The 144,179-nt window shown below is 40.8% G+C and overlaps 1 protein-coding gene across 1 annotated transcript; it reads right to left on the bottom strand.

Annotated features, from left to right (window-relative positions):
- Positions 1-56,497: 56,497 nt before the first annotated feature.
- LOC126278415 (TATA-box-binding protein) lies at positions 56,498-112,048 on the bottom strand. The gene is made up of 6 exons (XM_049978523.1): positions 111,600-112,048; positions 76,524-76,657; positions 76,202-76,445; positions 75,939-76,042; positions 75,762-75,856; positions 56,498-57,164 (listed from the first exon to the last, which is right to left on the bottom strand). Exons 1-6 carry the CDS (start codon positions 111,870-111,872, stop codon positions 57,088-57,090), a joined length of 927 nt encoding a protein of 308 aa, XP_049834480.1. The 5' UTR covers positions 111,873-112,048; the 3' UTR covers positions 56,498-57,087.
- Between the last annotated feature and the right edge of the window lie 32,131 nt (positions 112,049-144,179).

The following is a 144,179-nucleotide window of genomic DNA, read 5'->3' as shown; positions in this document are numbered from 1 at the left end:
TAGTGGAACCCAGTTGGCTAGGTCACACACAATGTTATCAGAGTTATCTACTGTATCACACCTGATCAATGGGGTTACATTTAATGATACTCCACAGTAGCCTGATTTAGTGCCATACACACATTTTTCAGAAACGTCTACATTCTGCAGTGTGTGTTATCTAAACTGCCACAGTTTCCACCAGAACCACCACAAACTTGGCTCGTCATTGTATAATTTGTATTTGTAATTCACAGCATTATCAGTTATACAGCAAAACATTACTAAGTAACTTTGGCAAGCTGGCTTCTATTATCAGCAACATAATCTTTCCATCACCTGCCTCCCGTGGGTTTGAGATGACTAAGGTGGCTTATTGCAAAGGTTATGCAAATCACCTGGACAACACATCTGCCAAGCAATTTTCTCAGATCAGTTGAGCAGGTGGAGTCTTTTACAATTGTGGTGTTATCTACAAACATTAGTCAATCTGAAGTTAATACCAGACAACTCACTGTGGGCTATTTGGTAAATGAAATTGCTTTGTGTTACTCAAGTGTCCTTGATAAAGAATGAAGGCTTCAACAAGGGGTCAAACTACAGATTGCTGGCTGTGTTTTCGCATTACGAGATGGGCACTCCTGCTACTCAGCAGCCACTGACGAACCATACCAATGGTAGCCATTTTGCACAATTATGCAGTATTCAGTAACCAAGTATGGCCAAATGCATCTGATGAATTGTGATGCACCCTACAAAGGTAAATGCCTCCCACATCCTGAAATTCAGTGTGATCAGATGACAATAATGAACCAGCCAAAACCTCATGCTGCTCTATATCCAACAGCAGCCTACAGAGGATGAGTTGGTGCTGGTTCCATGCACATTTTGGCGTCACCATGCTCAAGTACACCTCTCCGTGCAAGTACCCAAAGGTCACTTACAATCTTCAGTAGGCACCAGAGGTCACAGAATTAAGAAAGTATGGCAAGCTGTTATACATATAACTCAAACTAGTTTGCTTCACGTATCCAATAGCAATGGCTCTCTCTATGTTCTCAACATGAATACCATCAAACATTTTCTGGTAAACTTGGGTTCCAAGACAAGCATGTTTCTGAGCAAAGCTGTCAGTCCTCACACTTCAGGATCCTTGCTATAGCTCCAGATTGTGAATGGTGTCTCTATCACACTATGTAGTTCCACTAACTGCAGCATCGGTTTAGGTTGTGGCAAAGCATTTACATGGACTTTTACATTAGCTGACATTAATAAACCTCTGTTACAGTCTGACTTCCTGTGTTATAATCTCTGGAGCCCTGATTTAAGAGGGAGCCTAGTTTTCAACAGAGTGACATTCAAGGTACATGGCACAGAGTCAGTACATGAATTTCAATAATTCAAATCCTCATGAGCTAAATAGCAGACCGTGACAAATCAGCTGTACATAGACACCAAAAGAAATCATCTGGCATTACAGGACAAAAATTTGTTGTTGCTTGGGACTGTGGGAATGGCATAGTGAACTGACTGAGACAAAGTTGAGCTATCATTGTTGAATATCTCAGTTTAATTTGATCCATCCCCTGATCCCATTCTCACAGGCACATTGCAAATCATGGAGAGCTAATGGAATATGATACACAACTTCAAAGACGGTCCCAAGTACGATGAGGAATCCAAATGCTTGGAAGAACTGCTTACCCAAACTCTACATCTACATCTGCATCTATACTTTGCAGACCACCATGAGGAGCATGGCAGAGGGTACGTCACATTGTACAAGTTATTAGGGTTTCTTCCTGTTCCACTCACATACGAAGTGCAGGAAGAATTACTGTTTGAACGCCTTTGTGTGTGCAGTAACGATTCTATCTTATTCTCACAATTCCAATGTGAACGATACACAGGGGATTGTGTATCACTAGAGTAATTCGTTCTTTAAACTATGTGAATAGACTATCTTCGGATAGTTTATCTCTGTCTTCAAGAGCCTGGATACAGTGGATACTAGAGGCAATGAGGACACGTATTTTTACACGAGAAGCATTACACACCATGCCCACCCATTGCACTGTTGTTGGTGTTGTTGTTGTTGTGGTCTTCAGTCCTGAGCCTGGTTTGATGCAGCTCTCCATGCTACTCTATCCTGTGCAAGCTTCTTCATCTCCCAGTACCTGCTGCAACCTACATCCTTCTGAATCTGCTTAGTGTATTCATCTCTTGGTCTACCTCACCGATTTTTACCCTTCACACTGATCTCCAATACTAAATTGGTGGTGCCTTAATGCCTCAGCACGTCCTACCAAACGATCCCTTCTACTAGTCAAGTTGTGCCACAAACTTCTCTTCTCCCCAATCCTATTCAATACCTCCTCATTAGTTATGTGATCTACCCATCTAATCTTCAGCAATCTTCTGTAGCACCACATTTCAACAGCTTCTATTCTCTTCTTGTCCAAACTATTTATCGCCCATGTTTCACTTCCATACATGGCTACACTCCATACAAATACTTTCAGAAACGACTTCCTGACACTTAAATCCATACTCGATGTTAACAAGTTTCTCTTCTTCAGAAACGCTTTCCTTGCCATTGCCAGTCAACATTTTATATCCTCTCTACTTCAACCACCATCAGTTATTTTGCTCCCCAAATAGCAAAACTCCTTTACTACTTTAAGTGTCTCATTTCCTAATCTAATTCCCTCAGCATCACCCGACTTAATTCGACTACATTCCATTATCCTCGTTTTGCTTATGTTGATGTTCAACTTATACCCTCCTTTCAAGACACTATCCATTCCATTCAACTGCTCTTCCAAGTCCTTTGCTGTCTCTAACAGTATTACAATGTCGTCGTCGAACCTCAAAGTTTTTATTTCTACTCCATGGATTTTAATACCTACTCTGAATTTTTCTTTTGTTTCCTTCACTGCTTGCTCAGTATACAGATTGAATAACATTGGGGAAAGGCTACAACCCTGTCTCACTCCCTTCCCAACCACTGCTTCCCTTTCATGCCCCTCGACTCTTATAACTGCCATCTGGTTTCTGTACAAATTGTAAATAGCCTTTCGCTCCCTGTACTTTACCCCTGCCATCTTCAGAATTTGAAAGGGTGTATTCCAGTAAACATTGTCAAAAGCTTCCTCTAAGTCTACAAATGCTAGAAACGTAGGTTTGCCTTTCCTTAATCTTTCTTCCAAGATAAGTCGTAGGGTCAGTACTGCCTCACGTGTCCCAACATTTCTACGGAATCCAAACTGATCTTCCCCGAGGTCAGCTTCTACTAGTTTTTCCATTCGTCTGTATAGAATCAACGTTAGTATTTTGCAGCTGTGACTTATTAAACTTATAGTTTGGTAATTTTCACATCTGTCAACACCTGCTTTCTTTGGGATTGGAATTATTATATTCTTCTTGAAGTCTGAGGGTATTTCACCTGTCTCATACATCTTGCTCATCAGATGGTAGAGTTTTATCAGGACTGGCTCTCCCAAGGCCATCAGTAGTTTTAATGTAATGTTGTCTGCTCCCGGGGCCTTGTTTCGACTCAGGTCTTTCAGTGCTCAGTACTCTTCACGCAGTGTCATATCTCCCATTTTATCTTCATCTACATCCTCTTCCATTTCCGTAACATTTTCCTCAAATACATTACCCTTATATAGACCCTCTATATACTCCTTCCACCTTTCTGCTTTCCCTTCTTTGCTTAGAACTGAGTTTCCATCTGAGCTCTTGATGTTCATACAAGTGGTTCTCTTATCTCCAAAGGTCTCTTTAATTTTCCTGTAGGCAATATCTATCTTACCCCTAGTGAGATAAGCCTCTACATCCTTACATTTGTCCTCTAGCCATGCCTGCTTAGCCATTTTGCACTTCCTGTCGATCTCATTTTTGAGACGTTTGTATTCTTTTTGCCTGCTTCATTTACTGCAGTTTTATATTTTCTCCTTTCATCAGTTAAATTCAGTATTTCGTCTGTTACCCAAGGATTTCTACTAGCCCTTGTCTTTTTATCTACTTGATCCTCTGCTGCCTTCACTACTTCATCCCTAAAAGCAACTCATTCTTCTTCTACTGTATTTCTTTCCCCCATTCCTGTCAAATACTCCCTTATGCTCTCCCTGAAACTCTGTAGAACCTCTGGTTTAGTCAGTTTATCAAGGTCCCGTCTCCTTAAATTCCCACCTTTTTGCAGTTTCTTCAGTTTTAATCTACAGTTCATAACCAATAGATTGTCGTCAGAGTCCACATCTGCCCCAGGAAATGTCTTAAAATTTAAAACCTGGTTCCTAAATCTCTGTCTTAACATTATATAATCTATCTGAAACCTTCCCATATCTCCAGGCTTCTTCCATGTATACAACCTTCTTTTATGATTCTTGAACCAAGTGTTAGCTATGATTAAGTTGTGCTCTGTGCAAAATTCTACCAGGCGGCTTCCTCTTTCATTTCTTACCCCCAATCCATATTCATCTACTACGTTTCCTTCTCTCCCTTTTCCTACTGCCGAATTCCAGTCACCCATGACTATCAAAATTTTGTCTCCCTTCACAATCTGAATAATTTCTTTTATTTCATCATACATATCTTCAATTTCTTCGTCATCTGCAGAGCTAGTTGGCATATAAACTTGTACTACTGTAGTAGGCATGGCTTTCGTATCTATCTTGGCTACAATAATGCATTCACTATGCTGTTAGTAGTAGCTTACCCGCATTCCTATTTTCCTATTCATTATTAAACCTACTCCTTCAATACCCCTATTTGATTTTGTGTTTTCAACTCTGTAGTCACCTGACCAGAAGTCTTGTTCCTCCTTCCACCGAACTTCACTAATTCCCACTATATCTAACTTTAATCTATCCATTTTCCTTTTTAAATTTTCAAAAGTTTCTAACCCATTGCACTAAACAACTAGAATCATAGCTGGTGATGCCAGCTCATCTTCACAGTAACATTCTTCCATCGGTAACAGATCACTTATAGTCTTGTGCCAGTGCACTCAGTGATGTGATTCCCCCCACACGAATGTGATTACATCTACATCCAGATCTACATCCATACTCCGCAAGCCACCTGACTGTGTGTGGCGGAGGGTACCCTGAGTACCTCTATCGGTTCTCCCTTCTATTCCAGTCTTGTATTGTACGTGGAAAGAAGGATTGTCGGTATGCTTCTGTGTGTGCTCTAATCTCTCTGATTTTATCCTCATGGTCTCTTCGCGAGATATACGTAGGAGGGAGCAATATACTGCTTGACTCTTCGGTGAAGGTATGTTCTCGAAACTTCAACAAAAGCCCGTACCGAGCTACTGAGCGTCTCTCCTGCAGAGTCTTTCACCCGAGTTTATCTATCATTTCCGTAACGCTTTCGCGATTACTAAATGATCTTGTAACGAAACGCGCTGCTCTCCATTGGATCTTCTCTATCTCTTCTATCAACCCTATCTGGTACGGATCCCACACTGCTGAGCAGTATTCAAGCAGTGGGCGAACAAACGTACTGTAACCTACTTCCTTTGTTGTCGGATTGCATTTCCTTAGGATTCTTCCAATAAATATCAGTCTGGCATCTGCTTTACCGACAATCAACTTTATATGATCATTCCATTTTAAATCACTCCTAATGCGTACTCCCAGATAATTTATGGAATTAACTGCTTCCAGTTGCTGACCTGCTATTTTGTAGCTAAATGGTAAGGGATCTATCTTTCTATGTATTCGCAGCACACTACACTTGTCTACATTGAGATTCAATTGCCATTCTGTGCACCATGCGTCAATTCGCTGCAGATCCTCCTGCATTTCAGTACAGTTTTTCATTGTTGCAGCCTCTCGATACACCACAGCATCATCTGCAAAAAGCCTCAGTGAACTTCCGATGTCATCCACCAGGTCATTTATGAATATTGTGAATAGCAACGGTCCTATGACACTCCCCTGCGGCACACCTGAAATCACTCTTACTTCAGAAGACTTCTCTCCATTGAGAATGACATGCTGCATTCTGTTATCTAGGAACTCCTTAATCCAAGCACACAACTGATCTGATAGTCCGTATGCTCTTACTTTGTTAATTAAACGACTGTGGGGAACTGTGTCAAACGCCTTGCGGAAGTCAAGAAACACGGCATCTACCTGTGAACCCATGTCTAAGGCCCTCTGAGTCTCGTGGACGAATAGCGCGAGCTGGGTTTCACACGACCGTCTTTTTCGAAACCCATGCTGATTCCTACAGAGTAGATTTCTAGTCTCCAGAAAAGACATTATACTCGAACATAATACGTGTTCCAAAATTCTACAACTGATCGACATTAGAGATATAGGTCTATAGTTCTGTACATCTGTTCGACGCCCCTTCTTGAAAACGGGGATGACCTGTGCCCTTTTCCAATCCTTTGGAACGCTTCGCTCTTCTAGAGACCTACGGTACACCGCCTCAAGAAGGGGGCAAGTTCCTTCGCGTACTCTGTGTAAAATCGAACTGGTATCCCATCAGGACCAGCGGCCTTTCCTCTTTTGAGCGATTTTAATTGTTTCTCTATCCCTCTGTCGTCTATTTCGATATCTACCATTTTGTCAACTGTGCGACAATCTAGAGAAGGAAGCACAGTGCAGTCTTCCTCTGTGAAACAGCTTTGGAAGAAGACATTTAGTATTTCATCCTTTAGTCTGTCATTCTCTGTTTCAGTACCATTTTGGTCACAGAGTGTCTGGACATTTTGTTTTGATCCACCTACCGCTTTGACATAGGACCAAAATCTCTTAGGATTTTCTGCCAAGTCAGTACATAGAAGTTTACTTTCGAATTCATTGAAAGCCTCTCGCATAGCCCTCCTTACACTACATTTCGCTTCGCGTAATTTGTGTTTGTCTGCAAGGCTTTGGCTATGTTTATGTTTGCTGTGAAGTTCCCTTTGCTTCCACAGCAGTTTTCTAACTCGGTTGTTGTACCACGGTGGCTCTTTTCCATCTCTTACGATCTTGCTTGGCACATACTCATCTAACGCATATTGTACGATGGTTTTGAACTTTATCCACTGATCCTCAACACTATCTGTACTTGAGACAAAACTTTTGTGTTGAGCCGTCAGGTACTCTGTAATCTGCTTTTTGTCACTTTTGCTAAACAGAAAAATCTTCCTACCTTTTTTAATATTTCTATTTACGGGTGAAATCATCAATGCAGTAACCGCTTTATGGTCACTGATTCCCTGTTCTGCATTAACTGATTCAAATAGTTCGGGTCTGTTTGTCACCAGAAGGTCTAATATATTATCGCCACGAGTCGGTTCTCTGTTTAACTGCTCAAGGTAGTTTTCAGATAAAGCACTTAAAAATATTTCACTGGATTCTTTGTCCCTGCCACCCGTTATGAACGTTTGAGTCTCCCAGTCTATATCCGGCAAATTAAAATCTCCACCCAGAACTATAACATGGTGGGGAAATCTACTCGAAATATTTTCCAAATTATTCTTCAGGTGCTGAGCCACAACAGCTGCTGAGCCCGGGGGCCTATAGAGACATCCAATTACCATGTCTGAGCCTGCTTTAACCGTGACCTTCACCCAAATCATTTCACAATTTCTATATCATGACCAAACGAATCATTAATATCTAAACTAAAATTAAGTCGACACCCACAGAACACAGAAGGCCTGTCCAGCAAGGCTTGAGCAGCGACAGACTTGACTGGTATATGATTCTTCTTGTCTCCAGATGTTGTAGCAAACTCAATGTTATCGATGGTGTTGTACACTGTCTGTTTAGAACAGCGACGGTATCTTCTGTACGGCATCTTGGCAACATTCAATGCAGTTGCCTGTGCAGCAGCAGCAGCGCGACTGAGCCGCTATGCAGTGCTCGCTCGCTTATATAGAAGTCCGATAACGCGTGACCTTGAGTCGGACTTAGAATATTTCACACTGCCAGCGGTGCGTTATCTCGGACGGGAGCACTAGCTGTACTAGGTGCTCCCGTCCGCTGAGCGCTAAGTCCACCGCTGGCGCGCTGCCAAGATTGTGTAAGATGTTCGGCGGGTTGCGTTGGCCGCCTTTGTAGGCGAAACATGCTGTTGCATGTTTAGCGCTTCTCAATTCGATACCCACTATGGCATTAAGGAAGATATTGTAAACAGGATGGACATTACCAAAGGGCCAACCATCTTTCACAAAACAAAACAAAAACAGCAGCCAAGGCCTGCTAAACTAAAGGATATGAAAAGTACAGTAGTGTGTGTGTGTTTGCATCTTTCAGGCGCCCAATGTTGAGGTCATCAGTGCCCTTACACTTATAAAAACAAATGAATTTGAAGATAAACTAAAATTTAGTTAAAAGTGCAATAGATGAATTATTTAAAAAGGGTGCAGTACATCCTTCAGATCCTGCATGGGCTTCTCCAATACATTTAGTCACCAAGAGACACATTATGCATAGGATGTATTGGGATTACAGGGCTCTGAAAGCATTTACTATACCCAACCAATATGTCATCTCGAATGTACAGGGCTTCTCTCATTCGTTAGAGGATGCCCTGGACTGTTGTGTGATAGTCTGCAAAAAATATTATTTACAGATGCCAATGGCTAAAAAGCAGATTTCAAAGATGGCTATAATTGGTTTGTTCAAGTTTTTGTACTTGCTTTTTCATTTGAAAAACAATATTCAGTCATGGCAGCGCTTTATTGACTATGCTGATGGTAAGCTTTCCTTCTGTTTCAATAACATATTACATTTCTCCCCTTCATCTCTACTAAATCAGGAGCAGTTTCAGCAAGTCTTTAGTATAGTGGACAAATGGGGTAGGTGTTGCGGATAACAAGGACAAATGTCAGTTACATCTGCAATCGTTGTCATTTGTGGGACATTCAGTGCCACAGGCAAGATCAGACTGATGGAAGAGAGATCCGAACTAATAAAACTAATGCCTTAGCCTACCGGAACTCAGAAGGTTTCTGGAGATGATTAGGCAACATAACCTGCAAGCTGCTAGGATCCACATGCCCTTAACCAACACTCTGGCTGACAGAAAGAAAAAAAAAAGACACACAAATGAAAATAGATTTTACAGTGAACAATGGAAATGCTAAACACTTTTGAGGTTATTAAACAGTGCTTGCGAAGTGCCATTACCCTGACCCAACTCTCACTGATGGCACATTGATCCATTACTTCGGACACAAGTGAGACACCTATAGGTGCGTTTTTGCAAAAGGCTATTGACGGAAATCAACAACACTTGTAGCCTTTTTTTTGCTTAAGTTGACTGAGATGCAGCATCTACATTTACATTTATACTTCGCAAGCCACCCAGCAGTGTGTGGCGGAGGGCACTTTATGTGCCACTGTCATTACCTCCCTTTCCTGTTCCAGTCGTGTATGGCTCGCGAGAAGAACGACTGCCGGAAAGCCTCCGAGCACACTCGAATCTCTCTAATTTTACATTCGTGACCTCCTCGGGAGGTGTAAGTAGGAGGAAGCAATATATTCAATACCTCATCCAAACGCATCCTCTCGAAACCTGGACAGCAAGCTACACCGTGATGCAGAGTGCCTTTCTTGTAGAGTCTGCCACTTGAGTTTGCTAAACATCTCCGTAACACTATCATGCTTACCAAATAACCCTGTGACGAAATGCGCCGCTCTTCTTTGGATCTTCTCCACCTCCTCTGTCAACCCGATCTGGTATGGATCCCACACTGATGAGCAATACTCAAGTATAGGTCGAACACGTGTTTTGTAAGCCACCTCCTTTGTTGATGGACTACATTTTCTAAGGACTCTCCCAATGAATCTCAACCTGGTACCCACCTTACCAACAATTAATTTTATATGATCATTCCACTTCAAATCGTTCCGCACGCATACTCCCAGATATTTTACAGAAGTAACTGCTACCAGTGTTTGTTCTGCTATCATATAATCATCAGTTATGGTCAGCTTATGATCACAAATTGTTGGCTCTTTAAGAAGCAGAAAACACCATTGTCTGTTAGTTTGTGCAATACTTTTTCCAAGTCAGAACAGTTCTTCCCGTCGTTTCAGACACTTGGACTACATTGCACAATTTACTACATCTATCATGTGAATTTGGCAGTCAACCTGGTTGCAGATTACCTGTCACGCATTTGCACACTTAGCGTACTGATTGATTTCAGGGGATTGGCTAAAGAATTTGTGCTGAAATATCTGTTTAATAAACTTTTGGAAACATTGCTGTGTTTTTTAGAGTTCTCTGTGCATTGAAGTCATTTAGTAAATTTGGTTCATTAGTTTTCGGCTGAGGTTTCTTATTGTTTCTAGTGAAATATTTCAGTAAAATTTTCATTCAGTGTTTTAACTTCATTGAGTGTTCTAGTGGCAGTTTGAATATTTGGTTTTAGCTAGTAATTTTGTGAAGTTTTGTTGGTATTGGTATTAGCTGTGGTGTAGTAGTATTAACACAAGTAGTTACTTTCTTAGTAGACAGAGAATTTCAAGACCACTATTGTTAGTTCTATAAGTAGTTCTACTGGTGTAACTGACCTTTGATAACATAGGCTTATAGTTTTTTTCAGTACCTGTAAAATTTTACGATGAGTGAGCAGTGTGGGCTCTGTCATAGGTTTGTGAGTAGCGGGTTATGGTTTGGGATTTGTTCAAAGCATTTTCATTGGGGGAATGCAGTGGGGAAGCCAGTGGGCATTCTAGCAAGATACTATCCTGGGAATGCAGAATCTGTAATAGAAATAAGTTGATAGAGGAGCAGGAGCATAAGATCTGCGCCCTTCAGGTGCAGCTACAATGTGCAAAGGAGGAAATAGATAGGCTGAGGAAGGTGAAGGGTGGTGGGGAATGGGAACTGGCAGTTGGCAAGAAGGTAGCTAGGAAGAGGAGGTATTCAGGCTGTCACACTTTGTGTATATGCAATAGGTTTGACCAACTGTCAGAGTGGAGTGAAGAGGACCCTCTTGTAGCAGAAGATGTAGGGAACATGCAGCAGTCCTCAGCAGTTAGGAGGTCTAGGTCAGCTGCAAAGTCTAACAGAAAGAAGAAGGTTCTGTGCTAGGTAGTTTGCATGGTAGAGGTGTGGTCCAGCAGTTGCAGGAAGTGTTGGGGAGTGAGTACCAGGTCGCTAGCATTGTGAAGCCTACTGCAGGGTTGTATCAAGTGACTGACAGCATAGGGGAGTTATGTAGGAATTTTATGAAGGACAGTCTTGATAGGGGCGGGGAATATGATGTAGTTGGTGACCTGGTAAAGATAGCTACTCAAACTGATGGCACTAATGTGCATTTCGTGCAAGTGTTTCAGCATCATGATCAACCTCATCTTAATGCGGCTGTTAGGCGTGTTAACATGGGGCTGGGGAGGGCGCTGATGGCAGAGGGCGTGAGTTACATCTCAGTGGTGCCAGTTGGGTCTATCAGTAGATCAGGAGTCACTAGGCATGGCCTGCACCTCAATAGCTATGCGAAGGGGAGGCTGGCAAAGCTTGTAGGTGACAGTGTGCTCGTGGTGCTGGTGGTGGTGGTGATGCGATCACTCATGGAAAAATTCCTGTACTAGTTTAGTGTTAGAGCTGCACCTTTTTTAGATTAAAGTCTGCTGGTAGGTATAACTGCTTAAAGGAAGTTCCTCTAACTAGGAGCACGCCTGTAGAGTATGTATTGTTTCCAAGTAGAGAAGGAATTAGCATATTTCATCACAGTATAAGTGGTATTAGAGATAAAGTTAGTGGTCTGCTTATAGATGTTGACTAATTATTGGTGTATCAGACCACCACTTATATAATTTGACAATTCAGAGGCTTCCTTTGCCAGGATACAGAATAGCTGGCTGTTTTTCAAGGAGTTCATTGTGGGGTGGGGGAATGGATATGTATGTAAAAAACAGTATTCCATTTGAGTCTGTAGATGTATCACAGCACTGCAGTGAACAGATATTTGAATGTTGTGCAGGGGGAGTTGAATTTAGTGAAATTTCTAGTTATTGTTGTTTATAGGTCCCCTAACTCTGACTTCCGAGTATTTCTGCTCAAGCTGGAGAGGGTTCTTGATTCACTTTCTAGGAAGTACCAGAAATCAGTTATATGTGGTGACTTCAATATAAATTTTGTATTTGTTGGTGCAAGAAAAAGGATGTTGGTAGATCTCATAAATTCATATGATCTGATGCAGACTGTGTTTTTTCCAACTAGGGGGCAGGGGAACAGTAGCACACCCATATACAATATTTTTATTCATTCTTCATTACTAGATGGGCATTTTGTTAGTAAAAGAGTGAATGGCCTTTCAGACCATGATACACAAATTTTAACACTAAAAGGCTTTAGTACTCAAACAAATGTCACATTTGAAACTTCCTGGCAGATTAATACTATGTGCCAGACCAAGACTCGAACTCGGGACCTATGCCTTTCGTGGGCAAGTGCTCTACCAACTGAGCTACCCTAGCATGATTCACGCCCCATCCTCACAGCTTTACTTCTGCGAAAGGTTCCGAGTTCGAGTCTCAGTCCGGCACATAGTTTTAATCCGCCAGGAAGTTTCATATCAGTGCACACTCCGCTGCACAGTGAAAATCTCATTCTGGAAATGTCACATTCAATTGCAAACTATGTAGGAAAGTTAATCCAACAGCAACAGAGAGTTTTTTTAAACCCTGTCAAGGAACAAGAGAGGTAGGATGTTTACTGTGCGAAAACATAGAAGATAAATATAATGCTATCCTTAGCACATTTCTCATGTTCTTTGAGAGTTGCTCTCCATTAGAACGTTCTAAACGGGGCACTAGCAGTAATGGCCAGCCCAGGTGGCTGACTAGTGGGATAAGGATATCATGTGGAACAAAACAGGTTTTATATCAAAATGTTAGAAGTAGCTACAATCAAGCTACAGTAGCTCATTACAAACAGTATTGTAAGGTGCTTAAAAATGTTATTAGTAAGGCAATGAATATGTGGTATGCAAACAGAACAGCTATCCACAGGATAAAATTAAAACCATATGGTGAGTTGTGAAGGAAATGTCTGGTCAGCAGCATAAGGTTGACAATACCGTCTCTTCGCAGTAAAAGTATTTCTGTTACTGATAAATCAGTAAAACAGTATTTAACAATCATTTTCTGAGCATTGCTGGTGAATTAACTAAAAATTTAGTGTCTACAGGGAATTATATAACTTTCTTGGCAAATGCCTTTCCGAGATTGATGTCTGAAATACTTCTCTGTGATACAGACAAGAGGAAGATTGAGTAAATAACTAAATCACTGAAGATTAAGGACTCTCATGATTATGATGGAGTGCTTAGCAGAATATTAAAGTACTATACTGCACATGTTAGCCCTGTGTTTAGCCATATTTGTAATTTTTGCTTTATGAATGGTCAGTTTCCTGAATGATTAAAGTACTCAGTGGTGAAGCCACTTTATAAAAAGGGAGAAAGTGTTTGCTAAAGTTATTGAAAAGGCTGTGTATGTAAGGATAATTGATGATTATATATCACACAATTTGCTATAAAATGTACAGTTCGGCTTTAGAAGTCATTTAACAAATGAAAATGCTATTTTTCTTTTCTCTGTGAGGTACTGGATGGGTTAAACAAAAGGTTTTGAATGCTAGGCATATTTTTTGATTTAACTAAGGCATTTGATTGTGTTGATCACGAAATATTGCTCCAGAAGTTGGACCATTACAGAATACAGGGAGTAGCTCACAATCGGTTCATCTCTTACTTTAGCAACAGACAGAAAAGGTCATTATTCACTATGTTTAGAATGACTGTGATGTGGGGTCTGAGTGGGGTACAGTCAAGTGGGGAGGTGAGGGGGGGGGGGGTTGCCCCAGGGATCAGTGTTGGAGCCACTCCTGTTCCTTATTTATGCTAAATCACAGTAAGACTCAGTTTTTACAGTTTATAACACACAATTCAACAAAACCTGTCATTTTAATTTCACAGAATGGGCATATGATTAATGAAACTGAACAGTTCAAATTTCTAGGTGTTCAGATAGATAGTAAGCTGTTGGAAAGCCCATGTTCAGGATCTTGCTCGAAGACTTAATGTTATCATTTTTACTATTCAAATGGTATGTGAAGTGAGTGATCATTCAACACAAAAATTAGTCTACTTTGCTTATTTTCATTTGCTTATGTCATGTGGTATTATATTTTGGGGTAACTCTTCCTATTCTAAAAGGATATTTTTGGCTTCGAAATGGGCGGTACGGGCAATAAGTGGTATAAGTTCATGAAATTCTTGTCGACCCCTGTTCACGAGTCTGGGTATTTTGACATTGGCCTCTCAATATACATATATTCCTTACTGTCATTTCTTGTTAACACTATTAGCTTATTCCCAAGAATAAGCAGCTTTCACTCAGTTAATACTTGGCAGAAATCAAACCTGCATTTGGATTGGACTTCCGTAACTCGTATGCAGAAAGGTATGCAGTTTACTGCTGCCTACATTTTCATTAAGCTACCACAAGAATTCAAAAATCTTAGCAGTAATCCATGCGCTTTCAAATTGAAACTGAAGAGTTTCCTCATGGGTCACTCCTTCTATTCTGTCGAGTAGTACCCTGAAAAATCAAGCTGATTCTTGTTGTATTGTTGATTGCATTTACTTAAACTTATGGACTGACTTTTCTGGGTTCATAAACATTTATTTTTATCTGTTATTACTTTTATGTTGTAATTTCAAGTACTGACATGTTCCAAGAACTTGGAGATTTGCTCCTCAATTTGGTACTACGGACCTCGATGTGTAAATAATTAAATAAATAAAATAGGAACAAGACCAACAGTTAATGGCATTCTTGGTGAACACCAGCATCAGATTAAAGCTGGAACACATTCAGATTCCCAACACTTACATGTGCCCATCGTGTGATACCTTGCAGGACAGACCATGCCCTGTGATTCCTGTTGAATTTTACAAGTCCATCTTTGATAGTCTGCATAACATATCACATCCTGCTAGTCACCCTACCACAAAGCTCATAACTGAGTGCTTTGTTTGGCCAGGGGTAAAGATTGATTGCAGAAGTGGACATGCTAGTCTTGTCTGCCAACACAGAAATACAAGGCGCCACACTTTTCTATCATAAAGGTATATCTGGCATGCCAAAAGCCCATTTACAACAAGTTCATTTGGACTTGGTTGGCCCATTACCATAGTCAAACAAGTTTCGATATATTTTGTCACAAATGGCTCTGAGCACTAAGGGACTTAACATCTGAGGTCATCAGTCCCCTGGAACTTAGAACTACTTAAACCTAACTAACCTAAGGACGTCACACACATCCATGCTCGAGGTAGGATTCGAAGCTGTGACCACAGCGGTCGCGCAGTTCCAGAATGAAGTGCCTAGAACCGGTCGGCCACACCGGCCAACTATTTTGTCACAATTGACAGGATGATGTGGTGGATGGATACTGTACCCTTAAAGAAAATGCAAGCCATGTCTATTGCATTGACTTTTGTTAATATGTCGAATGCTCATTTTAGGTGCCTGTTGTCAATCACTATTAACCAAGAGCATCAGTTTGAGTCACATCTCTTCGCAGCTCTGTGTACATTTTGCAGTGTGCAATGTTTCCACACTACAGCCTACCACCCACAAAGCAATGACCTAGTTGAATCATGGCACTGTACACTCCAGGTGACTGATCTGTCATGATTCACTGTGAATGGAAGCATTAGTGTGAGTTCTCTTGGAATTCTCACAACATACAAGGAGGTTCTGAACTCATCCATAGTCAAAATACTGTATGGCAAATGCTTGATGTTCCCCTGCTTTTCCTCTTGCCATCACTGCCACTGATGACCTTGGAGTTAATTTTGCTAGCATCCAAGACAATATATAGCTCATGTCTGTATGCTACACCCACAAGCTCGTGCCTTACAGTGGGTTTTCGTGCATAAGGCCTTAAAGAACTGCACCCAAGTGGTGCTCTGCAGTAATACCACACAAATGGCCCTTCATTATCCTTGTCTAGGCCCCCACAGGGTACTCCAGCATAGAGACAAACTGTTTTCTGTCTTACTTCATAGCAAAACAACAATAATCTCCATTCAGCACCTCACCTCAGTTTGGATGCTGTGGGATCAGGAAGAGGAATGCAATCTACCACTTCAAATGGAAGAATTCACATCTACATCTGCTTCAAGTTACTTAAGTCCTCATTTAAACCACTCCTACTTCACCAAGGAATCCAATGTCCTACAACCACTACCAAGTAATGAAAATGGCAAACCTTCCTGTACTTGTTACTGCCTACCACTCACCCCCTCCCCCCTCACCTTGTTCTTTGCAAGAGTATGTCCAGGGTTAGTGACACCTCCACTACCCTATCTCCTGTGCTATGAACAGGAGGTGCAGCCTCTGTGGTGACAATGACCACCAAGGTCGACATGAACAAGTTACATGAATATTAAGAATGCAATATGTGTGCAATGTCTTTGTCATCTAGCTTGTCTTTATTCTTTTGTGTGTGTTTTTTCTTACTGTGTTAATGCATGTGTTTTGAGTTGTGTAAGTATTTATGTAAATAAAGTGGTTACATTTCTCAGCAACTGTACAAATATCTTATTCTGCCTGCTCACCATCACATATCAGATCAAAGGCAACAAATAAACCTGACACCTTTGAGGATGTCCACATCAAAATTGGTATCAGTGACCCTAAGGTCATTATAGCAACAAAGAATACCAAAGTGCAAATGGTACCTAAAAAAAGTGAAACGATTTATATCTTCAGCAAACTAGACAAAGAAACAGTAGTGCCATGTCCTAATGAGGAACTTGAAACTTTTATCTCAGGACAGGAATATATAGAAGCTTAAAAGAATAATTGACAGTGCACCTGATAGAAGTCACAAGAACAGTTCATGATGGGAGGGATGCTCCATGGCATACAGTCACTGTAAAGAAGCCATGAATAGTAGGTATACAACAAAGCATAGGTTTCTAGTTAGGGAAATGCTAAACAAAATGTATTTATCCATAAAGAGAGCAATGCATGAAGCCTTAAATGACTACCATAGCAGAATACTGTTGAAGAGCTTTCCCAAAACCCAAAGAAATTCTGATCATACATAAAGGCTGTTAGTGGCACTGATGTTAGTGTCTAGTTACTCATGGATGACATTCTCTCTCTCTCTCCTCAGCGATCACAGGCACTGTAGACCACACACTGCATCAACGATCTGTGCTTCCACTGCCTTCTATCTCAGAAACTAAAATAGATATTAGCAGAGTAAAAGCAGAAATGCATAATTCTGTTTTCAAACATTCCTTTTCAAAGCAAACCACAGGAGTATTGACGCAATTTAATTCTCATACCACTGAAAAGATGAGTGATATACATATTAGTGTCAGTGGCATTGAGAAACAACTGAAACTGTTGAAACTGAATGAAGCCCAGGGCACGGTGGAATCTTTATCAGATTCTATACCCAATTTGCAGCTTAGTAAGCTCCTCTTCTAACTACAGTGCTCAAAAGAATTACGGGAACATGACTCTGGGCGTCTGCTATTCTCCACTGAGAAATAATTGAGAACTGGGCATGTTATCAAATTAACCTTTATCTTCCACAAATTAAGTAACAACAAAACATTATTAGATCCTCAATCATTTACATAAAAAGATCTAAAATGTCTGACAGATGTCAAAAAAAGTGAAAACATCATTCATTCCGTCATACTGGGTGCTTTTGATTGGACTTTGAGCTCCCTGTGCATGTTTACCACAACCTACAGCCTTTATAAGTCTACGGAGGTCAAATTGTGTTATCCATTCCCATTATTCAATGAGAGCAGCCCACAAGAATTCTTGGACAGTCTGTGGTAGAACAGGACGACCACGAACACATCTGTCAAGCACGTCCCACATTAGGGGAAGGGGTTTAGGCTGTGACTCCCTGCTGGCCATTCCATTACTTCAAAGTCCAGGCTTCACAAGTCATCTGTGCTGACATGTTGGCACTGGCATTAGGAGGCATTCAGGGCCACTACCTTATGCAGCAGCCACCACATGGTCCTACAGGATCTGTTTGATGCACTGCTGGCAGTAAGTAAGGTGACCATGGACAATGACAAGATCTGTATGTCAGTCAATACTGAAGCCTTCCCACAACATCAGAGAACCTTGAAAATCTGCAAATTTCCTGGGCAACATTTGGCAGGTACCATTCACCATGGGTCTCTGCATATAAACACAGCCATCACCTTGCTTCAGGGTATATCTGGACTCATTTGTGAACAACACATTTCTCCAATGACAAAGTTGCCAGTTGGCATAAGAATGGTGGAACTGAAGCCAAGTTGCAAGATGCTGTCATGTCAGGTGAGGTACTCAAGCAAGACATCTGTGTCATAAGTTCCTTTCTCATAACCTGTTCATTACTGTCTGATTGGACACAGTGGCTCTTCTGAGATTGTCTTATAGTGTTCTGGCAGTACCTGATCAAATTTGCAATGCAGAGATGGCCAGATATTGGTCTTCACATAGGGTTGTAAATGTGTAACGTGTCAATGCTTTTATCCCACTAGATACTAATACTGTTCCTGTTTTAGCCATAAAGATAATTTGCATTGGCACAAGCTTAACAGTCACCACTCAGCTTGACTACACACACAAGATTCATTTCCAGCACAGTTCTCTCTTAATCTTCACATGCTATTTCACACCCAATAACAACCCTGTAGCCACCAAAATTCTAGTGCAAAATTGCTAGGCAAAATTACGGCGCTGTTTCTTGTGACACTTGCTTCTTGTTGTCTTGAACCACTGTAACTGTGTAACATTTCATCCTCTGCACTGCTGAAAACTGCTCCACAGCTTTCTTGTGATGCTGCAGATATTCAACAAGTAAATTTATTTCCTTCTTCTTTTCTCAGTTCATTGAACATCTCGATTCAGCTGTCTAGGTCGCTACACTAGTTTCTACTAGTTGTTCAACACCAGTTACTATTCCGCTACCGTCAGCCTATTTGTTGGTACATAACACCAGTGTCTTCACAATCAGTTTTAATTCCAGTATTATGATTTCAGTTCTCCCCTGCATTCTTCTTTGCCAAAGATTGCCCTGGTCATTCGTCACCACTTGCAAGGTATTGGTGCAGGGGAGAGCAAATGAACCACCACATGCTACGTCATGAATAACCAGAAAACCTTTAGAAGAAAACACTCTTATTTCACTGGAATACTTACTTATGCTGCAAATGATTAAGATACACATCTGCTTGTCTCCTTCTCCTCTTGCTCTGGCTACTTTCTGCACTTCGTAAAGTCACATGTTACCCCACTCTCCAGGTGTGCCCGCAGGATGCAGGTTTTCATGTCAGTAGGGGCAAAACATTTTTCTCATACATATGATTCAGAAATTTGAGGGCATTATTATCTCCTCATCATTTTCTGCTGTTAGTTTACACAGCACACTCCTAGTACCTGGTCAATGTTACAAGCATAAACAAGCTAACAGCACAATAATTAAATCAATAGCACGATATCGCTCCATTTCCGAATACCGGTATGCCTGTCTCTAAATCAGCCTGCACTCCTTCTGTCAGCACGGCTGCTTCTGACAAGATACAGGAGCTGCAAGTGGGGAAGAGTATAGCATTACAACATTCCCCCCCTCCCCCTTAAGAGTACTTCATTATTGTTGCTGAGTTGTGCCGCACACACATGTAGTAGTTAGGTTACTCAGCCAAGGTGCAGTTTCACTTCATTTTTTTATAGCTTATTAGAAATTTGTGGAGTCTGTCAACATGTAATCTTCTCATTCTCATCAGCAAGGCATTATTCATAACTACCAAAATTCCCAATTTTGTGTTTATGGAAATATAAATTTAATTTTGTATTTTTCACTTTATAGTTACTGTGTGGCATCGATAGGTCATATTGACCATGAACAACATGATCTTTGACTGAGATCGGAGTATTGGAGCCGCCCTGTTATTTTAACAATCTGCTTTTATGTCCCTTGCTGTGTACGTGTGTATGACTACTGTGGAAATATGTATTTATGTGCAGATATGTGTGGCACAGTTCGTTCAGTATACCTCTACACACATCCTGTTCCCATACTGGTGACCCCGAAGTTTGCACGTCTTCCGCGACTACCGCGCCAGGTATTGTAGCACCAACAGGTTATGTGCACGCCACCATGACCACCTCACCCAATGCTTTGCTCAAAGATTTGGAAGCTCAACAACGATCACCAGACATCTTCATTCCTTTGCCAAGGTCCAGTTCTGCATTAATTCACAGTGATATGCAATCTCCAGCCACTTTAACCTCAAACTTTGTCTCTCTACAACGGTCGAGTGCTACACCACTAACACAAACAATGGACTCAGGTTTTGTGCTAGCCAACATGTAAAGTTTGAAGTGAGCAATATTCAGAACTGTGTACCTACCATTCGATCATATAATGCTCAAAGCGATCTACATTTGCACACGTACTTTGACTCTCAATGAGCAGCAACGGCAGTTACTTTGGTGCCATGCGCAGTGCCGCCATTATTGCGAAATGCACCCGGTCACTATCAGCCGGTTTTGCCTCATTTGCAAACTAATCAAGGACATTTTAGTGTGCACAAGTCTCCATATTAACCCCCCCCCCCCCAGACTGGTCGCTTAAGTTTTTGACCACATCGGTTCGAGTGCATCATTCGGTGTTTCTCCTTCCGATGGCGTCTTACCACACCGAAGTGACTTTCCACAAGTTCCACTGGCCATTTATAGTCTGGCCTTACAGGGCATGTCTTCAAAGTGTGCAGAGAACTCAAACTTTTGTCATACAAGTTCTATGTAATTTTTGTCCCATTAAAAATTTTCTCCGAACGTAGTTTAGGGGTCAGTGGTACCCACTAACACTCAGATACTGTGCTCCCGCACTTACGTTTCCCGGTCTGCTACTCTCGTGACATGTGAGTGAGTACATGAGTGCTCCACCCTCACGAGTGACATTGTGACCTGTGTAACTAAACTACTGTTAGAATATGACTCGGCGGCACAACTCCGCAGGAACAACGACGAGCTGAAACAACAAATGGCACACACCTACGACGAGCTCATCGTGGCTTGTAACTCGCTGCTAAAACTGCAGTCCACAGTTCCACCAAGTGATCCAGTGCCTCCGGCCAACACCAGCTCAGACAGTCATCAGATTAGTCCAAACACATTAATCGTGTGTGACGATTCGCGTCCGGTAGACTCTGCACCGACAACGCTCGCCACGTTCAGTGCCTCGCATTTCAAACAGCACTTCTAATGTCAGTTGCGCACATGACGTGACCATGTACGCCGCGCAAGCAGCTGACCCTCGCGTTGAGAAACATTCCCCCTCTCTTGCCCGCCAGCCATGTGACTCGGCAGCCATTGCTGTTCCACGAGTGACTCCAATGCCGCTCTCACCCGCGCCGGTTATCAAGTGCAAGGTTGACAGCAGACGCTCACCACTTGTTCCGACCCGCTCAGCGCTGCATCCGCAGCCACCCCCTCCACACCAGTGCACACGCTGTGCTCGCGTACTCGGCATGTGACTTTTGGGCTGCCCTTTCCCACTCACGCCAATGGCTACGCCTCCTTGCGCCCTACTCATCCAAAAACTTCACGACAGGACAATGATCAGTCTCGTGTGCAGTTCTCAGTTTCTTCCATCACTGCCGAAATGATACACAAGATAGTTACCATTGCCAGCCCTCCTATTAGGCACAAGGTTAGACGCCTCAACCCTATTAAGTTGCATGCGGCCTGGCAGCAAATTAACGAACCTTTAGAGACAGGTATCCTGTATCTGTCAGACAGCAACTGGTCTCCACAGATTCAACTCGCCCTCAAACACGACAGTTCTTTCCGAATGTGCAGTGATAACAGATGCCTAAACTCTCGTACCCCCATGGACACTTACCCCGTGCCTAACATACACGATTTCACTCATATGTTATCGAGCGCTACAATCTTCAGTGTTATTGACCGTAATTGTGCCATCAGATTCCAGTAGCGCCGGAAGACATCCCTAAAACAGCTATTATCACGCCACTTGGTTTGTTCCAATACAACTTCATGCCATTCAGTGTGAAAAACATGGCGAAAATGTTGCAGCGATTCACTGATCCCATCTTACGACAGTTCGAGTTTTGCTTTGCTTATCTGGATGACATACTCATTTTCAGCTAGTCAGCTGAGGAACATAAAAATCATTTATCCATGGTCCTTAAGAGCTTGAACTCCAATGGCGTCGAGGTCAACAAAGACAAATTCCAATTGCGCCAGTCTTCCGTCACTTTCTTGGGTTACACCGTCTCCACCAATGGAATACAGCCTCCCAAATCTCACGTGCAGGCCATCACGTCAATGCCACCCCCTGCTACTTACAAAGAACTCTGACGTTTCCTGGGCACAATAAATTACTACCGCCACCACCTGCCCTCTTCCACTGCCGTGCAGGCTCCTCTGACAGACTCGCTGTCGGGTAAACAGACTTCAGGAAAACAGACTTGAGGACTCAAACATGTTCGCTGGACTGCCCCTATGGTGCAGGCCTTCAATGCACTAAAGGCTTCTTTAGCTCACGCCGTGACACTCGCCCATCCCGACCCCTTGGCCGAGTTGTTCATCACTCCGGACGCCAGTAACATTGCAGTGGGAGCGGTACTACAGCAACGCAAGGCAGACACAGTTTCCCCTATTCATTTCTTCTCTAAAAACCTATCAACAGCTCAGAAGAAATACTCCGCTTTTGATAGGGAACTCTTTGCGGTCTACGAGGCCGTCAAACACTTTACCGCCCCGATGTGGAGGGTCGCTCGTTCTTCATACTCACGGATCACAAACCACTCGCAGACGCTTTCTGCAAACCTGCCCGAGAAACATCCTCTCGGTGTTTCCGCCACTTTGATCTAGTCTCTCAATTAACAACCAAAATTTTCTACATCAAAGGCACAGACAACATCACAGAATTTTTCTCGCAGATGAATATTATTTCGCGCATCACATAGTTATCCAACCTGGCTACCCCACAAGCCTCTGACGAGGAATGTCAAGCTCTCCTCGCGGACCCTCAAACATCCCTTGTGTTTACCAAAGCTAAACTCCCTGGCATTGTGGACGAGGTGTGGCGCCACTCTTCTACTGGTACCATACACCAATTGTCCTCCGCCCCCCCCCCTCCCCCCCGCCTCCTGTACCGGCAGGCCTTTGCCGCGCTGGATAACCTCACTCACCCTGGCAGCCGTGCCACTACAAGGCTCATCTCCAAGTGTTTCAGACCTGAGCATAATGCTGTGTCTCCTGTCAACCAACAAAGTCGGCCGCCAAACCACCCCACCACAGGGCATGTTCTACATCCCCCAGGATGAATTCGCCATGTACATATTGATCTTAGTGGTCCTCTTTCACTGTTAGAGGGCCACAGATACTTACTATCCACAATTGACTGCATGTCCCGCTGGGTAGAGGCAGTTCTTTTACCTAACATCACGGCCGAGACCATGCCCAAGGGTTTCATCTACTCACGGATTGCTAGGTTGAGTTGTCCGACCACCATCACCACTGACCAGGGTCGGCAGTTTGAGTAGACCCTGTTCACCATTTTATGTAACATCTGTGGCATAAAGAAAATTCATACCACAGCCTACCACCCACAAAGCAACGAGTTGGTAGAACGGTGGCTCTGCACTCTGAAAGCGGCCCTCAGGTGCCACGACTGCCTCTGGTCTGAAGCCCTTCCACAGGTGGTCCTCAGCCTCTGCTCAAGTCTCAAGCCCGACTTACAGGGAACTATCTCAGAATTCGCTCTTGGGGAGAGACCCATCCTACCAGGGAAACTCATTCAGCCTCAGGTACCCGAAGATTTCCCCCCATACCTGGATTTCATAAGTCGCATGCGCACTCACTTCAAACAAGTGCGCCTGCACTCACCTATCAGCCACTCCCTGCCAGACACTTACGTGCCAACCGCTCTCAACACTTCCTCCAATGTGATGCTGAGAGACAATTCATTTTGTATCGTTACGACGACTCAAACCGGCATTCGTGCATCCCGACACCCCCCTGCTGGCTCAGACACATTCTTCTAATGACTCTCCCGTCAGTCTCTCTCCCACCACAGATTCTGACAACATTCCTCCTCGGGCAACCACAGTGATTTTTTCACCCGGCACCTCACAGTCACCATTCGTGGGTTTCTCGTTTACGTCAACCTCCACCCCGTGTGCGGGTTTCAGTGCTACCTCACCAACTATGGAGATACCCTCTCTCATAGTCAACCTGCTCTGCAACATACCCTCACACCGCATGGACGACATTTGAGTCGTAACACTTGATGATCGAGTTCTCATTATACTCACAGACACCTTGACCTCACCACTCAATGACCAGCTGAACTTCATTATTGCACATAGGCTCACCCTCCTCCTGAGTGTGACCCAATGACAATCTGCACCTTCATCTCAACGGACAGCTTGGTTAGCATCCGGGCTCGCCACACCTACACCCCGCCATCGGGTGTTCCACCCACCTGCTCACAGGCCGGGCGCCGCATCGTCCGCCCTCACTGGCTCGGCAACTTCGAGGTGTTCCTGCCTCCCGTCGCTCTGCCTGCACACCCTGCCCCAGTCGAGGTGGAGGTCCTGGTCGTGCGTCTACCATCTGGTACGACCATCAACAGCATCAATGCCCACACTGTCTCCGGCCGAGACTCAACTGTGGTACTCCGTACTGCAGGGGAGGCAGACCAGGGGTTGTCTGTGTAGTGTCGGTAGGACATATCGGCCATGAACAACGTGATCGGAGTACTGGAGCCGCCATGTTATTCTAAGAGTCTGCTTTTATGTCTCTTTCTGTGTACATGTGTACGACTACTGTGGAAATAAATGTTTATGTATGTGCAGATATTTGTGTGGCAGTTTGTTCAGTGTACCTCTACATGCATCCCATTCCCATAAATGTAATGTATTTAAAGTTTCAAGGATGGTGTTGTTTTTAAGAGTTTGCCTGATTTTTTACATGTTTATGTTTGATGAACATGTATGACACAACAATTCATTCTTAAAATTTGGCAAGAATGAACAATTGCACATGTCTCTAGGAAAAAATGCAACAATGTTCTACATCTACATCTATACTCCGCGAGCCACCTGACGGTGTGTGGCGGAGGGTACCCTGAGTACCTCTATCAGTTCTCCCTTCTATTCCAGTCTCGTATTGTACGTGGAAAGAAGGATTGTCGGTATGCTTCTGTGTGGGCTCTAATCTCTCTGATTTTATCCTCATGGTCTCTTCGCGAGATATACGTAGGAGGGAGCAATATACTGCTTGACTCTTCAGTGAAGGTTGCTCAAGAATGTGTTTGTACATGTTGAAAATGAAGTGATAAGTCATCTGTTTATTGAAATTTTCACATTGCATACTGTAATAACTTGTACTAGATATGTGTACTGAATCAAATTTATCAGTATTGTACCAAATGTAGTGTCCATTTGTGAAATATTGATATTCATGTATCAGTTTTTTAAATTTGTTTTTGAAACTGAAGGGTCAAAACCTTGTGGTTATTTCTGATACACCTGCTATGGCAGAGATATATCACTCGTAGAGTTGATAGTCGCCACAAACATTTTTGAAATAAATAGAACAGTCAAATGTTTTGGGAAATGATTTGTCTAAAAGTAGAAAATAAAGTAGATTATAGAAACATTTTATGGGCCTTTGAATGAGACTTGAAATCGTGTACAGCAAATTAAAATTTCAAGTTCAGTTTTTAACTCAAATTTTTATAATTTTAAAAAGTACTAGATGATATTTCTCTATTGAATTATGTAGACCATGCAGTCTGGTGCTCTTTAGCCTTGAGGTATTGCTATGTGAGATCATGATGAAATACACTGCCAGAAAAAAAAAGTAGTGCACCTAGAAAGACACCATCAATTTTGACCCGATAACGGCATATACCACCTGGGGGGTAGTAGATGAACTGATAATGGTTTCAACATTGTCCGCCAACAGACAGCACAGTGTTGCAGCTATCAGAGGGCCATCTCCTTTAATACAGAACGCTCACAACCAGAATGCTCAGTGTAATGCAGATGTGTGAAACAAGCAGGCAGTCATGCCACAGAGATGCAGTCGTGCTTCCTACAGCCAGCTGAGCGAGTTTCAAAGGGATGAAATTGTGGCCTCCCGAGTGGTGCGATGGTCCTTCCAGAGAATTGGCATACAAGTCGAACGTTCTGCATCTTTTGGGCAACAATGCCAGTAACAGTAGTCACATGAACATTCTCACACGTGTAGACGAGGTTCTGGATGTCGAAGCAGCACAGATGCCCACCACGATCCTTGTATTGTAAGGGCAGCAGTGGTAGACCGTACAGCCACCGCAGCACAGATAGGAGGGATTGTGAGCCCAGACGCGTCAACACGAACTGCTGCTAGCACTGGTACCAGAGGAATGCACCCCTCTACCCTGTCTTCCACTCACACCACAGCATCCACACGCACGGCATGACTGGCGCCCTCGGAGGATGCTGTGGCGTGCAGTGGTGTTCGACGATGAAAGCACATTCTGCACACAAGTGATTGTTGTTTGTGGGTACGGCATAGACCTGGTGAGCTCTTTGTTGTAGACTGCATTCGTCAAAGACACACGGGCCCCACCCCTGACTTTACAGTCTTGGGTGCAATAAGCTACAACTCTGATTCACCATTGGTGTTTCCAGAGGGGACGCTAACCAGCTCTCGGTAGGTGCCGAGTGTTGTACAGCCTGTTATTCTGCCGTTCTTGTGACAGGAAGATGATGTGTTGTTCCAACACGATAATTCTTGTCCCGTGCTTCCTGTGAAACTCGGTGTGTTCTGTAAGACGTGCATGAACCTCCGTGGCCAGCACAGCTTCTGGCCTTGTCTCCAAGGGAGCACATGTGGAATATCGTGGGACAAGAAGTGACCCGTGTAACTTGTCAACCGCCAAGTCTTACAGAACTACAGGAACAGGCCAAGCAGATGCGGAACAACATAACCCAGGACAGCCTTTGCCATCTGTATGATTGACTGGATGCTAGAGTCTACATTTGCATCGCTGCCTGTGGAGGCTACACTGCGTACTAATATGAGTGTTTCAGCACGGATTGATATCAGGTACCTCAGAACCATCTGCGCTATCGATCGGTAAAAGTAAACTTTTCGTGTACTCCATCTCCACGGTTGCAGCCACAAATCTCGAGTGAATTGGAAATCTCTAAAAGGTTGTAGGTGCTAACTTTTTTCTGGTAGTGTATTTTACTGGGTGAGATAACTGTTGGTATGATAAGTGAAGAAGTTAAATATTTTACCAAATGAGTTACTATTGCTACAGTATGGTAGCAACTGAGGTGTTCATACATTAGTGACATAATGAGACCACTGAATGAAACATGTCATAGACACAAAGCAGTATTGAGTATACTCCAGCCAAATATTTTCTAGAAATCTGCAAAATTTCATTTCAAACACTGAAGCAAAAATGTGACTGACATGCTGAGCAGAATCAAGTATATCAGTATTTAAAATCAGAAACAAAGAATCATGGGAGCTAGAAAACTCATATGTTAGTGACATAGGAAGAGCACTAAGCAGAATCCATAGTTCGATTGGAATTGGTCTCTAATTTATGGTATCTTGGAAGTGAGTAAGCAAGAACAATAATGTTGACAGTCTAGTAAAGGAGACATTACTTCTTGCACCATACATGGTCACTTTTCAGATATTTAATAGACACACTACTGAAATTTTTTCCGATTGCAAAACTGTTGGAACTTTTTTTACAGTTTAGGTCATAGGTTACAGAAATATGTCAAGGCCACACTACAGCACACTGCATGGCCTATGTAGCCCACCAGACAAATATTCTCTAGTAATCTATAAAATTTTAAGACTGCAAGTGAAAGACTGACCTTTAAATTCTCAATTTGCACCTCATTTGCTGTACAGGATTTAAAGCATCATTCAAAGGCAAGCCAAATTTCTCTCTAGTCTATTTTATTTCATACAATGAACCTTGCTGTTGGTGAGGAGGCTTGCATCCCTCAGTGATACAGACAGCCGTACCACAGGCAGAACAACAACGGAGGGGTATCTATTGCGAGGTCAGACAAACGTGTGATTCCTGAAGAGGGGCAGCGGCCTTTTCAGTAATTGCAGGGGGCAACAGTCTGGATGACTGACTGATATGGCCTTGTAACATTATCCAAAACAGTCTTGCTGTGCTGGTACTGTGAATGGCTGAAAGTGAGGGGAAACTATAGCCGTAATATTTCCTGAGGGCTTGTAGCTTTACTGTATGGTTAAATGATGATGGCGTCCTCTTGGGTAAAATATTCCAGAGGTAAAATAGTCCCCCATTCGGATCTCTGGGTGAGGCTACTCAGGAGGATGTCATTATTAGGAGAAATAAATCGCATTCTACAGATCAGAGCATGGAATGTCAGAGGCCTTCATTGGGTAGGTAGGTTAAAAAATTTAAAAAGCACAATGTACAAGTTAAAGTTAGATACGGTAGGAATTAGTGAATTTCAGTGGCATGAGGAACAAGATTTCTGGTCAAGGGAATTCAGAGTTATAAATACAAAATCAAATAGGGGTACTGGAGGAGTAGGTTTAATAATGAAAAAAAATAGAAGCACGGGTAAGCTACTACGAACAGCATAGTGAATGCATTATCGTAGCCAAGATAGACACGAAGCCCACGCCTACCACAGCAGTACAAGTTTATATACCAAGAAATGTATGATGAGATAAAAGAAATTATGCAGATAGTGAAGGGAGATGGAAATTTAATAGTCATGTGGTGCTGGAATTCGATTGTTGGAAAAGGAGGAGAAGGAAAAGTAGTAGGTGAATATGAAATAGGGATAAGGAATGAAAGAGGACGCCGCCTGGTAGAATTTTGACCAGAGAATAAGTTAATCATAGCTAAGTCTTGGTTTAAGAATCATGAAAGGAGGTTGTATACGTGGAAGAGGCCTGGAGACACTGGAAGGTTTCAGATAATTATATGACTGTAAGACAGAGCTTTAGGAACCAGGTTTTAAATTTTAAGACATTTCCAAGGACAGATGTGGACTCTGACCACAATCTGTTGGTTATGAACTGTAGATTCAAAAGGAAGAAACTGCAAAAAGGTGAGAATTTAATGAGATGAGACATGGGTAAACTGAAAGAACCAGAGGCTGTAGAGAGTCATCAAGGACTGAATGACAGAAACAGGGGAAAGAAATACAGTAAAAGAAGAATGGATAGCTTTGAGAGACGATATAGTGAAGGCAGCAGAAGATCAAGTAGGTAAAAAGATGAGGGGTAATAGAAATCCTTGGGTAACAGAAGAGATATCGAATTTAATTGATGAAAAGGGAAAATGTGCAGTAAAAGAAGCAGGCAAAAAGAGATTGACAGGAGGTGCAAAATGGCTAAGGAGGGATGGCTAGTGGACAAATGTAAGGATGTAGATGTGTAAATCACTAAGGGTAAGATAGATATTGCCTACAGGAAAATTAAAGAGACCTTTGGAGAAAAGAGACACTTGTATGCATACCAAGAGCTTATATGAGAAATCAGTTCTAACACCGAGCGAGGTGGCGCAATTGTTAGCACACTGGACTCGCATTTGGGATGATGATGGTTCAATCCTGCATCCGGCCCTACTGATTTAAGTTTTCCATGATTTCCCTAAATCGCTCCAGTCAAATTCTGGGATGGTTCCTTTGAAAGATCATGGCCGACTTCCTTCCCCAGTCTGATGAGACTGATGACATCGCTGTCTGGTCTCCTCCCTCAAAAAAACCCAACCCAGTTCTAAGCAAAGAAGGAAAAGCAGAAAAGTGGAAGGAGTATACAGAGGGTTTATACAATGGTGACGTACTTGATGGCTACATTATGGAAATGGAAGAGGTCATAGATGAAGATTGACAGAGCACTGAAAGATCTAAGTCAAAACAAGCCCGCAGTAGTAGACAAAATTCTATTAGAACTACTGATAGCCTTGGGTGAGCCAGCCCTCACAAAACTTGACCATCTGTTGAGCAAGATATATGAGACAGGTGAAATACCCTCAGACTTCAAGAAGAATATAATAATTCCAATCCCAAAGAAAGCAGGTGTTGACAGATGTGAAAATTACTGAACTATCAGGTTAATAAGTCACAGCTGCAAAATACTAACACAAATTCTTTACAGACAAAAGGTAAAACTGGTAGAAGCCGACCATGGGAAGATCAGTTTGGATTCCATAGAAATATTGGAACATGTGAGGCAGTACTGACCCTATGAATTATCTTAGAAGAAAGATTAAGAAAAGGCAAACCTACATTTCTAGCATTTGTAGACTTAGAGAAAGCTTCAGGGAGTGCAAGGTCATTTACAGTTTGTACAGAAACAAGGTGGCAGTTATAAGAGTCGAGGGGCATGAAAGAGAAGCATGGATTGGGAGGTAGTAAGACAGCGTTGAAGCCTCTCCCCAATGTTATTCGATCAGTATATTGAACGAGCAGTAAAGAAAACAAAAGAAAAATTTGTAGTAGGAATTAAAATCCCTGGAGAAGAAACAAAAACTTTGAGGTTTGCCGATGACATTGTATTTCTGTTGCAGACAGCAAAGTACCTGGAAGAGCAGTTGAATGGATTGGACCGCATTTTGAAAGGAGGATATAAGATGAACATCAACAAAAGTAAAATGAGGGTACTGGAATGTAGTCAAATTAAATCAGGTGATGCTGAGGAAATTCGATTAGGAAATGAAATACTTACAGCAGTAGATGATTTTTGCTATTTGACAAGCAAAATAACTGATAATGGTTGAAGTAGAGAGGATATAAAATGTAGACTGGCAATGGCGAGGAAAGCATTTTTGAAGAAGAGAAATTTGTTAACATTGAGTATAGATTTAAGTGTGCGGAAGTCTTTTATGAAAGTATTTGTATGGAGTGTAGCCATGTATGGAAGTGAAACATGGACGATAAACAGTTTAGACAAGAAGAGAACAGAAGCTCTTGAAATATAGTGCTACAGAAGAATGCTAAAGATTAGATGAGTAGGTCACGTGACTAATGAGGAGGTACTGAACAGAATTTGGGAGAAGAGGAATTTGTGGCACAACCTGACTAGAAGAAGAGATCGGTTGGTAGGACATGTTCTGAGGCATCAAGGGATCACCTACATAGTACTGGAGGGCAGTGTGGAGGGTAAAAATCTTATAGGAAGACCAAGAGATGAATACACTAAGCACATTCAGAAGGACGTAAGTTGTAGTAGTTATTTGGAGATGAAGAAGCTTGCACAGGATAGAGTAGCATGGAGAGATGCATCAAACCAGTCTCTGGATTGAAGAGCACAAGAAGAAGAAGAAGAAGAAGAAGAAGAAGAACAACAACAACAACAACAACAACAACACTTTTAGACACATCATTCACGAAACGTTTGACCATTATTTTAATTTTTTTTTTATTTCTAGTTTTTGTTTAGAAGACATGAAGCATGATATATTTAAACGTCAATGAGTATTCATCTTTTTCTGCAAATCTAGACCTCATGCTGGTCAACTTGATACCCCACCATTTGTCAATTTCCCAGTCTTTATTTGGCTATGAAAATAAGGACAAAAATAGACTGGGTAATTTCTAGTGAGTCTTTTTTTCATTCTTCTCAAAAGTTGTGACACTGCAGTTATTTCAGCAAATGTGACAGATTTTCTAACTGTGTTTTCTGACAACAGGCATTCCCTGACTTTCAATAACCTCTGACTGCTATACACTCCAATAGTTGTACACTGGTTATGCAACAATTTTCATACATCTTCAAATAATGAGATTTCTTAAAGAAAAACAGTGAATTTTAAATCATTATTCTTTTTTTAAAATTTCAGTTCCAACTCCTGTGAAGATTTTCTTTACTCTAGTTCATTTTATAACTCAGTTTACACGTACAGGGGAAGGGGAGGGAGGGGAGGGAGGGGGGGGGGGGGACAAAAATGTAGAAACACCAAAACCACAATATGTTACCATGCCTAATATGGTGTAACAAACCTGCTGGCATTCAAAATAGCTTCCACTCATCTCAGAAAGGATAAATTCAAGTTGTGACTAGTTTTCAAAGGTATCGTATACCATTACTCCTGCAAAATAGTGGCAAGTTCAGGTAATGACAATTGAGGTGTATGATGTCCATTCGACCTTCTCTCCAAAGTAGACCACATAGACTCATTAATGTGACAGTTCATCCTTGTGCTCACAAAATCAGTCCTTGACAATATGAGCTGTGCAAACAGGTGCCCTAGCATCTTCAAACACAGCATTACAATTGGTGAACAAATGTTGTACCAAGGGAGGGATCTGATCACTCAGAATGGTTGTATAATCTTAACAGTAATGTGACTTTTCAGAGTAACCACAGGGTCCATGGAATACCCCATATGGCGGCCCAAATAATTGCTGAACACGCGCCATGTTTCACTCTTGGAATGTAAACTCAACCAGAGATTGTAAACAGTGTCATCTGGCCAACGACTTTCTTCCACTGACCTATAATCCAGCTTTTATGCCTTCAGCACCATGTTCCCTGTTATATGGTATCTACATCACTGATGAGCAGTTTTGGACTTTCAGCTTGCCTGCATATCCCTGTTTCCTTTTTGTTGTTTTGGTGTTGAGATGGTTTGCAAGTGCAACATTCACTTCCCTAGAGACGTTCGCAGATGTTGTTTCATTACATTCCTCTTCAGCGGCCATTCACCATGATCACTCAACACACACCATCATCTGCATTGTGACTTAGCAGGTGATGTTTTCCCACTTTGGCTGTATGTCTCTTCAAACACCAAACACTTCAGCTACCTTGACTACAGAAGCACCCACCATACGAGCTCCAACAATTTGCCCATATTCAGAGTCACTTTTCTCTGACATAATACACTCACAATTGCACAGAACTCTGGGCTGGCCATGACTGCCACTTGCAACATATTGAGGATAATGCGCAGGTGCTGTTCACGGTCAAATAAAAAAGTGCAGCCTGCAGGCTTGGCTAGCATCTGCGTTTACGTTCAAGCATGTTCAAGTGGTACTTCCATACTTTAGTCCAATTCCTAAATTTTGTATCACATTTGAGACATTTTAGTGATAATTTTCCAGATATTTTAAGTCTTAAAAGTCTGAGATCTGTTGGTGCACATCCTTTGTGATATTCATTAACTAAGTGAATTCTCACTAGGAGCATCAGCCCTCACTTCCCCCTCCTCCCCCTTGTTGGCGCCCCTGCCATTCACCACGCTAGCTCCAACCTAACTTACCATAATCCACAATTTTCCTAAGACACAGTAATTTTACAACGAGAACGAGCACCTCAGAAATGGGGAAGCTGGATGGTTGTTCTTGTGTTAGTGTTGTGAGCATCTGTGGAAAACGGTTGAAAGATGGTGAAACGATGAGTAGACAAAAAACTGTTGGATGTTCATGCCTCAGCACAGAACATGGAGGTTGATGGCTCCACACTTGATGTCTTCTCCATTCAAGATGACAGCTTAAAGCAAGATGACTGTCTAACAAGAAAAGGGGCAATTTACTCTGATTAATCAAAAGTGAGGTCATCCAAGTGCTGACTTAAAGAAACCCATTAAGTTTCGGTTACATGATAAATCGCACAAATATAAAGGATGTCAATTCATCTAAATACATAGGAATTACAATAACAAACAAATGTGTAAACATGGAGATTAGAAAAGTTAATTCCAGATTTTTTAGTAATTGTGAAAAGTACGATAATGTCAGTGTACTAGATATTAGCAATTAGGACAGAGACCTCTTCACAACTCACAGTTTGCATATGAACAGAATGGGTAAACAGAAATTTACGAATGAGCTTATTAACTTGCTAAGTTCTAAATCAGAAGCAAACTCTGTAGGCACAATAGCACTCAGCTGGCCAGATCAGGGAAACTTGTGAAGGGCCCAAAAGGGGCCATCCAAATTGTACATGGGCATCCACCTAATTTAGAAAATGCAGCTTGTACTTTGAGTTGTGAAGCAAAATATCCCAAACTTTACCAACGTAATTGTGAGATGGGACATCTTGAGCACTTACTAAATAATGCACAATTTGATTTAGGTTTACCAGAGATGAATACTTAACACCTTTGTTTCTTTCAAATAAATATACAATCAATATGAAACAAATTACCTGAATTAGAACTAATTTTAGTAGAGTTATGTTGTGATGTTCTGTTGCTTGGTGAGCACTGGTTCACAGGGAACGAAAGCCAGTTGTACATTATCGATGGCTATAAAATAGCATCTGTTTATTTTAATTCCATTATGAGGAAGGAAGGTGTAGGTATACTTGTACGAGATTGTGTAAAACTTAAATACAGGGTAATAGATATTGAGCATTTAACTCAAGAAGGAGAATTTGAAGCTGCTGCTGTTAAGTTCCCAGAATGCTTGGCTATTGTGGTTTCAATATACTGCACTCCCGGCACTGACTCAAAAGTTACAGTGGACCGTATAGGAAAATTGTTATTGTTTCTACTCAGATATAAGACATATAAAATTCTTATCTTTGGAGACATTAATATAGATGTGAATGTGCATAACTCTCAAACTAGCCTCCTGTTAGATACATTGAGATCATATAATTTCTTCTGTCTCAACAATAAACCCACAAGACAAAATGCATGTCTAGATAATGTTATCTCAAATGTCTGCAGAAATAATGTTGTCTTGGATGTTGTGAAACCCATGCTGTCTGACCATGATGGCATATTTCTAAAATTAACTGGGCTTGGCAAAGGCCAAGAGCAAACAAAAGAACCTAGGGCAGTGAGACAGCTAAATCACACAAACATAATAAATATGACACACAGAATTATGAGTGTAGACTGGAATTTCACTGTGATTCAAACTGACTCATTTACTGCAGCATTTGATTACTTCCTATGTACAGTTGTAAATATCTTTAATGAGTGCTGCCCACTCAAAACAAAATCAAATTGGTTACATACCAAGAAGTGGAACACAAGTTCCAGCAACAGGTATCCACCTTATCTCCGTAAATTAAGGATCTTACTAAGAGCGTATTATGAAAAATCACACAGAGACAACCACTCTAAACACGCTCACGATAAACTGAAAAAGATATACAGGAAGTAGATTGATGATTAAAAAAAATAGTAATAAAAAAAAGGGCCAATGGTGACTACATTCTTAAATCCAGCAACAAATGCAAAGCAGTGTGGAATGTAATTAAAACAGAAACTGGGACTACCACAGAAAAATTACATTTTCCCTTAAGTACAGAAGAGCTTAATAATTACTTCATAAATGCTTGAAAATTTCTTATGACAGATGAAGTCAAGGCAAGTAATAATCACAGAAGGGCAGATAGACTGCCTGTTTTTATGGAAAGATGGATCTAATGTTGGTTTAAAAACTTTTCGGTGGAAAACTGATGACCCTAAGGAAACAATAGATATTGTCTTCAAGATGAGCAACTCTAGAACAGAGGATGTCTATGGTGTGTCCAATCTTATCCTTAAAAAAATTGTAAATAAAATCTGTCATCCTATGAGTTTCCTTATAAATCTTATGTTCGCAAAAGGAGTATTTCCAGACAGCTTGATGTTAACCACCAAATTGCCTGTGCATAAAAATGTAGACACAAACACACCTAAAAACAATAGGCCAATTGCAATAGTCCCAATAATATCATGTAAAAAAATCAACTGAATGGTTTTATTTATTTATTTTTGTAAGTAATAACCTCTTAAACAAGGCTCAGTATGGGATTCAAAATGGGCTGTCTGCAATTAAGGCCATTCAAAATGTTTTGTTATCTGCTCTACATGGCTTTGAAGATAGACAACATATCAATGCCACTCTGTTGGATCTTAGCAAGGCCTTTGACACTGTTTCACATAATATTTTAATAAACAAAATAGAACATCATGGCATAAAAGGCAATGAACTGGCATTTTTGAGACCATATTTATCCAACAGAAAACAAATAGTGGTCATAAATCCAAACAAAAAAATCTTATTTTCAGAATGTTATGTATGGGGTCCCACAAGGTTCTGTGCTGGGACATTTCCTGTTTTATATGTAAATGACTTGTTAAGTATGGTGGCATGTATAGTAGTGATGTATGCAGATGACACCACTTTCATCACATCTCACACAGATGAAAAGGTTGTGATACTAATGAATGAACTAATGATGGTAGAGGCTAGTGAGTGGTTCAGGTACAACAGATTAAAGATAAATGATGATAAAACAGAACAAAAATCAAACAATGGAAAATACAAGATGGAATGTAACAATACCACACATCTCAGTTCTCTCAGACTGCTGATGTGTGTGCAAGTCGTGAGTGTGTGAGTGAGAGTGTGTGTGTGTGTGTGTGTGTGTGTGTGTGTGTGTGTGTGTGTGTGTGTACTGCTATCAAAGCCCTTAATGGCCGAAATCTTTAATTGTGTGAATCTCTCTATTGTGCCTATCACGACTCAGCATCTCTGCTATATGGTAAGTAGCAACCTTCCTTCTCTGGTATTGATAAAACAGAACACATACTTTTCTCCTTTAGGAACCTTGATACTGACCTCCACAAACTCAAGGAAAAGTCAGTGAAATTGTTAGGCATCCATCTTGACAATAACTTATGTTGGAATACCCCGACAGAAAAAGTTTGTAATAAATTATCAAGAGTAGTGTACCTGATAAGAATTAAAAACCTGTGTCAATCAAGACAACCTCCTTATGGCCTATTACGCATTTTTTCACACACATTTGAACTATGGAATAATACTCTGGGGGAACTCTGCTGGGGATAAGAATGTCTTCCTGTGGCAGAAGAAAGTAGTAAGGTGCATTTTTGGACCACAAAACACAACTTTGTGCAAAGAATACTTCACCAAATACAAAATACTTACTGTTCCCAGCTTGTACATACTGTGAGTTCTTGTCTATGCCAAAGAGAATGCTCTTATATATGAAACTAGGGCTAATGTCCATACTTATGAAACCAGGAACAGAAACTTGATAAATGTCCCCTGGACTAGACTATGCAAGACCAAAAACAATTTTACACACATTGGCAAGGCGTTTCTGGACAAAATACCACAAAGTATTAACAAACTGCCACACAATAAATTTAAAATTGATGGAACCATGGCTAAAAAGAAAGGCTTTCTATAATGTCCAGGGATTTTTATGGAATACTATAAATGATTTAACTGTAAAGTGAACTAAATTATGTATATTATAAACTGGGTTATATTAAAGTGTAAACTGAAATTTATGTAAGTTTAATATGTAACATTGTATTCTGTTGCCCACAAAGAAATAACTTATTCAAGTAAAAATTAAAATTTATGTAAGTTATTCTGTTGTCTCCAAAGAAATAACTTGTACTTGATGATGTCTTATGCAACAGCAATGTTGTCTTCAGACAAATAAAAGGAAGTGATTGATTGATTGATGAAATTAGACTGGAACAATCACATAGATAATGTTGTGGGGAAGGCAAACTATAGGCTGCATTTATTGGCAGAACACTTAGAAGATGCAGCAGGTCACCTAAAGTGACTGCCTACACAATGCTTGTCTGTCCTCTGCCACAGTAATGCTGTTTGGTTTGGGATCCTTACCAGATAGGATTGTCAGAGAATGATGAAGCCCAAAGAAGGGCTACTTGATTTGTATTATTGTGAAATAGGGGAGAGAGTGTCATAGATACAATAAGCAAAGTGGGATGGCAATCATTAAAACAAAGGCATTTATATTTGTGGAGACATATATTCATGAAATTTCAATGACCAACTTTCTCCTCTGAATATTTTATTGATGCCAATCTACATAGGGAGAAATGATCAATGTCATAATAAGATTAGAGAAAGCAGAGCTTCACAGATTTAAATGTTTATTTTTCCCATGTGCTGTTTGAAAGTGGAATAGAAGAGAAACAGTCAAAACATGGTTCGATGAACTATTCGTCAGGCACTTAACTGTGAATTGTAGTCATACAGATGTAGATGAACTATCCATCATTTTGATTTGCAGCCCCTTGTATTGGCTGTGTTTACAGTTGAACTGTCTGCGTCACAAAGCTATAATCATGCTACAGTTGTTTTAGGAGCATGATAGTGAACTCACGTTGGTGTTGACTGCCAAAGTTGCCTGATATGAACGCGGTGGAAGAGATCTTGGATGCTTTTGAGCACCAGATCAGTACCCATAAACAATTTTGCAGAGGCAGATATTGAGACCTCCATCACTACAAGGATCCATCAAAAAGCCCTTGGCACTCTGCACTACATTTGGTACACAAGATGGACAGGACCCAGTGCTCTTGCTGTGATTATTGACAACACAGTATAAGAACTGTTCCTCATTTCTATCCCATGCCACTCTTCTGCATCTATAGTGATGACATTTCTGGCTCCACTATCTTCAGCAAGAGCAGCTGTGCCAAAGCCTTCACACAGAAACCGACTGCACTGGAGGACATCGACAAAATGGCTATAACAATACCTTCCGGCCTTTTTGAGATTTCCTTTACGACTGTCAGCCTCCGTTATATAGTGCAAACCTGGAAATGTTTCCTAGACAACATCCAACATTGCTCAGTGAGCTGTTTTGCATACTTAGATAACACCCTCACTTAGTTCCAGGATATAATGGAACATCATAAGGCTCTCAGGAAATTTTTGCCAATTTCAAAAAAGCAGGAATAATTTTTAATCTGGATATGCATTTTTGGGTAGCCAAAAAAGAATTCCTATGACACATCATTTCTGCTTTGAGCCCTCCACTGTTCAAAAAAGTCTGAGCAATCTCCACTTTTCCGCACCCCATGATGTATAAGGAACTTAAGAGATTTCTTGGCATAGTCAGCTTTTTTAGGCTGTTTCCCAAAAATGTGGCTTCTGTTCACAAGTCCCCACCTTCACACGGCATCCCGTCAGTTGTTTCTACTGACAGACTCAAATCAGGGGATGCGCTCTCCCTTCACATCTATGTGCCACAGGTAGTCGAGGTATTCTTGCCAACACCACTGACGTCGTCAGTGACTATGCGATGGCATCACTTGTGGCGCCGCCATAGCTGCCATCTCCCCGATCCAGTGCTGCTGAACCACCAACCAGCACCTGACACCCTATGCAGATGCATCCCTCCTGTTTGTTTTACCTCCTGCTCCTGGTACTCAGCATTACTGATCAGAGAAAATGACTTGCAGTCTTATGCCTGATGGTTGTCTGTTCTTGTATGTACTGAGTTTCTATAAAATAAAGTGCAGTGTGAACTCTGTACCACTGTGTCACCTACCATTTGCTATGACTACATACAAGAATTCTACATTGGTGACCCAGAGTTTCAAGTGAACGCTAAAATAGTGCAAATTCACACAGCAACAATGTGGCCGTCACCCCCCCCCCCCTCCCCTGGCCGCCAAATTGTGGTACATTGACCACAAATTTCATCTACCACTTGCACCCCCACTATCGAAAGACGTGAACAGTGCTCTGTCAGTTTCCCAAATGATTAAAAGTAACTGAGATTTCTCACACGGCAGTCTACTCACAAGGGCATAACGATGCAATGAAATTGACAGTCCACTGATTGACTTTGTTATGGACTCTACTAGTGTAATGTCTACCACCAAAACCCATCGACAATTTCACAATCTGGACTACTGATCAGAGCCATTATTGTACACACCAGACACGTGCCTGCCTGATATGCACACTGTCTCATCCATGCTGTACAACAGGTCATCCGTCCTCAGGTCCATGCAGCCGCAAGCATTACTGGCCACTGCCCAACGGCAGTAATAACCGTGCTGTGTGGCCGTATTCCAACCACATTACTGACCTAAACAGTCAAGTGCTTTACAGATCAAACCACTGCCTTTCCGCATCAACAATCCATGTCTGTGGTTCACAATCGTCAAAAGCATGTTCACCTCTAATGCCATCATCACAGATGACACAAAGTACATCACTCTATTCAGCCACCTTGGCACCCACGCTGACATTATGATGTCATCCTTGCAACACTGTCTACGGACATATATGGAACTGAAAAAACAACACTTTTACAGCACGTCTCCCAGGCTGCTGAAGAGCAACTACATCAGGTACTTCACAATGAACATTTACAGGATGGGAACCCCTCCAAATTGTGGTGGCATCTTTGGAACAAATTAGATGCAGGCATCATGCTCAACAAGGCACTGTGAACGATCTGGTTCGCTAAGCTCCCATCCCAGCTGTAGATGATTTTACTCGCCACTAGTAACCCATCTCCTGATGCCTGCCTGTCCATGGCCGACAGCATTTTGCCACTATGCACCTCTGTCATCAACCTTGTGACTACCCAAACTCACTTCACAGCCCATGAGAGGTGCCCCTAACATTGTATAAATGATGTGTAAGCTGCCCCGACACACACAAAAAGTCCCCACCCCTCCCTCCCCTGCTGGCTTCTGATGTCACTCTGAACAACAGTTTCTGCATCCTCAACTACATTAGCAAACTACTCTTCCTGGTCTACACTGGATTGCAGATCACTACAGGAACTCACACCCCTACCTCGCTTACATATGAATACTCGCACCTAAGCTAGACAGCTCCTAACAACTCAACTATTGCCATTAGGGATGTCCACACGTGGACTCTAGACCTTGGCTTCAGTACATTCTTTATGTAGTCATTCATCGTCACTGATGTAGTGGAGCTCCTCTTGGGTGTCGATTTCTTACGGGCCTTTCACCTCGTGGCCATACTGCATGCAAACGAACTCATCTACACGCCTCCTGAACGTGCTGCTGACAGTACACGCACCTCGGCCACCTCACTGTCCCAGTGCAATGAAGCCGACGCTCCTTTGCTCTCAGTCAGGCCCTCGTAATGGTACATATGACAGTGTGTGGACTGCACTAACCACTTACTACAAATTTGTCAACAGTGTACGCACACGCAAGAGAAATTTGCCTCCAAAATGGCAATCCGTTCCAATGCTGCCGCATCCAAACGGCACAGGCTGAACTCACAGAGATTCACTCCATCCTCAAGCACCTTTGTTCCTCACCTATCACCTACGCTTATGACCTCCACCTGTCACCCGACACCTCGAGTCACTTGACACAGCCACTCCCACCTCACCATTTCCCAGGTCAGTACATCGACTGCCACTTATTCTGTGCCCACTGCTTCGTAACCTGACATCTGCACCGCGCTCGAGCTACTACCACTCACCTCCACCACCCCTGCACCCGTGCCAGACAATGCCTCCTATGCTGTGTCTGTACCTGCACAGTTTGCTGCCTCCTGCCCTACACAGAAAGGCCACACTTGCACCTTGCCCGCACCTGCACAATATGCTACTGCCCACGTCGAGCCAGCATCCGTCGTTCCACGAATGAACCTTTGCAGCTCGCCGACGGTGCCACGCTTCCACGTGCACTGGTCTCGGCCAGGCAGCCCAGCTCCAATTGCCATGTGGTCACACCACTTCCCAGGCAGAGCCAGCACTGCCTACTGCATTGTGTCCGTACTTCCACAGTTCACTGACTGCACTGTGCTTGCATAGATTATTGCCTTGTTCAGGCAGCTAGACTCCAGCCTACAGCTGACATCATTCCTGCTACTCGGGACACTGAAATCTACACAGCCCACGCTTACAAAGTTTCGACCGGTGGCTCCATGTCGCGTGACCTTTTTATCTTGTCAGCCATCAACAATGGCATGGTGCACTGCATTGGCACTACCCCCAGCCCGCTGGTCAGCCAACACCCCAGACGTCTACTCCCTGACTGACTCCACACGGTAAAGGCGGCAGCAGCGGATGAGTTGTAACAAGCTGGCACCATTCACCCATCAGATAGCAGCTGGGTCTCACCCATCCTCATTGTTCCTAAAATGGATGGCTTGGCCAGACTTTGCAGGGACTGGGGACTATCGTGCCTTGAATGCCTGTACAATCTTGGAAACTACCTGGTTCCTAATATCCGAGACTTCACACATTATCTTTCCAGCACAAGTTTTCAGCATAACTGATTGTAAGAAAGCATATCTGCAATACTGATGATCAAAAAAAGACTTTCACAACACTGCCATAACCATGTTTTGGATTGTCTGAATTCCTTTTTTATGCCTCATGTACTATACCATGCTCCAAAAGCCGGTAAACACTTTATAAACAGCCTGCTTTTTAAATTTTCTTTTTGTTATCCACATCTGGACAATATCCTCAGTTCTTCGCCAGACATGGACTCACACTACCTATCTTCAACAAGTTCTCAATGTTCGTGAAGCCAACGGTGTAGTGATCAACAGTGACTAATATGAACTCCATCAGGGGCATGTCACCCCCTTGGGCCAAATCGTTAATGCTTCTGGCATCTGTCCAACTCCAGAGTGCACTGAGCTGATTCGTCACCTAATGCCACCACTGTTTCCCCGGGATGATCAATTTCTATCTCCCTCACTTGCCCCACACTGCTGCCCTGCAGGAACCCTTAATAAAGGCCCTCAAAGACAAAAATACAACTGGTCACAGGAAGCTCACATGGACCACGGACATGCAGCGCAACTTCCAAGCGATCAAGGACGATCCGGTTCAGGCAGCTTCCTTAGCTCACCTGATTCCAGAAGCTCCCATGTTGATCACTGCTGTCACTAGCAATTTAGTGATAGGACCCATCCATCAGCAAGAGGTCGACAGTTCCCATCGATCCTTGTGTTACTTCTCATGTAACGTAACCATGGCACAGCACACTTGGTCAGCTTATGGCCAGGAGATACTGGCTGTTTACGAGGCCTCACAGTATTTTGGAGAGGATATTGAAGGACATCCCCTTTGTCATTTGCATGGACCACACGCCCCTAGCCGACGCAATCCATAGCACAACCGAGGACGAGTACCTCCGCTGTTACCGTCACCTCGAACACATCATGTAATTCAGTATGGATGTCCTTCATGTGAAAAGTGTAGACAACTTAGTCACTGGCTACCTGTCATGCACCTGTGCCATCTCAGCCATGATCAGCTTCGACAAGTATGTGCAGGCTCAGCAGGACAACCCTAAGATACAGGACCTCTTCCACTATCATCACTGAGCCAATGTTTATATCTGGTTGAACTCACCCTATCCTCTGTGACACATCCCAAGGATGCTCACACCTGCTCGTCCCACAACAGTTACGCAGGATTATTTTCAGCATGTTTCACAAGCTCACCCACCCCACTGTCAAACCTACTACTAGCCTTATAACTGAGCCATACGTTTGGCCCAATGTTAAGTGAGACTGCAAGTTTATTAATGAGGGCACTCAGCCCCCACTAGGCACATGCCAGACAACAAAGGGACACTTCCAACACATTCATGTATACCTGATCATCCCCTTTCCCCCACCCAGCAACTACCACTACACCCTCTCCATTGTTGACCAGGTAACACACTCGGCAGAGGCTACCACCATCCAAGAAATCACTGCTCTTGTCTACTTGGTCTGCGATTTTGGCTACTCTGACACCGTAACCGTGGACTGAGGGAGGCAATTTGAGTGGTTTCTGTTTACCAAACTCTGTAAACTGTGGCATTACCCACTACAGGACCACCGCCTACCACCCTCAAGGTAATAGGCTTGCCGAGAGGCGGCATCGCAATGTAAAGGCCGCTCTTATGTACCATAATGGTGACTGGTGTGAAACACTGTTGTGGGTGTCTGCACAGTGCACTGACAAGACCTCAGTGGCTCACTAGCCACGATTTTATAAGGCGAGACACTATCCCACCCTAATGACTTCGCCTCTTCCAACTGCCTCCTGCTCCAGCCTCACTCCCCACCTTGGTTGGCAGCGTCCAGCGTCGCATTGTGATCCTTCATGTCCCCACATTTGAGCATGTTTTCTCTGGGTGTTCACGATACCTTCTAGGTGCATCACCAAGGCATAAATGTCCACATCCATCAAGTGCTACTGCGTGCACCATTCCACGCCTTGCCCCTGCTGTGTTACGTCACAGCAGATGCACCATCTGCACAGATTGCATATCGGGATGTGCACTGTATATTTGTCACACTACATAAAAGATTTATAGAATACAAGACCATCTTTCACCGGCATGAGTGTCTTCAGTGGGACATAGGTCATTCTCATGAATAACTCATGTTGCATTGCACTGTGCAGCAGTGTTCAAGCAACAGCTAAGCCCTTTCATGTGACCAGCGACATCGCAATTAACCTCTACCAATCGGTACCTCAGCCATCAGATTTCAGCACTAACCAAAACAGAAGGTGTTGGTACAAATCTACGACATTTGAAAGTTCTGTATTTTCAACTATAACATCAAATTTTGTCATTTTCTAGGCAGTATGGTGTGGAAGACATCATTGCTCCATCAGGCAAGTCACCTGAGATGATGACTCAGCAACTTCAGCAGAAAGCTTTTTGTAAGTAATATCAACAAATCCATGCATTACTGGCCCACTGCTCTACTAAAAAATGCCACCACATGAATCCTGATATATTTTTCAGTTTTCAGGAAACTTTGCTTCCAGCTGCATTCTGAATTGCAGCAAAATTGTACAACTTCCTAATATTGCTGTAAAAAAATCATCTGTACTGCCACCAAGGATGCACTGCTGATGAGCATCCCTTGAATCATGGAGCAAAGGTGGTTGGACCTGTAACTCACAGGGCCTCCAACGTTGCCTGTGGTATGTCACTGCTTGAACATCCAAAATGGCGTCTTACTGCTGGCAACAGATTCATCCATACATGTGGTGACCACCTCTCGGGGCCCTCCAGCCAAAAATCTTCCATTCTATACAATGGGAGACACAAAGAATGAAACATGTAGCATTAACACAGAGATGGGAAAGTAGTCTGCTGATTCCTACCGTGCATGGATAATCACTCGATGCTTCTTCCCTGGCCAAAACCACAGCATCCTTAGAAATGGATATTAGTAAACTTTGCTGAGCCTATATTGGAAACCATGTGAACCCTAGTCCATCTTGGTTATTGATGCCCTAACTAATTTTGCTCTACCTTAGAGTCAGAGCCATCATCATAAAAACAGAATTTTTTTTTTATTTTCCAACTGAGGACACTCATTTTACCATAGCAATGGACAATGGCCAGAAGTCTGAATAGTTCCATCATAGGATCAAGATTAAACATCTGACAACCACTCCACTATATCCTCCAATCATTTCAGAAGTTGAATGGCTTGTCTATACATTCCAGACAAAGATTAACTAAACACTACACACTGTCCCTCCAAACCCATGTGGAGTTGCTAGTCTCCCATCAGGCACCTCTCAGGGCGGCGGATAGGGGAACGCTCACCAGATATGGTGGGTACTAGGGAAATAAAATACCCAGAGTGGACCAAAACTAGCAAGCCTCTGCCCCTCTAACATGGGAAGGGGGTTGGCGGCAGGAAGGGCATCCAGCTGTAAAAACATTTCCAAAACAAGAGGAATGATGGATGCTTCTCAAGATAAATGTTCTGGGGTAATAGCCTCCCATTCGGAGCTCCGGGAGAGGCGTTTTGTGAAGGATCCAAAGGTGTTCAAGATCAGAGTGGGAACTCTAAACGTGGGAACGATGATGGGAACGGGAAGAGAGATAGTAGACATGATGCAGAGGAGGAAGATAAAGGCTTTGTGTGTTCAAGAGACAAGGTGGAAGGGCAATAAGGCAAAGATCTTAGCTGAAGGCTATAAGCTACTTTATAGTAGTGCAAGCCTGAAATCAAGAAATGGAATTGGAGTTATTCTGCACAGTAAGCTTCAAGAAGAGGTATGTGAAGTCAGCAGAGTAAATGATAGGATCATGTATGTTAAGATGATGTTTGGCAGAGAAATGGTAACAGTGCTGACAACCTATGCACCCCAAGCGGGATGTTCAGAGGACGAGAAGGAAAAATTTTAGAGAGATTTGGATGGAGTAATGGTCGGAATACCAGAGAATGAAACAGTGATAGTCAGAAGGGATCTGAATGGTTATGTTGGCGGAAGGAAAGGTGGGGAAGAAAGGTGGCATGGAGGATAGGGCTATGGCGAGAGAAACGAGGAAGGAAAAAAGATAGTGGAGTTTGCAGTGGCTTTTGATCTAGTGATTACAAATACCTACTTCCAAAGAAAAAGAGAAAAACTAGTAACATACAGGCGTGGCGAAAATAAAAGCCAAATTGATCACATATTATGTAGAAGGAAAAATAGTGGGGAGGTGTGAAATACTAAGGTCATATACGGTGAAGGAATAGCAACACAACATAAGTTGATTGTAGCGGATTGTGAGGTGAAAGTATGCAAAAGACAGAGGCACATAAATCAATGTGAAAGGAAAATTAAGTGGTGGAGATTGAAGGATAAAAATTTGAGAGAGGAGTTTAGTGAAAACGTGCTGGGTAAGGTAAAATTGGCAGAGTGCGCAGGACTGGTGGAAAATAAATAATGCTGTTATAAGAAAGACAAGGGAGAAGTGTTTGGGTTAACATCTGGGAGACGGGTGCCAAAAGATAAGGAAGCATGGTGGTGGAATGAAGAAGTGCAGAAGGTTGTGAAGGAAAAGAAAGATGCTAAGAGGAAGTGGGATATGTCTGGAAGTGCTGAGGGTGGGTAAGCATACAAAAGTGCAAAGGAGGAGGCAAAATGAGCCGTGGCTAAAGCTAAAGCTGAATCAGTAAGGGAGGCATATGAACAACTACAGAAAAATCAGGATATGAGACAACTGATACAGATAGGCAAATCAAGAGATAAAGCTTCTAAGGGTCTAACAGCAATAAAACAAATGAAAGATGAAACAGGAATAATTCTGCATGACCATGGAAAAATAATCCAAAGGTGGTTGAATTATTTTGAGAAATTGCTGAATGAATTAAATGTAAGGGTGAAAACTGAGGAAGGGGGGGGGGGGCTAATGATGGACATGAGTAGAGATGAAGTCGAACAGGCAGTTGAAAAGATGAAAAATGGGAAGGCCCAGACCAGATCCCCGTTGAGGTATGGAAGTGTCTCGGTAAAAAGGGAATTGAGCTCCTTTGGGATTTAATGAAGAAGATTTGGCGACAGGAGGAGATGCCAGACCAGTGGAGAACCAGTGTACTGATCCCAATATTTAAGGGGAAAGGTGATGTGCAGGACTGCAGTAACTATAGAGGTATTAAACTGATGGCACACACAAAGGAAAATTTGGGAAAGAGTTATAGAAGCAAGATTACACAAGGAGACTGTGGTGTGTGAAGAACAGTTTGGGTTCATGCCTGGAATAGGAACGACTGATGCGATACATGCTTTGAGGCGGATAGTGGAAGGACACGGGGAGCTACAAGCCAATTTACATATGGCTTTCATTGATTTGGAGAAAGCATATGACAGAGTCCCAAGGGACAAAATATGGAGAAGCATGAGAGAACAGTGCATGCCAGAGAAGTATGTTACATTAGTGAAGGAAATGTACAGAGGAGCAGTGACACAGGTGAGAAGTAGCGTGGGCGTGACAAAGGAGTTTCCAGTGAAAGTGGGGTTACATCGAGGGTCTGCGCGTAGTCCCTACCTATTTGACCTGATTGTGGATGTGGTGGTGAAAGATGTGAAGAAGGAAGCGCTGTGCAATATGATGATTGCGAATGATGTGGTTCTTTGTGAGCAGAGCATCGACAGACTTGAGGAAAAGCTGGAGGATTGGAGGAAGGCACTAGAAGAAAGAAGGATGAAAATTAGCAGGACAAAGTCAGAATATTTAGCACTGAAGGATACGCAGATGAGGTCTTGTAAGATCCAGGATGATGAGCTGAAATCGGTCTGCAAATTTAAATACCTGGAGTCATACATACAGAGGGATGGAGGACTGGAAAGTGATATACAACACTGAATAAGTTGTGGTTGGAACAACTGGAGCAAAATGAGTGGAGTGTTGTGTGACAAGAAGGTGAGCATTGGGTTCAAAGGGAAAGTGTACAAGTTTGGTGGTAAAGCCTGCTATGATATACGGGGCAGAGACATGGCCAATCACTGTAGCCCAGGAAAGGAAGATGGAAGTGGCGGAAATGAGGATGCTGAGGTGGATGTGTGGGGTAACAAGGAAGGACAAGATTACAAATGAATTTGTTAAAGGAGCTGTGAAAATGGGACCCACAGGGAAAACGATACAAGATAGCAGACTAAGGTGGTACGGACACTTACAGAGAAAAGGGGAAGAGTATATCGGAAACAGAGTTGAAGATACAAAGATCGAAGGAACGAGAAGGAGAGGAAGACCGAAGATGAGTTGGAAGGATAAGATATCTGGGGACCTAACGGAGAAAGGATGGAAGAAGGAAGAGGCAATGGATAGAGAACTACGGAGGAGAAGGATCCAGAAGAGCAACGCCGACCCTACGTGATGTGGGACAAGGCGACGATAAAGAAGAAGAAGACACACTGTCCCTCCAAAAAGTTCTGAGACTGATTTTATTCTTGGCGTATAAGGAACATCAGCACAGTAACTACTGTGGAAGCTTGAACTAACAGCTATAAATAACTGATGTGCATTCAAGCAGTCAGTTACGAGCAGATACTGTTGAGCAGTGGACGTGCAACCGCAGCGTCAAGTGTTGTATTATAAATCGCAATGGAATAACATCTCTAAATCGAGAGTTCAAGACCTTTTCCAAAATGCTTTGAAGAAGAGAAAAGTGAGTGCAAAGTTTCTCTCAGATGCCTCAACTCTCAAACAAAAATGATAACAGATGGACAACTGCCACAACTTGAGTTGAAATGCAAACGGTGGACAGTTTTTTTATGGAAAAAAATCACCAAGGGTGATGAGACTTGGTGTTATCAACAACACCTCCATAGCATACCCATCACAGCTTGTGCAAAAGAAGCAATCTGCAGCTATTGCAGCCACCAATTCCATGGGCTCCCTAGATGGGTGTACAAAGAACATCAGAACCCACTACACCGTTCATGTTATCAACATCAGCAGATCCTATAGACCAGCTAGATCAGTGGTCACCAAAGTTTTCTTTTCAAAAGCCAATAGACATTGTGTGGCAGCACCTCAGACCACAAATGTGAATATCTTATTAATTGGTAACCTCCATAAATCAGTATGTTACTAGCTCCTAATAGATTAGGTATTGTAAGAAACACTTACTATAAAGTATTCTAAGTTTCAGATTGGTCCCACCCTTGACAGTCCTCAAGTTGTGAGGGTATAATTGTCTGATGAAATGGTGTTGTGTTGTCAGTGTGAGTGGAAGATTTATCAATAACAGTAACTGTAATTCCATTTAAATCCATAATGCAATACAAAACACAATCACAAATACCCCATGAAGCAGCGGGATTGCAGCCAGATGACACTGATTTTTTGCCGTGATATTTCGGCAGACAACCATTCTGAAGACGGCTGAAAATGTCTGAATGATTGACAGCCAAAATATCATGATAAGAAGTCATTGTTATCTGGCTGCAATCCTGAAACCTCATGGAATATTCTTTACACTTGGAAAGTTGCAAGAATCACTTAATCACAAATGTTTACTAAACTTTTGGAATGTCTTTTTTCTACTCATTGTCTTTTATTAACAACAGCCTTAACTTAATTTCACACTCCTTGTGACAAATATGTACTTCATTTTAAGATTATCATCTCTATAATGCATATTCACAAATCCATGTTACTTCTGCCTCAAAATTTATACCACAGCAGATGATCCGTACAAGTCACGCAAGCTGTGAGTTGTCATTACTGGAAGCCAAGCAACAAAATATTTCCCCTCTCACAGCCTCTAACCCACCACAGCTGCACTACTTGAGCCTCTTGCCCCTACGGGTCTTCAACTTCAAATGTGCAGCAGTCTCTCGGGGAGAATCCAGTGAAAGGCACCTTGCCTCCCACCACCCTCCAAGGATTCGTAGCACAGTTCAGGGAAATTCTGCCTCAGTGCACTAGTTAAAAGGTTAATATCCTTACCCGACATCAAAATGGATGCAGAAATCAACACAGTTAACTAAAAGTACCGAACTTTGCCGTACACCTAGTAGTACCGTGTAGGTCATTTTTTACTCACAGAAGGAAACCACCATTTTATTCGTATTTGGGTGCTGTTTTGAGTGTCGCCATGTTGAGAATACATTCAGGAAGACTCTAAAGTGCAACCAAAGGATAATTTGGTCTCTAAAATTAATAGTACACTGTCAAACATAAATATTCAGAAATAAACTTCTTTTTATTTTAAATTTTATGGAAGAAATTCCAGAATCTTTCATCAATCATCATTAAAACAAGTAAGTAAAACAATGTTACAATGTTTTTCTTTATAAAAAGATTGAAACAGGGTCAAAACATCATGTTTATGTGACTACTAATAGTATTTATACTTTTACAGGCAAATAGCGTAAGTACCAATTATTTGTGAAAGATTCTAAAATGTAGAAGGTGACAAACAATGTATGTGTTTTCTTGCTTTTTGCAATCAAAGAACTAAAACATTAAGACAATTACTTTCTGTCTATAATCATAAATATTTGGAAATATTTAAGAACTTGACAGAATTGCCTAAGTTGGGATGAGCTCACAGTTCAGACATTCAACAAGTGTTTTTGCTTGGCAACTTTTGCACACATACTTGTTGCACTTGAATCATACATTTGATGTTTTATTTCCCTTTGTTGTTAGCAGGAAACCTGAATTTGACACCCCCTTTTATTCCCCTACTGGCTAATGCTGGTATTGAGTGTTTGCAAGGGGAGATTGGCTCCTCTCTGAAGTTTGTAGACAGCAGCAAACACATCTATTACTCTGAGAACAAAGTCTCAATGTGATATCTTATTAGAGGTGAGTAATTTCAAAATTGTGTGAGCTTTCATCATGCCAACACCAAGAATGCTGTAAAAGGCTAATGCTGGTATTGAGTGCTTGCAAGGGGAGATTGTCTCCTCTCCGCAGTTTGTAGACAGCAGCAAACACGTCTATTACTCTGAGAACAAAGTCTCAATGTGATATCTTATTGGAGGTGAGTAATTTCAAAATTGTGTGAGCTTTGATCATGCCAACACCAAGAATGTTGTAAAAGACCTGCACTGGCCATTGGTGGGTGCCAGCTTGGGCACTATAGTGTCTAGCCATTTGGTCAACTGTATCAAGTCCATACTTAGTTTCTTTATAAAACTTGACAGTTTCTGAAAGCTGTCTTCTCAGTATTCTCATTCACCTGAAATCAAGCATGCATATTAGTCAGAATAAGGACTTTGTTCCTTTTACCTCGGCATGCTGTGTGTTGCATAGTGTGTCAGTGTGCTGTCTCCACTTCACACTGCAGAAGGGACCTCATTGAGTGTTCTCCCAAGAATGCCAGCAAAACAGCTTCACGGAGGTGAAGAGGTTGTCAGTTGTGATATTCCGTAAGGGTGACGCGGCTGACATCTGCTGTCGTGTAGGAAGGGGGGCAGAGCTTCCCCACGGAATAATATGTTACTCTGTAGCTTCCCAGTGTCACTCCACAGGTCTGCATGTCATCAGTCCATAGAAAACAGAAAGCTGTGCTGATATAAAGTGCTGCCCAATCTCCAAATTCTTCATATTTCACATTCTTTTCGGCCCAAAGTGTTGTAATATACTCCAACATTTCGTGAACAATGTCAAAACATGCCCAGAAACTATTTAGTGTCTGAAAATCGGTTTTACTGATGAAATTTTGGCGAATTGCACAACCCCGTAAATGATGAAAAGCCGCAAGACTGTTTGGTCCTGCGGTGATTATGGAGGGGAGTAGGGCATCTGAAAAACCCATGTGGGTCAAAAATTACCCACATGGTACTTCTAGTGTTAAGGGACTATCAGATATACATAACACATGCCTCTGCTCCATATGACCACAGGTGATTTGCTGCTTGCTTTTCTATTGTTTGGGAGTGGTCTTCTGGTTTGCGCCCTGGATTAGCTCTATTCTCTTCGGGACAAGATAGTGCATTAGTATACAAGATACTACTAATTTCTGTTTCCACTTAGTATTATTCTACAGCTACTCACAGCCTGAACATAACTGTGAATATTAAGATTAAACCCATTATATCATTTTTTACAATTACACTTTCTTAAAATGATTGCTTCTTTGTTTCAATATTCATCTGTGCACAGTCAAGATGATTTTGAGGTATGGTCAATATCAGTTCCTTCAAAATTCAAAGCTCTATCTAAACTTCTTAGCCACTGGAATAACATGGGAAAGTAATAATACAAGAAAAGTACAAGCAAACACTGTTAGTGCTGAAGACACTATGTGCTCGCATTCATTCTGAGAAAACGTTACTTTCCTTTCATAGCTCACTTTAATTTAACACATCTCATTCCAGATATCTTGCTTAATAGTGTGGACTGCCAGACTGAGGTCATGATGGTAGCATTTACTATGAATGAAGCCATCAGTGCAGTACAAGAAGATGCAGTTCTGCTTTCTGAACATTGTAATCGGGTACAATAAGATGAGTATCTCTAGTTCAGCAAACAGCAAATGGTATCAGTGTTGACATAGACAGATCCACACCTCTTGTTGCGTTTTAGTATCAAGCAGAGTGTTGCAGTACTTTGTTTGGCCATTTGGGACTTGCCAGCCGAAGGTCTCTAGTTACATACAGGCCTCCTCCCAAGATGCAGTTCTGCTTTGTGCCTTTGAGTTTTCTTAAGGCATTGTTTCATGCTGCAACCTTCACTGAGAAAGCATAGCATTGCTCCTTAAAAGTCCGACTCCTGTCATGAATAATTCTGAAGTATTTAGGGGTATAGCTGTGACAGAGGAGTTCCCAGCCATGATATTTTTAACTTGTAGTTGGCATCTTGGTTTCGGAGATGGAAGGCACTGACTACTGTTTTGCTGTGATTTAGCTTTGTAATACTCTTCCAAGTCACCAAGAGCAACGAAAGTTGTCTTTTGACATCTTCGGATGTGTTTTTCTGGGTCAAGAGGGGCAGATTAGCTGTATAAAAAGTTTAGGTGGAAGCCTTGTTACATGGCTGGTCATTGATGTACAAACTAGTGTGGGAGCAAGCACACTTCATTGGAGAAGACCATTTTTTGTTTTCCACCACCAATTATGGGTGTTTTGAAAATTAACACACAGTTTTCTATTGCTAAGCAGCTCTGAAGTGATCTTCATTAAAATCATAATTTTTGAAGTGTCTTACAGTTATGGGAGAGGTTTCCTGACGTTTACTATGCTGTAGGCCACACTCAGGTCAATATTTGAATATTATATGTTGTACCTGCGTAACTAGTCCACATTTGTCAAAAACAGCTAATAATTTTCTGGTTTTCTTTTGTGTCAAGTACAGGGTGTCTACAACAAAAGTCCTCTTTTTGAGGCATTTTAAAACAGAAAATATATCTTTCTTATCCACGTGCTGCAGAAGGATCTAATGTTGTTGTCTTATTTTTGTCAACATTTGGTGCATCTTCATTCTTTTGCAGTTGTCTGTTCAAGTGAAAATGGTGTCTGCTTTGGTAAGCAAAGTTTAAATCCATGTTATGACGTAAAGACAGTTCCGTTCTGTCCTTTGGTCCATGATGTACATGATGAACAAAATGCAAGTCTAGTTGGTTCAAGATGACCATAGCTCATCATCAAATTGCAAGAGCAGGTCTCGGTGGAAAATGATGCCCTGAACCATATTTAGACCAATACGGGGAGTGACAGTCACCGATATGTCACCCAGCTTGTTACAAGCGAGCGGCACCAGGGACTGCGCAGGGGATGCTGTTTTGATCAACATTGATCCACTTTTTGTTTTAGAGATGGCTGCCATTACACCAAACTTGTCTTCTAATTTCTCCATAAAGAATAAGGGTTTTCTGGCCAAGGAGGAGTCCCCATCACTCCTTGTGCAAGCCAAGTTTTGTGGGAGTATTTCTCTGCTTGCTGCTTAGATCTTCATTGCTCGCATGGCACAGCCAGGGAAAGGAAAAACCTTTGGGGACATATCTCTCTGAATTAAGCATATTCTTTCCTTCCATAGACACTTCTGGGGCTGTACGAACACCAGTGAGAGATAACTTCATCTGCTTAACTCGCAACTCATCTGCCATGGGGCTATCCACTCTTAACTGGGGCTCTCCCCATAGGCACCACCCAGCCAGCACTTCTGGAGAATTCTGAAAATTGGTGGCACATCAAACACAACAATAGGGACCATTTATTTATTTAATGAAAAGTTGTGGGAAACATTGGAACTGGAAACTCGAGTCCCAGCCATACACCAGATCCAAGCAGAGTCTGCACCAAGAAAATCATCATATGAAGAGTCAGCGGGGGAAAGGGATAGTGCAAATAGAAGCTTGCAGCATGGAAAGGAAGTAATGCTGGAAAGGATGTGGTCCCATGGTAGCCAAGCAAGTACTCACAAAAGAATTGTCAGGCCCCTAGAGGTGGGAATTGATTATGTTTCTTTTCGTGAGGTATGAGGATTGGTGCCATTTCTAATCCTCTCACCCATAATTTTATACGATTAGCTGTAGCAGAAACTTTCCAAATGTGGAGCAGAAAGTTTCGACACTTCTGTTGCTATTCAGTCTCCTACAGATACTTCATGCTTTACAGTTTTTGGACTATCATTTTTATTTCTTCTCAAGTAAGCAGACTGGAATCTATTTTGATTTCAGGTTGTTGGAATGCTAGTCTGTTTTTTGGGCTATTATTCTTATTTCTTTTAAAGTACACAGAATGGAATCTATTTTGATTTTCAGGTTGTTGGAATGGTAGTCTTTTTTTTAGGTTTGTAATAGTGGAGAAGCTCTGTCCCCACTTTCTTCTCCAAACCACAAGGTTATTTTGGGGGGGGGGGGGGGGGGGGGTTATAAACTTACAGTTCCTTCTTGAATGTTTTCTAAAAGTATGTCGCACTGCAATTATTCTTTAAATGATTCTAGATGATTCTTTAATGTTTTCTTGGGATTTCTTATATTTCTGTGTAAGATTTGCCAATTTGTTTGATAGTGTTGGTAATTTTCCTAGATTTCATGTAAGAACTTTTTCTTCGTACTTTGTTTCTGTTAGTGTGCGCTGTTTTCCAATATTTGTGTTTTACAGATGATAAACTAGCCATAAATGAAGACTTCCTTTGTTATACAATACTACTATGACTGAGAAAATTGAGCCACAATCTCCAAAATATATTCAGCTACTCTCATCTTGAGCTGAGAACAGAAATATCATCCCAGTGAGCCTACGCATTCCTTCCAATGTCCTGGTGGAGGACACAGGTGCTAGACTTCTCTCAGGCTCTTCTTATGTCATCAAACACACGGCACCTGTATGAGTACGATCTACCAACATTTCTGTAACCAATGTACAGAAATCGACATCAGTACAGCCACAAACCAACTAGACTTTCCCGTTTCTGAGCATACTGCTCATAATAATGTGGCTGACATTAACAGCTACCACCCAATACTACATTTTCCGAAGTGGGTGATGTCCCTCCAACATATTTTTTCCCTGTAGGTCACAAGATATTAATCTCCTCTGGTCTCCATCCTCCACAGGCTCCTATCTCCATCCCTGTTCCCTCCCCTGCCCAGGTTCACACCCCACAATTTCTTTTGTGTTCCACCCTGGCTCATTTATTTCTTTGCTGTACAACATCAACATGTGTTCACTAGTGACTCATGTAACACACATTTATAGTCTCGAAATTTGTATCTAATAGTCAGTCTCCAACCACTGTCACAGCTTAATGAGCCATACTCATGTCCTGCTTGAACTTTGTACCGCTTGTCATCACAGCACGCACACGCACGCGTACACGCCCACACACACACACACACACACACACACACACACACACACACACACACACAATTCACGCACACGCACGCGTACACGCCCACACACACACACACACACACACACACACACACACACACACACACACACACAATTGTGAATGTAGTTGTTACTGTTATTGTTATTCACAAAGTTGTGATCCCATTGTGAGCATGGCAAATTTCCCTGTGTCTGGAATGAGTAGTCTAGATTTGTAAACAGCACCAGAAACTGTGGTATCAGTTCTAGAAGTAAACAACAAAAACTACTTCAGCAGTATCAACCATTGCACTGACACCAAATGTGATAGTAAGGTGCTGCAACTCTGTACAGATAAGAGCAGTAGTTGAACTCATTGCACCCATAACTGTACAATGTCCACGACAAACTATCTTCATCCTCTCAAACTCTACTGAACCTACACAATACTGAAAGTGGCAGGCTAAATGTTAAACCAGCTATCAATCACCAGCCTGTAAGTTAGTCCCATGTTTAAAAAATGCACATCTGCAATGTCCAAGCAAGTCAGCAATGCCTCCTTGCAGCAGCAGTGCAAGTGTAATGGACTACATTTCTGTTAATCACAATTTTACTCCCTTCTTCATCCCAAAAACAGATTTTTGTTGTGTTTGTTGTCTATATATGTTATCTATGCATAAGTACCAAGTCCAAAACACAACATATAACATCAGCACATAGTTTGCTTTTTAGTCTTATTCGACACTAGAAGATTTACAATCACAACTTTTTAAGCATGACCTACATGAAAAAGTTATTTTTCAACTGAAAACATAAAGACAACTCTCACTCAAAAGAGTTACAGCACTTTCTTAAAAATATACCAGAAAGTAAGACAAGCCGATTAAATAAAAAGTTTATTGCTGTCTTATGGTGAAAGGATGCAATCCAGTAAGGCGTTCACAACAGCTGACCATGATATAATACAATTCAATTAGAGGCACAGACATGAGTCACCATTCCTAAATTAATATGATCCATACAAAATCACTTTGGTGAGGACATTCTGAATACTTTATACATAATGGCACCCATATGTCTTCAAGCACTTGCAGAGCCGCCCCACATACAAATGTAGTCAATAAATTTTACAACTCCATGGGAGTTACACATTAAGCTGCCATAAAAGCAGTAGGGTACACATTAATTTACAATAATTACAAATTTATTCTGTCCTTTGAGTTTCCTGTTTGTCTTGCTCTCTCCCCTTGAGAGGAATGCCAGGCATCTCTGGATAGTAGAAGGAAAATAACTGTCATTGCTTCTTGAAACTTTTCAGTATTGGATAAATGTTATCAAAAGCTTCATATATTTCTTGTCGTATCTTTGCACCTGAAAAATGGATGAACATTATTTTAAGTCTGTTAAATGTCAAATTAACTAACGTGTATTTCATAAGACAATGATATGGATGTATAAGCAAGCATTGTAGCTGACCATACAATACAAACTTAGTGTCCTGATTAGTCACAAGAAGTTAAGAAAATGAAACATGTCTTTTAATACTAGTGAAATAGAGAATAAACTTAAAAAGAGTCACAAACAGCGGAGGGCGCGGGGGCGGGATGGGGGGGTTGGCACAGTACAAACTATGAGTGAGGGTAGCAAGAAAATAACAAAAACAATCAGGTGGGCACCTTTGTTGCAATATACATAACAACAAACTAGTACCGATGTTAAAATATGCATCAGAAACTGAGAAAGTTAAACAGACCATCAAGATCGCCATGGAATGAAGATTCATCATAACTATAATGGTATTCTGATTTACATTCGCCAAAGCCAATACAGATCTATGTGAGGATTTCGAGATCAAATCTGTCAAAGATAAGTACAGTGAAGACATTCTAAAAACCAAAAAAATGGTAAAACACACATTAAAAGGATCTAGAATGAAGGTAGAACAAAAAAAAGGGAGTATGAATACAAATTGTTGCTGCCTTGTTCTGGTCATTGTGTAAGAAAGAAGTAAAGAAAATAAAACTGTGATTTTGGGGGTCTTGGATTAAATTAGAGAATACAAACAATAAATCGAGATTTGAGCAGTGATTAAGTACTTCGTAAAGAAAGGTATGAAAGCAAAGGACAGACATGCTAATTTCCAGAATACAATGTGGACTCTGCTCCTTCACATCTTCATATTCAACTGTTGGAAGTGGACAAATGAATTTAAATTTGGTTGGAAGAGCTTAGATGATGATCCGTGCAGTGGTCAGCTGAGATGTGTCACTACTCCAGAAATCGATGCAAAAGTCCGCAAAATGTTCAAGGAGAATCTGTAGTGCCTTGAGAATTTCCGAGCAAATTCTAGAGACCCTCGGCTTTCCACAGTCTCGAACACCCTATATTTTAAGTACGAGAATGAGAGACGGAAATGTATCTACTGCGCCACAGTTTATGTGTGTGCAGGACAGATGTGTGTTACGAGAAAACTCAAGTTGTTGTCGTCTATCGGTGCTGGGAAGTGGTGGCCACATACGCACACGCATTGGAAGCCGTATGTGCAGTACAAGGAGTAATCAAGGGTTACTCTTAGGCAGTGGAATAGTAGTGACTGTTGGGAACAAATGAAATAAGTTTTATCTACAGACTCATATATACTCTGTTGTTTGACTTGCTAGGAGGAAGAACTGTTTTGAGAAGGGATATTAAAACCAAAATAGACTGTAAGTACTAATGTTTTACAGACGTGGTTGATTTATGAGACTTGAAAGTGCATGTGAAACTTGTGTAGTTATTTTATTGTGGAGAAGAAAATATAATGAAGTTTACGCGAAAGTATTCTGAGAGTAAGAAATCTTTCAAAATAAGAGAAGTAGTTCAGTATCATTTCCCTAACCAGCATGAAATCTTCGGAGAAGAAGCATTGTGAAGATCGATGCAGCCGTCTGTCCTGAGAAGAAGATCGGCTGCACATGATACGTAAACCACCCATGAGAGACGTGAAAGGCTCGCACCCCACTACCACACAGTCTCCAGTCATCAGGAAAACGCTAGAATGTTGCGACCGTGACCGGACGCGAAGAAAGCAAGAATTTTACGACAGATATAGAGATAAGAAGATACTGAGTTGCCGTAGCAACTGGGAGTATCAAGTCAAGAAAACTGTTATGCAGAATTGGTTTCTGCCTAAAAGGAAAAGAGGGTGAAAAAGTTAATAAGCACCAAACAAAGGAAGAGACAGAGAATAGTTCGACTAAGATGACTTGGTGTGGGGAGGTAAGCTGTCCTCACACACACATCGACCCAGCCAATGCTGATGCAGTATCCTGCCAATGACGCCGACGCAGTTACCTTCCGCCATTGCTGACTGAAATGGCTGCCATTTGCCATTGCTGACTTCGCGTCTGCTCGCCAACGTCGATGCCGTAAGCAACGTCCGACGCTGCGGCACCTATGCTATTCACCAGTGCCGATTCTACACCTACTCACTGACGCAGCCAAAAACTTTGTGCCGGGTGAGTGAAAAAACAATAATTTTTTGGTAGAGTAGATGGGATGATTGCATGATAAACTATTATTATAGTTATTGTGTTCAGTGGTGAATTTTCTTTAGATGGTCACTAGGTCCAAGTTCCATAAAATTACGCATCAAGAATAGTAACAAACTTCAGAGCCAGCCATGGCAATGACTGTAACAAAGGAAATGCCAGACTGGACTGAGGTATCAAATTTAATTAAAGCACTAGCCTTAAATTAGACAACTTGAGACAAGAACTAAATATTAGATTAGAAGAACAGAGAGCAGATTCAGTTACTTTAAGACAAGAACTAAATGCTCAAAATGCTTTGTTAAGACAGGAACTGAGTGTTTCCTTAAGAAAGGAATTGAATGAAACTTTAAGTGCACCAAGTCTTAAGTTAGACTCAGTAAATACACAAATGAACATCAAATTAGATGATCAGAGTGAGGTTTTAAATAGCCAAAGTGAAATCTTAAACAGTCATGCAACAAATATAAGTTTGCTAAAGACTGAATTTGACACTCTGAATAATAAAGTCGAAAATCTGAAATTAGATTTAAAGAGTGAACTAACCTGTTCTTTAAATACTCGCGTTACTCAGATATTTACTGAATTTAACCAGAGACAGGATGTGCAATTTCGGGATGTAACTAAAAAATTAATATTTGACTCTGAAGACAAACATAATAATGCAGAATCTGAATTTAGTGAAAAATTGGAATCTTTTGAAAATGTATGTAATGTTAAATTTAATTCTGTAAGACAGGAAATGAATATCTTTAAAGAGAGCACAGACCGACCTAAGGAATTAATATCGATTATACAATCGAAAATTCCAGGTGTTAGCATGCGAGCTGTTACTACACGAGATGTCAGTTCACTAGTAAACAATGTAAAGCGAAGCTTTAAAGAAAAATTAGCCAACTTTGACATTGTAAATGTAAGTAATCTGGCAGAACCTTTTGGGGTAATTATAGATTGAGAAACTACCGAGAGTATAGTCTCCTGAAACATTGCAACTGTTGCTTTTCCCAAACCTAATGATGCTAGCAAGGTTATAGACGAAGAATTCAAACTTGTCTATGAGAAAGTAGAAAATAAGATAACTTTACCTTCTGTTGGATTACATGGTAAAGTGGTGATTGTTTGTTGTGAGGAGACTGTCACACAAAATTTAACGAGAAGTAATGGTCCCTAAGTAATCGAGTGACGTTAATGTCAGATCCATGGGATCCGGGTGGAGTCATATCTGTTCCCCAGGGACGTTAACATTCTGAGTTAACGGGCGGAGTGACGACCATCGGTTCCTGAGTTGTTTTCGGTGTTACTTCCACATTAGCTTTCCTACGCAAAATTCCCTTCAAATCTTCAACTATTCTGTATTATATTAATAACCTCTTAAATTACTCTATCATGTTACCATTTAAGTGACTGAATATGACTACAAGATTGCAACTAATTAAAGAGAATCACGAACAAACAGTAATCTCTAAACATAAAATGGAATGAACAGAATAATATGATGGTACTATGTAAACAGAGTGACTTTAAGACAGAATGAATAGAATAGATTATTATATTTAAGAATAATATAGTATGAGGTGACTAATGAAATATCTATCTTATCTTACTTCCCCCCATGAACCATGGACCTTGCCGTTGGTGGGGAGGCTTGCGTGCCTCAGCGATACAGATGGCCGTACCGTAGGTGCAACCACAACGGAGGGGTATCTGTTGAGAGGCCAGACAAACGTGTGGTTCCTGAAGAGGGGCAGCAGCCTTTTCAGTAGTTGCAGGGGCAACAGTCTGGATGATTGACTGATCTGGCCTTGCAATATTAACCAAAACGGCCTTGCTGTAATGGTACTGCGAACGGCTGAAAGCAAGGGGAAACTACAGCCGTAATTTTTCCCGAGGACATGCAGCTTTACTGTATGATTAAATGATGATGGCATCCTCTTGGGTAAAATATTCCGGAGGTAAAATAGTCCCCCATTCGGATCTCCGGGCGGGGACTACTCAGGAGGATGTCGTTATCAGGAGAAAGAAAACTGGCGTTCTACGGATCGGAGCGTGGAATGTCAGATCCCTTAATCGGGCAGGTAGGTTAGAAAATTTAAAAAGGGAAATGGATAGGTTAAAGTTAGATATAGTGGGAATTAGTGAAGTTCGGTGGCAGGAGGAACAAGACTTCTGGTCAGGTGACTACAGGGTTATAAACACAAAATCAAATAGGGGTAATGCAGGAGTAGGTTTAATAATGAATAGGAAAATAGGAATGCGGGTAAGCTACTACAAACAGCATAGTGAACGCATTATTGTGGCCAAGATAGATACGAAGCCCACACCTACTACAGTAGTACAAGTTTATATGCCAACTAGCTCTGCAGATGATGAAGAAATTGAAGAAATGTACGATGAAATAAAAGAAATTATTCAGATAGTGAAGGGAGACGAAAATTTAATAGTAATGGGTGACTGGAATTCGAGTGTAGGAAAAGGGAGAGAAGGAAACATAGTAGGTGAATATGGATTGGGGCTAAGAAATGAAAGAGGAAGCCGCCTAGTAGAATTTTGCACGGAGCACAACTTAATCATAGCTAACACTTGGTTTAAGAATCATGAAAGAAGGTTGTATACGTGGAAGAACCCTGGAGATACTAAAAGGTATCAGATAGATTATATAATGGTAAGACAGAGATTTAGGAACCAGGTTTTAAGTTGTAAGACATTTCCAGGGGCAGATGTGGACTCTGACCACAATCTATTGGTTATGACCTGTAGATTAAAACTGAAGAAACTGCAAAAATGTGGGAAATTAAGGAGATGGGACCTGGATAAACTGAAAGAACCAGAGGTTGTACAGAGTTTCAGAGAGAGCATAAGGGAACAATTGACAGGAATAGGGGAAAGAAGTACAGTAGAAGAAGAATGGGTAGCTCTGAGGGATGTAGTAGTGAAGGCAGCAGAGGATAAAGTAGGTACAAAGACGAGGGCTGCTAAAAATCCTTGGGTAACAGAAGAAATATTGAATTTAATTGATGAAAGGAGAAAATATAAAAATGCAGTAAATGAAGCAGTCAAAAAGGAATACAAACGTCTGAAAAATGAGATCGACAGGAAGTGCAAAATGGCTAAACAGGGATGGCTAGAGGACAAATGTAAGGATGTAGAAGCTTATCTCACTAGGGGTAAGATAGATACTGCCTACAGGAAAATTAAAGAGACCTTTGGAGAGAAGAGAACCACGTGTATGAATATCAAGAGCTCAGATGGCAGCCCAGTTCTAAGCAAAGAAGGGAAGGCAGAAAGGTGGAAGGAGTATATAGAAGGTTTATACAAGGGCGATGTACTTGAGGACAATATTATGGAAATAGAAGAGGATGTAGATGAAGACGAAATGGGAGTTACGATACTGCGTGAAGAGTTTGACAGAGCACTGAAAGACCTGAGTCGAAACAAGGCCCCCGGAGTAGACAACATTCCATTAGAACTACTGACGGCCTTGGGAGAGCCAGTCATGACAAAACTCTACCAGCTGGTGAGCAAGATGTATCAGACAGGCGAAATACCCTCAGACTTCAAGAAGAATATAATAATTCCAATCCCAAAGAAAGCAGGTGCTGACAGATGTGAAAATTACCGAACTATCAGTTTAATAAGCCACGGCTGCAAAATACTAACGCGAATTCTTTACAGACGAATGGAAAAACTGGTAGATGCAGACCTCGGGGAGGATCAGTTTGGATTCCGTCGAAATGTTGGAACACGTGAGGCAATACTGACCTTACGACTTATCTTAGAAGAAAGATTAAGAAAAGGCAAACCTACGTTTCTAGCATTTGTAGACTTAGAGAAAGCTTTTGACAATGTTGACTGGAATACTCTTTTTCAAATTCTAAAGGTGGCAGGGGTAAAATACAGGGAGCGAAAGGCTATTTATAATTTGTACAGAAACCAGATGGCAGTAATAAGAGTCGAGGGGCATGAAAGGGAAGCAGTGGTTGGGAAAGGAGTGAGACAGGGTTGTAGCCTCTCCCCGATGTTATTCAATCTGTATATTGAGCAAGCAGTAAAGGAAACAAAAGAAAAATTTGGAGTAGGTATTAAAATTCATGGAGACGAAGTAAAAACTTTGAGGTTCGCCGATGACATTGTAATTCTGTCAGAGACGGCAAAGGACTTGGAAGAGCAGTTGAACGGAATGGACAGTGTCTTGAAAGGAGGATATAAGATGAACATTAACAAAAGCAAAACGAGGATAATGGAATGTAGTCAAATTAAATCGGGTGATGCTGAGGAAATTAGATTAGGAAATGAGACACTTAAAGTAGTAAAGGAGTTTTGCTATTTAGGAAGTAAAATAACTGATGATGGTCGAAGTAGAGAGGATATAAAATGTAGACTGGCAATGGCAAGGAAAGCGTTTCTGAAGAAGAGGAATTTGTTAACATCGAATATAGATTTATGTATCAGGAAGTCGTTTCTGAAAGTATTTGTTTGGAGTGTAGCCATGTATGGAAGTGAAACATGGACGATAACTAGTTTGGACAAGAAGAGAATAGAAGCTTTCGAAATGTGGTGCTACAGAAGAATACTGAAGATAAGGTGGATAGATCACGTAACTAATGAGGAGGTATTGAATAGGATTGGGGAGAAGAGAAGTTTGTGGCACAACTTGACTAGAAGAAGGGATCGGTTGGTAGGACATGTTTTGAGGCATCAAGGGATCACAAATTTAGCATTGGAGGGCAGCGTGGAGGGTAAAAATCGTAGAGGGAGACCGAGAGATGAGTACACTAAGCAGATTCAGAAGGATGTAGGTTGCAGTAGGTACTGGGAGATGAAGCAGCTTGCGCAGGATAGAGTAGCATGGAGAGCTGCATCAAACCAGTCTCAGGACTGAAGACAACAACAACAACAATCTTATCTTAGTGTATAATGTTCTATTTTTATAGAACATTTACACATTTTATGAGATGTAATACAGAGGGCAGGGTTTATATTGACTCTGAAAGGGGTGGGTAGTGTAGGTACAAACATGACTAACACTACACATACACGCCACACCTTTCACATAAGCCTCGCAGTCAAGTGTGACCGATTCTTCACCATTTGCCATTCCATAGGGTTTGGTATGATCTTTCTTCAGGGGCTTCAAAGGTGAAGGTGAGAATGTCCGTTCTGCAGGAGACATTTAACATCGTACCTCCTCCGGCTTCTCACTCAAGTACCGGCAAAGTGGGGATCCTGGGGAATGGGGGTGGGAAGGTTGTCCTGTCTTTGGGGTTATCTTCTTTCACTTCTTCAATCTTAGCAACCATTTCTATTTTTCCTTTCTTACTTCTCTAATGAGTAACAGTCTATCTTTCCCTCTTTCCATATGCATACACTTCTATCATGGAAGTCCTTACTTTCTGTGGTTTCCTATAACCTTCAACTTATGTTACATAAGGAGGCTGAAGAATCAGGCTACACAAATACACTCCCACACACATCCAATCAAAGACAGAAGCACAAACAATAAATAAGAATACAGGGCAATAGCTTGTAAGAACCATCAAGTGTTGTAGGGGGAATTCATGCATATGGTAATACATGAGCACATGGTATTGTAGGTTGATTCCAAGACTTACCAAGCGGGAAAGCGCTGGTAGACAGGCACAATAAAATAACACACAAACACACACACAAAATTGAGCTTTCGCAACCGGTGGTTGCTTCGTCAGGAAAGAGGGAAGGAAAAGGAAAGATGAAAGGATGTGGGTTTTACGGGAGAGGGTAAGGAGTCATTCCAATCCCGGGAGTGGAAAGACTTACCTTAGGGGGAAAAAAGGATATACTCGCGAGTAAGTCTTTCCGCTCCCGGGATTGGAATGACTCCTTACCGTCTCCCTTAAAACCCACATCCTTTCATCTTTCCCTCTCCTTCCCTCTTGCGAAAGCTCGAAATTTTGTGTGTATGTTTGTGTGTCTATCGACCTGCCAGCGCTTTTGTTTGGTAAGTCACATCATCTTTGTTTTTAGATATATTTTTCCCACGTGGAATGTTTCCCTCTATTATATATATGATGTACCCTTTGATAATCTAAGTATGTAAGTAACGAATGGTATACAGAGGTATGGTAGAGAGATTGAAAGTAAAGGAGGACTCTAGGATATGAAATGAAATATTAATGAGCAATATAGGAGATTGAAGTAGATTTTTAATTTTACCGGATAATATTTAGTGATAGTATACATGAAGATGTATACTAGGGTGATGAAACATGAGGTCTACTAACAAACGGTACAGGGGAGGGCACCCAACTTTTAGTGTATGAAAAAAAAGGGCAGACAGGCAGACCAAAGAGAGGCTAACCTATACTGTGTGGGCAGGGGCACCAAGAATAGGATTGACCTGTACCATAGAATCTAGGAAGAAGAAAGGGGCGTACCTACCAGAACAGCAGAAGAAAGGTTACCCATAGGTAAGGGTAAGTACTCTGCCTAAGGGGGGAAAAGGGCAGTATAGTGATAGAAATCACATATAGGGTAGGAATTATTATTGTAAGTTTGAATTCTTAATACCTCTAGTGTTATTTAAGATATATGGATGTTACAAAGAACAGGATCATCAATTTTCTCTAGAGTTCCTCCAGACTACAGAAAGCTGTATAGGATAGTACTAGTCCGTACGAACAAAGGAAGGAGTAGAATAAAGGATTAAGGGTAAAGGATAAAATGTTTAAGGGTCCATGACAACTGGAATTTACAAGTGGAATTGAAAGGAGAGTCTTCAAAAGTCAGTGGAAAGACAAATATAGGGAGCTTATCCTGTGAAGTTCAAGAATTTATGAAAAATACATATGTATTTAGAATTATGGCATAAATGAATATCTTAGAGAGGGGGATTGTCATTAAGTATGATGTCAATGTACATATTGAATACGTATAAAATATCGAGTGTTCGAGCTAAGGGAAGGGGATCTGTATTGCCTCAAGAATTTTGACACCAATTCAAAAGACCCTCGGCTTTCCACTGTCTCGGACGCCCAATATTTCACGTACGAGAGTGAGAGACGGAAATGTGTCTTCTGCGCCACAGTTTATGTGCGTGCAGGACAGATGTGTGTTACGAGAAAACTCAAGTTGTGGTCGTCTATCGGTGCTGAGAAGTGGTGGCCACGCATGCCTTGGAAGCCGTATGTCCAGTACAAGGAGTAATCAAGGGTTACTCTTTGGCAGTAGAATAGTAGTGACTGCTGGGAACAAATGAAATATGTTTTATTTAGAGACTCATACATACACTGTTGTCTGACTTAGTAGGAGCAAGAACTGTTTTGACAGCTACAGAGACCATAATGATATATGTTACATACTAACGTTTTACAGACGTGGTTAATTTACAGTAGTGCCTCGAGAATTTCGGGGTAAATTATAGAGACACTCGTATTTCAACCATCTCGAACACGTTATTTTAGAGATAAGTGTGGTAAAGTAGAACTATGTCTACTGCCCCACAATTATGTGTGCACAGGACGGATGTGTATTGGACGGACGATCGGCGTGAGCAGGTAGTCACTGAGCCCGACTAAGAAGTAATACGTACTGCCCACGGAGTAAACGCATCATACTCTGTGAGGTATAAAACATTATTGGTGTGAACATTTGAAGGTTGTTGAAAGAAAAGAAGATACTTTTATTCAATCATTCTCTCACTTACTCTCGTAAAGCACAGAGTTGTCATGTTAAACTTTGAGATATTTCTGAATGTATTAATTGAAAAAGTAATTAATTATTTCCGATGTTAAGTAAACGTACAGGAACTTAATAAATATTAATATTCATATGTAGAAGGATCGAGAGACTCTCAGTGGGTATAGTTGCTTCGTCCACTTGAATTTTACAGTAGCTGTTGCATAATTGATCCACTAACTGCTAAAGTAAATCGTCACGTCAAAACAGCCAGTGCGACCAAAGTGAGCAGGACACGAAAAGGAGGATTTTTTTTTTTTTTTGGAAGAAGATTGAGATAAGAAAAAGTTGAGAGTTGCCATAGCAACACATAATAACGAGATGAAAAAAATTGGTCTGCAACATCCGATCACGAAGATTTGTTTGTGGGGAGGAAAAAATTCTCACAAATCTAGTAACCAGCCGATGCCCACGCAGTACCCAGCCAAAGCCGACGCAGTAATCAACCGACGCCAATGCAGTAACCAGCCAAAATCCGACGCAGTAACACACCATCATTGCTGGTTGCTGTTTGAGTTGCCAACTTCACGCCCAATGACGCCGACGCCACAACCAAAGTGTGACGCTGCCAGCACCCGTGAGGTTCACTGGTGCTGTTTCTATACCTTAAGCTGAGGTAATAGCAATTTGAATGTAAACTAGGGTGGTCATTATTTAAAGAGGTGATTTTTTTTATGATCATGAGATCACGAAAGGTTAGGACTATGGAGAAGGAACAACAACCTACAGAAACTACAGGACCAGCCATGACCATGATGGTGAACAAAGACATACTAGGTTTGTCTGAAGTAATAAGCTTAATCAAAGCTCAGAGTATTCAATTAAATGCTATAAATGCTCAGAATGCTTCGCTAAATGAAAAACTTGAAGCACATGGTGAAGCTTTAAATTCTAAATTTGAGGTGTTAAATGATAAACTGGAAAATTTATGAGCAGATTTAAAGAACAAATTAAGTAATTCTTTAACAGTACAAATGAATCAAATGTTTACGGACTTTAACCAAAGACAGGAGGAGCAATTACATAATTTGACTATGAAACTAGAATTTGACATTGAAGACAAGTGTAGCAGTGTAGAGTTGGAGTTCAACGAAAAATTAGAATCTTGTGAAAATGTTTGTGATGTTAAATGTAATTATGTAAGACAGAAAATGAATATCTTAAAAGAGAGCACAGATCGACCTAAGGAATTAATATTGATTAATCAATTGAAAATTCCAGGTATTAATGTACGAGCTGTCAATTCACGAATAAACAATATAGAACAAAATTTTAAAGAAAAATTAGCCAACTTTGACATTATAAATGTAAGTAGTCTGGAGGAAAAATTTGAGATAATTATAGATCGAGAAATTACAGAGAGTATAATCTTCGGAAACATTTCAACTGTTGCTTTTCCAATCCTAATGATGCTAACAAGGTTATAGATAACTTTTGCAAAGAATTCAAACTTGTCCAGGACAGATTAGAACATCGAACAACTTTACTTAATGCTGTGTTTCCTAGTAAACTGGTAACTGTTTTGTTGTGGGGACTTTCACACGAAATTTGACGTAAGTATTGGTCCGTAAGAAATCAAGTGAGGTTAATTTCAGATCCATGGGATCCGGGTGGAGTCACATCTGTACCCCAGGGATGTTAACATTCTGTGTTAACGGGCGGAGTGACGACCGTCGGTTTTGAGTTGGGTTTGGTGTTACTTCCACATCAGTTTTCCTACACTGAATTCCCTTCAAATCTTCGACTATTCTGTAATCTATTTATAACCTCTTAAACTATCCTATCATATTAGTATTTAAGTAACCAATTATGACTGCACAGTTATGACTAATTTAAGGAGCCACTGTAAACAGTGACTTCTAAGCATGAGGTAAAACTAACAGAATAACATTCTAGGAGAAGATATAATATGATGATACTGTTTAAGAAGAATGATATCTAGATGACATAAAGTGAACAGGGTATTTTATGTGTATATAAAATATAAAATGAGGTGACTAATGAAATAACTATGTTATCATAGTGTATAATTTTCTATTTTTATGGAAGATTTATACCTTTTTGAGATGTAATGCAAAGGGCAGGGTTTATATTGACTTTGAAAGGGGTGGGTAGTGTAGGTACAAACATGACTAACACTACACATATACGCCACGTCTTTCACACAAGCCTAGCAGTCAAGTGTGACTGATACTTCACCATTTGCCATTCCATAGGGTTCGGTATGATCTTTCTTTGGGGGCTTCAAAGGTAAAGGTGAGAATGTCCGTTCTGCAGGAGACATTTAAAATCGTACCTCCTCCGGCTTCTCACTCAAGTACCAGCAAAGCGGGGATCCTCAGGAAGGAGGGTGGGAAGGGTTTCCTGACTTTGGGGCTATCTTCTTTCTCTTCCTCAACCTTAGCAACCATTTCTACTTTTTCCTTTCTTACTTCTCTTATGAGTATCAGTCTATCTTTCCCTCTGTCCATATGCCCATAAGCATAAACACAGTGAAACACACAGATACAAAGGGAAAGAGTACAGTTTAAGATGATGTAAGAACCATCGTGTGTTGGAGGAGGAAAATTGTGCACATAGTAATAGGTATGAACACATGGTTATGTAATTTGATGGTTCCGCGTTACATAAAGGTATGTACAGAAGAGTGTTCATGGTCATGTGCAGAGATATTTATATAGGTAAGAACAGAGTATCCATGTTTATGAGGACAGTATTACATCATAGTAGGTGTATGTTGGAGGAGGAGGAACATCTGGTGGTTCGTTATGCTAGAGCGTATACTTAAATGGACTAAATTGGTGTCAGTTTAATGAGTATTCTGCCGAATTGTGTGTGTGTGGGGGGGGGGGGGGGGTCTATTGGAAACTGAGGACGAAGAGAAATGAAGGACTCAAGAAAGGGTTAAAGGAAGTATTGTGAAGCAAGTGTGAGGGGTAAAATAGGTTCCTGGTAGTTTAGAATCATAGTGTACATAAATAGGTATACTAGGGCAATGGACTATGGACTATTAAGCCTACTGAGGAAGGATAAGGAGGGTGCACCTAGAACTGATTGGATGGAAAAGGGCAGGAAGGCAGATGCAAGGAAGGAGTAAAAGGGCAGTATCGTGACATAAGTCACACATTTTGTAGAGATTATTCTGGTACGTTTGAATTCTTGTTCCCAATCGCAGTGTTATGTTTGTGTGAAGTTACATGTGTTGAAAAGAACACCTTTATTTACCCAGGGTCCCTCCAGATTGTAGTAAGTAATGAATAAATCCACACTTAGAGAAAGTAGCACGCAAAGTAAGAGCAAATAACATCGTACACTTGGGTAATGCACACTCGGAATTTACAATTGGAAAGGGAACAGAAAGATCCTTGTCCTTACAAAGTTTAAATTAACCAAAAGTTCCATGATGTATTAAGTACACAATTGATAAAAGGAAAACTGTTGGAACCATAAAGTAATGTTATATAAATACAACACTGATGTACATAATGAACATGTATAAAATATCGTTTGAGCTAAGGAGGGGGATATGTAGTGCCTCGAGAATTTTGGAGTAAATTCTAGAGACACTTGTATTTCCACCATTTTGAACACATATTATTTTAGAGATAAGTGTGGTAAAGTAGGACTATGTCTACTGCCCCACAATTATGTGTGTACAGTACGGACGTGTATCGGACTGATGATCGGCGCAAGCAGGTAGTCACCGAGCCCGCCTAAGAAGTTACACGTCCCACCCAATGTGTAAGCGCATTGTACTCTGGGAGATATAAAATATTATTGGTGAGACCATTTGACGGTTGTTGACAGAAAAGAAGAGACTTTTATTCATTCATTCTCTCATTTAGTGCCGTAAAGTCGAGACAGTTGTCTTGTTAAACTCTGAGAGATTTATAGACTGTATGTGTAGAAAGATGATTGTAATAGCTTCTGTCAGACCGGAAGGTGTCCAACTTACGAGAAATGTTTAGTGTATGAAAACTGTTGTGTGTTATGAAATATAGTGAGATTGAACTCAAAGTATTCTCGAGTGCACTGAGTTATTTAAAAGTATAGAAAATTCCTCCAGAGTAGCATCTATTCTTCAGAGAAGCAGCTGGGCAGAATATCACAACTGACTATCCTGGAAGAAGATCGGTGAAGTAACTCCAAGTAAGTTCGACAGCCAAGAGGGAGTGTGAGTCTTGCACACCAGTACTACAATGCCACCCTTAATCACAGGAAACTGCCAGATTACGAGACTTGAAAGCGCATGTGAAACTTGTGTGGTTGTTTTATTGTGGAGAAGAAAATATAGCAAAGTTGATGTGAAAGTATTCTGAGAGTAAGAAATCATTTCAAAAGCAGAGAAGTAGTTCAGTATTATTTCCCTAACCAGAAAAAAATCTTCGGAGAAGAAGTATCTGACACACATGTCTGTCCTAAGAAGAAGATCGGTTACACACAATACGTAAATCACCCATGAGAGATGTGTGAGTCTTGCACCCCAGTACCACACCGTCTCCTGTCGTCAGGAAAACATTAGAGATCGCAGATTGAAAGTGCATGAAATTGTTCACACTTGCCAGATGTCATCTGAAAGGGTGTCACATTTTAACTGAAGAATTAGAAATGAAAAAATTATCTGCAAGATGGGTGCCACGACTCTTGACGCTGGATCAAAAACACATGAGAATGGACATACCGGGACAATGTTTGGCCTATTATAGGAGAAACAAACAATTTTTTTCACTGTTTTGTGACAACAGATGAAACTTGGGCGCACTACTATACCCCAGAGACAAAACAACAGTCAAAGCAGTGAAAACATGCTGATTCTCTGATGCCACCAAAGAAAGTAAAGCCGATTCCTTTGGCGGGAAAAGTCATGACAACAGTGTTCTGGGATGCAAAGGGCATTCTGTTTGTAGACTGTCTCCCCACTGGGCAAAGAATTACTCGAGAATACTATGCTAACTTCCTGGACAAATTGCAAAAAAATATATGTGTAAAAGGGCCAGGTTGAAAAGGAAGGAAGTCATCTTTCATCAAGACAATGCGTGTCCGCACATATGTGCCACCGCCACGGCCGAATTACACAAACTAAAGTATGAATTGTTGCCACACTAGCCTTATTCATCTAATATGGCTGTGTCAGACTTCCACTCTTCCCAAAACTGAATATTTTTCTTGGTGGACGGAGATTCACTTCAAACGAAGAATTGATAGCCGGAGTTGACAATCATTTTGCAGGCCTGGAGGGAACTCATTTTCGAGATGGGTCAAGGCACTGGAACATCATTGGGCCAAGTGCATTAATCTACAAGGAGACTACATTGAAAAATTAAAAAAAGTTTCAGTGATGTAGGTACCTTTTTCTATTCCGTTCTGAGAACTTTCCAATCCACCCTCATAGTGTGCAACAGACTCTACATTTTATTGTACCACATACCACCTTTCCCTTCATTCAGTTCAAGGTTAGTGTGTTGGAAAAATACTTTCCACTCTGCACATATTGTTATTATTTCGAAAGCTTCTATTCTCTTCTTGTCCAAACTATTTATCATCCATGTTTCATTTCCATGCATGGCTACACTCCATACAAATACTTTCAGTAATGACTTCCTGACACTTAAATCTATACTCGATGTTAACAAATTTCTCTTCTTCAGAAACGCTTTCCTTGCCATTGCCAGTATATATTTTATATCCTCTCTACTTCGACCATCATCAGTTATTTTGCTCCCCAAATAGAAAAACACCTTTACTACTTTAAGTGTCTCATTTCCTAATCTAATTCCCTCAGCATCACCCGACTTAATTTGACTACATTCCATTATCCTCGTTTTGCTTTTGTTGATGTTCATCTTATATCCTCATTTCAATACACTGTCCATTCCGTTCAACTGCTCTTCCAAGTCGTTTGCTGTCTCTGACAGAATTACAATGTCATCGGGGAACCTCAAAGTTTTTATTTCTTCTCCATGGATTTTAATACCTACTCCGAATTTTTCTTTTGTTTCCTTTACTGCTTGCTCAATATACAGATTGAATAACATCGGGGAGAGACTACAACCCTGTCTTACTCCCTTCCCAACCACTGCTTCCCTTTCATGCCCCTCAACTCTTATAACTGCCATCTGGTTTCTGTACCAATTGCAAATAGCCTTACGCTCCCTGTATTTTACCCCTGTCACCTTCAGAATTTGAAAGAGAGTATTCCAGTCAACATTGTCAAAAGCTTTCTCCAAGTCTACAAATGCTAGAAACGTAGGTTTGCCTTTCCTTAATCTTTCTTGTAAGATAAGTCGTAAGGTCAGTATTGCCTCACGTGTTCCAGTGTTTCTACGGAATCCAAACTGATCTTCCCCGAGGTCGGCTTCTACCAGTTTTTCCATTCGTCTGTAAAAAACTCGCATTAGTATTTTGCAGATGTGACTTATTAAACTGATAGTTCGGTAATTTTAACATCTGTCAACACCTGCTTTGTTTGGGATTGGAATTATTATATTCTTCTTGAAGTCTGAGGGTATTTCGCCTGTTTCATACATCTTGCTCACCAAATGGTAGAGTTTTGTCAGTACTGGCTCTCCCAAAGCCGTCAGAAGTTCCAATGGAATGTTTTCTACTCCGGAGGCCTTGTTTCAACTCAGGTCTTTCAGTGCTCTGTCAAACTCTTCACGCAGTATCATATCTCCCATTTCATTTTCATCTACATCCTCTTCCATTTCCATAATATTGTCCTTAAGTACATCGTCCTTATATAGACCCTCTATATACTCCTTTGACCTTTCTGCTTTCCCTTCTTTGCTTTCCATCTGAGCTCTTGATATTCATACAAGTGGTTCTCCTTTCTCTAAAGGTCTCTTTAATTTTCCTGTAGGCAGTATCTATCTTACCCCTAATGAGATAAGCCTCTACATCCTTACATTTGTCCTCTAGCCATCTCTGCTTAGCTATTTTACACTTTTTGTCGATCTCATTTTTGAGACGTTTGTATCCCTTTTTGCCCGCTTCATTTATTGCATTTTCATATTTTCTCCTTTCATCAATTAAATTCAATATTTCTTCTGTTACCCAAGGATTTCTACTAGCCCTTGTCTTTTTACCTACTTGATCCTCTGCTGGCTTCACTACTTGATCCCTCAAAGCTACCCATTCTTCTTCGACTGTTTTTCTTTCCCCCATTCCTGTCAATTGTTGCCTTATGCTCTCCCTGAAACTCTGCACAACCTCTGGTTCTTTCAGTTTATCCAGGTCCCATCTCCTTAAATTCCCACCTTTTTGCAGTTTCTTCAGTTTTAATCTACAGGTCGTAACCAATAGATTGTGGTCAGAGTCCACATCTGCCCCTGGAAATGTCTTACAATTTAAAACCTGGTTCCTAAATCTCTGTCTTACAATTATATAGTCTATCTGATACCTTTTAGTATCTCCAGGGTTCTTCCATGTATACAACCTTCTTTAATGATTCTTAAACCAAGTGTTAGCTATGATTAAGTTGTGCTCTGTGCAAAATTCTACCAGGCGGCTTCCTCTTTCGTTTCTCTGCCCCAATCCATATTCACCTACTACGTTTCCTTCTCTCCCTTTTCCTACTACGGAATTCCAGTCACCAATGACTATTAAATTTTCGTCACCCTTCACTATCTGAATAATTTCTTTTATTTCATCATACATTTCTTCAATTTCCTCATCATCTGCAGAGCTAGTTGGCATATAAGCTTGTACTACTGTAGTAGGTGTGGGCTTCGTATCTATCTTGCCCACAATAATGCGTTCACTATGCTGTTTGTAGTAGCTCACCCGCATTCCTATTTTTCTATTCATTACTAAACCTACTCCTCCATTACCCCTATTTGATTTTGTGTTTATAACCTGACCAGAAGTCTTGTTCCTCCTGCCACCGAACTTCACTTATTCCCACTATATCTAACTTTAACCTATCCATTTCCCTTTTTAAATTTTCTAACCTACCTGTCCGATTAAGGGATCTGACATTCCACGCTCCGATCCATAGAACGCCAGTTTTCTTTCTCCTGATAACGATATCCTCTTGAGTAGTCCCTGCCCGGAGATCCAAATGGGGGACTATTTTACCTCCGGAATATTTTACCCAAGAGGACGCCATCATCATTTAATCATACAGTAAAGCTGCATGCCCTCAGGAAAAATTACAGCTGTAGTTTTCCCTTGCTTTCAGCCGTTCGCAGTACTAGCACAGTAAGGCCGTTTTGCAAAACAACATTCTAGTATGTGCCATACAAATGCTTCAAGCAATCTTTTTCACTGAAAAAGTGTAGTTTCCCAGTATTTTGGCAGTAAATTAAAGCCTTTCATTTGCTTAACCTGTAGAAGAGCCTATGAAATTGTTATATTTTACATCCACATATTCCATTACTCCCAAGTAACAGGAGTACTCCGATTGCGATTCCTTAATGCTCTAATGAAAGATTGCTATATTTTTACATTTTGTGAAGTGGGCAACTATACACTTCATTCTTGAAGATGCTTGTTTTCAATAAAGGGGCTGGTGTCACAGGTCAGAGACAACTTGTAAACGTACATACATACATTAACCCTTGTCCTGAAAATGTATTCGTGATGTGACAATGCTTCCAATGCATAATTTTAAGTGCCCTCTGGCTACTACTCAGCAGCAGGTCATAAAATGTAAGTAAATTTGAACAGAAAATCTTAATGAAACATATAGCAATGAAGAGAATTAGGTTGGTTTTATATTCACTCTTACCTGTCAGAACAACCTTTCCAGACACAAAGATGAGGAGGACAATTCTTGGTTTGACCATTCGATATATTAGTCCCGGAAAAAGCTCTGGCTCATAGCTGAAACACACAATAAAGCAAATGTTATTCCCAAAGGAATTTAATATATCTATTTAACCTCCCATAATATTAGACATCGTACCTGCTGAACTGCCCATGTGTTAAAACTAAACCTTCAAGCCTGATGGGAAACTTAACATCACAACTTCCCACCATATTTTGAATTTTAAAATCCAAAAATTTGGCCTGCAACACAATATTTCCTTAAGGATCAGTACATATCCTACTACATGCTAGGCATCTTATAACTGTGACAATGATGATGATTAAACAGTACTACTACTACTACTACTACTACTAATCATAGTAATAACAACAATAACAATAAATAATAATATTACGCACTGAGAACCCAAGCTTCTGGATGATACGTGCATACTTTCTTGCTGCCAGTCTTGAATCATCTTCACTCTTTGCACCTGTGCATACCATTTTTCCAGAACTAAATATTAAAGCGGTGGTCCTTGGTTCACGAATTCTCATGATTACTGCAGCAAAGCGTTTGGGATTGTATTCAGCATTTCGTGCATGCAGTGCAATCTTTTTAAGGTCCAGTTTGCAACCAAGATTTACTGTCGATACAATATTCCTGAAATTAGTTTAATATTACTCCTCGAGTAGAGTATAAACGTCACAATCCACTGTACATAAATAACATGCTACTTACTGAAGCTGTGGGACAATTCCAGGATCAGCAGAAGCAGGAGTCATCGGTGTCATTGGACCAGGAGTTGCAGGCCCAAGACTAGCTGGTGGTGCAATCTGGCTTGATGGTGCAACCATTGGCGACATGAGATTTTGCTGAAAAATGAATAATGGTTGTCATACCTAATATGTCAACTAAGGAAAGACAACAAAGGAAGATAGGTTCATGCAAAAATGAAATAATTAGAAACATAAGTTGGAACATTAGTTTCACAGGCATTTTTCTCACTATTATCAGCAATTGGTAAATATGTGGAAAAAAAAACTCTGAAAATAGCATAAATGCAACGACTACAACTAACAGAACTGTAAAGATGAGAAACAAGTTTAAACTGTCTCAGAATATTCAGCTGACAAGGAATAAGTGCCAAAAATATTATATACTTACATGATACTCTTTTTCCTGTTAATATTGATGATATAATCTATTCATTGTTTTTGCCATCATTGCAGTAAGATTTAAGTTTCTCTAAGGGCATTCTTTAATTTGCACTGTCAAAGCCTTTAACAGAGCACAAAAAAATTTGGTTGGTCATATGCAATTCTTGTGTTGCATAGTTGGAGCAATAGTAAATGGTATGTACGACAGAATCGTCTTTACGACACCCTAACTGTGATTCACTGTCAGACCCAACGGACCCAAACAAGTACAGAGGCATAGCCCTCGAAAATACTCAATTCAAGTTGTTTTTAAAGATAATCACACAAAAAAATCCAAGCCTCTGTGGACAGCCATCTCCCAGAACGACAAATGGATTTCAGATCAGGAAGATCAACACTTACAGCAGTCAGGCTTCTTCTAAACAACATCGACGAGATATACATCGCGAGATATACATAGGAGGGAGCAATATACTGCTTGACTCTTCGGTGAAGGTATGGTCTCGAAACTTTAACAAAAGCCCGTACCGAGCTACTGAGCGTCTCTCCTGCAGAGTCTTCCATTGGAGTTTATCTATCATCTCTGTAACACTTTCGGTATTACTAAATGATCCTGTAACGAAGCGCGCTGCTCTCTGTTGGATCTTCTCTATCTCTTCTATCAACCCTATCTGGTACGGATCCGACACTGTTGAGCAGTATTCAAGCAGTGGGTGAACAAGCGTACTGTAACCTACTTCCTTTGTTTTCGGATTGCATTTTCTTAGGATTCTTCCAATGAATCTCAGTCTGGCATCTGCTTTACCGACGATCAACTTTATATGATCATTCCATTTTGAATCACTCCTAATGCGTACTCCCAGATAATTTATGGAATTAACTGCTTCCAGTTGCTGACCTGCTATTTTGTAGCTAAATGGTAAGGGATCTATCTTTCTATGTATTCGCAGCACATTACACTTGTCTACATTGAGCAGCAGAGGATAAAGTAATTTTCACATCTGTAAAAGTAGGTAAAAAGACGAGGGCTGCTAGAAATCCTTGGGTAACAGAAGAAATATTGAATTTAATTGATGAAAGGAGAAAATATAAAAATGCAGTAAATGAAGCAGGCAAAAAGGAATACAAACGTCTCAAAAATGAGATCGACAGGAAGTGCAAAATGGCTAAACAGGGATGGCTAGAGGACAAATGTAAGGATGTAGAAGCTTATCTCACTAGGGGTAAGATAGATACTGCCTACAGGAAAATTAGAGAGACCTTTGGAGAGAAGAGAACCACGTGTATGAATATCAAGAGCTCAGATGGCAGCCCAGTTCTAAGCAAAGAAGGGAAGGCAGAAAGGTGGAAGGAGTATATAGAAGGCTTATACAAGGGCGATGTACTTGAGGACAATGTTATGGAAATAGAAGAGGATGTAGATGAAGACGAAATGGGAGATACGATACTGCGTGAAGAGTTTGACAGAGCACTGAAAGACCTGAGTCGAAACAAGGCCCCCGGAGTAGACAACATTCCATTAGAACTACTGACGGCCTTGGGAGAGCCAGTCATGACAAAACTCTACCAGCTGGTGAGCAAGATGTATGAGACAGGGGAAATACCCTCAGACTTCAAGAAGAATATAATAATTCCAATCCCAAAGAAAGCAGGTGCTGACAGATGTGAAAATTACCGAACTATCAGTTTAATAAGCCACGGCTGCAAAATACTAACGCGAATTCTTTACAGACGAATGGAAAAACTGGTAGATGCAGACCTCGGGGAGGATCAGTTTGGATTCCGTCGAAATGTTGGAACACGTGAGGCAATACTGACCTTACGACTTATCTTAGAAGAAAGATTAAGAAAAGGCAAACCTACGTTTCTAGCATTTGTAGATTTAGAGAAAGCTTTTGACAATGTTGACTGGAATACTCTTTTTCAAATTCTAAAGGTGGCAGGGGTAAAATACAGGGAGCGAAACGCTATTTATAATTTGTACAGAAACCAGATGGCAGTCATAAGAGTCGAGGGGCATGAAAGGGAAGCAGTGGTTGGGAAAGGAGTGAGACAGGGTTGTAGCCTCTCCCCGATGTTATTCAATCTGTATATTGAGCAAGCAGTAAAGGAAACAAAAGAAAAATTTGGAGTAGGTATTAAAATTCATGGAGACGAAGTAAAAACTTTGAGGTTCGCCGATGACATTGTAATTCTGTCAGAGACGGCAAAGGACTTGGAAGAGCAGTTGAACGGAATGGACAGTGTCTTGAAAGGAGGATATAAGATGAACATTAACAAAAGCAAAACGAGAATAATGGAATGTAGTCAAACTAAATCGGGTGATGCTGAGGGAATTAGATTAGGAAATGAGACACTTAAAGTAGTAAAGGAGTTTTGCTATTTAGGAAGTAAAATAACTGATGATGGTCGAAGTAGAGAGGATATAAAATGTAGACTGGCAATGGCAAGGAAAGCGTTTCTGAAGAAGAGAAATTTGTTAACATCGAATATAGATTTATGTATCAGGAAGTCGTTTCTGAAAGTATTTGTTTGGAGTGTAGCCATGTACGGAAGTGAAACATGGACGATAACTAGTTTGGACAAGAAGAGAATAGAAGCTTTCGAAATGTGGTGCTACAGAAGAATACTGAAGATAAGGTGGATAGATCACGTAACTAATGAGGAGGTATTGAATAGGATTGGGGAGAAGAGAAGTTTGTGGCACAACTTGACTAGAAGAAGGGATCGGTTGGTAGGACATGTTTTGAGGCATCAAGGGATCACAAATTTAGCATTGGAGGGCAGCGTGGAGGGTAAAAATCGTAGAGGGAGACCGAGAGATGAGTACACTAAGCAGATTCAGAAGGATGTAGGTTGCAGTAGGTACTGGGAGATGAAGCAGCTTGCACAGGATAGAGTAGCATGGAGAGCTGCATCAAACCAGTCTCAGGACTGAAGACAACAACAAAACAACATTGAGATTCAATTGCCATTCCCTGCACCATGCGTCAATTCGCTGCAGATCCTCCTGCATTTCAGTACAATTTTTCATTGTTGCAACCTCTCGATACACCACACCATCATCTACAAAAAGCCTCAGTGAACTTCCGATGTCATCCACCAGGTCATTTATGTATATTGTGAACAGCAACAGTCCTATGACACTCCCCTGCGGCACACCTGAAACCACTCTTACTTCAGAAGACTTCTCTCCATTGAGAATGACATGCTGCGTTCTGTTATCTAGGAACTCTTCAATCCAATCACACAATTATATTAGAAACAAAGATTCCAAGACTTACCAAGCGGGAAAGCGCCGGCAGACAGGCACATGAACAAAACACACAAACACACACACAGAATTACTAGCTTTCGCAACCGATGGTTGCTTCTTCAGGAAGGAGAGGGAAAGACGAAAGGATGTGGGTTTTAAAGGAGAGGGTAAGGAGTCATTCCAATCCCGGGAGCGTTTTCCCCCAAGGGAAGTCTTTCCGCTCCCGGGATTGGAATGACTCCTTACCCTCTCCCTTAAAACCCACATCCTTTCGTCTTTCCCTCTCTTTCCTGAAGAAGCAACCATCGGTTGCGAAAGCTAGTAATTCTGTGTGTGTGTTTGTGTGTTTTGTTCATGTGCCTGTCTGCCGGCGCTTTCCCGCTTGGTAAGTCTTGGAATCTTTGTTTTTAATATATTTTTCCCATGTGGAAGTTTCTTTCTATTTTATTTACACAATCACACAATTAGTCTGATAGTCCGTATGCTCTTACTTTGTTCATTAAACAACTTTGGGGAACTGTGTCAAATGCCTTGCGGAAGTCAAGAAACACGGCACCTACCTGTGAACCTGTGTCTATGGCCCTCTGAGTCTCTTGGAAGAATAGCGCGAGCCGGGTTTCACACGACCGTCTTTTTCAAAACCCATGCTGATTCCTACAGAGTAGATTTCTAGTCTCCAGAAAAGTATTTATGCTCGAACATAATATATGTTCCAAAATTCTACAACTGATCGACGTTAGAGATATAGGTCTATAGTTCTGCACTTCTGTTCGACGTCCCTTCTTGAAAACGGGGATGACCTGTGCCCTTTTCCAATCCTTTGGAACGCTTCGCTCTTCTAGAGACCTACGGTACACCACTGCAAGAAGGGGGCAAGTTCCTTCACGTACTCTGTGTAAAATCGAACTGATATCCCATCAGGTCCAGCGGCCTTTCCTCTTTTGAGTGATTTTAATTGTTTCTCTATCCCTCTGTCGTCTATTTCGATATCTACCATTTTGTCAACTGTGCGACAATCTAGAGAAGGAAACACAGTGCAGTCTTCCTCTGTGAAACAGCTTTGGAAGAAGACATTTAGTATTTCGGCCTTTAGTCTGTCATCCTCTGTTTCAGTACCATTTTGGTCACAGAGTGTCTGAACATTTTGTTTTGATCCACCTACCGCTTTGACATAGGACCAAAATTTCTTAGGATTTTCTGCCAAGTCAGTACACATAACTTTACTTTCAAATTCATTGAACGCCTCTCGCATAACCCCCATCACACTACATTTCACTTCGCGTAATTTTTGTTTGTCTGCAAGGCTTTGGCTATGTTTATGTTTGCTGTGAAGTTCCCTTTGCTTCCGCAGCAGTTTTCTAACTCGGTTGTTGTACCATGGTGGCTCTTTTCCATCTCTTACGATCTTGCTTGGCACATACTCACCTAACGCATATTGTATGATGGTTTTGAACTTTGTCCACTGATCCTCAACATTATCTTGAGACAAAACTCTTGTGTTGAGCCATCAAGTACTCTGAAATCTGCTTTTTGTCACTTTTGCTAAACAGGAAAATCTTCCTACCTTTTTTAATATTTCTATTTACAGTTGAAATCACCAATGCAGTAACCGCTTTATGATTGCTCTTCACTCGAAGTTGCAGAGAATCACTGAGAAAATAGACGAATGGTGCAGTGAACACAAACTACACATAAACATAACAAAGACAGAAATGGTAATTTTCAGAAAAGGAGGCAAAACACGCAAGAATGCGGAAATCAGCATCAGAGGACAAAAAATAAAAATCTCATCAGACTTTAAATACCTAGGGGTGACATTACAACCAACAGCCAAATGCACCACAAAACATACAACAGAATGTGCAGCCCAAGCAATAATAGCAATACAGGACATCAAAAACATCTGCCTACTCAGTCTAGAAACAGCCATGAAATTATTCAACACAAAAATCTTGCCAATCCTGGCCTATGGGATGGAGGTTATATGGGACCACCTGACAGGAAAAAAAAAAAAAAAAAAAAAAAAAAAAAAAAAAAAAAAAAAAAAAAAAATCTAGAAACACTAGAAAAGCTAAAATCGACATATCTATAAAAAAAAAAAAGAAAAGAAAAAAAAAAAGAGCATTGGGTCACTCAAAGACAACAAGATCTAGACTAGTGTACCTGCTAGCGAGAGAGACATTCCTAATTGAAGGCATCAAACATCGATATATGATGCCACACATCATGGCTTCCAGAAAGCAACTGAAGGTTATGGAGGACAAACAAGAAAAAATATGGCTGGAGTTCTATGGCACCGAAGGAATGATAAACCGCTCATGGACAGCGCCAAACTTCGAGCTGCGACATGTTGTAACTAGACTTGCTATTCATGGCTTTCATCATCTAATCTGCAAAAACAAAACTTATCACAACCCAACCACAATATGTGTATGTGAACTGTGTAATAAAGCCTGTGAATGATATCACATAGAACTGTGCAGCAAAAGAGTGAAATCGATAAATGAATATGCAAAAATGTAAATGTAAAATGTTAAGCAAAGTAACTCTATATGGCTATTTGGCTGCAATTTTATTAAATAAATTGTCTCATTTTTTCCACAAATGCAGGTATATTTACAATTTCATTGCTTTAAGGCCTAATGTTCAATGTGAAATACTGATTTTAAAAATGAGGTCTATGCCACACTTCCACAAGGATCTAATATCAGAATATTTTACTCTGTAAAAATATGAAAATGTTGGATTGTTGATGTGACTGGGCACAATCACTGAGTGAGAAAAGCTGTGCTAAATATTTTGCTCAAAATGTGATAAAATATCTGCAAGATTTGAATTCAAGTGGACCATACTACTCAACATCTGTTTTATTAGTTGATAATACAATCACATTATTTATATTTTCAGGTAAGATTCATTCATTCATATAATTTTTGCCCTTATGGACAGTGTTTGAACTCAAATATCTCATTATGACACAATTTTCATTTCTTTCCTTTCTTCCTTTTCTCTTCCCAAAATCTCTTCATCCTTTGATTATGCTCTTGTTTCCTTTGTTCCGTCCATAATGCTCCCGTCTGTCTCTTCTCATTTACCATAAATTTGGTGTTCCTAATTTTCTTCATGAATTCCTTTCTGTCTTATCATTTCTTTGTTGATCCCCAGCTGCCTTGTGTCTTCCTTAATTTCATGATATCAATTTGTTTAAAGGCCTGAATGTTTTACTACATCAAAGATTCTCTTTGCAAGTCTGGTTTTGTCCATTTTCTGTATGTGTCCGTAGAAATTTAGTCTGCATTTTCTGATCATGTCTGTGAGTCTGTCAGTGTGTTGGTATAGCTCATTGGTAGGTCTTTTCATCCATATGCCATCTTTGTGTATTGATCCGAATATTTTCCTGAGAATTTTGGGTTCCATTTTTTCTGTCTCTATAATGCCTTATGCTTCAATTGTGGTCGTTTCTGATGCATATAGTACTTCCGGTAATACAAATGTTTTGTAGTGTCTAGTTTTGGCCTGTATTGATATGCTTTTCTTATAATAATGTGACCATGTGAGTTTGTATGCTTTCTGGAGTCTTTCCTGTTCGTTCTATGCTGGATGCCTTGTTTGATCCACCTATTTGTATGTATTCCCCTAAATATTTAAGTTTTTGAACTCTTTTTAGGGATCCCTACATCGTTTGCATGATGTGTACATTGTTGGTTTGTTGTTCCATGTATTGAGTCTTCTCATACGATATCCGTAGACCTGTTGTGGCAGCTATTTCATGTAGGTGTTCCAGTGCTTCCTTTGCCTCCTGTGTGTTATGACTATGTCATCTGCAAATGCCAGATATTTTATGATTGTTCTTGTTTCACAAGTTCTTCCTAGCTGTATTCCTTTAACTTGTTCTTCCCATTGTTTGACAATTTTGTCTAAGACTATGTTAAACAGGATTGGTGGAGGCCCATTTCCTTGTCGGACACCTGTGTGTATCTGGAAAGGTACCGAAATTTCAACCATGAACTTAATCTTAGAGGTGGTGACTGTGAGAATCTGTTGTGTGCCAATGTGTAGTGTTTGCAAAGAGATTTTTAAAAGCTCGTACTCTTTTCAGATAAGATATTAAAAGCAAATAATGAACTGGCTTCCAGCTAATGGGTAGCTCTAAACAGCAATGATGCAGATCCACAAGATATTCAGTGTTTCACATAGTTCTGTTAGAAGTAACATTCTTCTTTCTTATGGCAATGCCATGGTGTATGAAGTGGAAGAAAGGAAGGGGGAGAAACGAAGGCCATTCTTCCACAGAAAGATTTGCTTTTAATGTATGAAAGTCCACTTAACTATAAAAAGCTGCTGTCATGATGCACTAACATATTACACTGAAAATCTCTTAACAATTATGCCATGGTATCCATGTAGTGCACAATGACCTTCCCTCTCCGCCCCTCCACAGCACTTTAGGGATGAAGTATGACAGTTCACAAAATTTCAAAACCCCCGTCACACTGATGACGGCATCAGCGAGGATGGCAGGCAGATCTTCAGCCAAACTAAGGGGTGCCGTAATGTAAGCACACAAAATACTCAGAACCGAACAGCACGAGTATGAGTGAGGCACATCTACAACCAGGTCTGGACTGCACATAATCATGATCTGAAAAAAAAAAAAAAACACCCTATAAAACTGCATCCAGGACCCATCAGCAGCCCACACCTTTCTGCTGAGGAATTTCAGAATATTCAATGATTTGACACACCCTGTTTGCAGTCTTTCAGTTGTGAAAGCCAGGTTAATTTCGTGTCAACTAGTAGGCCCAAAAGGCGTACACTGTCCATAAAGTTTAAAATACTGTCCCTTATTGTAAACTTTGGCTGGTTAAAACATCGACAACAAAAATTAAAATTGATGCATGTAGCTTCTCTGGTGAGAACTTAATATTAGTTTAATAGGACTATTGAGCCATCCTCAGGAAACAGCTGACTAGTGTCCACAAGGGACACTTGTCCTTAGATAATCAAACATTATAAGGAGAGATACGATCTATCTGCACACAATGTTGAGCACCAAACTTGTTTTTTAACTTTGTAAATTACACTTCATACTATGGACAATATTAAATACAATAAATATTTAAACTACACAATATTAGACATATGGTCCACTGAACTGCTGCTGATTCCATTCCCCAGCATAGCAACATCAGTTGTTGTCACAGGCACATTCCTGTTGCTCAGAAATGGCCTACTGACTGTCTTTCAAACGTTTGCCCTGTGAAACAGTCACCCTTGTAGTCTTCTGTCAACCACCATCAATGTCAGCAGGTGGATCCACACTGGGAGGTGGTCACTGGAATGTAAATCTGTGGCCGCTCCCCACCCAAATAAGTCTGCATGATGTGGTGGGGAGCAAAAACAGAGGTCGGCAGTGAAAGATTACTGTAGAAAAGTGTGTCACCTCGACAGAGTTCAAAAGGCTCTAAATGGATAAGGTGCTCGATAATTCAACACCTGGGGCGTGTGGTAGCCAAGCCCCATAGCACATTATGTGCACTGTTGTTACCAGTGAGGAGAGATGGGTGGGGGAGTGCCTGTAAGAGCTCTGTCACTGCACCTGCGTCCAACGGATAGCAAGGTGAAAGATATAAAGAACACATTATGTTCTTAGTGTGAGGACTTCCACTGCAACTGCACGTATGACCTTGGTAAGAGGACAGGAGTGCTATCTGTCATCAACGAAAACAGCCACCATACTCTTCTCCCCGTCTCCTATAGGATTGTCCTTCCTGTACAGGTGGTAGCCCTTAAAGCTGGTGTAACGGTAAGCAGATGCAGAACTGTCTCTCCCATGCCAGAAGCTGCAATTCTTTCAAATGTGTTTGATATCCACTTAAGTTCCACTGCAATTCCGTAGTCACTGACTAGAGATGGACATCCTCGTCCTCCTCTCTAAAGGGCAGTGATTTACCTGAGAGGAATGGGGGAACATTAGATGGTACCCATATCTCTGGTTCCTCCATGTGAATATCAATAGCCTCAACTGTAAAATCAAAATCGAAAAATAGATGATTTAGCTGTGACTATCGTCGATTCTGAATTACTTTGTTTGGGACTTTTTCCTTACTTATGGGAGGAGTTGGTTGCATGGGTAGAGGAGATGGCTTAGTGGAACTCAGATGGCGTGCAGTGGTATCTTGCTGATGTTCAAAGCCCATCCTTGATGACTTCCGAATCGCTTCTGTGTCAAATGTAGTTTTTTCCCTGCTGGTACACTGACAAGTGCATGCGCTCATACTTGAATCTGTGGTCTGGGTTTTTGTGGTGGCATTACACTTTGCGAATGGCTTCTTCAGAACCAACATGAAATAAGTAGCAAATGCCAAAGTTTGCATAGCTTGGAAAGCTTTATTACTAGAGCACGGATTTTTAGGTCATAAAAAAGTGTTTTAGGCGACTAAAATAGGCTCCTTCAGTAGTTCATTTAGGCTATATAAAACCTAAAATAGGCTCTAATAAAAATGATGCAAGGAAAATAAAAATAAATTAAAATACACAGTGCTGACAGTATGAACATCTTATTAGTCATTAAAACAAGGAGAATGAATATTTACACAGTTACAGAGCACAGCAATCTACAATATTAATGTTGAACATAACTCCAAATATTTTTGAGTTCCTGCAAGATAAAAATCTCCGTAAAAAAGATGTGGCAATGGTTTAATCAATACATTCATAGTTTCACATATTCTGACCATAGTTGGCTTCACAATAAACAACCAAAATCTTTTCTAGGTTTTCTAGTGAAAAACTGTGGCACTTATCAGTCAGAACAGATTTATACGCTGAAAAAGAACATTCTACATCAACAGATGTGACAGGGGCGCACTTTATTTTTGGCACATGTTGGACAGAAATGCTGCAGTCAGAAGTGCTGGATTTTCCACTAAGTATGTCGGCAACTGCACACAACTCCTTCAGGCCAGTGTTCTTCTGCAAAACCGTTAGCATTTTTGCCCGTACTTTTTCCCCTACTTCACCTGGCACTTCATTAATTTTCATTTTGACTTCTTCAAGCAAAGAAATATTGTCATAGATAGGTCTCCCTGAGCCTTCTAATTGTGAAATTATTCTTGCCATGAGTGTGTAGTGGGTCCTAATGTAAGATAAGTCCCATTTTAAAGAAGAATCTTTGAGTACCTCCATTGCTTCAGTTATGTATGCAGCATCCTCCGGTATATTTTCAACCAACTTCTGGACAGCTGAGTGATGTGTATTATAGTATTCTGCTGCTATCAACCACATGCCCCAGAGGGTGACAACAGGCTCTGGCAGCAATGGGACATCTGGAAGCTGTTCTTTGAATGACTGTTTTCTTGGTGGAGCCTTAACAAAAATTTTCTTCACCATAGACATTAATTACTTTAGGAAATTGTAGCCTTACTTGCTCTGCTATGCGGTTGATCCCATGCACTACACAAGTTACGTGCAGCATTAATGGGTAAAATATTTTTAATAGTTGAAACGCTGCTATCATATATGCAGCAGCATCAGTGACGGCCAAAAGCACCTTATTCTCATCCATTACGTTTGGCACCTTAAGCACATTGTTTACAAACTGTGCTATTGTTTGTTGGTTAGTTTTAGCAAGCTGTTTTGAGTAAATCAAATGAGCCCTGGATGGAGCATCTGGATCTAGCTTGCCAATAATCAGGTTTGCAATGCAATAGCCAAGACCGTCAGTAGTTTCATCCACAGAAATCCATATACAAGATTCTCCAACATCTTCTCGGATTCTGTGCAATGTAGCATTGTAAGCTGAATCCACATAGTTCTTACGTAAAGTTGACTCTGCAGGAATAGACTGATGGCAGTACTTCTCAAGAAAACTTCTGAAAATAGGGTTTTCTAGTTTCCGAAAGGGGATGTTTGCTGCCACAAGTGCATGACACAAATCACAGCAGAACTTGTTTTTTTTTTTTTTTTTTTTTTTTTTTTGGAGGATTCACCAGATTTATTGGTTACAATGAGTTTGTTTCAATTTTGACTTTCGCTCAACATTAGATTTATGTGCGATTCCATCTGCATGCTGAGCCAACTAACCTCCTTGTTGCATGCTTGGCAGAAAAAAATTTTCCCATCTGTTGTATAATGCGGAAAATCTTGCAACCACTGTTTAGAACATCAGTAACACTTAACACGTCAGTCGCTACACAATGTACTGGGAAAAAGTGAATGATGACTGTACTTGTTGCTGGACATATGGCACCTGACAGATAGCCGCCCCTTCTGAACAAGCGAATGGAATCTACTGGTGCTTCAGATGAAAACATCTCACTACTGGCAAATTATTTTTCGAACCGGAAAATTCACATATAATACCTTTCACGAAAAAGAGTAGTTTAATAGGAGTGCCTGTAGACAGCAGCGAGAAAGTGAGTGAATGGCAGTAATTTAGCTATAGAGGGCGTCTACGATTAACACTGTGATTTTTGAATCCGTGCTCAGCTTAAGGTCTACGAAACCGTTTCTTTGCGAAAATACACAGCTGGCCAGAATCCTACGAACGAAATATTTTCAAATATAGCATTTAGTGCTCCATGTTCAATCTAATGTGTAACTCAAATCTTTGACCAGTTCCCATTCGCTCACCGAAGTTAAGCACTGTCGCGCTCGGCGCGTACTTGGATGGATGACCTTTCAACTGTGCCGAGAGGCTGTTGGTAGTAAGGCAAGCAAAGGAATTGCAAACAGTCTGTAACGACCTTCACCTTCGACGAGACGTAAAGCCCTAAGTTACTTCCTTTTTCTAATCTTTGAAAACACAAGAACTCTGTCAGATTAACAAAATAGGTACTTTTTAGGATTTTGATGCCGAAATAGGCAAAATTAGGCACCAACGTCGAAATACGCAATTTTAGGTCCTATAGAACCAGCAGTATTCAGTTTAGTTAGTCATGAAATGCATAAGTACCAACTAATACGCAAATTGGAGCTTAGGAAAAAAAAAAAAGTTTTAACCTAAAGATCCGTGATCTATTTTTTACATATGAACAATAAAACACCTATAAAGAGTACTTGGTATTAACAGGGATAGCGATATAAAAAAATAAAAAAAGACTGAAGTGTTAGGCAAATACGAAGCATGAGCGCATATCAACTAGCCACTTTGCTGCACACTGGGCAGAAAATATTTTTTTCCATCTGTCGTATAGTGCGGAAAAACTTGGAGCCACTGACTTATATGATCAAATAGGCACTTTTTATGATATTAAAGCAGAAATAGGTAAAAATAGGCGCTAATGTCGAACTAGGCTTTTTTAGGTCCTATAGAATTGACGCTATTAAGTGTAAATAGTCATGAAACGGATAAGTAAAAATTTTTATGCAAATAGGAACTTAGGAACAAAATAGGTTTTTACCTAAAATCCGCAGTCTATTTACTACCTTTGCCTTAGGGTATGTGTCTCTTAACTTTCAAGTCTTGTATTTTCCTTTCTTCATTACACCATCCAGGCTCTCTTTGTTGGGTACACCTGTCCCAGCAGGAGTAGACTTGGGTTGAGGTCGCTCCACAGGAATCCCATGAGCTGCCAGGGAAGCTGATATCAAACCAGGAAGAGCTGCACAAGCCTTATACAACTGGGGGAGGGGGCAGATGTTCCAGAGCAACAGCCATTCAGCCCATTTGCATGCAGCATAAAACCAGTTCAGGCAGTGACGCCAAGCCTACCATTCTCTGAAACACACAGTGTTCCATTGTCACACCTAAATATGGTCCCTGATGTATGCCCAGAGTTTATGGTAGAAGAGGTCTGGCAGTGCTGGCCAATCCCCAGCTGGGAAACGTGGAGATGCTGTGTCCGTACCCAACCACTACCGGCAGAGCTCCCAGGAAAAAGAAATAGCCCTCCCTCCCAAAGCCGTGGGAGACATGCTTTCCGACCCATATTCTGAGGCCATAACTGGCTTGTGATGTAGAGAATTAAGGGCACTCATGTAGTCGGAGCAAACAAGGAATTTAGCAGTTGCAGCACATCTCACCTGCTCTAGTGCCCTCAACATTTTGTATAATGCAGTGCTGAACACTGGGAAGCTTTGAGGCAACCTGATCTTGAGAACACAATCAGGAAAAATAACAGAGAAACCAAGATAGTCCCTGTGTATATATTCATCTATATATACATACCCCTCACCAGTGACTCCAGCTCACACTTAACATGGTTCCAAAACAGCCTACTGCTTGTGGACGATTTGAGATGGATGAGCAACAGTATGGTATGCTCATGAATTGGAAACAGCAAGGATCTTACATGTCTGATGGACAATGAGGAGTTGCTGCCAGATGGTAAGTGGCAGATCCCCAGTCTCTTTACCCATATTGGGCCTGGTCCTGTGAGCAACTGTGACCAATATGATCACCTCATGGTGAAATCCATCAGTGATCTTCAGGTAAGAAGGTCTCACTAATCTGTGCACTGAGCACCCATAGTCAGAGTACAATCTAACAAAATCCCTGTAAAACTGTAGCAGTCGTACCTTGTCTGCCCCCCCAACACCTGCGGGTGAGGTGATATTCAGTGATTTCTGGGTCCCTCCCTTCAGGTCGTTTAGGTGAGGTAACCATGACTGTTTTGAATAAAAAATGAGGCCCAGAAACCTCACAAAATCTTCAAGTTGAAGGACTATGTCTCTTATATGCAAGTCAATTAAATTAAACATACAACGAGAATGATTAAAATTCACACACAAACACACACACACACACACACACACACACACACACACACACACACACACACACACACACACCTTATCTCTTCACTGTAAGTTGTAACTTAAGAGTCACTGTTGCGGTGTTGCAAGCGACGAGAATGATTAAAATTCACACACAAACACACACACACACACACACACACACACACACACACACACACACACACACACACACCTTATCTCTTCACTGTAAGTTGTAACTTAAGAGTCACTGTTGCGGTGTTGCAAGAACCAAAAACCATAAAATTTTCCACAAATAAGGATCACTGCGTAGGGCTCCTTAACAAGGACATTTTCCCATCTCCTGCCCAAAACTATTAGACAGCATATCACCAACTTCGACACTAAAATAGTGTTTAGATAAGAACTCAGGTGGGCACAAAAGCCCGACTGGTGCAGCTGTGCTAGAATACTGGGCCTCCAAGCCATATCGTACACCTTACTGATGTCAAAAAGTGTTCCTGTACAATGTTGTTTATGTTGGGAAAGCTCTAGCAGGGTCACATTGTCAACACTGACTGACGTCTATTCACTTTAACAACTTTTCTACATAGCTTGTTAAAGCAATGCTCTGGTAATTACTGGGACATGTTTGGTCTCTTCCTGGTTTGAGGAAAGATATTGAACTTGGCTCCCTCAATGAATTGCGAAATTGTACTGTCTGCCATACTGAGTTAAAATATTTTAGCAGAAATTTTTTTTAACAGCATTCACAAGTTTCACAGCATGCTGCGCTGTATTGGGTGCAGTATCACAAGTATTAGACATTGCTGAATCCAGCTCCCACATTGAAAAAAGGCCACAAACCTGGCCCGCATTGCTGAGCGGCATTCGTCAGTCCACCTTCTAACATGGCCTGAGGACGTAAGGGTGGATAAGTTGGCTGCATGGTGAATTACACTTGTGACATGTGGTCCACCCATTTCTGGATGCTCCCCCAGTTTAAACATAGCTATACGGCTGAACAATGTCCAGTTTGTTCTGCTTACCATTCATCTTGGCAGCTGCCTTTCAAGAACTGCTCCATCTCGTAGATGCATCTGGTTTGGGAAGTGGTCACTGGAATGAAAGTCATCAGTAACTTCCTGGAAGGAGGGGGGGGGGGGGGGGGGGGGGGGGGGGGGCAGAAAGAGATGACTACAGCTGAGGTTGACTCATTAGCAGAGTTGAAATGAGTGAAATTGCCCATGTTGATGGTACACAGCTCCTGACACATCATGAGGCTCCTTAAAACTCGATCCTTGGAGCAAGAAGAGTTTGAGCCCCATAGTACTGCTATGGCACAGAATAATAAGAGGCTGTAAATTAAAAATTTTTACTAAAACTCATTAACATTGCCACAGGCAAAATCAAGTCATGCCAAAGACATGAGGCAGAAACAAGAAGACAGCCATTACGTCACAAGGCCCTCAACACCTGCTGAGGGAGAATATGCATTCAGCAGAAAGAAGACTGTGACAGAAAACCAAAGGAAGTGAGACAAGCATATTTGTTAATTCATAAGACACCCTATCGCTTACACAAGAGCACCCAGTGAGGAACTGACACAGTAGTTAACAATCATTAAGTGAATATAGCAGAATAAGGACACATGTGGTCATTACGGACCAAGTCTCATGTCGCAGCCTCATGCTAGCTCCCTTTAAATACTCAAGTATTCTATCTCTTGTGATGAGCTGATTATTGGGATTGATGGCATACACAGTTATAGCACTCAATTCCATGATAATGATACTGTAGTGAATCTACGTCCTAGATGCTCCAGCACAGTCTATGAAGTAGCTGAAAATGTACTCGAGATGATGGTCTCCACCTGACAAACTTCCTGGTGCTCACCACCTACCATCTACTGATGGAGAAACTTCTGACACCACATCACATGGTGCTGCCAGCAACGAACTTCAATGTGGAAGCCAGCAACGTGGGCTTTTGGCGTCCACATTCATGTTCAACATCAAGGCGCTGTCATGTGCTAAAACCTAATGGGCTGGTAAGGAGGAGATCGACTGACCACACAACTACCAACAATAGGTGCACTGCTGATGAATCATCAAGGGTTGTTGTAGAATTCGGTGCAGGACAGAGGACACTCCAGCAACCAATACACGACCACTTCCAACTGAGAAATGGCTGCAACTGCCTGCTGGCAACAAGCCGCGGTGCCAAGGTCATAAACATCTCACCTAGTCATGCAAATGCTGAGCTGGCTCAGTAGACACCAGCTAGACTCCAATATGCATCCATATAATGCATCTGTCAAGGTTGGTATGGAAGAACAACAACTTGTTGAAGACACACCACAGGTTCCCAACAGCATCCTGACTTCACGCAGGGCTGTCTCCACTAGGCCCCTCTGAAGTATGTTACTGGCACTGAAGTTTCCCAGTAGGAGAAATGATTGGGGGGGGGGGGAGTTGTTCTATAAGAGCTCCAAGAACTTTGGAACCTACTGCTTCTTGTCACAGGTATCTGTTTGTGGTGATACCGCCCCTCCTCATTTAAGCAAATGTTCTATTACGGATTCTTTCCACAAGTCTGGGTACAGTCCCTGTGACCGTATACAAATTAAAAGATCATGGAGAGTTTCTTTCGATTCCCTATGTAACTGTCTCAATATGATACATGTAATACTATTTGGTCCTGAGGCAGTTTCCATTGTCTTAGAAAGGGCATATTTAAGATTTCTTATAGAGAAGGGGGAGTTACATTCTTCTTGGTTGTCTGAACTGAAATCCAACTGTACCCTCTTGGCACTGTATTTTAAAGAATGGAAGTAACTAATCTTCAGCTATATTACTCCAGGAAGAGAATTTAAAACAGTCCCATTAATTGTTATGGCAGGGGTAGGTGTCAATTTTCTTTCTGTCTCCTTTGCCAGAGACACTCTTCATTGACTTCCATATTCTTGTACCTGGTGTGGAATGGATGACAGTGATTGGTTTTGAAAGCTCTTGCTACGACCTCCTTATGAGCCCATTAATTGCTCACTGCACTTTTGCTCTTGCAAGTCAAAAAGATGCAAGGTTCTCTCGTGACAGACTGGCACTGAACCTTTGCAGTGCCACTTGTCTGTTCCTGACTGCAACGTAGAATTTGTTGTTCCACCAGATGACAAGCTGTCTCTAATGGTCTTCTGAAATCTTTATCTTTGGTGTGGGTGTCTCAGTGACATAGTGACACACACTTGTAATATGATACACATGGTTCTAGGCACTGTCTCTGTGTTCAGATTTACTAATTGTTATCATTTTTAAAAATGCATGGATTTAAATGATCTTTTACTTCCATACCAAATATATTAGATAAGACTTAAACACATTCTTTTCAGTGTGATAAATGATAATGCATGCAGTGGTGTAAATTTTTGGATATGTGGTGTATATAGGCAATGTTTGGTGCATTTTGTATTTTTGGTAACTTTAGAAGCTCATAGCACAATAGGAAAGTTAATACCTCACTACAACTGTCAAAGCAGACAATACGAGGTTATTATAAATGACTAAATCAGTTATAAATATTCGCTGTGGCTACATTAATTAGCATTTATCAGAAAAGACAACACTCATATGGAAAAAACTCAAAAAGTTTTGTACTGTTGCAGCCGCACTTCAGGTTTCTGCCACAAGAGTACAGCAGTGAGCAGTTAGATAAAATGGGACAGGCACCATGAATACGGATGAGGTGCTATCCAAAATTTTCAGGGCTGGTGCTGCCATCTGTTGAAAACCTTACCTTTGGACTAATGGTCACCATCAAACATTTTCTGGAAGTCCTGTTCTTTGAGGGTGTTTACCACCACCAGCGATTCTTCTCAAATCCCCTCTAGAGCGTCGAACCGATGGCCTTTCAACTTGAGTTTCAGTTTTGGGAATAGCGCGAAGTCACAAGATGCCAAATCTGGCGAGTACGGTGGATGGGATACAACCACCATGTTGTTTTTTGCCAAAAAGGTCTTGGTGAGCAAGGAAGGACGTGTGACAGGGCGCGTTGTCATGATGCAGCAGCCAGTTCCCTTGACTTCAAAGTTCGGGTCATCATCGCCGCACGTTTTCACGGAGCCATCGCAAAACGTCACAGTAGTACGCGGAATTCACTGTTTGGTTGGGTGGGACAAATTCTTTGTGCACAATTCCCCTGGTATCAAAGAAAATGATGATCATGCCCTTCACAGTGTAAGCATCATCTTAGACATCTGTACAGCCAGCCCTGAACCAAGCATGCCACTCAAACACACGCATATGGCTCATGCTCTGTCCCCCAAACACTTGTTGAATCATTGCAAGGGTCTCTGTAGTACTTTTCCTGAGATTTGCACAGAATTTGATACACACAAGCTGTTCTGTTCGTGGATCCATCGCAAAATAGCCACATACCAAACACAGAGTATTACGGAAATCACTGTGGGCACGCAACAAGTCCTCCAAGCTGAACGCCACTCCGCACATTGACTCATCAGGTATGCAGCTCTCACCACCTAGTGGTGCAAAGACCAACTACTCCTACTTTCCAGATGGCAGCACCAGTCCCGAAAATTATGGATTCCACCTCGTATTCTGTGCTTGAAATTCATTAACATCAGTCTGCTGTAACAGTGCAAAGACACTTCAGAACAAAGATCCACCAACTGTCAACTTCATTTGGCAATGATATGTGCAGTTTGAAGCCTCAGGATACCTCTGTGCCAGGAAATCACTGGGTCGGCCTGCAGTGAGTGAAGAAATGGTTGACTACACATAGGTGAGTTTTGTACTTGGCCCATGGAAGTCTATGAACAGCATCAAGCAGACAGCTGGTCATAGCACAACCGCCCATTTGGCAGATCTTAAGGAAACAACTCAAGCTGAAGCCTTACTGATTGCAACTGCTACAAGCTGTAAGTCCCAATCACAAAGTCAGACATCAGGATCTTTGAATTTTCAGCACAGCTGGAATAGCTTATGGTAGAGGATGGGTTTTGTGAGAAACTCATCTTCAGTGGTAAAGCAACATTGAGATTCACCAAAAGTTAATGTGTTCTGTGCAGTATCACAGTTTGAAGTTAATGGTCCCTTCTCCTTTTTCGAAAACAGTGCTACAGGACTTACGTCTCTGGACATCTTGGGAAACTGACAGAAACATTTCTTTTTTTGTGTAAATTTAAGCCCCAAAACTAAAAAAATATGTACAACTACGTAAGATACCTTGTATTTTTGTATGGTTTATCAGTATAATACAGCTGTGATCAATTTAATGATTTTATTAAATCAAAAGGAGTACATTTTTAACACTGAATAATTTTCATTAAATAAATTACATTATAAAAACTGAGGAGAAAGAGAGGGAAGAAGGGAAAGTGGATTTAGTTACTCACAACCCAAGTTATGAAGCAACAGGGAAAGGAAAACTGAAACATAAGCCACCAGTATTATCACAAACTGTTCTCGGATTGGCAGTTATGGTATTCACAAAGAGCAAATCATTAAACAAACAAAGATGACATTAATTTTTACACACCACAATGCTATGGTCCCGGCAAACGTTTTGTGCACTTACAGCACACTGTTTTTTTTTCTGTCCTTTGAAGCAGGACACAATGAACACGTTCTCTCCAGATAAAATGAAATGTCGTGTGGCTAGGACCTCCCGTCGGGTAGACTGTTCGCCTGGTGCAGGTCTTTCGAGTTGACGCCATTTAGGCGACCTGCGCGTCGATGAGGATGAAATGACGATGATTAGGACAACACAACACCCAGTCCCTAAGCGGAGAAAATCTCCGACCCAGCCGGGAATCGAACCCGTGACCTTACGACTGACATTCCATCACGCTGACCACTCAGCTACCGGGGCCAGACTTCTCTCCAGATGACTCACTGTGCTGTAGTTACTACTGCTGTTTTTGTGTTTTAGGAGTAGTAATGAACTTCTTCATATGCAGATATATGGATGTCTGTAAAAAGGGATTAGATGATCTGATCATAAATGGTTGTATCATCTCCACTGAAAGGTCCTTGATGAAAAGTCTCCTCTTCTGCAAAAGCCTTTCATGATATGTGAGATGTTGTGTTTTGTAAAGAACAACGGCATTTAGAGTACATACATCCATTATGTTGCACCACAGAGCCACTGGCCACAATTTAAGTTTGCCTTTTGCATGTATAATTATGCACTAGTTGATCCATAACATCCACACCACCTTTTGTTTGGTTATAAAAATTCACAATCACAGTCTTTTGTTTTGGACATTGTCGATCTATACATTTACCATGATGAATGGTGCTTAGGAGATTACGCACTTTTTTTTTTTTTTTGTGAAAAACTAACCACCGTCATTTCTTCTGTAAATGCAAATAAGACTTGAATTTACTGCTCTACTCCTACTTGGCTTCAACTCTTTTGGAATTTCTCTTTTATTCATCCTCATTGTTCCCACAGCAGTTACGTTTTTACTCAACAGATGTTCTGCCAATGGTACACTTGTAAAATAATTATGTACAGTAACGTTTCTGGCTGTACTAGCAATATTGCCTGCCAGGGTCTTCATTGTGGTTAGGTCTTCATTTTTCTGGGATGACTCATCTGGTTCTCTTTTCGCGTACACAAGCCCGCCAGTGGCATAACCAGTTTCAGCTTCGCACATCCAGAATATTTTCATTCCATACTTTCCAGGCATATACTGTTCAAACCCACAACGACCCTTAAATGGAATAGCTATTCATCCACTGTAACATTACTTTTTATTTTCTTGCACTGTCCTGTAAATATTTTCCATGCATAGGATATAATAGCAAGCTTATCAGTTTATAACCTAGCCTCTCATGTTCTTTTGTCACCAGATCTAATGAATCTTCTTATTGTCTCAAACCGACTCACAGATACTGTAGCTCTATATAACAGATTGGAAAACTTTAGCAGAAAAAGTTCCCTTGTCTGCTCCAATATGAAGCAAAATTCCCCAGAATTACAGTTTATTTTTCTTGGTACATAAACTCTTCCTGCTTCTAGGTTTGTGCATCTCCTAATTTTGTTCACAATGGCTAGAGGAATAAATAAATCCCGAGCATCTTTGTGGGGATAAGTGACTATGCCCGTTACTGGTCCTGGAATAAATTTCATCACCACCACCACTACTTCATTCACCACTCAGAGAGTTGCATGCCGCTGCCTGATGAACAACTTCATGGTTTTCATCTGAAGCACTACTTATATCTGAAAGCAAATCATCATCTTCAGCTACCCACTGACTAACAACTGATTCAAAATTTGGGCCAGATAAGTGTATGCTATCTACTTTTCCTGCCCCCTTTTTTAGATGTACATTCTGGCATTCTATCTGGAAAATAATAATAATAATAATGTGAAGAAATAACCTCATTACTCTCTTCTTGTGTCGAGAGTAATAATGTAAGTGCTGTTTTGTTTTATTGTTTAGTGTTACAAATAACACTCACCTTCCTTCCGAGTTTGGATCAAATATCAAACACAACACTGCTGTGCAGCAAACTCCTATAACATTACAATACTGCTTCACATACTCAGAAGAATCCACTATAATATTTTGCTCTGTTAGACAACACAGGAGAACGCTATCTGACAGCTGAAAGGAGTTGCAAGTTTTAACATCATCATCATCATCATCATCATCATCATCATCATCATCATCATAATCATCTCAGCCTTTTCCCACGTCATGTGGGGTCGGCATTGCTTTGCTGGATCCACCTCTTCCATAAATGTCTATCCAGTGCTGCTTCTCTGAGCCACCCTTTCTCCCGTAGGTCACTTGCTACCATTTCGTTCCATCTAAGCTTCGGTCTTCCTCTTCTCTTTGGTCCTTCGATTTCTGGGTCTTCAATTGTTCTCCTCGCGTAGTACTCCCCTCTTCTCTGCACATGCCCATATCATCTTAGCCTACTTTCTTGGATTTTCTTCCCTATGGACCCCACTTTCACTGTTTCCCTGATGTACTCATTTCTTAGTCTATCCTTTTATGTCACCTCACCCATCCACCTTAACTCTCTCATTTCTGCCAATTCCATCTTTTCCTCTTGGCCAATTACAAAAACCCAAGAGAGAAAGATGGAAGTGGCAGAAGTGAGGATGTTAGGTGGATGAGTGGGGTAACTCGGAAGGATAGGCTACGGGATGAGTACATCAGGGGAACAGTGAAAGTGGGGTCCATAGGGAAGAGTTGTAACCACATATTTTCTGCAATTACAACAATGTGTAGGTGTACCAATAATGCATTCCCTGAATTCCAACAAAATGTAATTGATTACAACCCAGTCTAATTTGACGACACTACAACACAACCCACAGTGTCCGCCAGACAAAGGTTATGTAAATGTGTGGTACAAAGATGAAAATGTGACACTTAAAACTAATGACACAGATTTCTAATGGCACCTTTAATGTATTTCTGAATACTGCAATTGAGCATACCTGACTAGTTGGGCCACAATTTTAAGTCTTTCACACAGCAATTAAAAGTTAAAACTCCCTGCAGGCCCGTTGGACCCAGGGTATTAGGATTAAATGTGAGAGAGCAATTGTATTTTTAATTATCAAATAATGAATCAGATGCAGTGCAAGCAGCTCAACAATCAAATTTTATGCGATCAGCTGTGACAGAAACGAAGTCTTTCTAACATATTTTCACTGAAGAGGCTTCCAGAACAGGAAGAGACCGAGGAAAAAATGACAGTACTGTTGCCTTCAGTTGTCCTCTTGTATATAAACACGAGTGCCATCTGTCTTTCTCACAACGATCACTCTCTCGAATGATTTTTTTCAAGGTATGTAAAGTATTTATCTATGTAAAAGTATCATCAATATATATGAATAATTGTTATTGTTTAGGCCTACCAACGTTTCATTACAACAACATTAACCTTGCCTGTCAACTTTACAATGTTTTAGTCAGGAGAACTGCAAGACTGTCAACATATTGTTTGCTGGCCACTCCGAAACAGCATTGATGTTCGAATTTGTAGCAGCCATTTTGGTCCCTAAGATCTGTCAGTCAATCTGTTAACGCAGTTTCCAGGCACCGCTTCTGTGCATAAAGCATAACATTAATGATCGGCGTACGGCCAACAGATACGGTTCACTCAATGGTACCAAAGCCGGCTGGACAAAATCTTGAATTATGAACTTTCTCTCTCTTAGTGGTGCTGTGGTTTTTTTTGTTTTCTTTTTTTTCTTTCTTTTTTTACTTGGCTGTTTCTTTTACTTACCGTCACTCCAGTTAATTTCCTCTTATCAAAATTTGTTTTTCAATTACCACTAAAGAGTGCCACACAAAATAGAGAAAAGGCGTACACAAGAAAAGGAAAGGAGAGGAACGCCTGAGCCCAAACAAAACAGCAACTGTCCGTATAAAAGCCTGGGTTCATCCACTAAAGATAATGTCAACGACAGAGATGTCTAGCATAAGCATTACACAAACAATGACTCTGAAGACTGCATGAAGTGATGCTACTCCAGGAGAATGCCCGCCCACTCTCTGCCACAGTGACAAAAAACACTGAAGAGGAATTGGCACTTTCGCCTTTTTTGCTCTCTACTAAACAACCTTCAAGGAACTTTCTTTCTGGATGAAAGTGTGCTTCCAACAAGGCTTGATGAGTATTTTGCCTCCAAACCATTCGATTTCTACAGTCATGGTATCAAAAAGTTACCACAGCTGGGCAGACTGTTATACATAGTGAAGGTGAATATAATATTGATGACTGAAGTCTCTCTCTCTCTCTCTCTCTCTCTCTCTCTCTCTCTCTCTCTCTCAAAAAAACCATTAAGTTTTTTTTGTTTTTGTTTTTGCAGGTTAGTCATAGAAGAAAATGGGTATCATAGAAATGCTGAACAAACCGAACTAGCAAATACTTGATGGCTATAAGCTACAGTTGAGCATTCTAAAACTTTTGACAGCAATATCTGGTTTGATAAGTGGTTTCACCTTAATTACAATGTTGTTAATTGTGTAATTAGTGGTCTATTCTACTTTTTTTCACTCTATGACATTTTCATGCAGAGATTACAAACACATAGCTGTTATGGCGTCGACTACTGTGGCATAATAGTGTGTCCTGTCTGTGTTACGTATGGCACATCGTATTCCAGTACTTCCTCTTTTCAATAGATGTTTATATATTCTGGATTTGAAGCACATTTCTGTTTTCTTTGGGTTTATTAGTGAGCATAACCATGACAAAGAAAAAGTTTGAGACTCAAAATTCCAGGTACCTTTAGGAAACAGCATATTTTAACACAATTTTTTCCTCCTGTTACAATAGTAAATCACGTTGTTCTCTTCAATCACACCAGTTCTTAAAGATAAGTTGTATTCCTCGTCACATTAAAGATCTACAAATTAAACAAGAATGAGAAAACTTTTTTGTTTACTACTTACTTAACTATGAGTCGCATGCCACTAATTGGTCTAGGAGCCCAGCACATGGGAGGCTGGGCCCAAAGAGAACTCAGGCAGCCAGTGACAGTGGTTTTGTTTGCTTGTGTGTGTGTGTGTGTGTGTGTGTGAAAGCTTACTTGTACAGCAGTCTTTCTCTTGTGCCTGTCACTCGACATCTCCGCTATATGGAAAGTAGCAATCTATCCTTTTCATAACACTGTCAAGACCCATATTTAGATGTTTCAGATAAACGGATAAAGATGTAGTAGTATCATACCTCAAGATGGAATCTGAAACTTTTCTTCTGGGCAGGACTAGGTAGAGAAATTGTAGTCCAAGCACTACATACAGTATATACTTAGTATAACAATTTGGGAATTTTCAATTGTTTTATTTTTTCTGCTACTTTATTTCTTAAAAACCTTTAGAGGTGAAATAAAAAAATAATGGAAATTGCTAATAATCTATTGCAAACAGACTTTGTACAGAAACTTCTAAGAAACAGGTATAAAACAAAGTATTATAGGGCTTTAGATAGAGAGATTTTGAATGTAATCTGTTTAGCTCTCAAAACGGCAATGCATCAAGCTGGCAACAACAAGAAAATGAGAGTCTTTCTGTTGAACATACAAGAACTAATTGGAGGCAACACACAATAGCAGAAATCCTGAAATCACTTTTAAAACATACTTTTACAAATCATATTGCAGTAACACACAGAGTCAAGGAACATGAAAGGGACGCAGTGGTTGAGAAGGGAGTGAGACAAGGTAATCAATCGGCACATTGAGTAAACGGTATAGGAAACCAAGGAGAAATCAACAGGCACACAAAAACAAAATAAAAAATTCATCACCTTCCTGTTTTGTGACACCCCCCCCCCCCCCACACACACACACACACAGACACACATCCTACCCTCTCTCTCTCGGCCGGGGCTACAGGTTGGCAAGTAGACTGGGGTAGAGGTTGTGTTGGAAGGGGTGGGTGAGGTGAGAAAAAAAGTGGGAGCAGGAGGGAACATTGGGGAAGGATGGCTGACAGCTCACAGGCAGGCAGCATGGGTGTGAGATAGGAACAAGAGTGGGAGAGGCAGCAGATGAACACAATAAGAATGCAATACACAGGCACGGAGGCCAGTGATTTCATGCAGCATATGACAATGACAATGATGATATGGAGGAGTGAATTGGGAGGAGGTGACAACAGAGGAAGGGAGACTGTTGGTTAGATGGTGCTGGTGCATTTGGTTATTGGAGATAGAAACCACAGAGATTACAGGAGTGAAGGGTATGTTGCAAGGCTGACTCCTACCTATGTTGTTCAGGTACACTGGGGCAGGAAAAATTGAAATCAAGCATCGTGGGCTAAGCAGCTCTTTCCACCACTGGGTGGTCAACTCTGCTCTTGGCTGCAGCTTGTGGTGACCACTGCTTCTACTGGACCAATGGCTGGTGGTCATGCTGATGCAAAATGCTATGCATAAGCTGCAGCAGAGCTGAGAGGCTAGGCTATGTGCAATTAACCGAATGTGTTGATCAAGTGCAAAGTTTTGTGGTGGCTACTTATTTTGGTGGACAGCTGCTTGGTGACCAAGCCCACAAAAAAGGTGCAAAAATTGCAGCAGAGCTGGTATATGGCATGGCTGCTTTCACAGGTGGCCTTGCCTCTGATACGATACGATAAGCTGTTACGAGACTACAGTAGGATGTGCTGGGTGAGTGAATCTACATGTTGTACATCTGTATATGGCACATGAAAATAACCCCTATGGAAAGGGGCTGGGAATGGCAGTGATATAAAGCTGGATTAGGATATTGTGTAGGTTGGGTGGGCAGCTAAATACCACTGTAAAAAGGTATGGGATGGTACATATTATGGGGACGATTTCTCTCATTTACAGGTATGGCAATAGATAGTCGAAGCCCTAGTGAAGGACATGGTTCAGTTCCTAATCTAGGGATGATATTCAAGTGTGTGAAGATATAGAGTAATAAATTTGTTAGTGGACTAAATTTGGAGTGTAGTGGCTGTCTGTGAAGAACTTGGCAAGACCTTCAACGTACTGAGCAAGGATATTCTTGTCACTGGAGGCACACCATCCACAAGCGGCCGGGCTCCGTGAGAATGATTTTTTGGCGTGGAGGGCATAACAGCTATCAAAATGCTAAGCACTAGTGATGGTTAGTGGGCTTAATATGAATTACGGTACGGATGAAGAGAGGTGGAGATCAACAATCAGGAAGGTGGGATGCTGGCCTATGGAAGACCAGGTGAAGTGAATGGGAGAGGTGTTGAGGCTGTGGAGGAAACAGGATAGGGTGTTTGGGTTGTGTGTCCGTATCATGAAGATGTCATCAATGAACCTGAATGAAACAAGGCTTTTGGAGTGGCCAGGAAGATTACCTCTAAACAGTCCCTAAACAGACTGGAATGAGATGGTCCCATGGAAGCCCCATGAACATGATGTGGATTTGCTTGTATATCTTCCCCTCAAAGGAGGAAAAGCTGTGTGTGAGGATGTAAATAGTTGGATGTACAAATGAGGTTGGCAGTTTGGAGTCAGAGGGACATTGGGAGAGTTAGGGTTCGATAGCAGCAAGGCCGTGGGCACGAGTGATGTTCGTGTATAAGGAGGTGGCGTCAAGAGTAATGCACTGAAATCCAGGAGGTACTGGGGTGGGGAATCAGGGAAGAAAATGGTTCATATCTTTAATATGAGTGCTTCCACTGAAAGAATTCCTGCACTTGTCTATCAACACTTCCAATTCATTGCATGTAGTGTAGCCTCTCAGCTATGCTGCAATATCTGCACAGCACTTTGTATCAGTTTGCTCACCAACCAGCAGTCCACCAAAAGGAGTGGTCACTGCCAAACTGTAGCCAAGAGCAGAGTTGACCACCCAATGGAAGACTTAATTGCTTACTGTGACATTCTTGATTTCAATAGCTGCTTCACAATCCGTGCCATCTGGATCCTTTATCCAAGCAGCAGCTTTTCTGAACTTCATGGATGGGAGTTATCCTTACAACACACATCCTTCATTCTCTTAATCCTCCTACCTTCAATCAACACCAACTCACTGCACCCATGCACTCTGTCTCCCCTTTCTCTGTTCCGTCACACCTTCCCAGTCCGCTCACCCACATTACTGTCAATGTGCACTGCACAAATGCACTTACTCAAGAGCCTGTGTATCTTATTTCTATCCTTACATCTGCTGTCTCTCCCTCCCGCATTCTTATTACACCTGCTGCCTTTCTCCAAACCGTCAGCCACTCGTGCGCGCGCGCGCACGCGCACACACACACACACACACACACACACACACACACACACACACTTAGCATTTTGTGTGACTGTCAATGGCTCAACACTTCTACAATGTGGTGAGTTGCTTCCTTTACAGCTAACTTATTTTCATTCTACCAGAAGTTTCTAAAATGTATTTAAACATTAAGGTTTGCTTCTGAAGGTGTAATTTTGTCAACAATGGCAAAGGACTCAGAAGAGTTGGTGAAAGGAATGGATAGTGTCTTGAAATGATCTTACAAGTTTAATGTCTACAAAAGTAAAATGCGGGTAATGGACTATAATTGAATTGAACCATGTGATTGTGAGGGAGTTAGATTAACAAACAATACACTAAAGTAATAGATAATTTTTGCTATTTGATTAGCAAAATCATCAACAATAGCCTAAGTTGAGAGAACACAAAATGCAGACTGGCAACAACAGATTAGAGATTAGATTAACACTTGTTCCATAGATCATGAATACGACACTTCGTAATGATGTGGAACGTGTCAGGTTAATGAAAGATGTCTGTACAAGATATTACATTACACAAAATATTGCATGACACTAAAGCTTAAGTTAGTTTTTTTCCCTCCCTTAATTTATATCTAAAAATTCAGCCAATGAGTAGGAGGAGTTGTCTTCTAGAAATTCTTTAAATTTATTTTTAAATGTTGGTTGACTATCTGTCAGGCTTTTGATGCTGTTTGGTAGGTGACCAAAGACTTTTGTGGCAGCATAATTTACCCCCTTCTGTGCCAAAGTCAGATTTAACCCTGCATACTGAAGATCATCCTTTCTCCTGGTGTTATAGCTATGCACACTGCTATTACTTTTGAACTGGGCTGGATTATTAACAACAAATTTCATAAGTGAATATATATACTGTGAGGTTACTGTGAGAATCCCTAGATCCTTAAATAGATGTCTGCAAGATGACCGTGGGTGGGCTCCAGCAATTGTTCTGATTACACGTTTTTGAGCAATGAATACTTTTCTACTCAACGATGAATTACCCCAGAATATGATACCATACGAAAGCAGTGAATGAAAGTAGGCATAGTAAGCTAGTTTACTGAGATTCTTATCACCAAAATTTGCAATAACCCTAATAGCATACGTAGCCAAACTCAGACGTTTCAGCAGACCATCAATGTGTTGCTTCCAGTTTAACCTCTCATCAATGGACACACCTAAAAATTTTGAAAATTCTACCTTAGCTACAGACTTCTGTTCAAAGTCTATATTTATTACTGGAGTTGTGCCATTTACTGTACGCAACTGTATATACTGTGTTTTATCAAAATTTAAAGAGAGTCCGTTTGCTGAGAACCACTTAATAATTTTGTGAAAAACATCATTTACAATTACATCACTTAGTTCTTGGTTTTTGGATGTTATTACTATACTTGTATCATCAGCAAAAAGAACTAACTTTGCATCCTCATCAATATGGAATGGTAAGTCATTAATGTATATCAAGAACAGTAAAGGACCTAAGACCGAACCCTGTGGGACCCCGTGCTTGATAGCCCCCCAGTTTGAGGAATCAGCTGTTGTATTAACATTACATGAACCACTTATTTCAACTTTCTGCAGTCTTCCAGTTAAGTATGAATTAAACCATTTGTGCACTGCCCCCCTCAAATCATAATGATTTAGCTTATCTAAAAGAATTCCATGAATTACACAGTCAAAGGCCTTTGAGAGATCACGAAAAATACCAATGGGTGATGTCCGGTTATTCAGAGCATTTAATATTTGATCAGTGAAAGCGTATATAGCATTTTCTGTTGAAAAGCCTTTCTGAAAACCAAACTGACATTTTGTTAGTACTTTATTTTTACATATATGGGAGGCCACTCTTGAATACATTACTTTCTCAAAAATGTTTGATAGAGCTGTCAGAAGAGAGATTGGGCGATAGTTATTGACATCCGCATGCCAAGTATTTCTGAAAAAGAGAAGAGTATTAACTGAAATGCTAGGAAGTTCAATGCAAAGGTTTTTCCCTGGAGTATGGAAGTGAATCAGGGACAATAAACAGTTAAGACAAAAAACAACAGCATCTTTGAGAATGAGATAGGCCTACTACAGAAAAACATTGATGATCATATGGGCAAGTTGGAAACTAATGAAGAGCTACTGGCAAAAATTGTAGCTTGAGCAGGACATACCAGCACTGAGAACGGCAGCAAACCAGCCTTTGAAACAATAACAACAAATCAATTCACAATGTCATGGATAATATCTGGTTTCACTGGTGCCCTGCTTCTATACAGTTTGTGAATTAATGCTGGGTTTTCTTAATAGGAAACAAAACTCACTTAAGATATACAGTGTGGACATAAACATTGGGCTTTGCCACCAGTCAATTTATTACAGCAACCAGACTTCCTGCTTTTGTTGGCTTATCCAACTCTCAACCAAACTGTCAACTTCCCACCTAACCCATAGCTTGGGCTGCCCTATAGATCATTCTGTCGCCAAAATAGTGCATTCAATTAATGATTTAACAATTGATAATTTTAGGAAAAGCTTGCAACAATTAGACTGGGATCAGGTGTACAGGGAACATGGTGCTAATTTAAAATTTAACCTATTTCATGATACCTTTGTGAGTATATTTGAAAACAGTTTTCCCTGAGAAATCATCTAAAAAGCCATGGCTTACTAAACAGATAAAAATATCTTGTGAGGAGGACAGGGAAATGGATCTTACAGCTAGAAGGTGTAATGATCCAGAAACAATGAAACATAAAAACTACTGGAGTGTATCAAGGAAAGCTCTGAAAAAGTACAGAAGTATGTGAATTATGTCTGAGATTAGCATATCTGATAACAAAATTAAAACAATTTGGAACATTGTTACAGGGAACACACAACCGAGTGCACAGGAAGACCGTATTTCTATCAAACTCAATGAAAATATATCTAAAAACAAAGATGATGTGACTTACGAAACAAAAGCTCTGGCAGGTCGATAGACACACAAACAAACACACAAAATTCAAGCTTTCGCTACCAACGGTTGCTTCGTCAGGGAAGAGGGAAGGAGAGGGAAAGACGAAAGGATGCGGGTTTTAAGGGAGAGGGTAAGGAGTCATTCCAATCCCGGGAGTGTAAAGACTTACCTTAGGGGGAAAAAAAAGGACAGGTATACACTCGCGCGCACACACACACACATATGCATCCGCACATACACAGACAAGTCTGGCTTTACCAACTCTGCTTGTGTGTGCTTGTGTGTGTGCACGCGAGTGTATACCTGTCCTTTTTTCCCCCTAAGGTAAGTCTTTCCGTTACCGGGATTGGAATGACTCCTTACCCTCTCCCTTAAAACCCGCATCCTTTCGTCTTTCCCTCTCCTTCCCTCTTCCCTGACGAAGCAACCGTTGGTTGCGAAAGCTTGAATTTTGTGTGTATGTTTGTGTGTCTACCGACGTGCCAGCGCTTTTGTTTGGTAAGTCATCATCATCTTTGTTGTAGTTCAGGATGTAAGGTTTGTAAGTTTTTTTTAGTGAGTTATCAATTAATTTTCTTTTTTTTTATGTATTTGGTGTTTTCATTAGGTGTTATTTGCTTGCTTTTTGCAGTGCAGTAAGACATTTAATTCATTGTGTGGCTTCTGTTGTTAGGTAAGGATATGACAATGAAAAATAACAGTGGTATGTTGCAGTCTGAGATGGAGGAGGACATGTTTTTCATTATTAAATTGCCCCAGTTATTAGAGCTCAGACTGTGAAGTGTAGTATTTATTGCGAGAACATGAGGCTGACCCGATTTCCATTGTCTCAGACCAAGGATAGGTGTGTGTGTGTGTGTGTGTGTGTGTGTGTGTGTGTGTGTGTGTAGGGGGGGGGGGGGGGGATGGCCGACTTAGTTTGCAGTGCCAGAATTTGTTGGTGTAAGTGTGTGTGTGTTGGTTTTTTTTTTGTCCATTCTTCTCGAGTTGTGATGTTTTGTGTATTTGTGGTGTATTGAATGTGTTTTAATATACGTAGGGATGTTGGATTTTTAGATTATTGAAGCGTAGTGGTTCTGGTTTTATTTTTCATAGTTGTAGGTGTTGGTTTTTAGGTAACAATAGTTGTAGTTGACATACACAGGTCAAGGGAAATGTCTGATTCCAATTTATGTAGTGTCAGCTGTAGGTGTTGGTATTTTGGTATCGTCAGCTGTGGTTTACCTATACAGGTCAAGCAAAATGTCCTAATCCAATTTTCGTACTTTTAGTTCTAGGTATTGGTGTTTTGGCATTGTCAGCTGTGGCTGACCTATATAGGTCAAAGGAAGTGTCCGATTCCAGTAGATTTTAATGTGTTTCTTACTGTTATATTTAGCTTGTCCTCAACCTTTGTCTCGTTAGTTTCATTGTATTTTTGGAGGGAGATGTTATTGTCTTATTTATATGTATTTCCATATTTGTTGCCGTGTATGCAGTGACACCACAGGCGCCATATTGGAGATGCTTAGAATAGCCATTTCTGCCGCGCCGATGATGACACGGGTCAAGGCGGAGGTGGAATTGGATACTCCTGTAATCCCCAAGCATAGTACTCACACCCGACAAACAAGAATCAGCTGCAGAAATTGTAAATAATATCTTTCAGAAAACTGTTAAGTGGTTCTCTGCAAGTGGACTCTCACTAAATTCTGAGAAAAGGCAGTATATACAATTCTTTACAGTAAATGGCATAACGTCACTGGTAAACATAGACTTTGAAAAGAAGTATGTTGCTAATGAGAAATATTCAAAATTTCTGGATGTGTGCACTGATGAAAAATTGAATTGGAAGAAACACTTTGATGATATGCTGACACAGTTAGGTTCAGCTACTTATGCTACTAGGGTTATTACAAATTTTGGACCTCATTCACTAGCTCACAAAAGGTTACTTAGAACCTACTAAGTTTATCTGCTATAATCCAAATTCAGGTCTAGCTCACATTATTTCATCTAAAAAAAGTATATTTATATTAAAGTACTTAGAAAAATTAATAAAAATAAATATTTTTTTCTTATCACATTCACCAATTATAAACTAATTCACAAAAGATGAACATAAGAAAATAAATTTGATATTTTTTTTATAAAAGGTGAACGCAAGAAAATAAATAAAATGAATTATGGTGAATGTAAAAAATTATCAAGAGTCCAAAAACGTTCGGCGCCATATGAAGCAAATGCCCGAAGGGAATTTTTGAACTTCTCTTCTTTCTCAGCTTCTCATCCTCCAGGTTTTTTTTCCCAAGTCCTTTTCAGCGACATCCTAGCAGCTGCACTTCTTCTGCATCTGTCACCCATCATCTTTAACTGAGGGGGCAGAGCTTCTTCAGCAGTGTCTCAATGTCCGATAATGATATTAGTAGATTAGCCTTCTTTCATATGGCACCATATTTTGGGGTAATTCATTAATAGAAAAAGTATTCATTGCACAAAAGACATTTGTTTAAGGAATATTCACTGTACCTTCGCAATACATGTATTCACTCACAAAATTTGTTATTAATAACCCAACCCAATTAAAAAATAATAGCGAAGTGCACAGCTACTACTCCACATGAAAGGATGATCTTCACTATTCTGAGTTAAATCTGACTTTGGCACAAAAAGGGATGAATTATGCTACCACTAAAATCTTTGATCATTTGCCAAATAGCATTAAAAGTTTGACACACACACCTCATTACGAAATGTCGTGTGCACGCAAACTATGGAACAAGTATTAATGCAGTGCAATGTACCTCAACCAGATTTCAAGGGGTCTAATATGTAACTTTAGCATACATTTTCAATGTACTGAATCTTTTTCCTGACTTGTCTGCTTCAGGTACCCCTGAAACTTAGTCACTGATGGACCATATGACTGATGCAGTTAAGTTTTAACTTTGGGACAGATGCTTATGACAGCTAAGTTGGAGACCTAATCTGGGCCGGCCGCGGTGGCCGTGCGGTTCTGGCGCTGCAGTCCGGAACCGCGGGGCTGCTACGGTCGCAGGTTCGAATCCTGCCTCGGGCATGGGTGTGTGTGATGTCCTTAGGTTAGTTAGGTTTAAGTAGTTCTAGGTTCTAGGGGACTTATGACCTAAGATGTTGAGTCCCATAGTGCTCAGAGCCATTTGAACCATTTTGAACCTAATCTGGTTTCTGTATACTTGCTTTCCACTAATTATGGCTCAAGAGAGAATTCACAACAAGCACCAATAATCAGTAGCAACTGCCTTTTCTGCCCATTTAATTTGTCGATTTTCCTCCTCCTCACTATTATTGTAGCCCATTAGGGGATGTGTCAGGTTTGTGACTTTACAAATGTTTATTTAGGCTACCTCCATTTTATCTTATGATAATATCAAGACATCAATATTACAATTGATTTGTTGATACACTTACAGTATGGGAAAAATAAATGAATAAATTCCAATTCAACGATTATTCACTATTATGTCGATAAGATTGCAAGAGCTTTCAAGATACAGACTAGCCTATAAATCATAGTTTTACAACAAATATAAAATAGAACTAAATCAAATCACACTGAGTATTTCTGGATCAGAAACGTACAGACAGTTAAAAGCAAGCCTGCTGATAACCCATGTCTAAATGAGAAATTAAATAACTATAACGGACAAAACATTCTAATAGCCTGCGAGGGAGTTAAGGAACAAATCTATCCATTAACGTAATGTTCACAAAATAAACAATAACTTCTAAACTCATGTACAATTGGTGTCAACCATGTAACCATTCCTTTCCTGCCTGTAAGTAACGCTGGGATACACAAACAAATACTTGGCTTCGATTGGTTAGTTTGTTACCATCTTAGGCCTAATTATGGCGCGCACACACGATTCATTGTTGAATTCAAATCCTTCAGACACAACGGATGGTGAGTACTACACGTCCAGCTTTCAGAAGACAACGACCACAAAATAAATCTGAACATTTGAGTACACTTACCGGAGTTTGTGGCTGCATTAAGCTCTGAGGAGTCGTAAATACCACAGGTGTAAATGCCGGCATTGACTTCTGAGGTGTAGCTAATATCGGCATTTGTAATGATGAAGTTAACTGCTGCTGTGGTTGTTGCTGAGGAGGGGGCTGCTGTTGCTGCTGCTGTTGTTGCTGCTGCTGTTGAGCCTGAGGGAGAATCTGCTGATCCTCATCCTGATGATGTATTGGAGTACCAATACTTGGTATGCTAAACCCAGGACTTGGTAACATCTGATCCATTTTGGATGCTTTTTTCTGTCACTACTTGTACATAGATTTACTACTTTCACGTATTTCGTAGCATCACATCAAAATTCGTTACTTGCTTAACAAATGCGCAAGACCCTCAACGACAACAAAACAATTCTTTGACGCAGATAATTCACTTCTGCAACGCTATCATATCAAGCAAAGATGTTATTAGCTACGAGCTGCTCTAGCAGTCAAAGAGGTTCAATAAAAATGAGAACCATGGAGGCGTAATCCACAGAGTAGAATTTCTGTCGTATGGTCTTTAATAATTATTACATCTCCATAACGAGAACATCAAAAAATTGCATATGTCACTCAAACATTCATTCGGCGACTTACTATCGTATTCAGAAACTGACGGGTAGTATTGGACATATATCGTGAGAGACAGACAACCGGAAGGGTACCCATTTTTCCGATCACTGCAGACAAGAATGTAGCAAATCTCTTATATTATGGGTTTTTAATTATAAATTGATGGCGCTGCTTGCTGTACAAAAACGTGACAAAAACGTTAGCTGATAAACAATGAAAAATATATGAGAGTGTAAATTGTTACATGAATTTTAAGAGTATTTTCAAATGACGTGAGTTATCAAGCAGATATAAACATCGTCGCGTTTGTAACAGGAAGCAACGAAAGTTTACCTCTAACTACTGTATCAAATAAGCATTTGTAAAGCTATATGATTTGGTGCAACCATAGTAAATGAGTTCATTTTGACTGCAAATTCAGATACCTCACGAACAACAAAACTTTCATTCATTTTTAGAAGCTAAAATATTGTCATTTATCTTATTTTTGCTCAACAAAAGTTGACACTGAAATCTTTGTGCTGCATGCAATTCATTTTTAGGGTTCCATACCTAAGTCAGTAAAAACGGAACACTTATAGTATCACTTTGTTGTTCGTCTGTCTGTCCATATGTCTGTCCGATTGTTAAATACCCTTTTTCTCAGGCACAGGTAGATGTATCAAGTTGAAATTTATATCACCAATTAAGGTCCGTGGTCCCACGGCACTGTAATAAATATACTTTTCTAAGTAAGCAATCAGAAAATATGACCGGCTATGTCACATATTACAATACTCGTACATTCACTGATCAAAACCTATAGGTTACTTCCTATTGACATATAATTATGGAATTTGGCAATAAACAAAGTTTAACAGTACAATTGAAGGAAAAAAATTGAAAACTGTTAATCTGCAATTATATAACACGAAAAATACTCCTTTCTTATTTGTTATCCGACTCCAAACTTAGAATTTAAAGATTCTCGAGAGTCTTGGAATACCTGGGACAGTTATCTTCCCATTATCAGTGTCGATAATAGGCAAAAACTTAAAGAGATTCTCAACTCCCAGGATGTATGAACTGTCTGTAAACAAAATTAAGTTTGTACGGAACTCTCAGTGCATGAGTCCTACTCGCATCTAGCCAATTTGTATCATCATATTTTTGTAGCACCTAATCATGAACAAAGTGTAAAATTATGAATGTCTCTTCCACCTCCATGTTGCAAGGTAATTTCTGTTACTCGTTGTGTCCTGTCTGCAGTGATTAATCTTTTTGTGTGTGCGCGTTTTGTATAGATCCTACATACTGTGCACGTGGATCCAACATTTTCTTTGTGCCATCTGAATTAACACTTTACTTTATACATTGAAACTCCAAAGAAACTCGTATAGGCATACCTATTCATATACAAAGATATGTAAACGGGCAGAATACGGCACTGTGGTCATCAATGCCTATGTAAGACAACAAGAGTCTGGCGGAGTTGTTAGATCGGTTACAGCTGCTATAATGGCAGGTTATCAATATTTAAGTGAGTTTTAACGTGGAATTAAAGTCGGTGCACTGAAGAGAATCATTCAACACGACAGAAGTGTAACCCTTCCGCAAATTGCTTCAGATTTCAATGCTGGGACATCAACAAGTGTCAGAGTGCTAACCATTCAACGAAACATCATCGATACGGCCTTTTGGAGCCGATGTCCCACTCGTGTATCCTTGATGACTGCGCGATGCAAAGCAATATACCTCACCTGGTCCCATCAACACTGACATTGGACTGTTGATGACTGGAAACATGTTGACTGGTAGAATGAGTCTCGTTTCAAATTGTACTGAGCCGATGTACATGTATGGGTATGGAGACAACTTCATGAATCCATGGAACCTGCATGTTTGCAGGGGACTATTCAAGCTGCAGGTTGAGTAATGGTGTGAGGCACATGCAGTTGGAGTGATATCGAACCCTTGATACGCCTAAATACGACTATGACAGGTGACACGTACACATGGAAGCATCCTGTCTGACCACCTGCACCCATTCATGTCCATTGTGCATTCTAATGGACTTGGGCAGTTCCAGCAGGATAATGCGACACCTCACGAATTGCCGCAGGAAAACACTTCTGAGTTTAAGCACTCCCTCTAGCCACCAAATTCCCCCGACATGAACATTGTTGAGGGTATCTGGGATGCCTTGCAACATGCTGTTCAGAAGAGATCTCCACCCCATCGTACTCTTACGGATTTATGGACAGCCCTGCACGATTCATGTTGTCAGTTCCCTCCAGCACTGCTTCAGACATTAGTCGAATCCATGCCAAGTCATGTTGAGGCACTTCTGCATGCTCGTGGGGCCCTACACAGTATTAGGCATGTGTTTCTTTGGCTCTTCAGTGTAGTGCCAGCTGGTTATTACTATTTAAAATGTAAAGATAACTTTTGCATTACTTGGTGGAAGCAAATTTCCCAAAAGAGTACTGCTTTTTAAATATAGTGCAAATAGCCACTTTTATTGCCTTTTCACGAATCTTTTAGAATGTGAAGGGACTTTTATTGATAGAAAGGTTTCAGCAACACTTTAAACCATAGAATAACATTGGTTGTGCGCTTGTAGGTAAGATAATTATTTACTTTACACCACAAAACAAAGCTATGCACATATATATATATATTCAAGAAAAATATAAAAAATGACTTTTAAAGTGCCCACCCTCAGCCCCATGCTCACACCCATTGCCAGGGGCTGTAGCAAGGGGGGGGGGGGGGAACAAAATGACTTTAGAAATCAGCAAATATATTACTTCAATACATTCAATCATTTTTTCTAATTATGTAGCAATATAGGCTGCAGTGTATTTCAAACACATTTTAACAAAAGAATAAGAGCACAAATAGCTTCCTATCTAAACCAGTAAATATCATTTAACTTAAAATGGGCATGTTATTATTTATTAGTATATACTGGATGTATATTAATGTACAAGTACCACTTTCAATAATCAAAAAAGTAAATATGCCTGGTATGCCTACCAATACTTAAATTATTGACTCCCAACAAAAACTTCGAAATCGCCGGACATCTGTGTCAAATCGCATTATTTTCCTGGGCACACACATACTCTACACACGTTTTTACCCTGAACCCCAAAACAGTTACCAAAAACTACTTTAAGCAACACAAAATTTTGCCAGTTTGTCAGTGGTGAACCTAACTCTCCTTTTGTTAAGCGATATTCCATTCCATCAAACCCCCTCCCCCCGCCATTAACCCCCCCTCTTTTGGCTGACTTCTAAAATCGCCCCTGCCCATCGGTCAGGATTTTTAGCATGTTTTCATTACACTTTGTCTACCATTATACAGAAGTTTATGACTACAAAGATGTTTCCCCCTGCCTACCGTTTTAGTCTTCATTGAGTGGGCTACTGACTGCTACTGACTGTTGGAGAACTGCTCCAGTCCTGGAATCACTTACATCAGAAGTGAAAGGCAGGTGTGCAGTGGGTAGTACGTGTGCCAGTGCCATAGCCTGAGAAAGGCAGTCTTTAGTTAGCTCAAATACCTGTTGCATTTGCAGGTCCCATTCAGTATTTTACTTGGCCATTATCTGCTTGTCTGCTGATGCATTCATCAGTAATTCCTGGATGGCAGCTGCACGTGATAGGTGCCTGCAATTCAATTATCCATGCTGAGAAATCGGAGCAATTGTTGAAAGATCAGTGGCTACAGAAGTTGATTAATGAGGTTCGAAGTTGACTAAAGGGGCCAGTCTTTTGTGTTGTAGGCTGTATGCCAACGCTGATAACCAAGGATCATAACGTCTGATGGTCACAGACGACATTTATCGTCTTTGATTGAGACGCGATGCTTGTTTAGGGCATCAAAAACTAGTTTGAGGTGCTCATCATGTTGTGAAGTACAGAAGACTAAAATATCTTCTAAGCAAGTGTAGCAAAAGGAAAATTTGGAAAGAATATCGCTATCAACCTCCGCCAAGTCTGTGCTGCATTTTGAAATCCTGTTGATTCAAGGGGCTCTGCAAATGAGCTTTCCTGCAGTCCAACACACGGAATACAGGTCGGCCAGGGTGGCCGAGCGTTTCTAGGCGCTACAGTCTGGAACCGCACGACCGTACGGCCGCAGGTTCAAATCCTGCCTCGGGCATGGATGTGTGTGATGTCCTTACGTTAGTTAGGTTTAAGTAGTTCTAAGTTCTAGGGGACTGATGACCCCAGAATTTAAGTCCCATAGTGCTTCTACATCTACATGACTACTCTGCAATTCACATTTAAGTGCTTGGCAGAGGGTTCATCGAACCACAATCATACTATCTCTCTACTATTCCACTCCCGAACAGCGAGCGGGAAAAACGAACACTTAAACCTTTCTGTTCGAGCTCTGATTTCTCTTATTTTATTTTGATGATCATTCCTACCTATGTAGGTTGGGCTCAACAAAATATTTTCGCATTCGGAAGAGAAAGTTGGTGACTGAAATTTCGTAAAAACGTCTCGCCGCGACGAAAAACGTCTATGCTGTAATGACTTCCATCCCAAATCGTGTATCATATCTGCCACACTCTCTCCCCTATAACGCGATAATACAAAACGAGCTGCCCTTCTTTGCACCCTCTCGATGTCCTCCGTCAATCCCACCTGGTAAGGATCCCACACCGCACAGCAATATTCTAACAGAGGACGAACGAGTGTAGTGTAAGCTGTCTCTTTAGTGGACTTGTTGCATCTTCTAAGTGTCCTGCCAATGAAACGCAACCTTTGGCTCGCCTTCCCGACAATATTATCTATGTGGTCCTTCCAACTGAAGTTGTTAGTAATTTTAACACCCAGGTACTTAGTTGAATTGACAGCCTTGAGAATTGTACTATTTCTCGAGTAATCGAATTCCAACGGATTTCTTTTGGAACTCATGTGGATCATCTCACACTTTTCGTTATTTAGCGTCAACTGCCACCTGACACACCATACAGCAATCTTTTCTAAATCGCTTTGCAGCTGATACTGGTCTTCGGATGACCTTACTAGACGGTAAATTACAGCATCATCTGCGAACAACCTAAGAGAACTGCTCAGATTGTCACCCAGGTCATTTATATAGATCAGGAACAGTAGAGGTCCCAGGACGCTTCCCTGGGGAACACCTGATATCACTTCAGTTTTACTCGATGATTTGCCGTCTATTACTACGAACTGCGACCTTCCTGACCAGCCTGACCAGCTCAGAGCCGTTTTTTGAACTGAATACCGAGGTGCCCACAAAATTATGATTTAAGTCCCGAATATTTGTAATTGGATAATCGTCTGGGATTATGTGGTTATTGTGAGCCCAATGGTCGCAGAACAGCCTATATGTAACAATCTTTTTGGGTATGGTGAAACCCAACAACTATCATGCTATCTGACAATAGTAGCTTGTAATAACTCATCTATAGCCAACTAGGGTATTCACAGTTTATCTATGGCTAATTTGTATGCCTTGTGCCCGACTGGAAGGCCCAGCATGATGTAATTTTTATGAACAGTTCCTTTGTGGGTAGCAATCAATCCGGATAGGATATATGAATCTAGAAGGACTTTGGAAATACACACACAGTACATACAGGATCATCAATAGAAGGATACACTGCAGTAACCTGTGTTGGTGATGGTATGGATGTTACAGGCTGATCCAGTGGTGTGTGTGTGTGTGTGTGTGTGTGTGTATGTGTGTGTGTGTGTGTGTGTGTGTGTGTGTGTGTGTTACTGGGTGCCACATGCCCTGTCTCATTCATGGTGACAATATTGAAATGGTGAGGCTGTACTTGACCGAGATGTTCCAAGTATGAACTTGTTGTGGTGAACTCATCCATAGAAACATGAATTTTATCGTGCATAGTGTGATAGATGCGTGAATTTTATGACATATAGTGTAGTTCTCCTTGTGTATTTGAAGTATTTTATTTGATGCCGAGGTAGCACTAGTTAAGCTGCTGCAGTTCCAGCACTGATGACAGACAGCCTTGGAGATCTGTCAGTTGTGACTGCATGCATCAACAGGGTGAATAGTTTGTGAGCTGGTGTTTATGGAAGTGGCTGCATGGATGGTGTGAAGTTTGATGATTCTGGTCATGGAATTTCCGGTGCTGTTATGTAAAAGAGTTCGACATGACAATTCAGGGGAGAGGTGAGAAGCCTTGTCTTCTTAAAGCCTGTCCCACAATTTCAGATAAGCTTCAATGTACTGCAGCATTAGAACCCCACACAGTTGGAAGGTGAATAAAGTTGTTTCTGGCAGTAACTGCTCATAAGGCGAGGTACTCACTTTGGATCCCATGGAAACGAGGAAGTAATGTTTGCAGGTATGATCTAGAATGTAGAGTCTACCATCCTTGCATGGGGACAGTGGGCAGTTGGTTTGGCTCACATTTTCAGGAGGTAGGCAAATTTTACTGATCTGGTACACCTATCAAGGATTCGTCTTCCCCCTTTGGGTGGTCTCAGCATGTCACACAGTTGCATGCTTTGTTGCCAAAATGTGCATGAAACTAAATAAGCCCTGGCCATGTCATCTTGTCAGAGTGTGGAGTGTTGTTGACAGCTGACTGCATATTTGTCTTGATTGTTAGAAGGTCGCTGCTCCAGCAGTTATGAGTGATGTCATACTTTGAAGAATCCTCACCCAATCATTTTCGCTCGGCTGCCTGTTGCCACATGTCATGATGTGGTCCATGGCTGTGGCAGACCTGGTCATTGCTATTCAGTGGATTAATGCTTTATCAATGTTGTAACATACCTAGAAGTCTGTCTGCCAAAATTAGGTTCCCTTATAATGACCGTTTCTGATGTGGGATCATTGATAGTTATAACTGAGGTGGTGACTTCACAGTCCTGTCCATGGGGTGTTATCCAGTGTGAAGGTGTGTAATGTATTTGGTCAATGCACGTGTATTTTCATCACATATTGGAGAATCTGATACAAATTAGTATACAACATTTTCCGATGAGATCAAAATCGTAAGTGTAGTTTCTATAATTCTGATGTTATAACCAGAATGATCTCCCACTTTATTAACAGAAATAAAGCATGAAGCTAGCAAAGATTTATTTTCAGAAAACATAATTAATTCAGATTTCCACCTTAATTCGAAATTATTATCACTTTTGTAGTAATTAATCATTCTATAATTCATTCTGAGTAATAATTTGACAATATTAACTATTGGTACACATTTTATTTTATAGATCTTAGCAATTTTGTAAAAGACCTATTGGGCATGACATCTTTTTCTGTAAAATCTAAATTGTGTGGAATCGATATACTGTGACTTCTCACAATATCTCTGTTCTTGTTGATGTGTCTAAGTAGTTGCTAAAGGAAGTTAGTTGTGGGTAGTTGTACTGTGGAGTCATGCAGTGAAAATATAGGAAGTGCTATGTGAAATTGAGAAAAAAAAACTAGTGATGTTCTACATATTTAAAACTCTTTAACAGTAAAAATAAGGAAAACTGAATCTACTTCAACAACTAATAAGCATGATTGGAATCCATCCTATACAATGGAGTCAGGACTATAAAGAAATATACAATCAAATAGATTGTTAAAAGTTAAACAGAAGAGAACTTTATTTATTTTTCATGTTACTACTACATGCATACTAAAATTTTTATAAAGAACTTCGTTTATTTATCATGTTACTACTACATGAACACCAAAATTCTTGTAACATTATTTTTAGCTAATTCTTCAATAATTGAACATCTGAGACATTTTAAAATGTGGGTGTGTCAGAGATAGGATTGATTAATGTTTGAAGGTGTGACTGGAATTGACAATGCATCTTGGTAAACATACGTTCATCATAAATAACTTGGTATAATTGCTTTTCTGGCTTCCTGGCTAGTCAGTGGAGTGATATTGTCTTCATTGCGTCGTATTTGGGATCTCGTGGACTGGATGTGATACAAAGGTAATCCTACAAAAATTTTCGTCCATGCCCAACTGGTTGAGAACTGCATCATAATGCAAAAGGGATTGGTGGAACTACACTCAGTGAGGCAGGCATCACAAAATCGAATAACATTCTGCAGTACATGTCTGTGACAGTCTGTTGAACAGCATATTGTTGATATGCTAATGAGCCACATTCACTACCAAAGTCACCTAAAACATCAGTAGTTGGTGCACATTGTTTGGATTTATGGGAGTGTATGTCTGCACCACTGAAACTTCCCTAAACAGTATCACTTTCACGTTTTACACACAGCGAAGGTTCTTCCGTTTTACACAAAACTCTAAACTGAACCCGTAATTCTCTGGTAGTTAAGTTTCAAGATGGTTCCATTGTTGCCATGAATGTGATGACACAAAGAACATACCTTAGGGAAATGAAGTCGCTGAAGTGGTTTCCAATTAAAAGAATTGCAATAGATCATTGAGGTATATGGAATTATTATTATAATAATTATTATTATTATTACCATTACTATTATTATTATTACTGCAAATGGTGAAGGTTGAATACTAGGTAGGACACCAACACAACATCAGTTTGCATAGCCCAGTACAGTACATTGTAAGTGAAGTTCTGACATATCATCTGTAATATGAAAGCTAGAAGGAGTAGGAGTATAGTATTGGAATTAAGAGCTAACGACAATAAACCTTTATCAATGACCAAAGAAAACATCATAACGGATATTCTTGATCAGTTTTGTATGGTAAATTGCTAAGAAGTGAAACAAAATTTTAAATATCGACATTTATTTGCTGTTTGCTGCCAAGGATATATACATAAAAACACATCAATAATATTTATAAGGCAATACACAGAGGCTACTTACATTGCCCATTATGTTTTTTGTTATTTAGTAAGTAAAGTCATAAATAACTGTATTTTGCTGCTTTAATAGAGCTGACTTTTCACTTTATAAAAGGTTACTTAATAAAAACTGCTTCTTCAATTTATGTTGTTATTTGTACATGGTGTAGCTTCAGTTCTCTTATTGTAAAACCTAAATCATTATTTGCTTTCAGATGTCTAGCCTTGCTTATGGAAGGACATTCAATGGAAAAATATCGAAGTTGTCGTGTACCATCTGCAATTTGCAATGAAAACAAAGCAAAATATAAACTGAAAATTAAGAAGAGACAAATCACGAAATCCACTACTATTAATGAGTGTGGCAAAATTACGTTAACTTACGGTGTTAGCGAATTGCGACACAGTTAAGTCCCCACCACCACCACCAACGTGAATATCAAAACTTTCAATTTTCTTTCTGAGAAACCTTGATGGTGACGTGACGTGATGAGGTATAACATTCCATAACTTTGACAAACTTTGTGAATGCTGTTATTCTAAATAACTGTGGAATGTTTTGATGTGATGTGACGTTCCGTTCTGTCAAGTGTCTATCCGCCTATGAACTGTTACATTTCGTATGTCATCAATGAAAATTGATGGTTAGTGGGGGTTTCTATTAAACCAGGGAACAACCAACTATCCACACCACCCTACTACAGCCGCCTGTATTAGAGGAATAACAGTGGAGGCAATTGTGACATCATTTTGAGCACCGCCTAGGTTAGACTGTTTCAAAGACGCCCCATCGAGCAAGAGTGCCCACGTGCACTCATAGCTCACCCACAGCAGACACCAATCACAAAGGTACAACCTGCCAGGTAGTCACACTGCACTCGTACACTGCTTTGTTGCATACACACCTTGGCACACGCCTAACATGGGTATAATATATTATGATTGATTAATTTTTCACACTTCATAGTGAATGTAGCTATTATGATGACTTCTCGAAAACGCCCATGGCTTTTTCCCTTTGTTGTGAAGAACAATTTTGTTGAAAAATATGGGTTGATTCAGTGCCTATTGCTCCAATGAAGACGTACAATGTTAATCGCCACTAAGTGCCCTTTCACTCCATGGAGTTTGATGAGACATGCAAGGAAGAAACTCGTTGTCGCACGCAAGTGTGAAGTACAGCAATAGGTAATTTCGAGGCAGAAAAAATTCATAAAGCAGGCATTCTGCATATTCTTCATATGCATCAATTTCAGTTATTACATGTTTATGGACCTCACCTGCAACAGCTCCGATGACGAGATTGTCTTTGACATTATCAGTTCGCTGGGAACAATTATCTAGGACACACATATTCGAGTTTTATCTCCTTGTTGTAGTATGTTGTATTATAAAAGCCTAGATCTGCATTCCACGTTTCATACCAAGCATCCCTCTAGGAAATCCCACAGAGGTGACTCTAAAACGAACAACAGTAGCCTCTACAGCTTAAACAGTGTAATTCACCTAGGAGTAGTTTCATTTATCCACAGACTCTCTTTTACAAGGATACTGGCCATGTCTTAGTACTACAATTTAAGAACAACAAAAGTTAATAATTAAAGGACATTTTGAAGTATTCCATCATGGCACTTTTAAACAAATATTCAGTTTATCATTTCTTGCATAATATACCAATTTTGGTATCATAGGCCATTTTCAAGCACAGTATGTGTCAGTGTGTTATACACTGGTCCTGTTATTAAACGGCGGATATAGCTGATCCTAAAGCATCATTTAATAACAATGTAACTGTATAAGACATCAACATTCACTTCATTTGAAAAATGCCTATAAAGCCGAAATTGGGCAATCATGAAATATATAATAAATTTAATAGGCGTGAAAAACAACCAAGTTGTAAAACTTCAAAATGTTCTTGAACAAATACCGAAATAGGCCAATCATACAATATTAGTAAAATGAGTAGGTGTGAAAAATAGTTGAGATCAAAACTTCAAAATGTTCTTGAACAAATATATGGCTGTGGCACCCCATACGAAGGGAATGATCAATAGTTGACAGTTACAGAGATTTACAGAATTATGGGTCTATTAAGATGAGAATGAACTGTGGGCTTATTGTAGTAATCATTTGCAGGAAGTAATTTAGGGAACCATGTAGAACTTAAATCGTGATGGCTGAATGAAAAATGGAACCTCCACCCCCAGGAATACAAGGCCATTCTATCTAAAGCAGTGCTCTCTCATTTGGTTTGTCCATAGCATAAAATACTGTTTTACTAATAAGTTATTTAATTATCAAAAGAATAACGCTACACTGTTAAATCATTTCTCACTCCCAGTTACTGCACACACTATACACACTATACACTATACACTACACACTATAAACACATTGTCACACACTGTCAGCCTGTATGAGGGCAATTTTGTCTACTAAAACTTCCCATTTGCTATCATGGAAAACAGAGTCAGTGTTCCACTACGAAGAGTGAGATGTTCAGCTCAGAAAGATGATAAGGTATTAGCATTATGCATTGCATATCTTTAGAAGCAAGTTTCTGTAGAAAAGGTAAAAATAATGAGAAACTTTGGTGTGAAAGCGTTGTATGGAGTGTTAGATGCTATATTATTGTCGTTATTATCTGTGCCGCAACTAAATAAACCTTCAGTGTATAGAGTGTATTGTTAAACAGGTACTTTTAAATACCCATTTAAATAATTTTGTCTTTGCAATTTCTTTAATCTCTGCTGGTAATTTATTGAACAGTTTTATTCCTTTTGTACAAAATGCTGGTTTGAGCTTTATGTTTATTCCTTCATGTTAAATATAAGTTCAGTTTAGATACTGTTCCATGGTTATGGACAGAGATGTTTGTGCAGTAATTCTCAATGCTATTTTTTATGTGTACAACCGATTGTTAAATATACTCACATGATACAGTTAAAACACTCACTTTATGAACAGATCTTTAAAATAAAATGACTACTAGTTTTGTCATTATTCTTATGGCCCTTTTTTACAGTTTGAAAATTGTGTTCAAATTTTGTGCATTTGCTCCTCAGAAAAAATGCCATGTCCACAAACTGTGTGTACACTAAATCTGAATAGCATGTAACTACAGAGACACACTGATGACAGGGCTCTAAAGGCATAACAGGATGATGACATTCTGTTTGCAATTATCTTTTTGTGTTCACACAATTTCAGCTTAGAATTGGCATTCATTCCTAGCGATTTGCATTAGTTACACAGTCTACAGAACTGTTATCTACATTTAATTTAAACAGTGTCATATTCCCCCTTCACACTGAAATTCGTGGCATTTATTTTCTATATTTACACTGTCATTTTATTACTTATTGACAAATTACTGTAAACTTCCTTGAGGGCTTCCATTTGTTTTTTTCTGCAAGAACTTCTAATGTTTTTCAGAGACAGTATTGGTCCTAAAATGCTACTATGAGAAACTCCTATATTCAAGGATTTTGGTTCTGATAAGTTATTTACTAGAAGTATAAACTTATTTGAAGTGTGTGTTATCTCTACTCTTTGTATTCTATTTGCTAGGTGTGATTGGTATCAGTCATTATCTACCCCTCTTATTTCTAATATTTCTAACTTATTCAGGATAATCTTGTGGACAAAAGAAAGATCTACAAATATGGCTATGACATTCATATTTGTCAAGTATTCCCTCCTGAATTCTACTATGGCTGATTCTGGACTTCTACCGTTTCAGCTTCACAGAAGCTCACCTGTAGACCTTGCAGAATTAGCACTCCTGGAAGAAAGGAAATTACTGAGACATGGCTTAACCACAGCTTGTGGGACGTTTCCAGAATGAAATTTTCACGCTGTAGCGGAGTGTGCGCTGATATGAAACTTCCTGGCAGATTAAAACTGTGTGCCAGACCGAGACTCGAACTCAGGACCTTTGCCTTTCGTGGGCAAGTGCTCTACCATCTGAGCTACCCACGCATGACTTACGACCTGTCCTCATGGCTTTAATTACGCCACTACCACGTCTCCTACTATCCAAACTTCGCAGAAGCTCACCTGCAGCCTTTGGTTTTCTCAAAAGCATCGATGGATATCTCTGCTGTCAAGTGACTGCAGCAAACATTCTAGCATCCGAATTAAAGCAGCAGCTCGTCATATATTCTGCTTGTTTTTCATTGCGAATTTCGAAACTATCACTGTCGTTTCTATCGTTGAAAGTGAGAACATTCCCATAATGTAATCACTATTTGTGTAGTGGTATGAAGTACGAAAAGTACTGCGAGGTGTCGGGACTGGCAGTGTATTTAACACTACATTCTTCTAGAATCTTCATATGGAATTGATGTTCTAAGCTCCCCCCCCCCCCCCCCTCTTTTCTAACTCCGACTTTTGCTGTTGCACATGGATTAAGAAGAAACGCGAACTGACTGTAATCTACTCTGCAAGTGGAGTAGAAAAGAGTTTGGCACCTGCAATAATTTAATTTGATAGAAATTAATTTGAGAAAGGAAAGTTTCATTAACATAGTGAGAAATGAAAGGGTTGCTCTACCGATCAACACAATGAAAGTTCTGTCCAAAATAACAATTTGATTTATTATGAGTAAACTCAAAATAATAAACAAAAGCCGCGCGCGATTAGCCGAGTGGTCTCAGGCGCTGCAGTCATGGACTGTGCGGCTGGTCCCAGCAGAGGTTCGAGTCCTCCCTCGGGCATGGGTGTGTGTGTTTGTCCTTAGGATAATTTCGTTTATGTAGTGTGTAAGCTTAGGGACTGATGACCTTAGCAGTTAAGTCCCATAAGATTTCGCACACACACATAAACAAAACATATGAAACATTTACAATATGTCAAATTGGATACTCAAATAAATGCTGTGAAGGTGAAGTTGTCCATAAACTAGATTGTGATGTTTACGACCAGGTGGTATGTGGAGCCAATTCCTTGCAACTCAAATCTTAAGAGAAACACCCAGCCAACCCAACATTAATTTATGTTGCAGTAGTGAGAACTCAGGCAATGAACATCCAAGACAGAACCACGTAAGAAAAGATGGGAACAGGCGCGCTCTGCTGAGCTCTGATTATCACAGAGCAAAATTCCCTAATCTGCCCGTGCTGCAGACATACATTACCAAGCTGTCTTCTTAACTGCAAGGACACGACCTGGCGTACCGAAGGCGATGGCTGGTTGCTTTGACATCCCGTCATGGTGACGATAATGTCGCGAGTATAGCCTGAAACAAATTATCCTGGTCTGGTTGTTCCAGACTAAAGACTTCCTAGCAATACAAATGCACCTCTGAGGGAAACGTAGAAGGCTCGCCACACAGTCACTGACGGTACAGTGATTGATTTTAACAAACGAAGCCACACAATAACTCCGATACACTCAACTTTAGCCGAAACTGTTCAAGACGGACAACATAGGCCACTTGTACACAGAACGCTTAATTGCCAACTCTTTGCGGAAAATTATATTGTAGTCGAAACTTCAGCAAACAGTTACAATTAAATGAAAGTATATTAGACAGCCAACGGAAGGCAGGCTGTCCAGAGCAGCGAGAGCTCAGTCTTGCAACCTACCCCGACCGAAAGGCGAGAGCTGACTCCCTCAAGAGCACCCGTGCAAGCCAAACACAGAACATTCCCGTCCTCACGACAGTGGCCGTGGTTAAACATTCCAAACAACAACTCGAATACCGGCGGAAAATTGCACTCTATTGCCGACGCACTACTGTTCCACCAATGGAGGCGCCAACTTCTGCACCGATTTTGCTACGTCACGGAGCTATCCTCTGAGCAAGCCAATCACAGTTATGATTTTGCAGGAAACGCGGGAATTTGCGCGCCAAGACCGCCTGGGAACACAAGTCATTCCCACGCCTCACTGGTAGCCCGCCAGAAAGTGTTTTCACTAAGTTCCTGCGAAGTAACGGAATCTCTAGAACCAGCCGCTCCGTCAGGCCCCTGTGGGTGTGTCGTCCCCCGCACTTACGACAATGTCGGCGTCTGGAAAGCATTCACTCGACTCCCTAACACCCGTCGGCTTAACCCTTTCAAGATCAGCAGAACTCACCTGTCATCGGACCACCCGGGTGACCAGAGATGCTGCGTGGGAAGTCCGCGTGTGAAGGAATAGCAACTTTTCATCGCATACAATTAAAGAGGAAAATCGAATTACTCAGAGTAAGATAGAAATATGAGAGGGGGCTCATGCCACCTCGCAGTACTTGAGAAGCTCTCCCACTGCTAAATAATGTGCTGGTAGTGTGACAAATGTTCTAATTTGCCTGAAAAATTACAGTTCACTGCTAGAAAAGTAACTACATTCTTTGCTCTTCAAAGTAACTGAAACAATGAGACAACAACAAGCAAGAATATGCCTGTACCAGTACAAGAATATGTGCTTTATTTGAAGATTTTCTTCTGATTCTGTAAGTTTTCCCAGTGTACTGAATATTCTGTTTGGTTTCACGATTGCAGCCAGATCATGTTGACTTCTTTCCACAATACTTCATCTGGCAACCGTCTAGCCATCTTCAGGTGAGTGTCTGCCAGTGCCGAACAGGTTGCCAGCCGAAATATTGTGGCAAGAAGTAAACATGATCTGGCTGCTATCCCAAACCCCTTAGAACAGAAGACGTTGTTGTTTGGAAAAGAAGTCTCCTACAATTACTAGCATGTAATTTTTTTTATACTTTGTAGGTGGCTGACAGTGCTCTTAAGTCCCTTTTAATTCTTTCTTACATGTTTCAGTCTGTTTATGTTTTCTATTCTGAGGAACAGAGGTGGATATTTAACGACCATGTGCCTAGGCCCACATACCTGGTCCTTCCCGCGGCGGTTGATCTGCTCCGCTCTGTGCTGCCTGCTATGATGTGCCCTGTAATAACTATTGTCCAGCAGGGAGAGGAGCCACTGACACCAACAGTACTAAGTTGACTGGTAGAATTCACTGTATTGTGTTAAACACTCGCACAGGGTGGCGCTGCATTGTTCACAATTAACATTATTCCACAATGGATGTGATCAGTATTTGTACTTCAAGTACGTTTCTGTTGTGATGTATGAGGTTGCTGTCTAAATGATGGCATCCAATGCAAAACATGGTGCATAGAACACAAAATAACCACTATTCAAAGGATGTTTTATCAGTCGACGATTGGCACAGATCTTCCAACAGTACGAAACAGTTCAATGGTTTATAACACCAGCACTCGCGTGACCGAGTCACGATGCGGATGCGGCATAAAATTTCGGGTACGATACATTAACGAAAAGGTACCTGCGCTCATGATATTCAGCCAGTCAAAACGATATGTTAATCAAAATATCCACGGGTGTACTGCCGGTCCATAGTGTCCAACGGGCACAAAATTTCGGCGATCAAACATGTCGCCATCATCAGGTGAACTGACGGACTGAGCTCCTGTGAACGCGCCGGCACGGAGATCCGTACGCTATGGCTGCTCAGGGGGAACTGGGTTCGGTCGCGGCGGCGGTCGATTTAAATACCCTCCGCCCGCGGCGCGCTCCCTCCGCCGTCCGCGCCCGGCGCCACGGTGGCGCGGTGGAACAGATTGCGACGGCGTCTGAGATGACGTCGGTGTGATGGCTCTGTCCGTCATCCGAATGGAAACCTACTTGCTTTTTCTGGAGACTTGTCTTTTCTGGAGACTAGAAATCTACTCTGTAGGAATCAGCATGGGTTTCGAAAAAGACGATCGTGTGAAACCCAGCTCGCGCTATTCGTCCACGAGACTCAGAGGGCCTTAGACACGGGTTCACAGGTAGATGCCGTGTTTCTTGACTTCCGCAAGGCGTTTGACACAGTTCCCCATAGTCGTTTAATGAACAAAGTAAGAGCATACGGACTATCAGATCAATTGTGTGATTGGATTGAGGAGTTCCTAGATAACAGAACGCAGCACGTCATTCTCAATGGAGAGAAGTCTTCCGAAGTAAGAGTGATTTCAGGTGTGCCGCAGGGGAGTGTCATAGGACCGTTGCTATTCACAATATACATAAATGACCTGGTGGATGACATCGGAAGTTCACTGAGGCTTTTTGCAGATGATGCTGTGGTGTATCGAGAGGTTGCAACAATGGAAAATTGTACTGAAATGCAGGAGGATCTGCAGCGAATTGACGCATGGTGCACGGAATGGCAATTGAATCTCAATGTAGCGAAGTGTAATGTGATGCGAATACATAGAAAGATAGGTCCCTTATCATTTAGCTACAAAATAGCAGGTCAGCAACTGGAAGCAGTTAATTCCATAAATTATCTGGGAGTACGCATTAGGAGTGATTTAAAATGGAATGATCATATAAAGTTGATCGTCGGTAAAGCAGATGCCAGACTGAGATTCATTGGAAGAATCCTAAGGAAATGCAATCCGACAACAAAGGAAGTAGGTTACAGTACGCTTGTTCGCCCAATGCTTGAATACTGCTCAGCAGTGTGGGATCCGCACCAGGTAGGGTTGATAGAAGAGATAGAGAAGATCCAACGGAGAGCAGCGCGCTTCGTTACAGGATCATTTAGTAATTGCGAAAGCGTTACGGAGATGATAGATAAACTCCAGTGGAAGACTCTGCAGGAGAGACGCTCAGTAGCTCGGTACGGGCTTTTGTTGAAGTTTCGAGAACATACCTTCACCGAAGAGTCAAGCAGTATATTGCTCCCTCCTACGTATATCTCGCGAAGAGACCATGAGGATAAAATCAGAGAGATTAGAGCCCACACAGAAGCATACCGACAATCCTTCTTTCCACGTACAATACGAGACTGGAATAGAAGGGAGAACCGATAGAGGTACTCAGGGTACCCTCCGCCACACACCGTCAGGTGGCTTGCGGAGTACGGATGTAGATGTAGATGTAGATGTACGTGGACGACACGTTTGTCATCTGGCCACATGGTATGGATAAACTCCTTGACTTCCTTACACATCTTAACTCCATACACCCCAACATCAAATTCACTATGGAGACTGAAACGGAGGGTAAATTACCTTTCCTTGACGTCTTGGTCAGGAGAAGGGCTGGCGGCACCCTAGGTCATGGGGTGTATCGAAAGACAAGACACACTGATCTGTATTTGCACGCAGACTGCTGCCACCACCCTTCACGGAGGAATGGGGTACTTAAAACTCTTGTACATAGGGCGCGCACTATCTCTGACACAGAGAGTCTACCCCAGGAATTGGAACATCTGAGAAATGTATTTCGAAAAAATGGGTACTCAGAGTGGCAGATCCAACGTGCTCTCCGCCCAACCACTGCATCACAACCTGTTGAGATGGATGAAGTCACGAGGGAGGAGGTAGGCACTACATTTATTCCATACACAGGCGCACTCTCGGGAAAAATCGCCCGCATTCTGAAGAAACACCGGGTCGGAACTGTGTTTTGTCCTCCGAATAAAACTCGTGCACTCGTTGGGAGCGCCAAAGATGACCTCGGTTGGAGGAAGGCCGGCGTGTACCAGATTCCGTGTCAATGTGGCAAGTCGTATATTGGTCAGACGATGCGTACCGTCGAGGATCGATGCCGTGAACACCAGAGGCACACTCGACTGATGTATCCGAGCAAGTCGACGGTGGCTGAACATTGTTTGTCGGAAAATCACGCTATGGAGTATGACCGCACGAGGATTCTGGTACAGACGTCGAGATACTGGGACAGTGTTGTTAGAGAGGCCATCGAAATTCGCACCAATGACGACCTCATAAACCGTGACTGTGGCTATAATCTTAGCAAGGCTTGGGAACCAGCGATTGGGTTAATCAAGAGTAAATCGAGCAAACGAATAGTTCTGACGACCACGGCGGACAGAGCCATCACACCGACGTATCTCAGACGCCGTCGCAATCTGTTCCACCGCGCCACCGTGGCGCGGGGCGCGGACGGCGGAGGGAGCGCGCCGCGGGCGGAGGGTATTTAAATCGGCCGCCGCCGCGACCGAACCCAGTTCCCCCTGAGCAGCCATAGCGTACGGATCTCCGTGCCGGCGCGTTCACAGGAGCTCAGTCCGTCAGTTCACCTGATGATGGCGACATGTTTGATCGCCGAAATATTGTGCCCGTTGGACACTATGGACCGGCAGTACACCCGTGGATATTTTGATTATCAAATACGCCGGGAGAAACTCAAGAATCACAAAACGATATGTGTTTCTCTCACTAAGAACTTGCAATTAGGATCAAACCAGTCTACATTATTTTTCCATAACAGTCACGACATGGTTGATTGTTGTTCTCCCGAAGTTACACACGTAACCGAGAAACATCACCTTTTGGATAAACATTGATACTGCATAGGCAACGGCCTTGCGGCAGCGGATACACCGGTTCCCATGAGATCACTGAAGCTAATCGCAGCTGGGCATAGCCGGTACTTGGATGGGTTACCATCGAGGCAGCCAAGTGCTGTTGCCATTTTTCGAGGTGCACTCAGCCTTGTGATGCCAATCGAGAAGCTACTCGACCGAATGCAGTCAAAGAAAACCATCATAGTGACTGGGAGAGTAGTGTGCTTACCACAAGCTCCTCCTATCTGCATCTTCAATTGAGGATGACATGGCGATCGAATGGTCCCGATGGGCCACTTGTGGCCTGAAGACAGAATGCTTGATACTGCAACTTGAACACTGAAATTAAATGCAAAACTTGTGTGTCAAACATTTTCAATTATTTCACCATAACTTGTAAGATATGCACTGCAGCCACGACATCAACACGACACTCCAATCACGCTCCTCGAAAGCTACGCCACGACTCCCCACTGTGCTCTGCAGAGAGGCAACTATCGATAGTCACTTATACAACTCTATGCTTATATTCCCACACAGAAAAGTTTCCAAATTGTTGTAGAAAATTGCGAAAAAAAAACAAAAAATGAAATCCCTCTTGTGGTGGCGAGTGGCAATTGGGGGGGGGGGGGTTGTGGAACACCCTGTCCCACGGATAGTGTCACGGTCGACTGATTACGGCAAAGCCATACCATGACATGCAAAGAAATGTCCAGAAATTTAATATTATAGTACATACAAAGAAATCATAAGCACTTACAAACCTACCTACAGTGCAACCCACTACAGAAAAGTATAATTACAAGTATAAGATAAAGAAAAAATACTAATGCAAAATACAATATTTCAGTTCCTGAAAAAGGAGGTATAGATGCATAAATGCTAAGTAAACACAGTGATTTTAAATACACCGCTGACAACATCAGAACAAGAAAAAAACTTGTTTTTTGCACTTCCACATCAGCACTTGGTCGTCCACACACACACACACACACACACACACACACACACACACACACACACACACATACACACACATACACAAAACTACATTACTCACAGCACTGCACCCCTATGGGGTTCATTACACGGAAAAGTGGAGAAAGTGTTGGTCTGTAGGAGCGCTGCCAGCTTGCAGCCACAGATTAGATTAGATGACCACTGACACAGCAACACCGTACTCAAATAACCAGACATAAGAACCTGACGCTCGTCTTGCGGTGATCCGTGCAAGGTATACATGAAACAAACACAACAGTCCGTTTTCAGTGTTGACCTACTCTTAACCTACTCATCATATCTTCAGCTTATATCTACGCATAGTAGCCCTCACAGTTTGCTCAACTAGCTTTAACAGGAATACATGAATTAAAGTAATATGTAGAAAACTAAATAAGTCTGCACACACTGCAGATACTGTGCCCACTGAAAATATACATTTTCATGCCTGAGCATGATAGCAGGTAGTCTCCATGTTGGAGCAAGGAAAACAAAATTCTGCATGTTACCCACATATTAAGGATCATATTGACAATTTGGAACACACCCATCTAGCTTTTTCATAAAGAAATACACATTTGGAAATATTATAAAATACTCAAACATGAATATAATGACATACCATGGCATGTTAACTTTATCAGAAGCACTCAAAAATATTACTTTAACTCAGTGCCACCACTCAGCTCTAAGCACACAAAAATCTCACTAAATGCTTCTGTAAGTAATAAACACTTATTCATAGTGTTCAAAAGTTGTCAGTCAAGATAAACAATGAACTATCACCCATCTAGCTTTTTCATAAAAAAATACACATTTGGAAATACTATAAAATACTCAACCATGAACATAATGCCATACCATGGCATGTTAACATTATCACAAACACTCAAAAATATTACTTTAACTCAGTGCCACCACTGAGCTGTAAGCACACAAAAATCTCACTAAATGCTTCTATAAGTAATAAACACTTATTCATAGTGTTCAAAAGTTGTCAGTCAAGATAAACAATTAACTATATAATCACATACATAGCAGAATTATTTTACCTTACATCCTGTTTAGGAACTTTAGATATATTAGTTTTCAATTCTACTCTTAATGTGGTTTAATGTTTTCCACACGATGTTTGCCCTCACCTCTACCAGACTTTATGCCTTCCAACTCGACAGTATTTGAACACTCGATATCTATAATATGATACAAACCCTTGTAGATATGGTGGAACGTCTGTGTCTCTTTTTTTACCTTACTTGAACGCATATGTGTCTTGTTGTTGTGGTGGTCTGCAGTCCTGAGACTGGTGCAATGCTGCTCTCCATGCTACTCTCTCCTGCGCAAAGTTCTTCATCTCCCAGTACTCACTGCAACCTACATCCCTATGAATCAGCCTAGTATATTCACCTCTTGGTCTCTCTCTACAATTTTTACCCTCCACACTGCCCTCCAATACTAAATTGGTGATCCCTTGATGCCTCAGAACATGTCCTACCAACCGGTCACTTCTTCTAGTCAAGTTGTGCCACAAACTCCTTTTCTCCACAATTATATTCAATACCTCCTCATTAGTTGTGTGATCTAGCCATCTAATCTTCAGCATTCGTCTGTAGCACCACATTTCGAAAGCTTCTATTGTCTTCTTGTCCAAACTATTTATAGTCCATGTTTCACTTCCATACATGGCTATGCTCCATACAAATACTTTCAGAAAAGACTTCCTGACACTGAAATCTATACTCGATGTTAACAAATTTCTCTTCTTCAGAAATGCTTTCCTTGCCATTGCCAGTCTACATTTTATATCCTCTCTACTTCGACCATCATCAGTTATTTTGCTCCCCTAGAGCAAAACGCCTTTACTACTTTAAGTGTATCATTTCCTAATCGAATTCCCTCAGCATCACCCAACTTAATTCAACTACATTCCATAATCCTCGTTTTGCTTTCGTTGATGATCATCTTATATCTTGCTTTCAAGACACTGTCCGTTCTGTTCAACTGCTCTTCCTGGTCCTTTGCTGTCTGAGTGAATTACAATGTCATCGCGAACCTCAATGTTTTTATTTCTTCTCCATGGATTTTAATTCCTACTCCGAATTTTTCATTTGTTTCCTTTATTGTTTGTTCAATGTACAGATTGAATAACATCGGGGATAGGCTACAACCCTGTCTCAATCCCTTCCCAACCACTGCTTCCCTTTCATGCTGCATTGCTCTCATTACCTGACATCATGATTTTCTTATGTGACACAAGTAAGAAATTGGAAAAAGAGGAAAAGAAATAAATACATAAAGACTAAATCACAATAACCCTCCTACACAGTACACAAACGAAACAATAGATCAATGGCAACACTGTACCTTTTTCAATGGCATGTTTTAAGCTAAGAAGCACACCACACACACACATAGAATCAATGTCACAAAAGTACACTTATATTTACACAAATAATCCACTGCTGCTCTAGCATTACATTGGCATATTCCTTGGGCTACTACACCAGGATTGGGCAATGGCATTTAACTTTACTACACTAACTGACCAGTGTCAGAGTGTAATGCCAATATGATAATTTGCGTCCACTGTATTATATTAACACTGGCTGCATTCCTTGAGATAATCTAAATACGTCTGCATTGTGATCTAGTATCCATTAACAGATTATCATGTCAGTTTTACAAGTTAATTTCACTGTAATCATTTAACACTATTTGCATGAAAGTCTGTAGACAAAGTCTGTATTGCCAATAAGTTACACTATGGTATTCTTTAAATGTGCGAGGAATCACAGCACTGTGTAAGACTTGTGATGTTGACTGCACATCGGTTTGTGTGGCCCTGACTTCACACTAGCAATGCAGCACTGGTGGTGTTGTAGTTGTTCACATGTCTCACAGGTGCCGCCGCATCGCAGATGATATAGCATACAATAGTAGAATTACCCTCCAACACAGGATCTTTGCACTACACTCCATACTCGACAAGTAGAATCGCTGTAACTTAAACTCCTTGGTCCGCAGTGCGCACAGTCTGTGTGATGTCACACAACAATCCAAAATATGCTCACTGTTTCTATACGCTATTCATTGTTTCCGTTTTCGTATAAATCGGCATACCGCAGATTGCAAGTCCTGGAAACGCACGTCGCCGTGTAAAACACCTGGGAGAAAAAGGGGTCGATATGCAGTACTAATAAAAGATAGCCTTTAGCATTCTAGGCTGTACAACAATCCCTAGACACATGAACAGGGCTGGATATTTAACGACCGTGTGCCTAAGCCTACGTACCTGGTCCTTCCCGCAGCAGTTGATCTGCTGCTCTCTTTACAGCCTGCTATGATGTGTCCTGTAACAACTATTGTCTAGCAGGGAGAGGAGCCACTCACACCAACAGTACCAAGTTGGCTGGTAGAATTCACTGTATTCTGTTAAACACTCGCACAGAGTTGGGCTGCACTGTTCACAATTAACATTATTGCACAACAGACGTGATCAGTATTTGTAATCTAAGTACGTTTCTGTTGTGATGTATGAGGTTGCTGTCGAAATGATGGCATCCAATGAAAAATCATTGTGCATAGAACACAAAGTAACCACTGTTCAACGGATGTTTCATCAGTCGACGATTGGCACAGTTCTTCCAACAGTACTAAACAATTCAACAGTTTAGAACACGAAAGAGCGCGTGTCCGAATCGCGACGCGGATGCTCCATAAAATTTCGGGTACGATATACGAACGAGAAGGTACCTGCGCTCATGATATTCAGCCAGTCAAAACGATATGTGTTTCTCTCACTAAGGACTTGCAATCAGGATCACACTAGTGTACATTATTTTTCCGTAACAGTCGCGATGTGGTTGGTTGTTGTTCTCCCGACACGACACACGAAACAAAGAAACATCACCTTTTGGATAAACATTGATACTGCATTGTGAACATTGAAATTAAACGCAAAACGTGTGCGTCAAACGTTTTCCATTACTTCACCATAACTTGTAAGATATGCACTGCAGCCATGCCATCACCACAACACTGCGCCCACGCTCCATGGAAGCTACGCCACGGAGTCGTGGTGCTCTGCGTTCGGCAGAGAGGAGACTAGCGATATTCAGCGATACAATTCTATGCTTACAAGTGGTATTTTGTTTTGAATATTTGAATATTCACTTGCATGTCCTTGTTTCAAGATTAATTTGTAAGTGATTGACAGTGACAAGTCTCAGGAGCTCTCATAAATGTGAAGGTGAATAAGCAGATTTTAACCGTTGACATAACACATACCAGAATTATTGCATTCGCAATCCGTTTCGATCTACGGCAGAGAACGTTGCCCACTAAATCACAATGGTTATGTACAAGTGGAACTAGTAATTTTGTTCTGTGTTATATGTCTCCTGAAACCTTAAAACGACGAAAACTCACTATCTACATTTAATAACAGTAAATTGTACCCTTTCGAGAAATGATAGTGGTTTGGAAGAGCATTCATTCATAGTACATGAGGTATAATATTGTTATACTATAAAACACACCAAAGATGAGCCAGACAAACTCCACTAATATCTCACTCAGCGGAAGTACATCTTAGAAAGGAGAACAACCACAGCTCCTCTAGTAACGTATATGTAAATAAAGGCACATGTATCAATTTCATTTTCATAATTTGTAGTATCTGTTGTGTATCAGTATGTGAAAAGAGCCATCACATGCTCAAAAGTATTGCGAAACCGTCAAAATATTGGCTGTACAAGGGCACATATTGATGTATTGTCACTACAGGAAATATTGACAAGCAGTATTGATGGCCCTCAAAAAATTCTGAGTATTGCTAATCAGTACTGAATGTATCAAGTTAAGTATTGAAAATTTTACAATATTCTCCATTTAGATGTTGACAAAGCTTCACGCATCAACCACACAGTGTTAGCGAGTGCTTATCATGTTTTCAATTCACCTTTGTGGATATCATACCTCAGAACCAATTTTTCGAGTACTGGCAGCCTATTAACACAAAACAGTTTTAATAGAGTTATGTTCCATAAATCAAGTTACAGTGTGGCCTCCAGCATGTGAACAGATGAGAGGAAATGCAGATGCCAATTAGAAACTGTAAGTAATCACTTATTCACAAAAAATGACACGTGAACTGTATTGTTGTTGTTGTTGTGATCTTCAGTCCTGAGACTGATTTGATGCAGCTCTCCATGCTACTCTATCCTGCGCAAGCCTCTTCATCTCCCAGTACCTACTGCAGCCTACATCCTTCTGAATCTGCTTAGTGTATTCATGTCTTGGTCTCCCTCTACGATTTTTACCCTCCACGCTTCCCTCCAGTACTAAATTGGTGATCCCTTGAAGCCTCAGAACATGTTCTACCAACCGATCCCTTCTTCTGGTCAAGTTGTGCCACAAACTCCTCTTCTCCACAATTATATTCAATACCTCCTCATTAGTTATGTGATCTACCCATCTAATTTTCAGCATTCTTCTGTAGCACCACATTTCCAAAGCTTATGTTCTCTTCTTGTCTAAACTATTTATCGTTCATGTTTCACTTCCATACATGGCTACACTCCATACAAATACTTTCAGAAACGACTTCCTGACACTTAAATCAATACTCGATGTTAACAAATTTCTCTTCTTCAGAAATGCTTTCCTTGCCATTGCCAGTCTACATTTTATATCCTCTCTAATTCGACCATCATCAGTTATTTTGCGCCCCAAATAGCCAAACTCCTTTACTACTTTAAGTGTCTCATTTCGTAATCTAATTCCCTCAGCATCACCCGAATTAATTCGACTACATTCCATTATCCTCGCATTGCTTTTGTTAATGTTCATCTTATGTCCTCCTTTCAAGACACTGTCCACTCCATTCAACTGCTCTTCCAAGTCCTTTGCTGTCTCTGACAGAATTAGAATGTCATCGGCGAACCTCAAAGTTTTTATTTCTTCTCCATGGATTTTAATACCTACTCCGAAATTTTTTGTTTCCTTTACTGCTTGCTCAATATACAGATTGAATAACATCGGGGAGAGGCTACAACCCTGTCTCACTCCCTTCTCAACCACTGCTTCCCTTTTCGTAACCCTCAGCTCAAGTATTCCAGTCAACATTGTCAAAAGCTTTCTCTAAGCCTACAAATGCTAGAAATGTAGGTTTGCCTTTCGTTAATCTTTCTTCTAAGGTACGTCACAGGGTCAGGATTGCCTCATGTGTTCCAACAATACTACAGAATCCCCGAGGTCGGCTTCTACCAGTTTTTCCATTCGTCTGTAAAGAATTCGCGTTAGTATTTTGCAGCTGTGACTTATTAAACTGATAGTTCGGTAATTTTCATATCTGTCAACACCTGCTTTCTTTGGGATTGGAATTACTATGTTCTTCTTGAAGTCAGAGGGAATTTCGCCAGTCTGATACATCTTGCTCACCAGATGGTAGAGTATTGTCAGGACTGGCTCTCCCAAGACCGTCAGTAGTTCTAATGGAATGTTGTCTACTCCGGGGGGCCTTATTTCGACTCAGGTCTTTCAGTGCTCTGTCAAACTCTTCACGCAGTATCGTATCTCCCATTTCATCTTCATCTACCTCCTCTTCCATTTCCATAATATTGTCCTCAAGAACATCGACCCTGTATAGACCTTCTATATACTCCTTCAACCTTTCTGCTTTCCCTTCTTTGCTTAGAACTGGGTTTCCATCTGAGCTCTTGATATTCATGCAAGTGGTTCTCTTATCTCTAAAGGTCTCGTTAATTTTCCTGTAGGCAGTATCTATCTTACCCCTAGTGAGATAAGCCTCTACATCCTAACATTTGTCCTCTACCCATCCCTGCTTAGCCTTGCACTTCCTGTTGATCTCATTTTTGGACGTTTGTATTTCTTTTTGCCTGCTTCACTTGCTGCATTTTTGTATTTTCTCCTTTCATCAATTAAATTCAGTATCTCTTCTGTTACCCAAGGATTTCTACTATCCCTCGTCTTTTTACCTACTTGATCCTCTGCTGCCTTCACTACTTTATCCCTCAGAGCTATCTATTCTTCTTCTACTGTATTTCATTCCCCCAATCCTGTCAATTATTGCCTTATGCTCTCCCTGAAACTCTGTACAACCTCTGGTTCTTTCAGTTTATCCAGGTCCCATCTCCTTAAATTCCCACCTTTTTGCAGTGTCTTCAATTTTTATCTATAGTTCATAACCATTAGATTGTGGTCAGAGTCCACATCTGCCCCTGGAAATGTCTTACAATTTAAAATCTGGTTCCTAAATCTGTCTTACCATCATATATATTCTATCTGAAACTTTTTAGTATCTCCAGGTTTTTTCCATGTATACAACCTTCTTTCATGATTCTTGAACCACGTGTTAGCTATGATTAAGTTATGATCTGCGCAAAATTCTACCAGACAGCTTCCTCTTTCATTTCTTAGCCCCAATCCATATTCACCTACTATGTTTCCTTCTCTCCCTTTTCCTACTCTCGTCTCTCCCTTTTCCTACTCTCGAATTCCAGTCACCCAATTAAGGGATCTGACATTCCACACTCTGATTTGTAGAACGCCAGTTTTCTTTCTCCTGCTAATGACATCCTCTTGAGTAGTCGCCGCCCGGAGATCCAAATGGGGGACTATTTTACCTCCGGAATATTTTACCCAAGAGGACGCCATCATCATTTAACCATACAGTAAAGCTGCATGCTCTCGGGAAAAATTACGGCCGTAATTTCCCCTTGCTTTCAGCCGTTCGCAGTACCAGCACAGCAAGGCCGTTTTGGTTATTGTTACAAGGCCAGATCAGTCAACCATCCAGACTGTTGCCCCTGCAACTACTGAAAAGGCTGCTGCCCCTCTTCAGGAACCACACGTTTATCTGGCCTCGCAACAGATACCCATCCGTTGTGGTTGCACCTACGGTACGGCCATCTGTATCGCTGAGGCACGCAAGCCTCCCCACCAACGACAAGATCCATGGTTCATGGGGAGTACTTCATAGCGATGGCATATTCAGATCGTTCTCACATTACATTTATAAATTCTTTTACAAAGATATTTGGTTGTTTACACGTTTACTGTATATTAGTCACTACACTAATAACTTGTGCTTCTGTATTGTGTCTGATAGCACTTTAAGTTAGCAACTCAAAAGCAAATGCACTCACATTCCCTGCATTTACATATTACACTAAAAAGCAGCAAAAAACAGTTATTAGGGGAAAGAAGTACGTGCATATTAAGAGGCCTGCACACGTTCAGTATTTATCATGCTCATGTACCTTTAAACCCTTCTTATATGTATACATCACGAGAGAAACTGTGGCTGCACTCCTTTCAAAGTTATACTTTGGCTGAAGCACATGGAAGCGGCCATATTGGATTTAGTCAAGCTCATATTTTCTTTGTTTTAAATTGTAACTAACTTATTATTTGTGTCCTGTAAATAAATGCTGTTTCAAGATACTAGCACACACAGGATCTCTCGAAGAGGTGCAATTTATTGACATGGACTGTCACATAATGAATTATAAGCGTTTAAAGGTTTCATAAGACACATACACAATAGACTACATAGTAGGCTACTAGCATCAGGCAGCTATTCGCCGAACATGCCATTTTCCGTGTCGTCTGCTGCATCGGCTCTTTCCGGTAACGCACGGCTCTGGTGCCGCAGTTTTGCATATGCCCTTTTAACGAACGCTCGGCTCCGGTGCCACAGTTGCTTGTCACCCTGTAGAGACAAGTGTCAACAGTCACCACTGTGGCATGTGGGTAACAATAGTAACTATGTTATCTTTGGACCACATCGCCAGAAAAAGGATTCATCTTCATGTATCCGACAACTTCGGTGACTTGTCATTGTCATTTACAAATTAAGCTTGAAATACAGAAGTAAGAGTGAATATTCAAAACATCTTGATTATCTGGTAAAAACAAACTACCACTCATCATCAGAACAAAAAACATAAACAAGACTGAGATATGCGAGAAAGAATTAAAAGATAGCTTAGTCTCACTATTGGTCACCTATATAGCCATTGTTGTTGTGGTCTTCAGTCCTGAGACTGGTTTGCTGCAGCTCTCCATCCTACCCTGTCCTGTGCAAGCTTCTTCATCTCCCAGTACCTACTGCAACCTACATCCTTCTGAATCTGCTTAGTGTATTCATCTCTTGGTCTCCCTCTACGATTTTTACCCTCCACGCTGCCCTCCAGTACTAAATTGGTGCAGAGAATTTACAAGCTAGTTATTTTAAGAGACCTCTTTTTCCAGACAAGAACGTCATCAAATCATGCACAGATGTGTACAAAATATATTTTAGTAATGATGCAGGGATACTTCTGCTGGTGTTTTTTCTAGTTGTTTCAGTTACTTTCAAGAGGAAAGGAAAAGTTTACTTTCCTGGCAACGAATTGTAATTTTTCGCGCATATTAGAACATTCTTCACACAATCAGCCCATTTATTTAGCAGTGGGGGTGCTTCTCCTTAAGTAATTTTTGTAATATGTATCACTATGTAAATGACTAGTAAGCAGTTGACAGGTTATCTCTTTCAAAGAAAGAAAATACAGTGATACTTGTGATTTTTGCACAAACTTCAAACAATCAGCACACTTACTTAACGTGTGGGAGCTTCTTAAATAATATTTGCAACTCATACCGCCGTGTAAAAGGAGTATGAAGTGGGTAGAACGTCACTTTCAAAGAAAGAAAAGACAGCATTAGTTCCCTGATTCGCAATGAATGAGCCAGCTGAACATATGAAGAGCTTCTCCCTTAGTTCGTCTGCTAGAATGGCTGCCGCAGTCACGACGATACCTTGACAACAGACATATATCGACTCCTTCGGAAAAACCAAAGTTTATCTTTGAAAGGAGCGCAGCCACCACACTTGTCGTTAGTGATGGGTTAAACTGCGATTTTCCGATATCAGTGATTTCTGTGAATGCTACTTTTCAGTATCTGTTATTTTAACTGTGATTTGTCGCAGTTAAGAGTCGCAGTTAAGGAACCTAGGTCATCTATCCCTCCGCCACTGCTTTTTCTGCGATTTCTGCTACTTCTGCCATTTCTGTGACTTCTGCTACTTCTGCGATTTCTGTGACTTCTGCGACTTACCACCGTATGAAAAAGTTACATCTGTCCACACAGAAAATTGCATCTCAACAAACCTGTAATTGGTAAGTATGTTTTACGTTTGTTCTTCCGTTGGCTTTAATTTTGTATTAAAGAAACAACTGTGAAAATATTAATAGTGTAATTAATATGTAAGTAGCCATACAGTAGCGTAATAGTTCGTGTTTATAAAATGAATTCTAACATATTGTTATGTTCACAGGTACCCGAACTACATTTTAGTCACTCAGTAAAGTGATAACTCAAAATATCATTGTAAACAGATCTGGAGAAATGGCCACTGCGTCTTTAGACCGTTTTCGTCAGAAGAGACGTTAGTTTCTCAGTGTTTCGATGGACTTAATTACTTCAGTGAGATCGTTCTTGCAAATGTGAAATATACCCCATTGAGTGGCTTTCATTACAGCAAATATTTGCAATCTACTCTGTCAATTATATTGCTTGTAATTAGTGACAGCAAAAATTGTTGGATAATCTTTGTGATGTTGCAGACACAGTTCTGACTCTGGTTACTGGTTGTTGTACGTATCTATCCACATCAAGGCTGTTGAGAGAGACTCGTGAAGATTCAAGACAGCTCTTAGAAGATTTTGCAATTTAAAAGTGACATAATTGTGAAATAGTGTGCAGGTGAGTGATTAAACTGTGTTTTATTGAAGTTGTTGTGCGATTTAAAGGAATAATAAATGTTAAATACAGTGAGTGAATAATGAAAATCTCATTTTTTCACATGTTTAAGCTGCCCTATAACCGTAATTTTCCGCCACTTATTTACTGGTAAACACAAGTGGAGGGTGACATGCCCCCCCCCTTCCCAATCTTGGTGTGACATTGACCTGTAACATATCCCAAAGTCTACAATATGCATTTTGAGGCTCTTGATATTAAAGTGGGAAGTACAGATCTTCCAGTTAAATCAGGAATAGTTTAAGTGCATTGCTTGAAAGTAACACAGGAAAAGCTTACTTATGCAGGTGGTAGTAGTGTCGGCCAAAAATTCTTGTAGGTGCAGTTGCCATGTAGAATACCAGGTGTAAAACTTTTCTCCAGAGTGTTGAACTGTGTCGCAACGAAAGTGAGGCATTCATGTGACTGTGTGTTTCATTTCACTACACTTATACAGATGTCTGAGTTCTGCTGTGTTAACATTGCAAAGTCCTGTAGGCATGTGGAGTATTAACCAAAACAGTCATATTGAAAGCAGAATCAAACACATTTGTTACGTTACTCGATATTTTCAGGAGAAAAATGTTGCTTCTTATTAATATAATACATTCAGAGTCACAGCTTTGTTTGACCAACGATAACTGATGCTGAATGTGCATATCGCCTTATAATATGAAGGGCTTATTTCAATAGTGGTACAAGTCCATTACCTCCAATTTTCTGTCTATAATGCTTCGGAAATTAATGTACCAAACAAACATAAATAAAAGTTCATCCCTAGCAAGAAGCCAATGCTTGAATATTTCTGGTATCTCAACTGCAGATTTTTCAGCGCTCATTTACCTTTACGAGTCTGTATCTCAAAATGAACAATAATGGACTTGTACCACTATTGAAATAAGCCCTTCATATGCACACGCAGCACATCGATCTCGTGAGGCACAAGACTCTCATAACGAAGTACGTACGTCGGTCAACAGATGGCACTGGGAAAAGAATGTTAACTGCGCTTTTCAGTTGCTACTTGCGACTCTTAGTTGCGACTTGTCAC

This window comes from Schistocerca gregaria, chromosome 6, assembly GCF_023897955.1.
Source record: "Schistocerca gregaria isolate iqSchGreg1 chromosome 6, iqSchGreg1.2, whole genome shotgun sequence".
NCBI lineage: Eukaryota > Metazoa > Arthropoda > Insecta > Orthoptera > Acrididae > Schistocerca > Schistocerca gregaria.
The sequence above is the reverse complement of the archived record's forward strand: the minus strand, read 5'-3'. Positions and strand labels throughout refer to the sequence as shown.

Bases quoted from the DNA above. Each gene is read 5' to 3' on its own strand.
- LOC126278415 (XM_049978523.1), bottom strand. From the start codon at position 111,872: ATGGATCAGATGTTACCAAGTCCTGGGTTTAGCATACCAAGTATTGGT. The intron at 75,857-75,938 runs GTACGATGTCTA...TGTGTGTTTCAG, and splicing joins ACACATGGGCAGTTCAGCAG to CTATGAGCCAGAGCTTTTTC. The intron at 57,165-75,761 runs GTAAGAGTGAAT...TCCATTTTTCAG, and splicing joins TGGAAAGGTTGTTCTGACAG to GTGCAAAGATACGACAAGAA.